The sequence below is a fragment of the Podarcis cretensis genome, assembly GCF_951804945.1.
Source record: "Podarcis cretensis genome assembly, chromosome: 10".
Classification (NCBI taxonomy): Eukaryota; Metazoa; Chordata; class Lepidosauria; order Squamata; family Lacertidae; genus Podarcis; species Podarcis cretensis.
Window position 1 is genome coordinate 40365904 of NC_137179.1, and position 144179 is coordinate 40510082.

Genomic DNA, 144179 nt, shown 5'->3' on the forward strand with positions numbered 1-144179 from the left:
CCTTGGCAGGAGTTGTGTATTAACTGTTCCTGCCAGAACTGCTTGTATTGCAATGCCTGCTAACAAGCCGGCTCTCCTGGCTAGTTTGGGAACGCCATTAGCACCGTTTAGCTATTCCATCTGCCTCGGCAATTGATGCGTTTTGCTGCTGCTTTTGGATTTCTGCAACCCTTCGTGCTCAGTGTATAGCTGGAGAGAAGTGGGTGTTAAAAAAAAAAAAATCTGACCACATCAGAATGGAAATGTTAACACACAGCTTACATGCCTGGAAATGATTGTGCAAGGTGCGAGGCAAGGATGAATCATCGCACCTGAGTCCAATTAAACTCCAGGTAGGAAAGTGGGTGTCAGAAACTGCACACAAAATAAATAAAAATAAATGGTAACCAAGTGTTTCTGAACGTTTTTAAAGCAACTTCCTCTATTTTCAGTAGAGATATATGTTGGGTGAAGGCGTTTGAACCTGTTTTCTATATCCCTCAGTGAGGTAAACTATCTGGTTAGACTAGGTACTCCCCCCCCTCACACCTTTCTGGCTAAGGGGGACTCATGTGGTTTGCCTCCCCCCCCCACCCTGGTTGGAGAAACATCTGCACAATTCATGTCAAGCAATCACACACAAATATGTTAACCATCTGAAATAAATAGAATAAGAAGTAATTTCTAAGAAAATCCATAGTCAATTTGTGAGAGCAAACTTGTTGCCAAGGTAGTGTCAGCTGCAGCCAAGTTTCCACTACAGAGTACATTAATTTACCTTCTAATTAAATCAAAAGCCTACCCCTTCTAGTGTAACAGACATTCATCTTGGTTCCCCAGTGGAATCTAAATTTTCTACAGTTGTTGGTTAACTTGCAGTTTATTCCTTGGAGACACAGATGATTCTCAGTTGCAAGTGAAGGGAAGACTCCATGCTGGCTCAGTGGTCCGTTAAACATGGACTTGCTAACAATGCTTTCAGCTGGAGCAAATTTAGAATCAGCATGTCCAGAATCCATGGTACTCCATGCTGCTAGCCCATCCTGATTACCAGGATTAGCATGGGTGGCATGGCAGGTCTATTGCTTAACCATCCACCAACACCCCAAACTTATGCAGTCTTTGAAGTAACACTTTCTAAGAAAAGAAGGAAATACTTAAAAATGAACCCCACCCAAAGATTCACACAGTAAGATGAGCTTGTGTTATTCATCATGCAAATAAAACAAGTAGAATCAACACTATTGTAATATTCACACATACTTCCTGCATTGCTGCACATTTACCTCCCTTAGCCTTTCTTTGTCTTACTATCTCATCTCCTCCATGAAGAAAAATAATACTCCATTTTTTTTACATCAGAAGGTGAACCATTTTAAAGGGCTTATTGTACAAATGAGTCTTGAATGTCCTTGGTTAAAGGGCACTATTCATGGAAAGTCAATGGCTGTTCCCTACAGGAGAATTTAGTTACAGATAGTGGGATAATAGTCTTAGCCAAAACCACTTTATCACCCAGGAATTCTTATCTTGCTTCTTTTGCTGTCTGAAAAAAGGATTGAGTTAGTGAAGGATGGATCTGGGCATAAACGTGAACTTTATTGCTTATCTCAGACCCTAAGCAGAAAAAGATGACTGCCAGTTTGCCCTGCAATTTAAATTGCTATCTAGTATAGATTTATAATGTGAGCTTACTTTACATCATAATAGCATCATTTAATTGCTGTTCACTCATTATATAATTTATTAGTTGCACATGAACTGCAAAATTGGTGGGATGGCTCAGGAGCCTTTGGCATTGTAGTTTTGTTGATGTCTGTGGCTAGAAGGCAGGTTTCCAAGAGTGTCATATTGTTCTGTTTAAGGCTGGGGGCAGATCCAGGCAACTGCTGGTTTTTATGTATTCAAGACTTAGGGGCCAACCATTGTTTCTCCCTTTACTCTCTTTCAGAGAAAGATGCTACAAAGACTTTCTCCCTCCCTATTTTCTTTCTTGTCCCTCAGGCAACTGGCTCTTTCAATCAATCTCTTCCGCTTTCAGCTTCACATTTTACCTGAGACAGCTCCTCTTCCATGGTTTATTACCCTAGGCTGAATTTTCAGATGGATGGGAAAAACTATGAGGAAATTGAGGCACATAACTGTACTCAGAAGCTGACAACTGGAGATTCCCTTCCTTGATAATTTTGCACTCATGCTACATAGCTTTCTAATGTTTGTATTTACAAACAATATCCTTACTATAATGGGATGCAGGTGGCGCTGTGAGTTAAACCACAGAGCCTAGGACTTGCCGATCAGAAGGTTGGTGGTTCGAATCCCCGCGACAGGGTGAGCTCCCGTTGCTCGGTCTCTGCTCCTGCCAACCTTGCAGTTTGAAAGCACGTCAAAGTGCAAGTAGATAAATAGGTACCGCTCTGGTGGGAAGGTAAATGGCGTTTCCGTGCGCTGCTCTGGTTCCCCAGAAGCGGCTTAGTCATGCTGGCCACATGACACGGAAGCTGTACGCTGGCTCCCTTGGCCCAAAAAGTGAGATGAGCACTGCCACCCCAGAGTCGGTCACGACTGGACCTAATGGTCAGGGGTCCCTTTACCTTTATCCTCACTATAAGTCATGGAGAAGGTCTGTAGTTTAAAGATAGAGCACCAGCTTCTTGTGTAGAGAGTCCCAGGTTCATTCCACAGGATCTCTGGATTGAGATGGGAATATTCCCAGTCTGAAACTCAAGGAAACCATTTCCACTCTGTGTAGACAATACTGTACTAGACCAAGCATAGGCAAACTCTGGCCCTCCAGATGTTTGGGACTACAATTCCCATCATCCCTAGCTAACAGGACCAGTTGTCAGGGATGATGGGAATTGTAGTCCCAAACATCTGGAGGGCCGGAGTTTGTCTATGCCTGTACTAGACAGACCAAATGAACTGATTAATTCTAAGGCAGTTCACAAAGTGCCATGTTCCTGTCTCCTACAGAACTTACAGCTAACTTTTAACTATTCAGATGATTGCAACTGGCTTAAGTCTTGAGAGCATATGCTAGGGCCAAGTCTAAGCTTTCGAAATTGACTGCAAGAAAAAGCTCCCCACTCCCCAAGTTGCTTAAATCAGTAAATAAAACTAAGATTGAATGGGATTCATGTTGTGGTCAAAGTGTATCCTTCACAAAGCTTTGTGACCAAAAATTACCATGAACTAAATTAAGGAAGCTTAAACATGTCTTTTGGATTTTGTGGCTGAGTAAATATATTAATCCACAATGGTAAACAGAGCAAAGTGTAGCTATTCTTTTAAATATAGTTTACAGTCTACAAGTGAAGCAGAAATAATACTGTTAAGACTTGCCTCAAGGAAAGTGGTATTAAACATTGTAATAAAAACAACACATCCTACCAAATAAGCAATTATATTATCCTTATCTATAGAAATAATAATTCCCTGTATACCTATACAAATAGAGCACAATATGCAATTTTTCTGATAATTGCATCTAATACTTGGATCTCATTTTGTGGTTTAATCAAACTATTTTGTGTTTTATAAGCTGCAACTTTCTTTGGGAATAAATCTGCTGTTCAAATCCTGGATGATAATAATTATAAGTCAATTTTTACTGTATTGTGTGTAACAATGATTAATTTTTTCTTTGCCTTTGCTGACACCTTCATCTCTTTGCTAGTTTGAACTGTTGCATCATTTTATTCACTTTGTGAACGAAGATACACAATGCTTTTCCCATAAAAAAATAGCTCAGTATTTAACATTCCAAGGATTCAAGATTCCCATTGTCAATTAACAAATATCTTTTTTTGCATCTTAATTTCTTGCTGTTGTTGTTAATTAAAAATACATAATAAGAACAAAAACAAACCAATAACCCCCCCTTCCGCAACACATTTTAAAAGGCATTGGATACCAATCAGCCAAAGGCCTGGTTGAAGAGGAACGTTTTCGCCTGGCTCTTAAAGGTGTATAATGAAGTCAATGGTGGAACCTGCCTGGAGAGAGTATTCCAAAAATGGGGAACCACTGCAGAAAAGGCCCATTCTCATGTTGCCATCCTCTGAACCTCTTGTGAAGGAGGCACACAAAGAAGGGTTTCTGAGGATGATCTCAGGGTCCACGTAGGTTCATATGGAGAGAATCAGTCCTTGAGGCAGTGTTAGGAACTGGGCAGAGGAGGAATGGTGGAGACCGCCTCCCCATGGAGGAAGAGGAAGACAGTATAGATTTACAACAGTTGTTTGTGGGGGGTCACAGCTCAGAGGAAGATGAGGGGAAAAGTTGGGAAATAATGGAAGAGGAGGAGGAGGGGCAGAAGCAGAACAACAGCTGACAGACACAGTGTCACTAGAAAGCAATCCAGACCCTCCATCTCCCAGAACCCAGCGAGCCTTGAAAGTAGGAGAATAAAGAGCTCAAAGACAGAGGGCACGTAGCAACACCCATAGAAGTGATGAATGAGGAAGTGGGAGAGACGGGAGGGCGGAGATTCACTTGAGACAACACCATTATCCAAGAGGCTGGGTACTACAGCCTCTCTCTGTAAATATTGAAATTAAAAAAGGATCTCTACTGATTCCAGTGAAGTACATAGGCGAATGTGAGAATACAGGAGTGCCATGTATGCACAGGGTAGTAGCCATGTAGGTCTGCAACTATTCTGTCCCTTCTAGGTTTGGAGCTAGCAGGAAAGTGAGCTGTGACTGTGATATTTCATATCTGGGTGGTGTAGCTTCAGACATGGTAGAGTCTTGACCATAAAATGTAGATTGTGGTAAGCAAAGGGAAGTTTCAACAAAGTAAATTATTGGTCAGCAGGTCTAGACTTGGTTCATAGAGTAGAATCAGGCTAAAACTAAAAACAGCCAATCAGAACCTTGGACAGAGCACTCATCTATAATATTGCTTCAGAGGGGTGCAAAGACTTCCTCGTATCTTATAAAGCAGAGATGTGGAACCTGTGTCCTTCAACATGTTCTACTCCATGACCAACCTGGTAGGCCTCACTTCCTGATGGGAAGGTACCTAGTATCTTAAAGAGCCATTGCTTTATTTAATAGTCTTTGGCACTTTGGCACTCCTCTGAATCTGATACCCTCCCAGCAGCCACAGGATCGAACTGTTAGAGTACAAAGCTATACACATTTACTTGAGAATAGGCTCTGCTGTACTCTGTGGGATAATAGCTGTATAGGAGCACATGTTTGGGTTTTGTGCTGTTAATGCCAATGTAGAAATGTCTCTCCTGGGAGGTTGCCCAAAAAGAAATACAACTCTTGTGCTAAGATAGATTCTGTAGCCGGATAGAAAGGCTATGTCCCCATCTTCAAAGGAGAACTAAAGCTGTGATTTGGTATTGCAGGTTGTTGGGCTAGATAACACTCTGAATTCCTTCTAACTCGATAATATTATGATTCTATCTGAGCCCTTATGTAGTTTCTAAGTGCCTAAGCAGTCTTTGCAGTCTGTCTCCTTCTATCTGCTTCCTCCCCACCTTCCTCAAGCTGTCAAACTCTGTTAAATATTTTCATTCCATTAATATTTAGATTTTGCTTGTATATGCATGTTTGACAAAATCCAAACATCTTGTGGAATAAATAACTGCAATAGCATTTATCTATCAAAGCAAAGCACATAAGTAATGCACTTGAAGATTAGGTATATTTCACAGTTAAATCAAACAGTGACACAAATCTCACTTTGCCTTTTTAAAAAATATCTTTCCATTAAAGGAGATGTGGGATGTTGAGTTTACACAGAGAGGCTGCAAGCAGGATTTTGAGTCTCATCCACAAGTGTTCTTGCCCATATACAAACACTATTAAATACAAAGGAAGGGTGAGTCACTGCACAAGGCAAAAAGGCCCAATTAAATAATCACATGACCAATTAAGATAAAAGGGCTCAATCCATCGAAAATGAGTCATTACTAACATGGTCTTTAATCAAAAGTATTTCTCAATAATTCAGTGATGATTAGCACCGAGTAAGAGTGCAAAGGATTGAAGAATATCCTGTCAAAATAATGGGTTTTTTTTAAAAAAAAATTAAACTGTCCACCCAGTGCATTAGACCCAGCTCCATAGTCCGTGCATGTCACACGTGACTTAGGGTGTAAAATACATCTTTCTGGATGTGTGGGGAATTGTGGAGGTAGGGCAGTGTGCCGAGAGGAGAGAAATGGCAGGCATTTATAACAGTAATAATGGGAAGGGGTGCATATTGTCCAGTACAACCCACAGTTGTATGCAGTACATTCAACAGAACAGCAGCATATGCATAGTCCTGCACATGACAATTCCTGCATTTTGTAGATTGAGCAGATTTAAAATCCCTAATCTTTTCTAAGCACTAGCAACGACATCGACATGCCTTTTGGCCATCCTATTCCTTTTGTTTAGAGTAAAAACAAAACAAAACAACACACACACACCCTACAAAATCTACACAAGGATAACTTATGCAAAAAAATGGAAAGAAAGGATTGTTCTGACAAAGGAACATTGGTTGCAGAAGTTAACAGAGTTTGTTGAATTAGCGAACTTGATGGCCAAAATAAGAAATTACAAGGAAAAGAAAACAAGAGGCTTGTGGGAACTTTTGAAGAATGCTGTAAAAAGAGTGGCATCATGGTAGGATAAGCTTATGAGCAATAGTAGACAAGACAAAGGAAAAGAAAAGGGAGAAAATAAAGGGAGAAAAGAGATAATATAAGGAGTTGTAGCAAACCAAGGATTTGAAGTAGGATGTCAACGGAAGATAAGTCGGGAAGTCTATGTAAGATTCAGGTAAGAGTTGTATAGATGTAATGTGTAAATTGGAAAATTAATAAACAAATAAAAATCTGCACATCTTTTTAAGCTTTTAAAAAATACAATGCATGAGGTGGCCCATGGTCTGAATGCTTAGAAATTGACCTGAGGGTTGTCTCTCTGTCTTCACTTAGTGCTTTTCAGAAAGCAATTTCAGTCCCTCATGAGCAGCCAGTTAGCACATGGGTCTTCTGCTATGCATTGAAAACAACGTAGTCACGGCAATATCTCCTGGGAATGACTGGTCTTGATGATATTCCTTTGCTCATATGTCTGTGAGGGATATGGCAACCACCATAGTTATGAACTGTAAAACACTTTGGGGAAGTTGTCTCCTTTGATGATGAACCTACAGATACAAGCACTAAGGTCATTGCAAGTGACCGTTAACTGACAGCTGTGAGTCTTTGCTTCACCTTCCTCCTCAGAGGCAGTCTCCTGTTCTTTTATAAGTGAGCATGCAGGGAAAGTTGAGCCAGTGTAGAGCAGTTGGGAGAAGAAAATTTCTTTCCACAAGACAGTTTTGTCCTTCCCCTGAGGGCTTTTCTGAATCTGGCCTGATAACCAGCCGGAGCTGTTCTCTCTGAGTTGAAGCTCTCATTTTGATCTCAACACTCTGGTAGTTCGGACAGTGGAGAGAGAGAGAAGTTCCTTGGACTTGTCAGATTGTCTGATTGGAGCTGTAAGGCAGGGAGTGGTGAAGTGACAATGACAAAGACGCCCTTCAGGCGGGCTTAAAGATCTGCTAACTACTGTTCAGTTCTTTGCATGGAGGAATAGTGCATGAGTTAACACTAGTGGCCACGGTAAGAGAGAAATCTGCCCCAAAGGAGGGAATGGTGGTTTTGGAAAAGCTTTTGTGGTTCCCCTAGCATTAAATTGTTTGATGGTGCTAGCAGGAAAGCCAAGAGACTGGAGAAAGGGAGTGAACAACACAAGTACCACCATTCTTCTCTCCTTCCATCCCTTCTTGTATTAAGGCATCAGTGTTGTCTGGGAATTGGCTTAAATAGGCATAGTGAAAGGATAACTGTGCAAAAGTCTGCAGTAAAGAACATTTCCCCTCTCTCTTTTTCCAAGACCTGTCATTTGTATTTTCTTCATCATGGCGGAACAATCCCAGTACACTGTCTCCATGGTCAGAAGCAGCAATGTTTCTCAATACCAGTTGCTGGAAACCACAGGAGGCGAGAGTGCTCTTGTGTTCAGAAGTCTTGCTTGTTTGCTGGTTTCCCACAGGCATCTGGTTGGCCACTGTGAGAACTGGATAGTGGACTTGAGATGCCATTGGCCTTGTGTTCTAACACTGACCAACAAACTGCACCCCCAGAGTTTTGCTCTTTTGGGATATCTAGCAGCAGGAAAACCCTTTCCCTATTGATTGTTGTGTTCTCTTGCAGGCAGTTTGCCAGGAGCGGCATGCCACAGTGCGGTCAGGTTGGGCCTAAGCAAAAAAAAGCACCCAGGTCCCAACTTCTCTCTTTCACATACCCCTCTTTCTGCCACCTCCCTGCATTTTCTGCCACTCCCTTTAACCCACATTATTTTTTTAAATTAATTTGAACTATTACTGCTGTTGGATCACATTGTGTGTGCGTGTGATATCCCAATTGTGGTCTCAGGTTTTTAGGCGGCAGGCGGCACTGGATTCAGCCAGAATAGAGCAAAACAGAGGTATCCGAGGGTGTCCTCCAGATGCTATTAGACTATATTTCTGAATATCCCCGACTACTGGCTATGCTGACTGGGATTGATGGGAGCTGGCATTTAGCAACTTCTGGTGAGCACCATATTGGCTCCCCCTGCTGATACCCCCCTCCCCACTTGAGCACAGGTATTGCCATTTGGGTTGGACTTAGGAGATGGGTTAAAGAAGCAAAGGATGTCCTGGAACCCTTGTTATTGAGTCCAAGGTTACATAAATATGCTGGATTCCCTTCTCTTCCACAGGATTCCAGACTTAGTATTAGCAATACATTACTGTTACTGCCAAGGTTCAGGGCCAAACCACGCATGATGCAATCTCCAGGAGATCAATGATAATTTCCTGGCTTTTCACCATCACCTTTCCCCCCTTTTTATTATTACTCTAAACGGCTCATAGAGGATCCAATTTCAATCTGACCCATGATGGCACTCTGAAGAGAAGTGTTTAACCCTCTTTCTGACACCGTTGATCTCCCTGATCTAAGTCTTCCTTTAAGTTCCTGTTGGGCACCCCAGCAACAGAGTGAAAATCAGGTGTGTTGCAGGCAGGCACAATTATAAATTTGACAATCTTCAGGGGAGAAATCCAGTTATAGCACTACAGCTAATTTCTGTTCCATTTCAAGGTGTTAAATTGAGGGTCAAATACCATGTTAAGTAAGACCACCCAATGAGGAAATCCATGTCTGAGCTCTGATTTGAATCCACGTGTTTCAGGTAAAGCCAACCCCTCTATCTGCTGAAACATCTGCACTGAAGTTAAATATTTTAAAGCAAAAGCCAAGAGCTTTGGCTCCAACACTTCTTTTATCGCCTACCATTCAATGAATCAAATTCCCAAGTTTTATTAAACTTTGTTGGAAAGATAAATAGTAGAAGTAAAAAAAAAAGACAGAAATTAGCCCAAAAAGATGACTTCATGCTATCAAAGGTTTGAAATGAGCTACCATAGGGCTGCTTGATATGATATATGTATATATTTATTCCTAATAAACATGGCAACTTAATATATACTCACACCTAAGCTAAATAATTTATTCAGCCCCTTGTGGCCGATGACCTTTTTGTGTGATTTTATTTCTTTTAATACAAGGGTATGGATCCAGTAATAGCCAAATTCCCAGAGAAACAAGGTTCTGCTTAAAGATCTCCCCTACGTGGCAATCCTACACATGTCTAATCAGAAGTAGGTTCCATTATTTTCTGTGAATATTACTCATAGGTATGTGTGTAGAGGATTGCGACCGTCATCTGGTTTATGGTGGGCAAGTTTGTCTGACATGGGTATTTATTTATTTAGTCATTTATCAATCTATTTTAGAAGATCCTTCAGGTGCCATTGAAAAACCCTGATTCACAGGGAAAACATGACTGGACGAGTAATGGCTGTGCAAACCTAAAGTTCTAGAATGCACTTGAATCCCTCCCCACAAATCCTAACAGTCTGGAGGTGTCCTTAATGTTTTCACTGTTTTGATCAGGCAACCACCCATTTATGCACATGCGCATCATGCTGAAAACATCACAAAGATGTCACAAAAGGGGGTGGAACGGGGCAGGGGCTGGGAGCAGCATGGGGTGTTTTGCACTCTTGCAGTCCTCTTGGTATGAAAAGTTGGACCACTCTGATTTTAAATGCTCCTAAGAGGTTCATCTAATATATCTCTATGTTTTCATGCAGGCAAACCATCCATTTGGTAGACTAGCTAGCTCATTCATCATTGTTCAGGATTGATTGATTTATACATTTACATTCTATCTTTCCATGGAAGCTCAGACACCTGAGTCCCCTTCCTTTGTTCTTTGCGCCTTCTGTGCAGATGTATCAGGGGGAGAAATAATGCATGAAGTTGGCTGGTACAGGTCATAAAAATTATACATGCACACAGGTATAAACAAATATGCAACAGCATCAAGTTTTGTGTGGGTGCAGAGAGAAATTTATTGAAATCATTTAAATACTTGTTTGGTCATGAATGGATTCGTGTAGCCTAACTTCTTCTTTTTCTGAAAGAAAATAACTGTCAATAAAATGTTAAAATGTGATGTCTTGGACAGAAAGAAAATGAAAATGGGGTAGGAGAATACACTGGGGGCTAAAAAAAGGTTAGTGGCAAATGGGCATTCACCTAGCATTGCATAACGCTTTGAAAATGAGTTTTGCCTTTTACAAGAGCTGGTCTCATAATACACATTGTTCAGCAGAGACTACAATGCATGGCTCCTAATGAGCTTTTAATGTTATCTCTGTCAGCTGAAGCCTTTCCTGTTTTATTCTGAAGGTACGGCAAAGCAATTTGCTTTGTGGAATAAAAAGGAATCAGGACGACCCAGACACAGAAATCCAATTTCTTCTGCAGACAGCCCCAGTGCTATATGCCTTCCATTTTAATGACTGACAGATTCCATTTCTCCTATCCTGGCATCATAGAGGAAACGAACTTCCTTGTTTCAGAGCGACTGTTAAAACATTTCCAAAGATCAGTACCAACTCTCTCTCCCGCCCCCACTGCACCATGCTGATAATGGAGAAGCGTTCTTAATCATTTACACCTGTTAATTTAGATCAAATGTGGTTACCAACACAACTGATTTGATGGTGATGGAAGTTAGCATTAGTATAAATTCTGTCTGCTGATCCAACATCCTCCGCTGGAACACTACAATTGATCAGTCAAGCGTATGTTTATTGTACACCACAGGAAAGTAAAAATGCCCTTTATTTTAAAACAAATGCTATAGTTCTGCCTTCCAATTTTCCACACACTTCTGGCTCAACAACTAAAATATTATGGTCCCCTCCCTTCCTCCTTCCCTCCCTCTATCCCTCCCTTAAAATGTATATATTTTCTAGCTTCCTGAGTCTTGCTCCACTTCAGGCACCGCTAATTTCTTTATCATTTAATTAGTGAGGTGAGGTGAGATTGGGAGATGAGGTGATGAAAAAGAGAAGTTGCAGGATGCAGGGCAAGGTGCAATGAATAATAGTTATTAAGCCCATCTCCCAGATCACATGCAGGAGGAGGGTGCTCCAAGCCAGTGGAACTGGAAGTTCCACTGACTGGATGTCCCCCTGTCCATACCTACTCCAGCAAAATAAGGAATGTTGCATTTGACTGTACCAATATATTACATCCTACAAAATCAAGGCTGCGTACATCATACATTTAAAGCGTACATATATTTTCTGTACATGCTCACATATGTTCTTCCATGGTATTCATTCAGGCTGGGGGAAAGAAACTGCTATGTTGCAGTCAATTTGAGACAAATATTGTGAATGCCATCCTCACCTCTAAGGGGAGTGTATCTACAATGCCTCCGGCCCTGGAAAAAGAGGATGATTGGTTTCCTGCAGGGGAAGAGATGTAGTTTGGCATGTGGGGCACTTTGCCCAATAAGGAAGAGGTGGAGACCAGACTATTTATGCCGACTCCACCCCCCACTTTCCCCACTTTAGACACCCACCCTCCCACCAGGGTGGGTGCTGCTAGTTGTCTTTTGTCAGGTAAAGGTAAAGGGACCCCTGACCATTAGGTCCAGTCATGACCGACTCTGGGGCTATGTCGCTCATCTCGCTTTATTGGCCGAGGTAGCCGGCATACAGCTTCCAGGTCATGTGGCCAGCATGGCGAACCAAAGCAGCGTACGGAAACGCTGTTTACCTTCCTGCTGGAGCGGTACCTATTTATCTACTTGCACTTTGACGTGCTTTCAAACTGCTAGGTTGGCAGGAGCAGGGACCGAGCAACAGGAGCTCACCCCATCACGGGGATTCAAACCGCCAACCTTCTGATTGGCAAGTCCAAGGCTCTGTGGTTTAACCCACAGTGCCACCCACTGAGCATCAATTTTAGGAGGAGCTCCTAACAGTCCTTGGGTCTCCTCTTTTTTTTGCCTATGTTACTCTGTTGAGTGTTGTCTGCATGGCTGGAATGGTGTTTTAGAATTTGGTTTAACTGGCATTTAATCTGGGTAGGGTTTAAGGAATGCTTGTGTTCATATCTCAGCCTCTTTGTGAGGTTTGGTCTGGCAGGCACATTGGGGTGAACATTGACCAGTGGAGCAGTGGTGCACATGTCAGGTTCATGCACCCAAGATGCACTCAGCAGTGGGGAGGAATCTTAAGAAAACTTGCTGTATGACCACAGCATGCTGCTGCAGGCTTGCTCAAGAAATAAGAGGGATTGTGTCCTCCCATTTATTACAAATTAATCCTATTTGATTGGATTAATTTCTTCCATCTGGTTCATTTCCAGATTCTCTGTTTTGTTATATTTTAATAAATATAACATGTTTACCCATAATGCCGTTTGCCTCAAGTCTTTTTTCCTATGTGATGGTAATATGCTTTTGTATTCAGACCTGCCATTGAATGTGTTGCTGTAAAGTGATATAACCCTTGATTTCTGTGGTCACATATAAGTGGCCTGTTTAATTAAATTTGCTTGAGAAATTTAACATAACTTAGTTAAGATGCATGCAGCAATAGCAAAACAGCAACCTTGACTTTTACTATGAAGCTAAGATGCAGTTAATTAGGCAACATGACAATGTGTAGAAAATGTAGTTCTGACAATAAGCCAATGCAGCCCTGTTCTATGTTCTTGCTCATTATTTTATTTTTTGGTCTTTCCCTTGGTCTCCAGAACTGACAATTTCCTAGGTTCCCACTTTAGCTGTAACAAATATTCTCTGTGGGTCGCAGGCAGCCTCCATTTGATATCTCAGCATGGTTTCTCTCTGGTTTTGTTCCTTCTGTTGGCTTCACAGTTTGGGATATTGGAGTCTCTGCTTTTCCCTTTCTTTTAGCTGATTGCTACTGATTTGCCCAGATAAGCTCTTGTGAGGTGTGTGTGTGCATTCATTCTCAGCCTTGACAATATCTTAACCTTTTGTGCCAGTTCTTACTTTATTTTGCACTTTACGATTAAAATAGTCACTCCTAGGTGTGTCATAAAATTACCCACTCATACAGCATTTCATTGGTAGAGTATAAAGGGACCTAATTTGGAAGCCATTGAAAGTGCTATGTATATACAGGGCAAGCATTTAGTCATGTAGTCTGAGCTCATCTCTTGCTGTGACACAGTAGACAATTCCTCGATGCGGAGTATGGGCTCCTTGCATTTTCTTTGTGTCACAAAATTCTTTTAGTAATTCTGTGTAGTGTGGGACTCATGCAGGTTTTAATCTTCCTTTCTTATTCAAAGAATACTGCATGATTATTGCTCTTCAAGTGTGTGTGTGTGTGTGTGTGTGTGTGTGTGTTTAATGTGACTTAGACAACATTTTGTAAACATGTAAAAAGCCTGGCAGCCAAATATTCTGATGGTTATTTTGAATCAGTATGCAAATTAGGCATTTCCCATTTCTGTACACACACACACACACACACACACACACATTCACATTCACATACACACACATCACTTTCTTCCTGCCAGGATACAGCCTGTAAGAGTCCAGCAGGCCACAACCACATTGAAGATGTCCCCCCCCCCAGCCCCTGCCTTCCTCCATTTCCTAGATCATAGCTGTCAACTTACAGATTTGAAAATAAGGGACCAGCAGCCAAAATAAGGGACCTGCAGCCTCACCTGTTCCAGGCACTCCAGTCTTCCTGTCCTCCTGCAATCTGGTCAAACTCATGCTGGTAGCTCCGAGAACACTGTCCAACCAACTTTGTAACCAGAGGTTCAACTGAATAGAATCTGAATCACATGCACCAAAAGGCCTATGCAGCCTCAACCTAAGATGGCTCCCCGGCCTGGCTTTGCATTGCAAAGTTTGCAGAGGCACGTGCAACAAAACGGCGTCCAGCATTCAAAACTCCCCTCAGCTTGCATTAACTAGCCACACACAAGGCATGCAAGCTCCACTCCCCAGTCGTTCTTAGACTTCTTATTGGGTGAGCAACACAGCCAAGCAACACAGTTGGAGCCTCCCTCCTCCCTGGCCGGCAGGGAGGGAGGGAGAGGAGCTGCTTCCTTTGAAATTTAAGGGACATCATTTAAGGGACGTTTAAGGGACATCCATCAATAAGGGACAGCAGCGGGACATGGCGCTGGAATAAGGGACTGTCCCTTCAAATAAGGGACACTTGACAGCTATGTCTTAGATGATGAGTACACCCGGGTTCATTTAGGCAGAGGCACAGAAACTGCTGAAGTATAGGGTCATAAAGTAAATTGGGGATTTCACACAAGTAATATGACATACAGAAGGTTGACAGGTGAAGTTTTCCCCAGGAGTGTATTTCCCTACTAGAAAAGGCTTACCCTGTTTAATTTGTGCCAGTTACACAACAGTTAAAGGCAGAAGTCATCATTTGCTTTATCTTGTACCTTTACTTCTTGCTGCAAACTGATCCTGTTGAAACAGAGTGATTCTTTCAGCAGGTAGGAATCAATAAGGTATGCCTCACATTCCTTCCTACTGATTGCTTAAGCCACAGTGATTATGTGACTAAGGCTTAATCTACACACATATTTAAAAAAAAACCCTGTGAAAATGCTTTTTTAAAAAATGTTTTTAAAATATATATGAAATTTGCCATTAGCTCACCAGTGCCATATTTTGTCACTTAAGATGTTATATTTGCAGCTGTATAGCTGAGTCCTAAGTGGCTTCAGCAACAGCAGTAGTTTCGTGTTTGCCTACTAAGTCTTACAATATTGCCTTTGCATTTTGCTTGTTAACTTGCTTTTTTAAAAAGAAACCTATGAGTCCAGCCCTCCTGCTGGGGAGAGGAAGGAATGAACATGAAGATGACCTAGAAATTGTTAGAAGGTCTTCCCCGAAATGAATTTAATCACTTAATTCACATTTAGTTCGCCGAGCAGTTATGGGAACACTTTCAGATGTAGTTCAGAGGCTTGTGAACACGTTCAGTGAACTTTATTCAACTAAAATAGTTCATTTCCCACATTGAATGATATTGGAGAATGGAGAATAGTTGGCAGAAATATGTATTGTTATCAGGGATGAAATTGCTGTGAGAATATATATTGTGGAACTGGGTTGAAGGCAGCTTGCATGGTACACAAATGAAGGCAAGAGTTGTATCTTACCTTTTTTTTGCCTTTGGCACATAAATGAATTTATAAGATTCCTTTGTTGAAGGGTTTGTTTGTTTTTTAATCCTAGAATTTCCATGTGTTTTTAGATTAAAAAAGGGAAATGCACAAATTATACCTGCTGTAATTCAACCTTCTTGTAATTTGAAAACCTCAAGCTGCTTTCTTTTCATCTAACATTTTATCATTCCCATATTTAATTTCTTTTTTATATTCCTAGAACCAACTCTTCAATTTTCAAAAGACATAAAAAATGCCGCAGAAATATCTATATTACTCCACAGATCGTTTCTTGCCAAATATTTCTTTATCAGCTTACAAACTCGGGCTGTGTACACACCATACTTTTAAAGCACATTTCCCCCCAAAGAATCATGGGAACTGTATTCACACACACACACCAAGCTACAATTCCTAGCATCCTTAACAAACTATGGATTCCATGATTCTTTGGGAGAAAGAATGTACTTACACATGTTGAATGGTTTCTTTAAATGTAAAGGTTCATCATTGTTCCACCTAATGTATATGTCTTTAAGGGGCCAGAGCAAGGGCCAGAGCAAGATAACGAGACCCAGCTTTACAGCTGTGGAACATAGCAGGTGCTGCCGAGTTGCATTGATTAAGGTGTGTCAGCATTTGAATGTAGTATATAAGGAGCAGCACCTAGCTCTCCCATTACCCTGGGGGTTGGGTTGGTGGTTGGGTCTGGTTTGTTGTTAATGTATTTAGTGTATAAGGAGTTTTTGTTTTTTGTAATTAAAACCTTGCTTAAGTTATTTTTGAGTCCCTTTCTTTTTAATGCATGGTCTCCCCAGCAAGCTCTCTGCAGCGCTACCATACTGCACATAGCCAACATCTTTGGTTATGGGCCCAGCTGCTGAGTGGATGACTGCATATTTTTGGACTCTGAGAAAGGTTTGAAAACTCCTTCTCCTGTTAGCGTAGCTCTGTGGGTCTGGAAGATTTCCAGAATGGTTGACCGGGTTCCTGAAGCTGAGAAGGCTCTGGTCTTCCCACAGCTAACAGATGAGAACTATAGTTTATGGTCTTTTCGGGTGGAGGCACTTTTGACCTCTAGGGAAGTATGGACCTATGTAACTGAAGACCCTCCTGACCCTGTAACTAATGCTTGGTCGAAAGGAGATGCAAAAGCCAGGGCGATAATTAATTTGGCAGTCAGCGACCAGCAAGTAGTCTATATAAGGAATAAGAAAACTGCCAAAGAAATGTGGGACAGTCTTGCAGCAGTGCATGTTAGAAAAGAGTCAGCATCTGCATTGACGTTTTTCAAGCAGTTGTACCAGACTAAGTTGCAGCCTGGTGGTGATTTGGCAGCACACTTGAGACGTCTGGAGGCAATACGTGGCGAATTAATTCGAAGGGACATGGACATACCTGATATTCAGTATGTTTTTATCATTCTTTGTTCCCTTAACGAGGACTTTGAAGGTATAGCTAGCCAGATATCTGCCGTTCCACCAGCACAATTAACTGTGGAAGGGGTAATGGCAAGATTAATGGGCGAGTTGGATAGAAGGGAAGCTTGCGCGATAAGCACTCCTATTTCCAGAAGTAATGAGGAACGCCATATGCAAACTTGTGGTGATACAACTGTATTTAAAGCTGCCAAGCGTTGTTGGTTCTGCAATAAGCAAGGACATTTTGCAAAGGACTGCAGATCCAAAAGAAGGCAAAGTACCCCCAAGTCAAAACAACTTCATCACATCTCTTCCTCCAGTGCCATAGTATACAACACATCTTCCTCCTAAATTCCACCCATGAAGCTATGGAAATATTGAAGTCTTGCTGTCATTCATTAAATAACCCAAGTGATGAGACACTGCATAAAACCAAAACACAACTGAGTGGAGGGATGGGAAATGGCCCACGGCACTTGGTGTAAGATGACTTCGCTGCAGACAATCTATGTTTCTTAACATTTGGTATAAAAAGGTAAAGGTAAAGGACCTCTGGACAGTTAAGTCCAGTCAAAGATGACTATGGGGTTGCGGCGCTCATCTCACTTTCAGGCTGAGGGAGCCGGTGTTTGTCCACAGGCAGCTTTCCGGGTCATGTGGCCAGCATTACTAAACCGCTTCTGGTGCAACGGAACATGGTTATGGAAACCAGAGCGCACGGAAATGCCATTTGCCTTCCCACTGCAGTGGTACCTATTTATCTACTTGCACTGGCGTGCTTTCGAACTTCTAGGTAGGCAGGAGCTGGGACAGAGCAACAGGTGCTCACCCCATTGTGTGGATTTGAACCGCCAACCTTCTGATTGGTAAGCCCAAGAGGCTCAGTGGTTTAGACCACAGTGCCACCCGCATCCCTTAGCACTTGGTATATAGTTGTAATATCCTGAGAAGACAAATATGTGATTTCTATTGATTATAAACTTATTTGAACTCCTATATGCCTTCCAAATCTATATATATGAAGAAGAAATTATGCACAAAACAATTAACTCCATATATATATATATGTGGTTGGTATTCACCATAGAGTTGTTACAGTAAATGCTAGGCTTTTAACATTTGGGAGAAAAGGGTGCCAGTGCTGCATACTCTTGAGTACCCCCAGAAAAAAGCACTGTCTGTATGGAACAGCTTTACGACACCAGATGTGTGCATATTTAACCTCCCCAGGTGAAAACCTGTTCATTTCCTTTTACCACACCGAAGAAGGAAGTGAATGTCTACAAGCTGTATGAGAACTCTGCACTGTTTTCTTCTTCTTCGGAGAACTATCTTAAATTAAAGTCAGCCAACCTTTTCCCTTTTCCCTGAACTAGGTTTAATTACTGAAAATCTTTTTACATGTGTAGCCTTCAGCTATTAATACTATAGAACAGGTTTTGGCTAAGTAAATACAGGATAGGAAGAATGGCTAATTATCCACAACGCTGCAATTTCACGCTATAATTGTCAGTGGTATTAATTCCAACTCAGCATATCTGAAACCTAATATGGATTCCACAGCCTGGCCAGAGGAATCTATATACACAATGGGTAACACTCTTTAGAGAGAGGATTTTTTTTTTTAAAAAAGAACAAAATAGAAAAAGAAAGCAGGAAAAGCCAAGAAAGAAAGAAAGAAAGAAGGAGAAAGAAGGAAGCAAAGGCTATGTCAATTACCCATACTGAACAGAAAAAACACAGCTGCTGTTTGTAAAGGCAAAGAAGAAAATGTCACAGGCAATGGGGAAATAGCAGAGTGAAACACATTGTTCATCTGTAAATTGTGACATTGGTTCAGCATGTCTGATACCTATCCTTCGCCAGTAGTGTAAATGGGCAGGAATGGAGTTTTGGGAGTGGGGGATCATTCAAGTCACAACCACACCATACATTTAAAGGGTTCTTCCTGTACTGCAGAAGTGGGACGAGGCCCTTGGGGTCCCTCCCAGCACTGAGATTCTATGATTCCACTTTAAACAGTCATAAAAGGTAAAGGTAAAGGTACCCCTGCCCGTACGGGCCAGTCTTGACAGACTCTGGGGTTGTGCGCCCATCTCACTTAAGAGGCCAGGGGCCAGCGCTGTCCGGAGACACTTCCGGGTCACGTGGCCAGCGTGACATCGCTGCTCTGGCGAGCCAGAGCCGCACACGGAAACGCCGTTTACCTTCCCGCTGGTAAGCGGTCCCTATTTATCTACTTGCACCCGGAGGTGCTTTCGAACTGCTAGGTTGGCAGGCGCTGGGACCGAGCAGCGGGAGCGCACCCCGCCGCAGGGATTCGAACCGCCGACCTTTCGATCGGCAAGCCCTAGGCGCTGAGGCTTTTAACCCACAGCGCCACCTGCGTCCCTTAAACAGTCATAGCTTCCCCCAAATAATTTTTGGGAACTGTAGTTGGTTAAGGGTTCTGCGAATTGTTAGGAGGCCCCTATTCCCCTCACAGAGCTACAATTCCCAGAATGGTTTAATAGCCAATCCCTCTTCACAGAGAACTCTGAGAAACTCGGGGCTGCTTAGTTTCAGCAAGGTAGCTGACTCATGTGCCTTCAGAGCATTTATTTTAAATTACAGGTATACAATTCAGCAGTGTTGTAGTGCTTTTCTCCTGCAGGGGTCTTTGTAATCCTTATCAATCCTCACTATACAGTCGCAGCTCTGTGGAGTATGGTTATCCTTATTCTACCAATGGGGCAAATGGAGGTCACAGGTGTGCCAACGGCGTTGCAGTGAGTTCCAAACTGAGAAGGATTTTAATACGGGGCAACATCTAACACCCTTGCCTACCATATTGCTTGAGTGGCCTCAAGCTCCTTCTTAGTAGAGTGAATCCTGAATAACGACACATCATGTTGTCATTTCTTCACGACCGGTTTATGGTATGGAGATAGTTAAATCAGAGAGTGATTTTCTACCCACTGGGTGGCAGAAGAACACAATACCTTGTGTTTACTAATGTCTGTGGTAGCAAGAAAGGAAATTGTCTATGAAGGAAGGATGGATATACACTCTCTCTCTCTCTCTCTCTCTCTCTCTCTCTTTGTGTGTGTGTGTGTGTGTGTGTGTGTGTGTGTGTTAGTGAGCATTGTTTTGCAGGCTACGCTTGTTTGCAAACTATTTGGAATCCTTACAGTTCCACATCTGTGCAGGACACATTATTTGATGACTCAGAAGATGAAGTACATGTGAACACGTCCTGAAGAAACCACTAAGGAACTGCTGTGGGGAACAGCAATGCAAGATTAACCACTACAATCAAACTGTTGGGAGTGGATGAATGTGAAGGAGAGGGAATTAGGGAAGTATAATGTGATTAGGTGAGGGGAAGGGAGGAAAGTTAGAGACCCAGATTTACTTTTTTAAGGGTAGGTCACTTTCAGTTTAATTTTATTCATGTCAGCATAAAAGAGAGAGCAGTCCTGTGAATCTAGTGTATCATACTCTGAGAGAGATTTGTAGTAACATTTTAAAGTTCTGGTATGGCTCTGCTCTAAGAAGCTGAATTGTTACTTAGCAACAAGCCCAAGTGGGGCTTTCAGAAAAGCAATATAATCTTACTATGTCTGATACAACTTCATTGTCCAAGCTGACACCAGAGAACTTCAGATTGAAATCAGTCTGTGCAGCAGGAAAATGGGAGGAGAAGCCAAGGCAATTTAAAATGGAAATAAAGAGAAGTATATTCAAGTCTTTTAGAAAAGATAAGGTAAAAGGGGAGATTTTGAGAAGATGCATGAGAGAACTTAAGCCAAGTAACAAGTAACAAACTACACGTTTTCTCATGCCTACAAGGTTTCTGGAAGACCCACATTATGGTTTGTTACATAGATGGCCTTTGAACTACTTTGAGGAGAAAAGTCATAACATTTGTAACTGATCCCACACATTATTGATTCTATATTTGAAAAAAACAAATGATACCAAACATCTAAACCAACTCAGAAAGATTTGGGCAGCTTTGGAGTGTATTTCAATATTCTATTTAGCAGAAATATGCACCTTTGATAATGGCTTTAGTTATTGTTCTGCAAAAAAAGGTCTTTAAAAAAATTAAATGTCACATTCATTTTCCTAACCTAGAGCCTCAAGTAATTTTTAGAACAGTAGGCAAAACATTCCATTATGTAAACTGAAAATAATGGCTCATTTCATTCGCCCACTTGCAGCTACAAAATGCAATAATTAAAGCTTACTTTTTAATCATCAAGATGCTGTCTGAATCCATTTACATTTGTGCAGAAAGGGACTATAAGAGATTCCTAGGGGAATGCATCTGCAACTTTCAGATGTGAAATTTAAGAAGCGGTTTGCTCCAATCTTCCTGACCATTTGTAAAAATAATATGAAGAATATTTGAGAGAGGAAAACTGCAATTGTGTGTTTTTGATGAACATATTACTTAAAGATCCACAGGGACCAAAACCACGAAGATGTGAGCTATTATTTAAGTGACTAAAAAGTTTCTTGCTGTTTCTTCATTAATGCTTTATGGTATTTGAAGCCAATATGTGATTAAACTTGCGTAGAAATTATTGGGGGGGGGGGAGGGAGGGAAGGAGGAAGACATTAGGGATTGTGTCTTCCTGAGAACCAGAATATAATGCAATGGAAATAGAAGTAGATACAAATCTGGAAATATACCTGTCTAATAGAAAAGTAGCATAGTAGCTGGTAGAATTTCTTCTGCCTAGCAATGTGGGAATTATAGATAAAGATGAAATATGCTCCTGTGGATTTAAGTAAACCTCAACAGATGAGGAAACATAGCAAGCTGAGGGGAATGGCTAAGCAGGACATCAGAAATAACTTACTGGGTTGATGCTAGACAATATGCATTTTGTGTAAGTCAGAAAACAATTCCTAAAGGTTTTACAGTGCTACCCTATACCTGTTTATGCCAAAGGAAGCCCCATTCAGTTCAGTTGAACATTCCTCAGTAGGGATGGGGGACAAATTCAGTTTGCTTTACATTTTAATACAAAACTTCCTAATTCACACTCCCTGGAACAGGACAATTACCTATATTTGGAAATTCACACTTCTCCAAGTTTTGTGTTGCAGTCCTCCAACTAAATAATGTGTACAAAAATGTCCCTCTCAGGGGAAAGTGGGCATTCAGATACACATATTAGTGCAAATAACATGTAAGAAGATTGCTTGCAAAATATATATGTTGGAAAATTGCATTTAAAATGTTTATATCCGGGGGGAAATACACTAAACTGCTGGTGGATTTTTTTATGATCACACACAAACTGATGTTTAAATTCAGAACAGAATTTAAGACTGGAAAACTGAAAAGAACTGAAAAATGCAGATTCACCCATTCCTACTCATATGCGATGCAGCCTTATCCCCAGCTTTCATATTCCAATTGAAATAAGTATGAAGTTTTCACCCAAGACTATTGTGAGAGTTGCTTTTTAATTACCGTATTGTATTTTACTTTCAGTACAAATCAGCAGGAGTCTCCATGGTGGGATGGAGCCTTCTCTCTGATACTGGCATCACTGATGGCTATCTGGTTGAGGCTGGGGCAGTGTGAGGTTGGACAGTGCAACTGGACCAATGGGAGTGTCAGGTTTATCATGCAGCATGCTTTTGCATTTGCTCTTATGACCAGCATGAAAGCATAGTATATGATGATGATAAAAGAAAGTGGAATGAAACATGGAAGACTCTCCATCTGTCTTTCAAAGACAACTCTGTAAAGGTGGTGTAAGCCATAATTTATCATTAAAAAACCAAAACTCCATGGGAGTGGAATCTGGAATCTGATGACATTTGTGATGGTCAAAAGCAAGTGTAACCCTATTCTTCTCCACTAGCCCCTTCTGTGGAGGAACTAGTGGCCCACCAAGGAAACTATATATATAAAGAGGAGGAAGCTAATCACTCAAACTTAATGTATAGTGCCTCCAGCCCACTAACTTCCACATCCTCAAAATTGTGTGAACTGATAAACAGGATTTTTTTTTTTAAAAAAATATATAATCCAACCCAAATAAAGATACAGTGGTACCTTGGGTTACAGACGCTTCAGGTTACAGACTCGGGTTATAGTACCTCGGGTTAAGAACTTTGCTTCAGGATGAGAACAGAAATTGTGCTCCAGTGGTGTGGCAGCAGCAGGAGGCCCCATTAGCTAAAGTGGTACCTCAGGTTAAGAACAGTTTCAGGTTAAGAAAGGACCTCCAGAATGAATTAAGTTCTTAACCTGAGGTACCACTGTACAGTAGTTCCTCTTTGACTTGTTTTTTTTAGATCTGGTATAATTCCACACACACACCTGTACCCCTTCCAAGTTTTTGCTCTCAAAAATTCTCCTCAGTCTCTTTCCTTCTTTCTCATCTCTAGCCCTTTGGGACAAAGAAAGATCATCAGGGGGCAACATTTTCAGGTTATGCTGGTGACTTTCAAAAATGCAAAATACTCTGTCTAGTGGGATTCCAGGGCTCATTACTCCCAGCGTGTCTAAGTAATGAAGCCATAGAAGTTCACCCTGTGACCTTCAGATACAACATTAGCAAAAATGTTAGTCCATTGTTCCTGTGACATTAGAGAATAGCAACTGTTTCCAGAGAAACAGCAAGGGTGTTCAGAAGCAGAAGCCCTGTTGATCAAGCCACAGACTTGTGTCTTTAGTGTTGAGGAAAACCTCACTGTTTGTGTTTTTAAAACCCTGCCAGTGCCACCTCCTTCTTTCGACAAGAAAGCATTAAATCTCACCTGTTTTGTAGGCTACCTGATATTACTGCTAATGCTTGACTACAGCATGCAGAGACTATCTAATTTTTAATGTGATTTAATGATCCAGTTACACATGTTAGAAAGGGCTCCAATAATGAAGTATGGAACTGTGTGCCCCGTTTCCATGGGGAAACTCACAGAGCTGAAAAACGCATCGCCAACTCAGCGGGAGGAATACTTCACTCTGCAATAATAATGACACTATAATGGTTGAGGAGCCATGGAACTGCTGAAAGAGCAGTTGTTTAGTTAAAACATGACTGCACATCAGGTGCATTCTGGAAATGAGAGAACCTTTCAGGCAGCAATAACTAGACAGATTTATTATACCATTGGGATCAAACCTTATAAAATCACAGGTTACCTACATAAGAGAGCCACAATCCATGAGAACAACTATAATTGCTCCAATTTCTCTTAGTTTGCCTTTTCAGCAGTCCCCACAAACCCCAATTCTCTTTCACGTCTCTCCAAACCTATGCATGTATCTGCACTTAAAGCAGTATTTCACCACTTTAAATAGTCACTGCTTCCTCCAAATAATCCTGGGAATTGTTGTTTGTTAAGAGTGCTGAGAGCTATTAAGAGACCCCTATTTCCCTCACAGAGCTACATTTCCCAGAGTTCCGGTTAAACCACTCGGAGAATTGTAGCTCTGCGAGGCGAACTGGTTTCACAACAACTCTCAGTACTCTTAACAAACAAAAGTTCTAGGATTCTTTGTGGGAAGCCATGACTGCTTAAAGTGGTATGGTACTGTAATACAGAGCTGTTGGGGCCTATGTGTGTAATTCATAGTTATATAAACAGCATTTCTGTGTGCTCTGGTTTCCATCATGGTGTTCCGTTGCACCAAAAGCGGTTTAGTCATGCTGGCCACATGACCCAGAAAGCTGTCTGTGGACAAATGTAGACTCCCTCGACCTGAAAGCAAGATGAGCGCCACAACCCCATATTCACCTTTGACTGGACTTAACTGTCCAGGGGTCCTTTACCTTTACCTTTAGTTATGTAATCATACCAGATTTTGAGACAAGTGAAACAAACTTCAAACCTGCACACTGCAGGTATGGTAACCTCATATTTAATAAACAATGGATAGTAATAAGATTTAAAGTGGTTTAAAACTTTTGGTGTTTGTGTTATTTTTTAAAGAGAAAAACATGAATTTGTGTCGTTGTGCATGACAACACTTCCTTTGGGTTGTACCAAAGTAGAGACACTTTTCTGAGAAGAATTTAAACGAGCATAGAGTTGGTGTGAGGGCATGCTGACTGGATCATCACTCTTACTGGTTGAGGGACATTCCATATTGACTGAGTAATTCCAGCCACAATGGTCACCTACCGGCTCATATTGCTTGGGATTGACATGGACAGTGGAGTTTACCAGTGGACTTGCTGTTATTGGTATTCTATCTGTGGAAAAAGACACCTGCTTCCAATGTGAAGTAGAACTGAACCGTGAACACTTTGGGATCTCTGCTGTGGGTGTCCTCACAGGACTCGAGGACACTTTAAAATTATGTAGCAAGATCTTTTACAGTCAGACCCTTCACAGCCAAATAATTATATCACATTAGCCAGCATCATTTTAAAAAAAACCCACACAGTGTAAAATCATACAAATTATAGAGTGTCACAATCAGAAAGCTACAGGGGCTATTGTTTGACGTTTCATTCATCTCCGTGGTGCCTGAAGGGAAAGGAACATTTACTAAGGAACTGCAAGTGAACTGTGCCACCCACATCTTCAGTTTTCGCATGAGACATTTGTCCAATACCTGTAGCTATATAACTGTCTCTGATGCCTTAATCGTATGAAAACAGCATCAAAGTGTTAGTGAAAAACTGCTTCCTGCCCTTTATATATTATTCCTTAAAAATAAAACTCCAACCCAGATTAAAATTAATCACACAATAAACCGCTCAAATATTGAGCACCGTTTAAAGACTAATGAGGTTATGTTTGCTCCCTGAACTGCTGTAAAGAGGCCACTTCAAAATTTCACTTCTGTGAACCTGTGCCCTGGTCATTTTCCAATGTAGGAAAACTAATTGGTTTTCATTGCCAAAAACTTCTGTTTTAGTTTCAATTGAGTGCAATGGTTATTTCCATCAGAAGTATTATGGCTTTGACAGAGATTGTCATAATTGCTGTTTGGACAAAGACCTCCTTCTCCCACCTCCTGGTCCCCACAGGCTCTGTGGTTTCTCTTCCTCCAATCCCAGCTGTGTCCACTTCAAGGGCCTCTGTACACATTTCCCAGACAATCTGTAGTAAAACAAACACATAAACAAAGAAATGTTGGGAGAAGAACCTGCAGCTCTGGGACCACATGTGACCCTCTGCAAGTGATCACTTAAGGAGGGGAGAAAGGTGAAACAGATGGAGAGATGGGGGACTACAGTCTGAGCATGAGAGATAAAGTATGTGAGTTTGTGGGTGGGTGAGTGGGAGGGAAGAAAGGGATGGCAAGAGAGGAAAAGCTGCAAACTTTGTCCACTTTGGGCTCTGTCTAAACCTATCATCAGATCTGGTTCTGCCACCATCAGATGTGACCCCTAGCTGACTTTATGGGGAAACAGTTTCCCACTTGTCTGAATAGGAATGGCTATCTTCTTCTGTCCTCTTCCTCCCTCAGAACCAGTTTGCATTGCCAATGACCTTTGTTGTTTTCTTGGAGGGTGTTAGGGGAGATAAGTCATCATTTTTGAAGTTTGAATGTTTTTTCTTCCATATGGAACCAGGGTCCAGCTGACCAGTAGCACAACCTGATATGCTCAGAGAAGCTACTAAGATTTTCCAAAGAAGCTTAGAGTTGGATGGGACCCAAGACTCATCTAGTCCAACCCCCTGCAATGCTGGAATCTCAGCTAAAGCATCCATGACAGATGGCCATCAAACATCTGCTTAAAAATCTCCTAGGAAGGAGAGTCCACCACCTCTCATGGGAGTCTGTTCCACTGCCGAATAACTCTTACTGTTGTACTAGGTCAGGCCAATTGTCCACTTAGACCACCACCACTTTGCTTCTGCTCTGTTCCTGATGAGGTCACAAACAAAACAAAACATGATGGGTGATTTGGTCACCTCCTTTGGCTTTCTACTTAAAGGCCAGGGTGAAAGCAGCATATTCAGGGGCCTACAGTGGCAAGTGGGATAGGGCAAGTTGGGGTTATACTGCTTACCTGGTTTCCCATGCTGGGGTCACTACTGGTTACCAAGAGAGAGAGGGGAAGGGATGAGGTGGTGGAAAGGTTGTCACTGTGTGGGCGCTGTGGCAGGGGCATTAAATTGGCTCTGCTGCTGCACTTGCATTACCCCAACCTCTCCTTCACCTGACCACTCCCCCTCTTGGTAACCAGTGGTGATCTCTGCATTAGGAAGCCTAGTAAGCAGCCCCCTAAACTCCTAATGGCAGGGATATTGGAGGCAGGCCAGAATGCACAGCCCCACTCCTCCTTATGTTGGTTTGTGCAATGATGCCAAAACTGCACCACTGTATCTGAACACTGTTGAGATGTCTGGGAGCTTTCTCTTGCATCCTGAAGCAACACCCACGAGCCATTTGAGCATTCTGCAGTTTTAGATGCTCCCCTGGCCTTTGCAAATCAAAAGTAATGTAGGACATTTTAAAAACTCATTTGCACATTATACACTAGCTTGCAAACAGAGAAAATGTTGGCTGTCAATTTCAAAGCTTTTTTTGCTTCACAAAACAATACTACAGGGTATGCAGCAACAAATCTTTACAATTAAGTAAATGAGCATTTTCAATGAAATATCAAGTATGGTTATATGGCTCCCCAGATCCACATTCCATTTCGAGCAAATAAAACATGACATTAAAGCTAATCTAATTTTCACCACATTAAAAAAAATAAAACGTTGCCATTTTAAAATGTCATGCAATATACTGTATTATTTCACCAGCAAGAGCAATGTTTCATAAAGCATCCAGTACAGTTCAGTTTACTTTTCACCATAAAGCTTTCCTTCTTAAGAACCAGGTTTTATTCCTGTTGTTTTAAACAAAGCCTTTCTCAAACCATTCTATCATTACCTTATGATCTAAGGTGTGCATGTGTATGTGTGTGTAGTTTATTTGCCAAAATACCGTAGGTCCTATTTCTGATTAATATGACAGTTTATTACATTGCATGGTTTTTTGTATTTGAATTTGTGGCAATTAGCTACTTATTTATATTGACAGGGGAATGTGCACTATTCCTTCTTCATGGAAAGATTACATGTACATTTTCCCAGAGCCCTACAAAGTGGTTGCTTGTTATGCATATTAACCTTGTGACTTACATTCCCCTTAATATTCAACAGTAATTCATATTTTAAGAGAAAGTACATTCAAATATACTACATGTACTCAAGTGTGAATTTTTGTATGTGTGTGTGTGTGTATTATATTATATATATAATATATCACAAGTGAATGTGGAAGCAGAATGAAAGGGACCGATGAATGAACACATGTGACAGTAACCTGGACCAGAAATAGACTGAACTGCCCATATCTACCACATAACTGTTATTTCTGGCAATTTAGCTTCTCCTCTCTGCCTCTCTGTTATTGCTCTTCTGTGCCTGTCTTTGTCTATTTCATCCCCTCTGCTGATTGCCAGTTCCTGGCTTCTCCACATCTTCCATTCTGATAATGTCTGTCTGTTGCAATCTAATTTTCACTACATTAAAATGATTAAAACGTTGCCCTTGGGGCACAGCTAGTCCAGTCCAGTGCCTGGCACACAGGTGGCACTATATAATAGGAACAAGAGCCATTGCTATTCTAATTGCACCTGGGGACGAAGTAATACATGAACCAAACGGAAATGATTAAGGCAAGAACTTGTTTCCTTCCACTTAGATATGGCTGGCAAAATAGAAAGGATCCCCCTGTTGGCAAGGATTGTGAAATAGTTTAACAGTGATACGTTTTCTGAAGTCTATCTTAAAGAGGAAGCATTCTTGAAAGTAGAAGCATCTTCTGCCCCTTTAATACAGGGGTCAGGTACCTCAGGCCTCACTACCTAGCCCTCAGGACCCTCCCCAGGCTATACCTCCTCCCCAGCCATCCTGGCTCTGCTTTGTGCTCTCTTTGAGTACTTTTGCCTGTCTTGAATCTGTCCTTGAACCAGAATTCAAGATAATTGAACTATTCCTTCTTGCTTCCATGGATGGAGGGCAGAGAGGTGTGCATGAGTGGGTGCAGAAACTGGCCTACCCTACCAAGGTAATTTTTCCATTCATTGCTCTGCCTAATTTTGCCTCTGTTCTTGCTCACTGCTGGCATGTGCACACCAGAAGGAAGCCTGTCCAGAAAGGAATGTAGCCCTCAGCCTGAAAAATATTTCTTGCTTTAAAAAAGTCTAAAAGTGGCCAACCATCACAGAGCACCTTTAGAAGCCCAGTCTCCCTCAGACTTCTGAAACAGGCAAAAGTGAAATCCTGTTTCTTTGGGAAAATGATCACATTGGTCAAAGCCTATGCTTTTTGAACTATGGTCATTTTACGCTGAATGAAGCAACCACAGAGATGTTCTTTCCTGCCCACCCAAATTAGGGCTTAGAGCAAGCCTTGTCAATGTGGTAGCCGGCAGTTCTTGCTGGCCTCCAGCTCCCAACAGCCCCTGCCAGCATGGCCAATGTCAAAAGGTGATACAGTTGCAGTGCAGCAACATCTGCAGGGCACCATGTTGGCTACTCCAGTTTAGATTCAGGCAATTTCCTTTTAGCCGCATCAGAACAGTTTCAACATGCTTCTTGTTAACATAACAAAGGGAGCCTGTGAGTGAAAGGAAGAGAACTTAGGGTATTGAAAGAAGTAAAATGTGTATAAAACCATAGGGGCAATATAATATTAATAAACAGTGGTGGAGAGTTAGCTGTTTTAATGTTTTCATAATTAACAATACCACCTTATTTTACAGCCAATATTATGGAGGAAGGTGAAATATTTTTTTTTTTGTTGGATGTAAAAATTACAGTTATGGCATTAAAAAAAGAGAGAAAAGGATACAAGTTCTTTTCATGGTGGAATGAATTATTTTTGAAGCAGGTAGTGTCTGGCAAGTGTGGAATCCCACAATATGAATTTCAGAACTTAGTTTCATTTGCCAATGTACCTTTATTATATTTTCTCACAGTGGTAGTTTTACCACTCCTATATACAAATGTGGAAGAATGTTATAAGAACTCCTGGCAGTCGCTCCAAGCAGAATTATATTAATGAACCCATAAGCAAGGAGATCCAAGTCCAGATAGTTGTCCAAAAGGTTTGGATTTCATTCTATGACTTAATCTAAGTCAGCCTTTCCATGTTTTAAATATTATGTTTGAATGTGTTAGCAATATGTCTGAAATTGATGTGTGTATCAGTGTTAAGCGAAGGACTTTGTAGCTACAAAATCAATAACTATCAGTTAAGGATTGTAAGAATGGTTACAATTTCGGAGCCATTTGTACCAGAATCAGTAATGACAATGGGATTATATGAAAGTGAGTGATTTGAGGATTATTTGTACTAGCCGCTTCTAATTAATCTGACACTTGTCCTTTGTTCTCCATTTCTGATGATCTTGAAGTATGGAACTTTGCAGTCTTTTGCTCTTCTCTTTCCTTTTCTCCAAGTTACTACAATACTGTGCCATTTTAAACACTGCAAAAATGTTCTTTTTTGTTCCCTTCTATCTATTTGAAAGAGACTGGTTTCATATTCTACTCTTTCCTGTCTTGGCTAATGACACTTCATTTTGTTTTTGCATGCTTCTCAGTTTCATCCACTCCTCCATTCATAACTCTGTAATTCATTTAATTTTTTTCCACCTGTAATTAGTTTCATCCACCATTCTCCTTCGTTCTTTTTCTTTCATTGGCTTCTGTCCTGATTCATTATTGCGAAGATGGGGAAGCAGTGGCTTTCCAGTTGTTGTTGGACCAGCTCCCATCATCCTTAACAACTGATTATGCTGGCTGGGGAATTCAACAATAGTCACAGGTTCCCTACCTGTACCCTATGGTTCCAGTTTATGTGCCTAGTTTTGCCCTTATCTCTTAATTATGCTCTCTCTCCTCTTACGTGCCTTACCTTCCTTCTTCTCTGGGTCTCTTGCTGCCTTATTTCTGCTGACATTTGACCTTTCAGATGTTGCTGAACTACAATTCCCATCAGCCCCAGCAAATATAACCATTAACCAGGAATGATGGGACCTGTAGTTCAGCAGCAGCTGGAAGGTTAACGATCCCCCAAACCTGGCATCTTAATCTAGCACTTAAAGGATTACCATTGGCAATAGCCCCTAAACACAAAATACCACTACAACACAGACTCTGTTAATCTCAATCACTTTCCTACTCTTCCATATGAGCGGCAACATACAATCTGTCAGAGTTCTCCTCTACAGCTCACTGATGCTTACTCCCATGTACTAAGTTACTCCTATTTCCCACAGGTGAAAACTGAGGCAATATTACAGCATTTGGGGATTTCCTTGATAAGGAAACATACATGGAATTCAGGTAAGCAGAGTCTAAGAAGCAAGAAATGGAGAAAAGGAGCCAAAATTCTGACACATGAACAGTGCTATGAGTTTTCCAGAAAATCTTAAACAGCAAATGATCTGATGTCCACAATAAATTTGAATTCAGTTCAGTGTTTATGAGTGCTTTTGGTTTACAAGAAAACAAAACTGTTACCCTCCACAGTCTCTGCAAGTTTACATTGAGGTATGCCCCTGGAGATTCCTCCTGAGTATGTGTGCATAGAATTGCAACTTGTGGATGCATGTAAGATGTAAGCTTCTTTGGTTTAGTCAACCTGCAAAAACTTAATTAACAACACCAGTCTGATGGCCATTGCTCATGATTAATATTATTAAACAAGTGCATGTTATTTAGAAACGGAAAATCATCCACAGAAGAGTGGGACATTTTCTGAATAGAAGAGAAGAAGAAGAAGAGTTTGGATTTGATATCCCACTTTATCACTACCCGAAGGAGTCTGAAAGCAGCTAACATTCTCCTTTCCCTTCCTCCCCCACAACAAACACTCTGTGAGGTAAGTGGGGCTGAGAGACTTCAGAGAAGTGTGACTGGCCCAAGGTCACCCAGCAGCTGCATGTGGAGGAGCGGAGATGCGAACCCGGTTCACCAGATTACGAGTCTACCGCTCTTAACCACTACACCACACTGGCTCTAGTTTTCAGTCCCACATAACTGCCAAGGAATTTAATACATTATAGGATATCCAAGCTGCTTGGGAGGGAACCTGAAACTAGCAGGTTTTTGAGACAAGCAGGAAGAAATGAAAGAGGCTGTGTGGTTCCACAATCCTCCCATATCCACATAGTTGCTGAGGGCTGTTTTTCTTTTTCTTTTTTGGGTGCCTACGGTTGTGATTCCATGGAGGCAAATGCCTAGCAGTTCGTATAACACCACTGGCAATGAAGACTTCCTACACAGAAAGCACACAACTGCACTTGTTTAAGATGCATGTTAACTGGTTGCAAAGTATTCTGGTCAGGAAGATTTTTTATTGGCTTATTTTTGTCTGGCTATATGAGTCATGGCTCTAACCTAATCTAACCTCTTCTGGTTAGGAGTGCAGAAACTGAATTAATTATTCACCAACAACTAAGGCAATATGACAGTTACAGAAAAATCTTTAAATTATGGAGGGGGAGAATGCAGGCTCTTGGAATTGGTCATGGAATAAATAAATTCAGCTCTGGGTCACTTGATTAAATCTAATTGGGCTATTCCTTTTTTACGAGAAAGAGAGAGAGAGAGCTTTTAAAGGAACATAGGGATTTTTATTACTCCTAAAACTGTGATATTAATTTACTTCTATCTTTGATTCTGCCCCCATGATAAAATCACCACTAATAACAAAATATGTTGTGGCACCTTAAAGACAACATATTTATTATGGCATAAACTTTCATTGGCTTGAGTCCACTTCATTGTCCTGCCAACTGGGCCAACTGGGATAAAAATACCCACTTAATGTGGGATGTAAAGGTGCAGTCAAGTGCAGCTCTTTCACAGCCAGCTGGAATTTCATGGCAAGACCCTCAAGCCAGCCCCCCCCCCATTAGCATAAAGAAATTCACAGAGACACATAATTTTTGTTTAAGATTATTTGGCAAAATTTTTGGCCACAACTTTGTTGATTACAGGAAATGTGAACGGTATTAGCTTAGGCATTGGCAAAAGACTATATCTGACTCCTGCGCCCTTTGCAGGAAGTCTGTAAGGGTAAACCATCCAAACGGGAGCTGCTTCAGGGGAACCCGCCTGCATCTCCCCCGGTGTTCCCAGAGGCCTCGCATGGTCCTAGCCCCTCAAACGGACTTCAGACAAGATCCAGGCCTCGAATTCCTTTAACGGAATACCCTTGAACAATGGAGGGGCAGGTGATGGCCGACCTCCCCTCCCCCACTCAACAATAAGCCAGTGCCTAACTGCCAAACCTTACAAAGTTGTGACGATTGCTAAGAGGTAAGCAAAAACAAAGTGGCCCGCGCCAATTTGCCAAATGGAAAAATTCCTACCCGGTCCTCGACCCAAGATGGGCAACCAACCGAAGTCCAAAGCAAGGCCAGAGGACACTTAAATTAAACGGAGGGAGGGCGGGTGTTTGGCAGCGCGAAGCAGGTGCCTGGCACACGTCGCATTGCCGCTTTTATACATTCCCCCATGATCATGCATTCATTGATTGGGCAATAGCCCTGGGTGATCGTGGTGCCACCCTGGCGTGGGAGTGATGGCTCCACCCACACCAGAGTGGGGGGGGGACTGGGTTGAGGGTTTGCGTCTTTGTAAGATGATCCCACTTACAAGGCAATATATTCATATTTGAACACTTGTTCAAATATATTCATTCTCAGTGGCATTTTCTAGGTTCCCTGAGCTGAGGTAAAGATTGAAGAGGTTAATGTTCTAAGGTGCATTCAAGTTTTGAGGGGAGGCCTTCCTTCCCTATGAAATCTGACATGATCAGAATTCATAACTACATTTGGAAAACCTGCCTGCTGAGCTGGCTCTTAAAATGTTTGCTTTGGTGGAGCGCTGCCTTGAGATAACATTGAGACAGCAAAGATGAGATCAACTGCTTCGAGGAATAAAAATTTTCTGTTCTTCTCCTAAATGAGTAATAAGAGCTCTTAAAGGGGGGGGGAATGCTTTCAGATATTCACCAAAGAAGATGTACACACTTTGATGGTGTCGTCTTGAGTTCACAAATGGGACAGACAGTTCATGACCGCATCCACTTTGGCCTCGGGGAACCTTTTTATTATTCATGGCACCTATATATAGGAACATTTTAGTGAGCAAGAAAAACAAAAGATTTTGAACTGGTTTCTGAAATATCAGACCTAGTTCTGGGCTACACGGTCTTGCATTTGATGTACTTTTGCACATCCGGCTGTTATCAGGTACTGCGATCACATGCAACACATTTCAGTTTGTTCTTAACAGTTGGGGAGTAATAATAATAATAATAATAATAATAATTTATTATTTATACCCCGCCCATCTGGCTGAGTTTCCCCAGCCACTCTGGGCGGCTCCCAATCAGAGTTAAAAACAATACAGCATTACATATTAAAAACTTCCCTGAACAAGGCTGCCTTAAGATGTCTTCTGAATGTCAGGTAATTCTTTATCTCTTTGACATCTGATGGGAGGGCGTTCCACAGGTCGGGCGCCACTACCGAGAAGGCCCTCTGCCTGGTTCCCTGTAGCCTCACTTCTCGCAATGAGGGAACCGCCAGAAGGCCCTCGGCGCTGGATCTCAGTGTCCGGGCTGAACGATGGGGGTGGAGATGCTCCTTCAGGTATACAGGACCGAGGCCGTTTAGGGCTTTAAAGGTCAGCACCAACACTTTGAATCGTGCTCGGAAACGTACTGGGAGCCAGTGCAGATCTCTCAGAACCGGTGTTATGTGGTCCCGGCGGCCACTCCCAGTCACCAGTCTAGCTGCCGCATTCTGGATTAATTGCAGTTTCCGGGTCACCTTCAAAGGTAGCCCCACGTAGAGCGCGTTGCAGTAGTCCAAGCGTGAGATAACCAGAGCATGCACCACTCTGGCGAGACAGTCCGCGGGAAGGTAGGGTCTTAGCCTGCGTACCAGGTGGAGCTGGTAGACAGCTGCCCTGGACACAGATTTAACCTGCGCCTCCATGGACAGCTGTGAGTCCAAAATGACTCCCAGGCTGCGCACCTGGTCCTTCAGGGGCACAGTTACCCCATTCAGGACCAGGGAATCCTCCACACCTGCCCGCCTCCTGTCCCCCAAAAACAGTACTTCTGTCTTGTCAGGATTCAACCTCAATCTGTTAGCCGCCATCCAACCTCCAACCGCCTCCAGGCACTCACACAGGACCTTCACCGCCTTCACTGGTTCTGATTTAAAGGAGAGGTAGAGCTGGGTGTCATCTGCATACTGATGAACACCCAGTCCAAACCCCCTGATGATCTCTCCCAGCGGCTTCATATAGATGTTAAAAAGCATGGGGGAGAGGACGGAACCCTGAGGTACCCCACAAGTGAGGGCCCAAGGGTCTGAACACTCATCCCCCACCACCACTTTCTGAACACGGCCCAGGAGGAAGGAGCGGAACCACTGTATAAATAAGAAACCACTGTAGTTAAATAAGAAATAACTATGCCAGAATTTATTCATTTAGTTTTCATAAAGATGATTCATTCAGACTATATTCAGAGAAAACCAAAAGCATGTCTATTTTAAAATTTATCTCTCAATACCATTTTGGAATAACAGAAGGTATCCCCCTGAGTATGGCTCTTTATGACTTTATAGTCAAACTTAAGACAGTGGGTGAATTCATACTTGTGTTCTGAGAGCACATTAACTTACAGTACTTTTTAGATCAGAGTATAAATCATTTTAAAGATACTCTTCGCAGCTGCAGTGCACAGTGCAACACTGCAGTGCATTGTCTACCTCGCATCTGGAGGAGTCACTTCTGTCCTGCACTACTGAGAGCTAATACTAATTTGGTTGCAATGGTTTACTGTTACCTATCAAGTGCATAGGACCTATGTGGGTAGCCTGGATCCTTATTTCATCACCCCACAGACCCACTTCTCAATTGTGTGACATCACAATGACATCAGCTGATTTGCTTTTGCCCACATGGACAATCAGCTGATTGTTGGGGACTTACAAAGCACTGCACATGCCCTGATAATCAGCTGGTTGTTGGGGCTTGCATATTTCCATGAGTGATGCTATGCTGATTGTCCATACTTTCACTGGAGAAGTGTGAATGTTGAAGGATGACTGTGTTTCAGTGTCAGGATCCTGTTAGCGGCTCCTGGTTGGTTGCCCAGGAAAGAATGAAGACAAGGGAAGGTTTCTTACTTTCCTTTTTTATTATAGAGGGAGGCTATAGAACCCAGCCTCTTGGATAATGGCGTTGTCCCGAGTGAATCTCCACCCACTGTCTATCCTACTTCCTCATTTGTCACTTCTACGGGTGCTTTGAGGGTCTTTGAGCTCTTTGCTCTCCTACTTTCAAGGCTCGCTGGTTTCTGGCAGAAGGGGGGTCTGGAAGGCTTTCCAATAACACCGTGTCCATCAACTGTTGCCCTGCTTTCTCCTGGAAGGGTCAGGATGGGGAGGCAGTCTAAAACATTCCTCCTCTGCCCAGTCCCTGACAGTTCTCATGTTCAGAAAGTGCAAATGAGATAGGTTCATGTTTAAATGCAATCCAGATCAAATTTCTCCCCAATCTTTACTCTGAATGCTGCTGTGGAGGTCAGGGCAGTTTGAGCTTTGAGCTTACCTTGCCTGGCACGCACTCCTTGACAGGCACCACAGATTCTAATCCCGTCAGCAGCTGCCAGCCAAAGTGCTAAGTGCTGACACCACTTTGCCAATCCCATGCAACCTGAGCTTAACCCAGATCCATTTACCTGGGAGATAGATGCTTCTCATCCTCTTCCTACTGACAAAAATTATAGCAACTGAAAAACAATAAAAGCCAAGTCAGGTCCAGGGTCTCCAGACTGTGTTCTGCATGTGAAACTGTGTGTCTGGGTCATGTACCTGCCATGTTTGAGAATGAGCCTGTGTGTACCTCTGTTTGTTTTTTGTGTCTGGATTTGAAGCTTCCTGAAGCCTGTCAGCAGCTGTTAGATGCTGATGCTCGTCAGAGAAAATGCCCCTTCTGTTAGTTTCCCCATGTAATTTGAATTTATCCAGACCAAGTTTGGAAACAGACTGCATTGCACCCAAATATATGATATAATGATATCAATACACAACTATGAACTTTAACAACATGAATCTGAGCATGCAGTGGGGTGGAGTGGGGACAATTCTTTCAAAATGTTGCTAAAATAACCAATCAAATGTAGATTTAATAACATTTCGGCTCCAGTAGAAAACATAATCTCAGCATGTTCTTTCTGTAATTCAAAGTTTGTACAACGAAAGTACATTTCAAAAGGTATCATTTTACTCCTACTGTCATAGATAGATAGGTAGGTAGAAAGATAAAGATAGAGGTAAATAATGGCATAGAGAGAGATGCAAATTACACTTATATTATCCCTTGGGGCCCTTAGATAAATGTTTCACTTAAACAACATTGCAGAGTTTGCCACTAAGCCTTATGCTTTGTAATAGGCATTAGTTCAACAACCTTCGTGTCCTTTTTAGCAAGGAATTATTTTCATCTTTTTGAGAGGAACAGCAGAGTGTTTTGTTATGTCATTGTTTCAAAATGAACAGCTTATAATTTCATGTGAGAAGGCCCTTTGAGAATATCTTATCTACTGTATGTCAGCACTGGAGTGCCAATAAATGCAACCCATCTTATTGCTACTAAGCAGGAGATATTCCCCCTTGTTGGAATTACCATTTTGCCCCACACCCAGAAATAAGACTCGGGACACTTATGTGGTTTAGAAAGGATACACATGGGGACACACACACACACACACACACACACACACACGAGGACCTCTCTCTGACTGCTCCAATGAATCCACCTGACCCTAAGACACCCCCTTGAGAAGACAACCTCAAGTCTCCTCTCCCAAAGAGGGTGGGCAAATGCAACCACACCAAGGCAGGAATGTTATTAGGGAAGAAAACCTCAGATACTGTACATAGATCTCTTGCAATGGTAAGAAAGAACTAGACCAGTAGATAAACAGTTTTTAAAGACAACCCAACTGCTTAATTTAAAAACTAGGGGAGGCGTCATCTTAGGAAGCTGTGGAAAGGCAAAAACCTTCAGTCCTTGCAACTGCCTCATAGGGGCAATTTTACCAGAAAGAGTTGCTGTGTTCACTAGGCCTCACCTCCTTTGACTACCTTGTTTCTTTAAATAAAGAGTTATCTTTACTGAAGCTGTGTGAGTTATTGCTGACCTGCTCCTGGCACTCATCCCTACCACCCATTCTACACTGGGACAAAAGTGCTCCGTCAATTATTTAAACACCACAAGAATAAGGAGAGTTTCTATATATCTATGCAGCAGCCTTATTTGCTACGAAGATAAATGGAAACCATGTGGATTCCCCCATCACCAGTAAAGAATTGTTTTCACTCCCTTTAGAATCAGGAAATCAGTCCCCTAGATTGCATAGGTGGTGCTGATCCTTAGCAGATCACCTCTGCAGTGTGGATTACAAAGGGTGGAAGAATAACACAAGACCAGAATGTCTGGCATGAAGTTCAGAAGTGCATCAAATCCCCCCTCCGCCCCTTTCAAAAGCTCTGTGCAGATGTGATTTCAGAAGATGTGATATTCCCCATCCCTCCAGCAACTTCAGAAAGAGCAATGTGCCATTTTTCAAATCATGAAAGGGAAGAGATGAAACCAAGTGAGTTGGTTTCTTGCACACCGGCCACAGGAGAAGACCACTCACGTGAATACTCAGTTTTGTATAATCAAAACTGACTACTGAAAGACATGATCACAACATGAAAACAGCATGAGCAGAATCTCCACTGAGTAGTTCTCCTGTACAAGGTCACTGAAATTAACTGGAATTGTGCGTGTGTGCTATTCAGTAGTGGAGAGCATAATCCATTTTCAGTAGCATTTAGAGTTAGCAATCTACCAATCTCCCCACAAGGTGTTGAGCATTTTTGAGTGTTCCAACTCCAAGCCCTTGTCAACTTCTGACCTTCCTTGCCCTAAGGGTGTCAAAATATACTTTCGGGTAGGCAGCAGCATGCACTCCCAGGTCACAGAGGACTTGGATAGGGACTACAAATTCTCAACAGGAAAGTGATGCTCTGTGCATAAGTTCTCCAAAGAATGTTAGGTATTATCTCAGCATTCTTCTCCTGTGGGAAAATGATGCTCTGTCAACTACACAGATTGTTCACTGTGTCTCTTGCTTCTGCTATTTTCACTTGCCTCGAGGTAAAAATTTAGGCCCATCGTACAGGGAGAGGCACTAAAATAAGGATCTGACCAAAATCAAGGTGGGCTATGTCTACCCTCGATTCTGCTCAGGAGTATTTGAACAGGGGTGTTCAACTTTGTAATTCCCCCTGTTCAAATTCTCATAACATTTCTTGTCTCCTTTGTATATTTCCTCTATTACAGAGTTTACTCTTGGAAATCTATCAAAATTTAGTCACCCCTCCCATGGAATGAATAACTTGGATCCTAGAATGCCTTCCTTTTGCCAGCTGATTTTCAGTTCCATTGCCACATTCTTTGACAAGCTATGTTTGTGCTTTAGGAGATATCCAGTTCAGGTTACCCTACATCTATTGTGTGTGAATTGAACCAAAGTCCTCTGGTGATGGTTTATTGTTCTATGTTTTGCATCTAACACTGCTTTTCTTAATAATCAGAACCATCCGGCACAAGCACAACAACGATGGCAATGGGTCGTAGAAGCCTAAATTAGACACAAAGGAAGCCAAAAAAGGCTAAACTCTTTAATTTCATCTCACTCTTCCGTGATTGATGTATTCTGTAGAGAGTGACTTTTCTTTTGTATACACTAGGAGTTCCAGGCTGAGGTTTAACAGATGCTGAAGGGAAATGGCTCCAGCGTACATTTGTCAGACAGCTGTGTTTTACAACAGAAATGATTACAATAGGGAATCAGTGTTTCCATGACAGTAAAACTGACATAATGTATGAAAGGCATAGCTTAGGGGTGAGGAGGGGGGGGGCGGAATCCAAGGACAGCATCAAAATATGCTCTGCCTTGCATACAATTTGCCTTTTAAATAGCTTAATACTCTATATATTGACATATCACACTGAATAGAAAGGAGAACCAAGTATCTAAATCTAAATCGATCTGATTTTAGCATTACTGGTAGCTGCATGGCATTGGGTATCATCCAGGAAGAGAAATTGGATGTGTACATCGGATTTAGATAGATCCCGAATCAATAACTGAAGAAGGTGGCTTCAGACAGATTCAGAACTTGTCTGAGCCGGCATGGGAACCCTGGAAGTAATTCAAAACAATTTGGATGCTAAAAAACCTTTGCAGACAGTGTGTTTGCAGAAAATGGAGTACATTTCTCACCAAACATGCCATATAAGGAAAATGCCCAAGTGGAGAGAAGTGGTCAGGGGACAGCACATTTGTGACTGATAGGTATGACTTCTAAATGTTCCCCAGAAACAATGCTTTGGGAAGGTTGAAGAGATGTTATCACCTTCTTCTTACATGTTCCGTCCTCTTTGCTAGTTCTGCTAGCTGTACCTGCTTTGTGAAATGCTTAACATCCATGACCTTCTGCCCCAATGGGATATGCCTACACATCAGCTCCTATCAAATCAGCTTTCCACTTACTGTCCTGGCTCCCAGCTCAGAACGCACAAGCAGTGGCTCTTATTTGAAAGAAAGCTTTAATCAAGCAAGTAACACTGCAGTTCAGCATTAGGTACAGGACTCAGAAGTCATGATTCAGGAGTTCAGAAGAAGGGCAAGCACTTAAGAACTAGACAGAAGCAATGAAGATGTCCCAAGAAGCTTCCTTGCCCCAGTCACCAAGCTTTTCAAGATAAAACAAGATATGCTTCCTCACAATACTCTCTTGCCTTGTGGGAATTTTAAGATTGCCAGTGTATACCCCATTGGATTGAGTGGGTCTTCTCCCAACTGTAAGGCTGCAGCAGGTTATAGACGACAAGACTGCACCCTCCCGTTCAGGCTCCTGTTCAGTCACTGATGCCTCCTGTTCTACCTGGGCTGATCAAAGTCCTCTCCAGCCTCCGCTGAGGCTCTCTGCTCCTATAGCTCCAGGAGGGTCACAGGTTCCTCTCTCCCCACCCCCCTAGCTGACCGCAATTTCATCAATATATGTCTGTACACAAAAGATTCACAAAAGTACTTGATTCATCAAAACAAAGAAGGACAAACTAAAGGATCTAATTTCTTCCTATAGGTGGAGATAGAAATGGTCAGAGATCTATCAGCTCCCTTCTCTCCCTCTCCAACTCCTAGAAAAGTAATCAGTTATCCTAAGAGCTCCAGATGTTTGTCAGAGACTGCAGACTCTCACTTTTGGATTCATTTTTGGATTTGGAGTTTTGAATGTGGGAATAAGTCTGAAGTTGATTTCTCCAAAATGTCTGCAGCAAAAATGAAATGAATGAGAAAATCAAGGTGTTTAGGATCTTTGACTCTCTGAAAATCTAGTGAGACTTGTTATCAGCCGCCAAGAAGCGATTTATTTGCCATTCCATTGAGAAAAGTAAAAATCAGATGCTAGAAACCTTTACTTTGGTCTTATTATGATTGTGATTCAGAGATTTATTTTGATGGTTTCAGTGTTACTGACACAAGAAGATTTGATGACTGCACTGTATTCCCCCCAAAATCACTATATTTTTCAAATAATGAAAATGACATAAGGGCATTATTATGCCTTGTTGCTGTTGTTTTTACCCATTTCTAAAACTTGTCCTTTCAGGTGCAAACTTCGTCTAGATGTATGTGTATCTGAAAGTTCTTGTTTCATATGACACACAGTATTGCCATTGTGAGAAATATAGCTGAACAGACTTGGAACACAGAGACAATGAAAAATAGCGGGGGACCGAGATGTGACATTTGAAAAGATATAGTCCTCTCCCCAAGGAGAAGTGACTTTTATTATGTGTTGGAGGGAATTGTTCATTTGAGCATAAGTATAACTATTTTGAAAATTGCATCCAGAGTTATATTAAGAACATATAAGAAAGGCTGAGAAGAAATGCTATAGTATAAGCATCTACTGGTAACTGAGCTATGATTATGGGCTAAAGGTTTTATCATTTGACAGTCCTTTGGGGCAAGGATTCCAATACAGCAGGTATGCTGTCAAATCTCACAGAGTTTGTGGTTTAGGGTGAAGTTGAGGATTCACCTCCTAGAAATCACTCCATAAGCTCATGAAGGGAATAGTGTGAATAGAATAAATTCTGTTACTTTGTGCTTTACCCCACTTACCCAACCCTGACAGATGTGAGCCCTAAATTCCCTGAGAGCTTCAGTTTTTTATTTGACTCACAATTTGAATGAGTCTCAGCTGCAGTGTTGTTATGAGAAGAACACCCCCTCAAAAATAAATATATAAATCCCTTTTGCATTGTAGAAGCAATGGCATCATCATAATCAACATCATCAGTAATTGAGGGACCCTCCTTACTCTGGTATGAATTTGGGTATTATGGTTCATGCAACATGGCATCTTTAGGATATCTCCATTTGCCAAGTGCACTGGGAACTTTTCTGAGTTCTCTCTTTTAGGTTTAAAGAAGTTTAGTGGTGTATCTGCAGGATTGCTCATGGCTTACAAGTTCAGAGACAGCACTGCTCACTCTTTTCCTCTTAGTAAGCAGTTCTGCTTCTTAGGTGCAATTCCGAACTGGTGAGATAAAACTCATTATACACTTAGGCTCGCCCATCCTTTATCAGTTAAGATAAATGGTGTGTGAGTTCAATTGACTTATTAAAGGTAAAGGTAAAGGTACCCCTGCCCGTACGGGCCAGTCTTGACAGACTCTGGGGTTGTGCGCCCATCTCACTTAAGAGGCCAGGGGCCAGCGCTGTCCAGAGACACTTCCGGGTCACGTGGCCAGCGTGACATCGCTGCTCTGGCCAGAGCCAGAGCCAGAGCCAGAGCCGCACACGGAAACGCCGTTTACCTTCCCGCTGGTAAGCGGTCCCTATTTATCTACTTGCACCCGGAGGTGCTTTCAAACTGCTAGGTTGGCAGGCGCTGGGACCGAGCAGCGGGAGCGCACCCCGCCGCAGGGATTCGAACCGCCGACCTTTCGATCGGCAAGCCCTAGGCGCTGAGGCTTTAACCCACAGTGCCACCTGCGTCCCCCAATTGACTTATTATTAGCCTTCAAATGACTTCTGCAGTCATTAGATACAATGCAGACCATACAGCTTCATCCAGAGATCCATGTACTTGTGGGATGCAATCCACTGGGAGCAGTCAAATACAACATTCCTTGTTTTGCAAGAGTGGACATGCAAGGGAATGTTTGGTCCAGCCAGTCGGAACTTCCTGTTCCTCCTGGCCTGGAGCATCCTTCCTTGTATGTGACTAGTGGGTGGGCGTGACCTTTCCAGACCTGGTAAAAGGCCAAGGCATGCAGCCACTCTCTCCCTTTTTCTATCTTCCTTTCGTCCTGTGAACTTCCCGGACTGCTAACTGCAGTCATTGGGTCAACCCATATATGAGGTAAACATGTTGGTATATGCTTGTAACTTTAAGCCTTAAGCCTGCCTTCAAGGATCACACTGTGCTCTGCCTGATTGTGAGTAAACTTTCTTTTTATTGCTTATGAATAAGACTGTGGTGTCTTTATTCTTTTAGGAGGGAAAATATTAGAAAACATTTCAATCTGGAAAAGCCAGATTAAATTGTGTATTGTCTTAAGAAACTCACACGAGTTAGCAACAAGTTTTCTGCTGTGTAAAGGGGAATGCACTCTGCTAAGTAAAGAAACTTGCTAACACAAATTAGGAAGGATATTAATAAACAATATATCCTGTCATGCCACCCTGAACATTCCCACAGTACTGTGGTCCAAGTTCTGGAGAATGCATTGGGAAGTCAGAAGTTACATACCTTTTATTTTAGCAAAAATGCTTCTTCTTCTTTGGCGATCACTTGTAGCTGAGTAAGATTGTCTTCCATGAACACAGGCTTAACAGTGTGTCCATAAGTGAATGTGGATGCCAATTCTGGATCCAAATGTCCTTCCTTAGTGGCGTCCATAGGTATCCAGGCAGGAGTTGATCACAGGTGAGGGTTTGCCAAACGTGCCTTCTTAGCTCATTTCTCCTTTTCGCCCTGAGTTTGGGCTTCTTCAAAGTCCATGAAATCTTTGGTAAAGACTGTCCTCCAATTGGAGAGCTTGCACATCACACTTAGCTATAAGCAATTAGTAGCATCCAGAGTTGGACTTAAAGGTAAAGGTACCCCTGCCCGTACAGGCCAGTCGTGTCTGACTCTGGGGTTGCGTGCTCATCTCGCTCAAGAGGCCGGGAGCCAGCGCTGTCCGCAGACACTTCCGGGTCACGTGGCCAGCGTGATGAAGCTGCTCTGGCAAGCCAGCACTAGCGCAGCGCATGGAAACACTGTTACCTTCCTGCTATAAAGTGGTACCTATTTATCTACTTGCACTTAGGGGTGCTTTCGAACTGCTGGGTGGGCAGGAGCTGGGACCGAACGATGGGAGCTCACCCCGCTGCGGGGATTCGAACCGCCGACCATACGATCGGCAAGTCCTAGGCACTGAGGTTTTACCCACAGCGCCACCCGCATCCCCCAGAGTTGGACTTACTTCCACAAAAATCAATGAAATTTGGGGTTATTATTTTTTAAATCAATGCACCTTACCCAAAAATATAGTTTAAAAAACACATTTTGGAAGATTTCAAAATTCAATCACCATTCAGATTTTGCAGTTTGTCATTTTGGAACTGAAATAGACTGGAAAATGCAGATTTTAAATGTAAGGGTTATGGACTTGTTGGAAGTTTCTGGATTATTTGATAGTTAAATATCAAATACTAAAGTCATACTTACTTGATGAAGCTAGAATTCCTATTAATGTTTAATTTCTAAATATATTGAAGTTGGTTAACAAACATTGTCAAATGCAAATACTGAGGATAAATGTTTGCTAGCAGCCCCCTTGAAAAAGGCAAAAAAGGTAACCCCCCCCCAAAAAAATACCAACATATAGGATCCTCAGAAAACCAAATAAGCATAATTAGCCAAATCCAAAGACAGTCCAGGCAGGGAAATTTCTTAAGGTGGGAAGGATGAGGTCCACTCCTGGGCATGTTTATAGACTCCTTTTGAAGTCCTGCAGCAAAAGATTGGAAGGAATTATTCCTTCATGCTAAGAGAACCTCTGGTATGTGAACCTGACAAGAGCCTCATGGCCTTGCTGGGTCAGAATTCATTCCAGTGTACCTGACAAGCCTAAAGAGATCCCCAAAGGACCCAACACCAAAGCAGCATAGGGTGACAAGAAGTGTGCTTAATCCAATAGTGGTGCAGGTATTTACCAGACCAGATCTGAACTTGCCTTTCTTGCCAGGACTGAAAGTCAATTCAACCAATCACAATAGGCCACTCCAAGAACAGTATCAAGTAGGTGAAAAAGAGGAGTCTCAAGGCCAATCGGGGCTCCCACCAGAATTCTTACTTTGCCCCCCAACAGGCAATTAGCAAAGCCCCTATGTAGGGAGGGAGGAACCTGCAAAGAAATGAGTGGAGCATTTGGAGGCAAAGCCAATTTATGTATAAAGCCTGGTTTCTTCCCCATCCTGATTGGCCTTACCCCTCACCTGATCATAGCTGTCAACTTTTCCCTTTTCTTGCTAGGACTCCTATTCAGAATAAGGGAATTTCCCTTAAAAAAGGGAAATGTTGACAGCTATGCACCTGATCCTTCCCTAACTCCTCTGCGGGGCAAAAGCATTTTGAGCCTTCTTCCCAAGGGAGCTGGGGTGTGGCAGATTCACCCCCACTCAAAGGTGGGAGTGGCATAGCTAGTGGGCAATTCTGCAAAATATAAAAATTGGCTATTTGTTACATATCAAGGGCATGTGGAGCCCACTTCTTTGTCTTTTCCCAATACCCTCAATTAGTTGCCCGCACACACACTAATGACCATTGCCTGCTATGCTCCTTACAAGGGCTGTGCTTGCAAATGATATATGCAGCATCTATAACCCACAAGCACTCATTTAGCAGTGAGACATTTTGATCTGTATGTGGAAGGCCTGCACGATTCTAAAGCAGCTGCAATACCCCGGTATGTATGTGTGTGTCCAGCTGAAGGCTGATAAGGGAGGAGAAGCACGTTCCTAATAAGCGTGTGGGGGACTGCAGCCCAAATTGCTTCCCTTTAAACATAATGGGTTGTGCTGACAAGCTCAATTCCATCCCAAGTTGCAGTTTTATATAGCTCAGGAATGGCAAGTTATGGGAGGCTCTAACCCTCACATGCAATTTCCTGTGGCTGCATCTCTTAGACTCAGAGTAATCTCATTTTTTTTATGTGGCTTCGGACACGGTAGGATCACAATCTATCAAGTCACTTAGCTCAAGGTATTTTAAAGCCAAGGGAAATCCATATGAATCCTGAGTGTAGCACACAGCCTTTCCAATTCACTTTAGTCCTCTGCACTTGGCCGTTGAGGGGTTATTTATTTATTTGTTCCGCAATGGAAGTGACCTGACTCACCACCTTGGGAAGATGGCCTGTGGCACACACAGAGAGAGAGACTGGGAGGTGGCTGATACCAGGAACCACTGATCACTGTCTGGTGAGGTCAAAAGAGCAGCAGGTGACAGCAAACTGTTGAATAGTTTGTTTAAATGTTAGGGCTCATTATTATTATTTCACAGGATGTGTACCATTTTAAAAGCCTGGGTGCATATTCTGACCTAGTTTTTACAGCTGTGTAGCAGGTGCTGATAAGTCACTGTAATTAGCTGTGTCAGCCAGAAAGAGGAGAGCACAAAATATGGTCTGAAGCTCAACATCAAAAAAACGAAGATCACGGCCACTGGGCCCATCACCTCCTGGCAAATAGAAGGGGAAGAAATGGAGGCAGTGAGAGATTTTACTTTCTTGGGCTCCATGATCACTGCAGATGGTGACAGCAGTCACAAAATTAAAAGATGCCTGCTTCTTGGGAGAAAAGCAATGAAAAACCTAGACACCATCTTAAAAAGCAGAGACATCACCTTGCCAACAAAGGTCCGTATAGTTAAAGCTATGGTTTTTCCAGTAGTGATGTATGGAAATGAGAGCTGGACCATAAAGAAGGCTGATCGCCGAAGAATTGATGCTTTTGAATTATGGTGCTGGAGGAGACTCTTGAGAGTCCCATGGACTGCAAGAAGATCAAACCTATCCATTCTTAAGGAAATCAGCCCTGAGTGTTCACTGGAAGGACAGATCCTGAAGCTGAGGCTCCAATATTTTGGCCACCTCATGAGAAGAGAAGACTCCCTGGAAAAGACCCTGGAAAAGATGTTGGGAAAGATTGAGGGCACAAGGAGAAGGGGACGACAGAGGATGAGATGGTTGGACAGTGTTTTCGAAGCTACGAACATGAGTTTGACCAAACTGCGGGAGGCAGTGGAAGACAGGAGTGCCTGGCGTGCTCTGGTCCATGGGGTCGGACACGACTAAATGACTAAACAACAACAACAAGAACAATATTATGTGCAATATGTACCTTACTTTGCCCTGGTGGGTGGATGGGTGATGATTATAGACACTATCTAAGATGTATGTTTGGGAAGTTGTTATTAAACCTTGCAAAGATATCTTTGCATCTCGTCAGTGTTTCCATCTGGGTGGGTGTGGGGGGACGACAGTGACTTGCTTCAATGAAGATGTTCACTTTCTGCCTTTCCAGGTGGAAGCAATTATAGAGAGAAGCCTCCAGGGGGCTGCATCTATGGCTTGCACAGAGAAGACAAGTGCTATTGAACTCAGTGGATATATATGTACCGGATTGCATGGTAAATGTATGCAGATTTGCTTTATGTGAGGCACTTTATTCTGATCACACATTTGGGGTGTCTTTCAGAGAATTTGGAACATCTCAATGCAGGAAGTTGGGTGTTAATGGTGCTTTACACATCTTGAAACTCTGGTGACACTTTTTATTGATTAAAGACAAGCTCATGTACCTTACAATTATGCCATTATTGCTAAGTTTAGTTCAAAATCTCTGTTTTATGTGGCTTATTATACTTCCTCGTAACTGTAGTACCAACTTCAGAAACAGCTTTCTGCTAAAGTATTATTTTATAGTTGCCAGCTCGGTATCTGTTCTCTGAATGCATAACGAAACCCCAAACTAAACTCTGAGCAGTAGCTAGCACAATTTTGCTCTCTATATCTGACAGAGCTGTCAAGCTGCCACACAAAAGCTTTCTGTGCAATATGAGGCAGCCTATAATTACCCATTTCTGCGGTGAATCACCATAGATCACTATTGTAGCATTAAATCATTACATAGAGCAAATGTTTGTGGGGAAGTCTGATTAAAAACAGAGGTCATAGAATAACTGTCAGTTATTTTCCCGTCTGTGTGTATCTCACAGTCATTTATTTCTTGAAAAGCCTCCAGTCTTGATACAAATAATTTTACTTCTTTCTTTTTAGCCATGTTATTGTTATGCTGTTTCACAATAAATGGCCATTGATATAGTTTCTGAATTCTCAGTGTAAAAAACCACAGAACGCTAACGTTCAAAACTACATACAGTGGTACCTCATGTTACGTGCCGTTCCCCTTACGAATGCTTCGGGTTACACGCTCCGCTAACCTGGAAGTAGATGCCCCTTGTTGCGAACTTTGCCCCGGGAGGAAAGCAGAAGTTGTGCTCCAGCAGCGCGGCAGCAGAGGGAGGCACCATTATCGAAAGCACGCCTCATGTTACGAGCAGCTTCCGGTTATGAACGGACCTCCGGAACCAATTAAGTTTGTAACCAGAGTTACCACTGTAGACATTTGTTTCTGTTATTTGTTAATCGCATGAGTCTTGCAACAGTTGTTGCAAAACCTTTGCAGGAGAAAATTTGTGTGCATGTATCTGGCTGGCTCTTCCTTAAACATTTAAAGGGACATATCAAACTACTTTGCTACACAGCATAAGTAACATACTTCATCAAGCAGGTTATTAAATATAACCATGCCACCCTATTTCCCTGTTCATTGATGCAGATACCACCCCATGATTATGTCAAATTATTTTTCTGCAAATAATAATAATAATAATAATAATAATAATAATAATAATCTTATTATGTTTTAAGTAGACACAATTCAGAATGTGTTGGGGTTCATAAAACTGCTGTGCCTGGGGCTATCTTTCCCTTCTCTTCATGTGTTGCTTCTAAGCTTCTGTAAAGAAGCCATGATGAAAATAATTTCATGTTTGGTTTGTTTCTGGTTCAGATCTGTAAGCAGCCTCTTTTTTTTCTACACATGATCCCCTCCTGGGAGGTACTTCACAGAGCTCATAGTTAACTGCTGGAAAATGTGGTGATGACCACCAGCTTTAAAAGGTATTTAGGCAAATTCATAGAGCATAATGTTATCAATGGATGCTAGCAATAGTGGCTATCTTCTACATCCATTATTAGAGGCAGTATGCATCTGTATTCCAGTTTCTGGAAATCACAAACAGGTCCTGCTTGTGGGCTTCCCACAGACACCTGAGGGTAAAAGCCGATCCCTGCAGCTTCTCCCTCTCCCCACCTGACTTTCTTCCCTCAATGACCTGATGCAGCACAGCTCAATCAGACCAAGTCAGGCTGACTTGGTCTGATTGAGCTGTGCTGTACTCACACCACATGGGCTACTATGCAAGAATCACAAACCCAGGCACTAGATAATTGTTATGTACTGAAGTTCTCACCCTGGGCCAGCAGGGGGATACTGTAGATAGTTATGCAAATAAGGGATCGAAAGTGACGTTCAGTGATTGGATAGTTTTAGAAAATTGTTACCGTTACGTTGTACTGGAGCTCTATATAAGCAGGCTGACTGAACCCTTCAGTTCAGTTCTGTTCTGGCCTGTGAATAAACAAGAGCTGTTTGAAGAATCGCTGTGTCGTCTGATATGTCCGCAACTTAACAATAATGGTTAGGGATCACCAGTCAGCAAGTGTGATCCTGTTTCATAATGCTACAGTGGACCATAAAGAAGAGTCTCTTCCAATCATCTGAGAGAGAAGGTAGATTCATTTCAAAGGAGGTGGTCCTCAAAGTTTCCTGCTCCTGTGCCATAACTTGAATTTTGAATTGGATTTGGAAATAAATCAGAAACCAGAGTAGTTGGTATAGAAATAGAGCTACGTTGATCACAGACCTGATTCTGGTCAAAAGCTTTATTTCTGCAACAAATGGAGTTTCTGAAGAATCTTTAAAGCCAGCCCCATGTTAAGGACATTACAGTAATCTAGTACAGATAAAATGAGGGTATATGTTACTGTGTCCAGACCCTTCCTCTAGAAGAATGTGGTTTCAGCTTCCTCTAGGAATATAGCTTTAATCTCCACAATCCAACTTCCTGGACTGTACCAGGTTTCTGAAAACAGGTTCAATATAAAATACCTCCTTTAATACAAAAGGTGTGTGTGTGTAATCATTCTACTGGAAAATTGTGGAATTGTCTTCATCATAACTTTTTTTCCAATGTTGGTGCACAGTTGGAACATTAGTGGAGATTCCAAAAAAGATACTCTCATGGCTAGTAGCAGACTGAATACTACTGTAAATAAGGGCTGGACAGATAGGAAATTGACTTGAGGCAAGGAAATAGGAACAAGGCCTAGATTTTCATTTTAGGTTCAGCAATATTTCTTTCAGCTTGTAATAGGTCTTCCAGTGCCAGTTATATAAGGTTTCATTTCAACACAGTTTACTACTTTAGATGTTATTCATTTCCTTTAGCAATGATTGCCTATCCCATGATATAAATGTATCTGATTTATCTTTATCAGGAAAGCAACCCTAAAGAGAGTGAGGGGGTGTTTTAATGAAAACAGAGCAAAACACCTGCAAAATATATTTATTATGCTTTTGTATAATAATGTGCCTTCAAATTCAAAAGTTGGTTTGATGTCAGACGTGTTGTTGACCTTTCCCAGTTCAAGCCTGATGGCAGATACATGATTCTATTGTATAACATGTTTCATTACCATTTGACAATGTGCCACATGGAGCATATGAACAAAAGAATATGTAGCACTGGATTACTTTTATTGTGTCATGGTGCACAACGTAGAACACAAATGGTAAATTTTGCCACTGGAAATGTCCTAACTTTTTCTCTCATTTTTACAATGTACGATTGAATATGCTGTTCTCATAAAGAGTTGCATTTACCAATGTAATAAAAGTTAGGCTCCAGTTTTAATACTGAAGCAGTGTGCATGATTGCAACTAAACATGATGATGGTGTGTTTGATGATCTTGCCTAAGGTCTGTGATAGCCAGGTCTAAAGACTTGCCTAGCTGAAGTTGGAGCATGTCATCTTCACAGCACACAGCAGGGTCATCAGAAGGATGTTGCATCAGTTCTCCGAAGTTTTCCATGATTATCTTATGGGCAACACAAAAGAAGCTGTGCATGAAATGAACGTCTCTAAATATGTTGGGATGCGGGTGGCGCTGTGGTGTAAGCCACTGAGCCTAGGGCTTGCCGATCAGAAGGTCAGTGGTTCGAATCCCCGCAATGGGGTGAGCTCCCGTTGTTCGGTCCCAGCTCCTGCCAACATAGCAGTTCGAAAGCACGTCAAAGTGCAAGTAGATAAATAGGTACCACTCCGGCGGGAAGGTAAAAGGCATTTCGGTGTGCTGCTCTGGTTTCGCCAGAAATGGCTTAGTTATGCTGGTCACACATCCTGGAAGCTGTACGCTGCCTCCCTCTGCCAGTTATGCAAGATGAGCGCCGCAACCCCAGAGTCATCTGCGACTCTGGGGTTAACTGTCAGGGTCATATGTTGGACTCTGCATAGATTAGATACCACCTTCCTTTCTATAGTCTACTCAGGGTCTTGTTGTCTGGGCAGCTCAGGGATTTCAATATACACTGCCCAGGCAGTGGGGAGGTCGCTTTGGCCCTGCTAACACAATAGTTTGACTTCATACCTGGAGGTGTGCTCCTTTTTGACAAAAAAGCTCTGTGTCAAATTCTGTGTAAATACGCAACATGATCTTTCACATCAGCAGTAGCTTGTGACAGGTAGTCGTGCTCTGTTATTTTAACACCTGTAGTGGGACAGAAAGACCAGGGATTTCAAGAAACCCGGTGATGCTGTGCCATCACAGAAACCATGTTACACTCCCAGAGACCAGTTGCTGGAAAGCACTGGGGGGAAGAGTGCTTCTGTGCTCAGATCTGGCTTGCTGGTTTTTGATAGGCATCTACTTTGACAGGCATCTACTGTAAGAACAGGATGCTGGACAAAGTATCACAGTTGGGTGATACCTGTATCAGTGCTGACCAATATGTCACAAAATAGTGAGCAAACTTTAAATTTCTCACTAGTAGCAGAATTTATGATAGGCTGTGGTGCTTATCTCCTGATGGCTGGGTCCCTGGTGCTTTACAAGAAGCAGAGGCAGAGGTGGCAGGGAGTGCAGTGCAAATGCAATGGCACAAGCACTGGATTGGCTCTACCAGTGTCTTTGCCCCACACTGATTTCCCTGCCACCTTGCCCCTCTCCCACTCCTTTCCAGTAAGGGACTCAGTTTTTGGAAGATCAGAGTACTGATGTCTTCCCATGCTATGTGGTACCAGTTCTCACTATTTTGTAACATTTTGGTTGATTGCATTACAGGTATTGCCATGCTGTGAATTTTGGACTCCCCTTATCCCCCATGGACCATCATGGCTACCCATGTTTCATGTGCGCTTGTTCATTTTTTATCTTCCCCTGCTAGCTTGTGCCTCATGTTGCATAATTGCACATCCTGTGTGCTGTTCCCAAGCTCAGCTAATCCTTACTGCTCTTTTAGTGATGACATCCTATCCTCAACCTATTAAAGAACTCGTCCCACTCTCCGTCTGGTTTGCTATTTGATGAGTATTATTTATGCCAGACAACTACATTTTCTTTTATGTTTAAGATTTTCCCTATTCGCATCACACCAGACTGAAGACTGTGCCAGATTCGCAAACTTATAACCTGACTCTAAAGATGTTCACTTGGAAGTAACTGATTGGTTTCAGTGGGGCTTACCTCCAAGTAAATGTGCTTAGGACTGTGGCCAAAAAAAGAAGAAGAAACTTGCACCCTTAGTAGGTCCCCTCATAAGTTCTTTCTGATTCAATTAAAATCCTTAGTAGGGTTCTCTTTCCTTTTCTTTCGACACAAGAAGTAAGTGTGTGTGTGTGTGTGTGTGTGTGTGTGTGTGTGTGCCTGAGTGCTCATGAGCGTGTGTGTCAATTTATCTGAAAGTATTACCGGGCCCTCATTAATTCCATTTTTCCCCAGGTTTGAGTAGTTCACATCTGTATAATCTCAAGCAAGGTGGAAAAAATGATTTCATTTGTTAAAATCATCTGTACTACAGTGTATATGATCTGCTGTTTTTCACATTTACAGTCTGGAATGCTCCCCTTTGCTTTTAAACACGCACATCTGACTGAACTTCCATCCACCCCAGTGTAGCAAGTGCACTGCGACTTCTCGTGCAGACACATGAAAGCTGGTAGTTGTCATGAACACCTTGATGTACGCAGCAGTTTAAAACCTAACCCAAACTGCTTGGTTCCGTTAAAAAAAAAAGCAACCCTCCCCCTTCACTAATTTCTATATAAAATTAATTTGTATGACAAAAAGCAGAGCTGACCACTCCTGCTGTGTTTAAATGGAGGGAAACGACCCATTTTTACAGGCATTTACCTCAAAAAAACCCCCACAAATTTTATAACAGCCTGACACCGGGTGTTATTGCAGCCACAAATTACATAAATCCCCTGTATTATATTACGAGGTATACATAATGCCTATCTTGATAAATTTTTATCACCAGAAAAGTAATTAGGTCCATATCCTGGCCTCCATTAAATCTTCTGTGTACTGTGTCAATATAGCACATTGAAAACAGTCTTAAACTCTGAAAAATGCAATGAAAACTGACTCTGTTATTGCACTGAGTTACTTTAATGAAGAGATATGGTACCTGTGCAGGAATGAGCCCCTGGGTGCAAATGTAAGTCTTTTGAAACAAATTAATTAATAGTTGCTTCATTAACACATTATTCTTCATACGTATAATTATTTATAATTATATGACACTTTTCAATACGCAGGTTATTTTTTAAAAGAACATAGGAAATTGCCTTGTATAAAATTATTTGTCCATCTAACCTAGTATTCCCTACACCAGGCATGGCCAAACTTGGCCCTCCAGATGTTTTGGGACTACAATTCCCATCATCCCTGACCACTGGTCCTGTTAACTAGGGATGATGGGAGTTGTAGTCCCAAAACATCTGCCTGCCCTACACCAAACACTGTTGAACTGCAACTCTCATCATCCCTGATCATTGGCCATATTGAGTGGGGCTGATGGGAGTTGTAGTCTACATTGACTTGCAAGGGCTTTCCCAGATCTCAGACATGAGTCTTTCTCCTCATCTGCTCCATTTTTTTAAACTCCCAATGACAAGAATTTAACCTTACGATACAAGGTAAGGGTTGTGCAGCCTTATGCACAAGAGGGATATTGGGATGTTTCCAGGGCACTCACTGTTTTGCCTTGGTAGAGAAGAGCATGTTTATGATGCAGAGGCTATGATATGAGCATCACTCAAGCAGCCTTTGTCCATTCTTGTTCATGCTGCCAATTCCAAAATGACCTTTGCAATTGTCTCCTGTGTGATGAACATCCCCAACTCTGATACTGAAATCTCCCAGCAGGAATAGGTGTTCAGAGTGTGGGACCCTCCTAACAGCATGGTCAAGTTCCTTGTAGGACTGGTCCTTGGTCTGTATGTCAGAGCACATAGTGAGAACAGAGACACTCAAGATGGTAACCTGACTAGAGGTGGTTGAGAGGCAGAGGGAAAGCAAGTATTCTGAACCCTCAGTCAGTAGTTCTATTGCAGACTGAAGAGAATTCCTCATTGCAAAGTTTATGCCATGAATATGTGGTTCTTCTGATGCCCTCCCTGGCAGAAAAAAAAATGTAGTTCTCTCAAAGGCTGCCATTTGAAGTGAGTCTGCTCTCCTGCAACATAAATGAACATATTATTTATGTTCAATAATTCCAGTATGTCTACTCTGAGCATGACCTAACCCCCAGATTCATGCAAAAAGTAATAATGTCTTGGGTGTACATCTCACTATTAACCATGTGTAGGGTTCTCTAAGAGCACTTTCTATTTTTCCTTTCTTATGTTTGATCAGAATTTCTCTAATTGGGCATAGAGGTTATGACTTCTGCATGGACACCCACTGCGGAGATGAGCCATGCAATCCAATCTATCAGTCTCCTGCTATGAAGTTGCTAATATAGATAGATAGATGATAGATAGATAGATAGATAGATAGATGATCTAGATAGATAGATTAAATTAATGTGCAACAGTATAAAACTTTAAATAACACATCTATATTTGAAGTGTAAATTTTTTTTGTGATTTTATGGTGTAGCTTCATTTCTTTGCCCCTCCAGCTCTTTAGTTTTGCTCTGATGGATTTACAAGTTGCCTTAAAAAAAACCCAACCAACTAGTTAGCATTTAGTCCTAGAAAAATGTGTCCATAGATTTCAGTGGCACTTATTTCAAAGCCCACAAGTTAAGAAAGTTTTTGGTGGCCATCAACTGACTGATGTTTATGAAAATCGCATAGATAAAACACAGCACTGTTGTAAATATGAACTCTATTGTGCTCAGAAAGGGGGTCATTAATCCCAAATGAAGGGTCAGTCAGTGACATTTGTGCAGTTAAATCAACATGTTATTACATGAATGCTTTATTAATCACAAGAGATAGCATAAATGCACTGCCAGAAGGCTATTTCCAGTTCTTGTGTGGTAACAATAAATTAATATGTTCTCTATTGTTGTTTTAGCTGTACTTGATTAAGCATGTAACTACGGAATGGCACAATTCTAAAGGAAGTCTAAAACTCCAAAGGCAATGTGACAATAGTTAAGAAGCATCTCATGTTTCCTAATGCGTCAGAAATATGTATAATGTTTATGGGTTGCTTTTGTGAGCTCTCCAATAAAGTATGCATTTGGAAAAAGCAACATACCTCAAATGCTTTTGGATATGAATATAATGACAAGAACAACATCTGTTATATTATAGACTACTGGTAGTGTTCGAAACTCCCATTTTTCTAGGTGCATTTTGCGAGGGGGAATTCCGTTAGCGTGAGCAGTTTCTGAGCTCTGGGAGTAGTACTGTGCCTAAGATTTTGGTTTAAACTGCAGAGTGGAAGGAAAGGAGGACCTTTTTCTGCCTTCCCAGCTATTCTCTGAAGACTGGAGAAGAGATCCTCTTAAGAATATTAGGGGAGTGGGCAGGGGAAGGACTATTTGTTGTTGTTTAGTCGTTTAGTCGTGTCCGACTCTTCGTGACCCCATGGACCAGAGCACGCCAGGCACTCCTGTCTTCCACTGCCTCCTGCAGTTTGGTCAGACTCATGTTTGTAGCTTCAAAAACACTGTCCAACCATCTCGTCCTCTGTCGTCCCCTTCTCCTTGTGCCCTCCATCTTTCCCAGCATCAGGGTCTTTTCCAGGGAGTCTTCTCTTCTCATGAGGTGGCCAAAGTATTGGAGCCTCAGCTTCACGATCTGTCCTTCCAGTGAGCACTCAGGGCTGATTTCCTTCAGAATGGATACGTTTGATCTTCTTGCAGTCCATGGGACTCTCAAGAGTCTCCTCCAGCACCATAATTCAAAAGGAAGGACTGTAGACCATGTAAAAAATGAACATAACATTTTAGCTGCAGTTCATTTATTTCCAGCTTTGTATTCTTGTTATTAAAAAAGCTCACCTAAACATTCTGCTGTTGTGGTCGTAACCTAGGTTTAAGGTGCCATTTAGCTCTTAGCTTTCATATCTCAGTTTCTAACGCTGATTACTGGAATAAATTATTTAAACAGATACTGCATCAGTTTAGTTGCAAAAGCAGCTAAATGTATAAATTGCAAGAGAGTGACATAGTGGCCAGTTGCCTAAAGTAGCAGAGGGTGAGATGTGTGAACTGGACACAGTGGGTCACTGGTCCTTACTGAGAGGGAGAGGGAGAGGGGGAGGCAAAGGGAGCTTGGCCCAGTGTTGTGTATGGCAGTAGAAATGTTGGATTGGCTCCACTGTTATGCGCTGTACACCTGGGCAAGCACCTCATGACTCACCCCTCTCCTCTCTCACTTGGTGAGTGCCAGTAACTCACTTTGTTGGGAAGCCAGGACAGCAATTCTGCCCACCCCTTGCCCCTTCACCAGCCACTACTGCAAACCTATGACTCCCATGCTACTCTTTTCCTGCATGTTGGAAGACAAAATCTGCATGTTCCAGGAGATACCATTGAACAAATTTGTTAATTTAAATTTGTACATCACTATCATGTTTTTCATGTGTGACATAATCCCTCATAATATATTTTTTATTTAGCAAACCTTTATACCTTTGCAGACCAATCAGGCAATTTTAGCATTCATAAAGTACTATGTAGTTCTCTTCCCTTGATAGTACCTGAAGCCAGAAGCTTCCCAGTTCAGAAACACTGGAAAAAATAATGCATGAAGTAGTTGGATAATGATCTGGAATTATTGATGGTTTGGAAGAAATTTCAAAGGATTTATATATGAAGTGCAGACATATACCTGTACTTGCCAATGGTATATACTGAAAAAGCTCAGTTTTTGCTAACATTCCCCCTTCAATATTTATGCGCTTTTATTGCAATGTATTATTCATTGTGTCATTCTTCCATAGAAGAGAGGAAAATTGTTTTCAGTAATGAATATTAGAAAAGGGCTTTTTCTTATTCCACATTGAAATATACAGTATAATCACTTCTGAAGATTGAACAAAGTATGTAGCCTTAGTTAGTCTCAAAAGATTCAGAAACCTATATGCTAGCAACTTAGATCTCATAACAGAAATATCATCCTCTCCTCAGATGTAAATATGCGGAGTTAACCAGGGCTATTGACTGTTTGGCTCCGAAGCGCCCTCTCCGATTGCATGGAGCCCGGAGAGCCCCGTGGTTTTCCACGGATCTGAGGGCAATGAAACAATCTTTGAGACGGCTAGAGCGCCGGTGGCGGATAACTCATTCCGAATCTGATCGGACACAGGTTAGAGCTCAACGTCGAGCCTACCAAGTGGCGATAGCGACGGCGAAGAAGAATTTCTTCACCGCCTCTATTGCATCTGCAGAAAACAGCAGCAGGAGACTTTTTCAGGTGGTTCACAATTTAGCGGAACCACCTGTAACATCGGGGCCCAGTATGGGCCACATGTTCTCCTGCAATGATTTTGCAAAGTTTTTTGCAGATAAAATCGCTCAGATTCGGGAAGAAGTAGACTCCACCGTGGGAGCAGGGCCAGGGCGGGAGAGTGCTAGAGTTCTGTCTAGTCAAGTTGAGTGGGATCAATTCCAATCTGTTACCTCCGAGGATGTGGACAGGCTGCTTGGACGAGTGAAACCAACCACCTGTCTCCTGGATCCTTGCCCATCCTGGCTTATAAAAGCTAGCCGGGAAGGACTAGGCGATGGGCTTCGTGGGGTGGTGAATGCTTCCCTCCGTGAGGGAACCTTCCCAGACCCGCTGAAAGAGGCAGTTATTAAACCGCTTCTTAAAAAACCATCTTTAGATGCGGCCACAATGGCCAACTATCGCCCAGTCTCAAATCTTCCATTCTTGGGCAAGGTGATAGAGCGAGCGGTTGCCGAACAACTCCAGGCACGCCTGGAAGAAGCGGACCATTTGGATCCCTTCCAGTCGGGATTCAGGCCTCATCATGGGACTGAAACTGCCTTGGTCGCACTGGTTGATGATCTCCGGCGGGCTAGGGACAAAGGTGAGAGCTGTTTCCTAGTTCTGCTGGATCTCTCAGCGGCGTTTGATACCATCGACCATAACATCCTTCTGGACCGTCTTGAGGGGCTGGGAGCTGGGGGCACTGTCCTACAGTGGTTCCGCTCCTTCCTCCTGGGCCGTGTTCAGAAAGTGGTGGTGGGGGATGAGTGTTCAGACCCCTGGGCTCTCATTTGTGGGGTGCCTCAGGGTTCTGTCCTCTCCCCCATGCTTTTCAACATCTACATGCAGCCGCTGGGAGAGATCATCAGGAGGTTTGGGCTGGGTGTTCATCAGTATGCAGATGATACCCAGCTCTACCTCTCTTTTAAATCAGAACCAGTGAGGGCAGTGAAGGTCCTGTGTGAGTGTCTGGAGGCGGTTGGAGGATGGATGGCGGCTAACAGATTGAGGTTGAATCCTGACAAGACAGAAGTACTGTTTCTGGGGGACAGGAGGCGGGCAGGTGTGGAGGATTCCCTGGTCCTGAATGGGGCAACTGTGCCCCTGAAGGACCAGGTGCGCAGCCTGGGAGTCATTTTGGACTCACAGCTGTCCATGGAGGCACAGGTCAAATCTGTGTCCAGGGCAGCTGTTTACCAGCTCCATCTGGTACGTAGGCTGAGACCCTATCTGCCTGCGGACTGTCTCGCCAGAGTGGTGCATGCTCTGGTTATCTCCCGCTTGGACTACTGCAATGCACTCTACGTGGGGCTACCTTTGAAGGTGACTCGGAAACTACAACTAATCCAGAATGCGGCAGCTAGACTGGTGACTGGGAGCGGCCGCCGAGACCATATAACACCGGTCTTGAAAGACCTACATTGGCTCCCAGTATGTTTCCGAGCACAATTCAAAGTGTTGGTGCTGACCTTTAAAGCCCTAAACGGCCTCGGTCCAGTATACCTGAAGGAGCGTCTCCACCCCCATCATTCTGCCCGGGCGCTGAGGTCCAGCGCCGAGGGCCTTCTGGCGGTTCCCTCATTGCGAGAAGCAAAGCTACAGGGAACCAGGCAGAGGGCCTTCTCGGTAGTGGCGCCCACCCTGTGGAACGCCCTTCCAGCAGATGTCAAAGCGATAAACAACTACCTGACATTCAGAAGACATCTTAAGGCAGCCCTGTTCAGGGAAGTTTTTAACGTGTGATTTTACTGTATTTTTGGTTTTTATGGAAGCCGCCCAGACTGGCTGGGAAGGCCCAGCCAGATGGGCGGGATATAAATAATAAATTATTATTATTATTATTATTATTATTATTATTATTATTATTATTCTCACTTCTACATGATACTCTAAAGCTCCAAGACGTTCGTGATAAAGGAGTACACCCATCCTGCATAAAATCATTCTAATCCAGAATTCCATGTATGCTGTGGTGCCATTTAAGTCTCAATTGATTTCAACAGGAGCCAATATGTGCATGCCAAGAAATATGAACAATGAACCAACTCAATCTATTGAAATTAAAGTGGAAATCCTTTTGGAAACTGGACTTCCGTGTGCGGCTAACGTCTGGAACAAGCTGGAAACTATTGGATCAGGATAAACAATTTCAACCCATAAGCATACATGTTAGATCCATGTGCTGTGAAGGCTTCCCATGCTCCAGTTTAGTTGCTTCCCTACTAAAGCATCAAGTTGCAAATTTGTGGTAGCATGGAAGATAATATAGGGAACAAAAACCTATGTATGTGTTCATTATCAATGACATACTTGGGCTGTTGTCACCTGTCACCCAGTCCACGCCAGTGATTCCCCCCCCCCAAGCATGCAAATCAGAACTTCCCAACCTAAAAGGGTTTCCTCATTCATTTCAATACGTGGAACTGAGCAATGTGTTCCCACCACCACCACTTGTGCATAAAACCATACATGGGAGCTTCAGGGTTCAATCCTATGCATATAACATTGAAATCAGTGGGGATGAAACATATATAGGAATGCTCAGTTAAAGTGTCATGTTGCTTTTCAATACCTTCACTGCCACTTTCTTGCCCATTGTTCTAAATACCAGTAACTATAAACATGCTGCATTGAAAGTAGTTCAACTTATTTCGGTGAATTTAATTTTTTTTTGAGAAACAACACACAGGGTAATATGGAAATAAAACAAAATGGGAATATGAGGGAAGTCCAGGAGAGGGGGGATACAGCAAATTGTTAGAGAAATATTTTTAGAGGGTGTATACATGGAAAAGCCAATAAAAATATTTTTAAAAAAGAGAGAAAGTAGTTCAACTTACTTCCAAGTAGATTAGTTAAGGTGAAAGGCTGGTAACATAAACTGTCCTTGAGTGAAACAAGTTGCACTGGAATTAAAAGTACTGGCTTCCTCACAAGTAACTATGTTTAGCATTGAGGTACCACAAAAATCTGTATTGAGAACATTAGGTATGCCTCGTGTAACCAAACTGTATGCATCCATTGTTTTCCCCTAAAGCCATGTTCATGTCTTGAAATGTTACTGTGAATTTGATTGTAGTTGTTGTGTTGCTACATTCCACAGGGAACCAGACTCTGCAAACTACAGAATTCCCTTTGTTGACCGCTTCCTTGCTCTCAAAAAATGATGGCCGTAAATTTTTGTGTGTGTGAACTTTATAGTCCTCTCCAGACCTCTATGCCTAAAGCCATTTGGAGACAAGTGGAAATGTTCCCTTAAAACTGTTGTTTTTTAAAAAAAATTCTGAAGTACAAATAGAAGTATAAAGTAACTGTGATTTTGAAACAATGTAGGCAGCCATTTTGGCATCACTGTTCACAATACCCACGTACCTTCCACTTTGGAGCAGCTGAAAAAGGCTTCTTAAACTCTGAACACCTCAAACTCTTCACAAGTAAAGTGCCAGTATCAAAGTAAACAGTGTATGGAGCCAACTGCTTTTGATTAAAGTTGAGAGAATTTAAATTAGTTTTGTGGAAGCCTTGAAAAATTTGGGTACAGATGGAGTCCATCCATGCTTGTATAAAATGAAAGCATCAACTGCAAAATGAAATGGCTCGCTTCCATCAAATTTACTGTGCCAGGCAGGAGCAAACATTACTCTTGCGTGCTGCCTGCTCATTCTTTGACTGGCCACACTAAAAATGAATATTTAATTCCAAAAAGGTGAAACTTGTTAAATCCTAATTACATGAGAAATCACTATTTTTCTTGATGATGGCCCAGGTCAGTAATAATTAAAAGCACAGAAGTCTTTGGGACTGACATATTATGGACAGAGTGAGTCCCAAAAAATGTGAATACAATTTCCTTGATCGGAATTACCGGTATTAGAGATTTCTTTTTTAACCCTTAGCATTATAGACCTGAAGTATTGCTATTGATAGAAAGGTTGGTATCATTGGGGAATATTAAATCAACAATTCACAGCAAATCAAATGGATGGAAGAGCCGAAAATTTGATTTCCCAAAAATTATCACACCACTGGCCTTCCTGACAGTCTTTGTCATTGTGTGCCCCCCCCCCCATTTGTGTTAGAGGAAATTGTAGAGTTTCTTGGAAACTTGTCAGGAGCTCCACAGTGAGCCGATTGCTAACAGCAGACAAGCTTCCTGGAAAAATACAAGTGATGTCTTCCCACAATGTGCAGCTGGAGGTGAACACTGGATGTGTTTTAAGCCATACACAGTTTATGGAATGTGTCCATCAGGATGTGCAGGCCAAGTCCTTCATGAACTGCATGTGCACCCAAGAAATGCCACAAAATTCTGTGTAGTGTACACAGAATGCCTAATGTGTATCACTGGTTTCAATTGGCTGCCTCTTACTTCCCTAGTAGTTCAAATATGGCTGTTTTTAGTCCATATGATTGGCTTCACCTTTGTGGCTGGGTCATAAATTTGGGACAGATCACAGCTCTCGCATGGCTGGCAGAAAATCTAATGGGAAGCTATGGAGGCTCATAGCCATAGTAGTCAAATTTAAAGAAGGGCTTCAAGGAAATGAAAGGGAAATCATTTTATGTCTTCAAATAATCTACAAAAAATGTACTTAACCCTGTGTGTGAGTGTGCTGTGTTTTAGCAATGAATAACTGTTATCCTCATAAATACAGAAGTTGGATAAGACTAGCTATTTTTAAAAATATATAATTTTCTCCAACTCAGGTTATATAACAAAGCTCTTATGATACTCCTTTATGATCCTAGTGATTATTGCTCACAGTCAGAGTTGAGATGGGGGAAGCAGTGTGGAATAAAAGGGTTAAACACCATCTTCTCTGATGCTGGTGTTCTGATCAGATTTGGATATCCTCTCCTACCTTGTGGGTAAGAAGACTCAATCTTTCGGAAAGATCCAATCCAGTTTTTCACTTAAGTTTCCTTTTGATTTACTCCTGCTTTCTTGTATTATCAGACATGCAAAATTGTCACATGCAAGGTGGGAAATGTTTTTGAGCCTCATTTCACGTGTTATAAACAAACAAACAAACAAACAAACAAACACAGAAAGTCAATCAAGTCTATCCTATCAAATGCCTAAACTCATACCAGAAGTCACTCCAAAGTTTGACAAAATTTGCATTGTTTTCCTATATTAAAACATACACACACATTGGTATAATTGTGAATGTATGGTCATGGCTAGCCATGGAAGCTTTAAAAATGAGGGTTTTAATAAATTCAAGAGTAGCTTCATATTATACTATGTTGTCTCACTGATTCCACATGCCAGGTCAGCCCCCCAACCCCCCTCCCCCCCAAAAAAAAGAAAGGAAATGAATCTGTGAGAAATGCCTACAACAATTTATATTACCACATATACCCAACTAAGCTCCTTTGTAGTATGAATAAATCTATGTGGAATTTTCAAGTCCATCAGGCAGAGGGGTGGAAATCCTCACCTGATTCTCTCCCCCCCCCCTACTTTAATATCTTTGAAGAACATGTAACATCATTTATGGTGTGTTACTCTGGCTGCAAATACTTCCAGGCTGTAAACCATCAATATTTTTTATTCCTGTAGAGGAAGCCAAGAATGGTGGGAAAGGTTATGATTACTTCATATTGAGCAAACTAGAAACGTACAGGTTGGATTTGTCAGTGTTTCATCTTCAACTAGAGGCCATGTGATATCATGAACCTGCCATTAATCTGCTCCGAGAGAGCAAAGAAAATGGATCAATTTTGAATCAGGGCTGCAGATAATACCAAACATTACACTGATACACAGTGCACAATGCTGATAGGCATGCCTTTTGTTTCAGCGACAGATTTGGGGGGTTTTATTACTTGAATCGGTTTTATTTAAGAATTTCCTACATTGACCAAAATCTTATAAAAGCATCCAAACTGCAGCAGACAGCATTCATATGAATAACTTATAGGCAGAAAAACGCCATGGGCTCAGAAGTGAGCTCTGTTACAAAGGTTACAAACACAGTGGCAGATTTATAGATGTGTTATATGCACAGAATTGGGGGGCCCTGAAGCTGAGCTCCCCCTCCCAAGTTATTTGTATGCATTTTTAACTGAGAGGATACCTTGAAACATGAATCCAAATAATGAATAATATTTTCCAGACACATCCACTTGAAGTTCACAAAGGAGTCTTCAAGCCTCTTTGAAATAATTGCTGTATTTAGTGGGAGCAGGGGTCACTTTGCACTTTAAAAACACACTCACACACGTTCCACTTGACCTTTTCTCCTTTTCGTCCTACACATCTCTGTATGCTGGGGCTGATCCTTCATGAGCCTGTTTAGAAGTGCTAATCACACACTTGATTTCAGAACTCTGTCGCACAGAGTGCTCCCGTCAATCAGGTAGAAATGGGGGTCCATTGGAGGCTCATATTATGCATTTATTTATTTTTAATGAATGGAAGCCTTTACATATTCTTCCCCGCCCCTTTTAAATTTGAAGTGGCAATCCAGGTTGTGGTTGCAAATGACACACTTGCATGGGAGGGTGGTCAGGCTTTTCCACCTATACTATCCCCCTGCAGTGTTTTCACAGTACATATTTATGCTCGTCTTCTCAGTAGGGAGTCCTGCTACACTGAGCCTCAGTCCTATGGGGTGTTTTTTTTTTTTGGGGGGGGGGAGGTGTCCAGGGGAAGAAAAACAGTTAGCAGAATATTTACTGCCATCGTGCTAAATGCCACAGGGGTAACTTTGTAGATGGGAAACTGGGAGACAGAAAAGGGTTCATAGAGTCATAGACTTGCAGGTTTGGAAGGGCCCTAAAGTAGTCCAGCTACCCATTATAAATAGCTTCATTAAGTGCAAAAGAAGAAGAAAAAGGGGGCAGGATGGGGCCTCCATATAACCTATGTGGCTTGAAACACTGTACCTGCAACATTCAGTGCCAGCTCCCGGTTATGCAGCAAGACGTCCTCAGGGGACTCGCTCCCCCTCATATCATGTTTCTTGCTACTCATTCAAATGCCGACTCCCTCTGGGTCCAATTCATACCGCTGCTCTGATGATGCAGAGGGCATGGAAATGGAGGCTGCTGCTGCTACCTTTCATTACTCTTCTTGTGCTTGGAGAGGGTAGGTGAACAAGCAGAGATGGATCCACTGCTGTAAAGTGGGCCTTGGCAGATGCCCAGTGTTGCCGACCAGTGACTCTTGTCTGCAATTGTATGTAGGAATGGACAAATCTGTCGATTTCATTAGCATTTTAGTAGGCTTTTCTCCTAATATTTACTTTTTCTTGTGCATTTTTGCCTACTATACATATTTTGGCAAGCATTTCTCCCCAATGCAAGGTATATACATTGTTTACCAATATATGCATGTTTATGCACACTTTCTACTAATTATTCACATTATTTGGTTGGAAGACAGCAACACAAATTTTGTAGAAGTGTGAGTTTTGAAGGCGAGGTGCATTTCAGTCTGCCTATTGTTTGAGGAAGTGTGCATAAGGTAGAATTGCATTGAAATGCAAACCAAACCTAGTTGTGTGTGTTTTAAAGCCCCGTTCAAAAATGACTTTTTCTATTACCTTGTTTTTCTTATGAGGCATCTAATCATAAGCTTGCATTTTTATTAAAGCTTATATGTTTAATCAGGGCTTGTATTTTAAAATGAGCTTAAAGATTTTCAAATGTTTCATGCCAGGCAGAAGAGCAGCTGCCTAAGAACCTTGGCAAAATGTTTTTACTCCTAGACAAGGGGGCCCCCTGATTTATAGCAGAAAACAATTCTCAAAGTCGTAAAAAGGGAATTACAGGCTGACAGCCAAGGTTACACTGACCCTACAAATTAAGGGTTGATAAATAGTAAAATGAGCCATATCTTCTTCCTAAGGTTAAAAAGGTCAAGAGCAGTGAAAAAGACAACTGGCTTGGCTGGCAGAAAGAGAACATTTTTGGGAAGTCTTTTCTAAAGCTGTTTCTTTCTTAAACTAAGATCCTTTTAAGATTTATTTTCCTTTTAAAAGGTTATTTATGTATTAAATATATTAGCTTAAATATAATTATGCAAAGGATTTAAGAAATGCTAGATTCTTATTTCATATAGTTGTAAGAGTTGTAACTATCCTGAAATTAAGTCAGCCATCAGCCACCAGGCTCCTGCCAGACAGGAGACGCCATCAAGCACTCCTGATATATGGTTGTCAGGCCTTTTGTTTAGAAACCTTCAAATGAAGGAGATCTCTCAATGTTGATGTGAACTCAAAATCCTTGACATATGTTTAAGATAAAAATTCAAGATTAACCGTCTGTTTTGGAAGGCAATAGGGCAAGGAGGGCAAGAGGTGAGCTGGTAATTAAGATTCCTTGTTGAGACACATGTAAGATATATTACTACTTATTTGTCATTTATAGATAGAAGAATATATAGCTTTTTGATTCCCATAAAAGGGCAAGAGGAAATGGGTGTATCTTTTGTGATTGGTTCTAGCAAATAGCCAATAGGAATTTCAACAAGGCTGATTGGACAGAGGCAGCCACAGGAGGAGCAAGGGGGCTGGATTAAGGAAATATAAGTGCTGGCCAGAATGGCAAGAGGCCAGGCCAGAGCTTGGTAACCATATACCACTGTGCCTCATATTTATTTGTCTGACAAATAAATTATTATTTTAATTTCTCTATTGCTGCGTTGAATATTTCATTCCAGCTAAGTGTTAACCACAAGCAGGGTGCTACACTTATTCTTCAAGCAACAAAAAAGATGAAGGGATGGGGTAGGGAGACAGATCTGTATAGCCTCAGGAAGGTTGTAGCGTGTGGTTACTTTGAAAAGGACTTCATGGAGTTTGTTTGTTTTTCCCCCTTAAGAACTATCACTGACAAAAAAATAAAAAGGGATTATGCTGTGTTTTCTTTTGACTGACTCATGAGCTGCAAAGCAACTCGCAACACTGGCTGAGGAAACATTTGGTGTTTGAAAGAGAATGCAAGACTTACAACTTCTCCAATGTTTGAACATCAACCTCATTTTCTTCCAGTTTCACTTCTCTGAAGCCTCACTGATGTGAGTCAGCTGCTAGAGCAGAGGAAATAATCTTCAAAATTCTGCACATCTTGAATGAAATAAACAAAACAGACTATAGGCACAATCTGCTGGGAAGTTTTCCTGTGTGTACCCTTATTGTAATGGATGGTAGTAGCTGTGCTCCATCCATTCACAGTATTAATTAAATGTGGTTCACCCCATTGTAATGAATGGTAAGCAGGGCATTCATGTCAGAGACAGCACAACGAAGGCGGATCATGCAGTATCAAATTCCCCCAAGTGGTTTTTGTGAAAGCTTCAAATAAGCACCACTGAAACATTGACGTGCCATGTGAAATTGCTCTTTGGCTTTTCAGCTCCATGGCTCTTTGCACCCTATGTAAAAGCTTTCATCACATGAATAGGAAATGTGACAGCTTTCTCCACTTTCTTTGATGGATTTTGAATTTTCATTGGGAATTTTAGATACACTTATTATGAAATTACCATCTGTCTGTGCAATTGTCATTAAAATTATAATCCAATTTCAAACATGTTTAACCACCATAGGCTCCCAACTTTGAACCCAGTTACCGTAATTGTAAATCAGTGATGGGGATAGGTACTTCTACTGAAAAAGTAGCCTGTTTTATACTAGGCAACACTTTATGTCCATGTAGCCCAGTATTATCTACTAGCAGAGGCTTTCCAGATACTCACTCAGAAGTCACCTCTGGGGTGGGAAACCTGTGGACCCCTAGAATCTCCTGGACTATAACTTGCATAATCTCTGTCCATTGGCCATGCTTAATGGAGCTGGTGAGAGGTGAAGTCCAAACACATCTGGATGGGCCCAGCTTTCCCAGCCCTGGGTTATCAGATCCCTTTAAAGGGAGACACTATGAAATGAAGCTTCTACATACCACTTACACGCTTTTCTGCTGAGCCACAGTACCCTCAGAAAATGGCTATTCCTAAGGTAATTTGGGTGGAACCATAACAACTTTGCTGATTTTAAACCAAGGTATTTTTGAAATGTCTGTGTGCTCCATGTGTGGCAGAGTACCTAGTCTGATCTGCCCTTTCATTTTGACTCTCTGTTGTTAGGGTGTAATAATAACTATTGGTTCTAAATATTCCAAACCTCTTCTTCTGAGCTCTGACAATTTTTATACCGCAGAGGAATCTGTTTCACTATCCAGTCTCTTTTTTAATCCTCTTTTCAGTGCAGTCAAAACTACACCCGTGTTCCCCAATAAACCTTTAAAAAACGGCATACTTATGCAAATTTTATCACCAAGCTGGGAGCCCAAAAAATTAAAATTAGATTACCAAGATGTCTCAGTAAAGCATCATATTACCATTTTCATTATGTATTTAGAGTAAAATAAATGAAATGGAAAATCCAGCTGCCCTGCCTGGATTGGTCAGAACCCACTGGAAAATAATAGCAGATCAAGGCTGAGAGGAAACTTGGTGTACTTTGTGGTTGCATTGATCTGCACCAACTGCATTCCGTAATTTTTGGCGGCAGCTGCCCATTGAGACTTGTAGGGAGGAAGGCAGGGAGACAAAAAATAGGTAGAATCAGAGCCAACCAACAATACAATCCAAAATCAAGATTCAACAGGATGAGCAAGGAAATAGGCAGATATTGGGCTGCCCCAGCTGAGTTTGGGCTCAGCCATGGCTCAGCCAATCCAGCTCCGTCATAATAACTCAGCTGGGGATATGCCAGCAAAACTCAATCTCGCTGAGTCAGGGCTATGCTAAAGCTCAGCCAGTGGAAACTGTACCAGTGGAAGTTTAAAAAGGGGTGGTCATCCTGGGGGTATGGCATAGTTAGAAAGGGCAATGAGAGATATACACATATTCCAAATTTCTTTCAACTCAGTCACATGACCTGGCAACCCAACAGAACCTGTGCCAATGAAACAGGTGGTTTAAGTCAAACTGTATTTTAAAGACTTATTTTCCCTCTGCAAGGCTAAAGACTCAGGCTGACTCAGGCTGAAGTTTGGAATACAGATAGCTGACACTGGCATAACTTAAACTATCTCTGTTCCACCCCTATGGGTGGAGGCAGTAACACTTCTGAATACCATAGGATGGGATTCTGCTTGCAGGTTTCCCACAGGCAGAAGGTTGGCCACTGTGAGAGCAGGATACTGAACTACAGTGGTGCCTCGCAAGACGAAATTAATCCATTCCGTGAAGCTCTTCGTATACCGGTTTTTTCGTCTTGCGAAGCAAGCCCATTGACAGCTTAGCGGATTAGCACTATTAGCGGTTTAGCGGCTTTTAGTGGATCAGCTGATAAGCGGCTTATCAGCGGATCAGCTGATAAGCGGCTTAGGGCTTAGGAAAAGGGGGGGAAAGGGGGAAAAAACCCTGCAGGAACTCGCAAGACATTTTTGTCTTGTGAAGCAAGGCCATAGGGAAATTCATTTTGCGAAGCGCCTCCAAAACGGAAAACCCTTTCGTCTAGCGGGTTTTCCGTCTTGCGAGGCGTTCGTCTTGCGGGGCACCACTGTAGATGGGCCATTGGCCTGATCCAGGATGCTCTACATATGTTCCACACTGTTTACCATAGGCCACACAAGAAATAGCTATACCACCCGTAGCTCTCAGTGCATATGGTTTCTTGACTTCAGAACACAATCAGGTTGGACTATATTTTACTACATAAAAGCAACAATATGACATGATTCACATAAACCTTTTCTCATAACAGGATTTGTAAAGATTTTGCTTCCAGCTCTTCCAGCTTCTGCACTTTCCCCTGTTTCAGGCATTTCTGGAAACAAAACATTTTGTATGTGCTCTTCATTACAAAACACAGACACATAACACTTCCAAGACTTAAAAAGGAGTATAATATCTCAAGTAAAGCCTGTGCTGGAGATCATCAACAATTCTACCAAATGTCAAACAGTATTAGAGGAATGCTTTATTGGGATGAAAGCACTGCACCAATAACCAATATTTTAAAGATGCCCAGACTGCATTTTCAACCATCTTATACATGACATTACAGAAAAATATCCTTTCTCACTATGTAAACAATCTTCTTATGAGTTCCTTTTCTCACTATGTAAACTTATGAGTTCCTTTTTTAAGAGTCACGCTGCATTTTTCAAACTCAGAATCTACAAAGTCCTTTCCTCTGTGATTCAAGAAACAAAGGAACAAGTTTTAGTAGACAATATAATCAACAGCTGGTTCTAGGCACCATTAGTGATGTGATCAGCCATTAACAGAAGACTCATAGAGTGGTGTTATCTCTATTTTAAACAAAGCAGAGATGTAGACTCCAGTTCACCTCAATGAAGTGCCAAATACTGTTTTTTCTAAACTGAAAGTTTTAGAAGATAGAACATTGTATAGCTTTCAGAATCTGAGGCACAGAGGTTCATGTACAGTCCTTTACTATGAAAAGTCAACACTACCATGAAAACAGTTATGGTTGATTCCCCTCTTTTCTTTTTATTGCCAAGTCTGGCTTGGATGAATTATTGCCTTGAATTATATACTCTTGAAAATGAAATTGCAAAAGAGACATTGATTACAGTGTCATTATCTTGTGCCACTAAGATAAATTTAGCATCATAAATTGTTCTAATATATTAAGAGTCTGACACAAATTGACAAATGGAAGGAAATGAAAAGTGGAGACCTACTTTCCATCTGCTGTTGTGACAAAGGAGAGATTATCACCTTTACATTTTTATTTATGCAAAGTAGTCAACAAAATAAAAAGTTTTAGATTGATTTCACCTTCAATTTCCTCTGCTTCATCTTGATGTAAACAATGAAAAACCATTAATGCTATTTTAATGTTTTTCTAACTTTAAGTGCTTTTTTTCCTCCATAGGAGAACATCCTAGGAAGCCCTGGGGATGAAAATAGCTAGAAAATGGAATCAAACCAAATCAAATGAATTATCAGTGTATATGTGACTGAAGGAAAAGCAGATGTTTCAACTGCTGCAGCAGAGATCATTCAGCCTGTGTAGGAATTAATTTTGTTCTGTGTTAGTCAACAGCCCAAGAGATGGCTGGAGATGCTGCATACCAAACCAGGGAAGGTGTCATCAACTATAATGAGGTAGCACAAGCTCTGATAGGCTGCCTAGCTGTGAGTAGCTTGAATCTAACCCTACTTCCAACAAGGACTGTCAAAAGGAACCCCCCACGTCTTTCTGCTCAAGTTGTTGTTTTGTTCAGTTCCCCTCCCTCCAGTAAAGTTTTACCAGGATTTACACTTTGTACTCCATCTATTTTAGCTGCCCCTGCTAACAGCAACTACTATCATTTTGAATTGCACTGTATTCAGAACAAAGTTGGGATAATTGAGTTTGGGGTAGTCTCTTCTGGTCTCCTCAGATCAGCACCCCAGTTGTAGTCCTCAGCCTTGTCCTGAATAGGACAAAAGAAGAGGGTAAAGGTAAAGGGACCCCTGACCATTAGGTCCAGTCGTGACTGACTCTGGGGTTGTGGCGGTCATTTCACTTTATTGGCCGAGGGAGCTGGCGTACAGCTTCTGGGTCATGTGGCCAGCATGACTAAGCTGCTTCTGGTGAACCACAGCAGCTCACGGAAATGCTGTTTACCTTCCTGCTGGAGCAGTACCTATTTATCTACTTGCACTTGATGTGCTTTTGAACTGCTAGGTTGGAAGGAGCAGGGACCGAGCAACGGGAGCTCACCCCATCGTGGGGATTCAAACCGCCGACTTTCTGATTGGCAAGTCCTAGGCTCTGTGGTTTAACCCACAGCGCCACCTGCATCCCAAAAAAGAAGAGGGTGGGGGCATGCAAATCTGCAAGTTTATAGGGTCCAAATATCTAGGCAAAATTACATTTATTTGTTTATTTTAAAAGCTGAGTTGTTTTTCTTCTGGAGATGGATGGGAGGGGCCTGACCATAGGGATTATGTATTGCACAAATATCTGATTGGACACATAGGGGAGATTGATAGAAATATATCCAAAAATCTCTGTAATTAGAAATTGAAGGACATGATGGAGGGGAGAAGCAGAGAATGTGACTGAAGATTTTGGGAAGAAATTAAGTTAAATTAAATTAAATACCCTTACAGTTCCATCAGGGCAGTGTCCTTCTCACCTTAATAGAGCAGCCTCCTTTACTAAAAGGATAATAAGGTTAGGTGTTGTGGTCATTTTTGAATTTGTGCATTTCATAAAAGGGTTATAAATCCTGTTTGTGTGTGACATCAAAAGGTGGTGTTTGAAACAGGCTTGTCCTGTATTAAAATAACTGTTCTTTTTTTTTACCTTGTTTTTTAAAAAACATCCTAACTTTTCAAAATTAAGTATTTCATATTGTTCAGCTTTAAAACGGCTAAATGAAGGCAGACAGTGCCGAGATCATAGGCTCTGTAAGATCATTCCAGCATTTTGTGAGATATATCATCTACCCGACATGGCTCTCAATCCTGTGCCATAAACACGTTGCACCCACCTTAAAACATCCACACGCTTAACACATCTTAACTTGACTCTACATCAATACTCAGATACTTGTGAAGCCAAGTGGGGACGATGGGATGTGATCACACTCAAAGAGCTGGCACATTATGACAAATATCATCAGCAGTTTGTCCATTTCCTGCTGCCTTTAGGCTGTCTGGCGTGCAAGCCTGTGAACAGAACAGGGAATATCCAGGATGAAAACTGCTAACTAGATTTGCTCATGATGCTATGGCAGAGCACAGAGCTTGGAAAGTGATTATGGCCTAGTGGCCACGTTATAATACACATCTGGTGGTGTCAGACTTCATATCTGTGTCTATGTCTGCCATAAATGTACAGAGATTGTGCTGCTTGAATCATTTCATGTAGAAACAACAACTCATTTGCTCAGCTAGGATGTGTAGATCTTGGTTTATACACTTCTGCTACATATTCATGTTACCTATTATGTTAAAAGCTTTGGTTGCTTAACCTGGTGTGATCTAAAAAGCCAGATATTTTAAGAAAGGATGGTGGAAGCAAGCATGAATGTCTGCTTTAGTTGGACAGGCACTTTGCTAAAGAGCAGTTTATTTGTTACTCTAAGGAAAATTGTTACTATATATCCTCTCTACAAGGGGGACTTGGGACAAAATGGCACAGTGTGGAGTGCTACTGGTCTGGGTTCCAATCAATGAATCATCCCCTACACCAGGATACGCCAATCTATTCCATGTCTCCCTGGAAGTCAGCATTCCATAGCCAGTGGCTGTATTCGGTCCTCATTGAATTCTCATTGAACCTTCATTGAATCAAAATGCTCTCCAACCCCTCCCACAAAAAAGATTTATTTGTACTGTACCTCAGTGTATTTAGGGATGGGCAGAACTGTTCGATTTTTATGTAATAGAAAACTCCCCGTTCACACTGCCAGAAACAATGGATGAACTGAAATGCAGCTTTCTTTTGCAATGTTCACACCCCCAAATATGACAACGTAGTTCTCTAACTCCCCTGAAATATTTCATAAATCATCTTATCATGCACGACTGCCATGTCACACATATAGAGAATGGAAGGGGGCATGTCTCCCCTCCATTTCACAAATTGTTGTGCTTGCCCACTATATACTGGGATTTTAGCTCATAGCTTGAGAGAGGAATTTTTGACCCTCCAGATGTTTTTTGCACTGCTGCTACCATTATCCAGGACTAGGGCTGGGGGAGAAATTTGATTCAGATTGCATTCAAAGGCAAACTAAACTAATCCAAATGTTCTGAAACAATATGGGAACCAAAACACAGCCAACCTTTAAAATTCACACTTTCCTGAATTTTGCAGTGTAGTTCTCCAGTCAAGTAATGTTTACACAAATGCATGTATTGGAGTAAAGTGTCCATCAAAATTCATGTATGAGTGTGTGTGTGTGTGTGTGTGTGTGTGAGAGAGAGAGTATCCGTACAAAAATACATTGTGGAATAATTCTTTGTGGAATAATTCTTTGTGAAAATGTGCACGTTAAAGAAAATTGAAAAGAAACGTGAACATTGGGAGACCATTCCCATTCAAATGCAGACTTGTCCTTCCCTATCCCTGGCCGGCATTTTCTGGGGCTGATGGGTATTGTAGCTGGAAAACATCTGGAGGGCTGCAGGTTCCCCATGCCTCCTTTATTGCTCAGTTCACAGCCTAACACACTTGTATAACAGAGAATGGTTAAAGCAAAAGCCCTTGCAATGAACTACAAAAATGCTTTTTATCTGATGGTCCTGAATCGTTCTGACTCTACACATGGGATTACTTAGTAATATGAACCCATCCATTGTAGAACTATTGAAATGTTCTTCTATAGCTAACAGGGTTCTTTCCAGCTTTTTGAGGGGACCAACATTTCAGGTCAGACAAAGTAGCTTGGAAAATCTTAGATTCTGTATAAAAATCTGTTACATTCTTATAGAAATAAAACCCTTTCGCAGTTCCCAGAGAAAAAGATATAAAAACATAACTTTCAGCCTCTTCCACGTGAACTTCCAGTGTCTCACCACTTCATTTTCTCAGTTTGTCCTCTAACTATACAGCCCCTTGGTAATTTCTGACTTGCATTTCTTTTCTATTTTTTTCCTGAAAAATTACAGACCCATCTGTTCAGTTCCACACATTTATGAGGAGCTGATTGAGTGCAGAAGATGAAAGAATTCTCGTAAGATGTCCTGGGTCTGTGGAAAACTATTTTTCAGGAAGCAAAGTTTTGTTCTTAAGGAAACCAAGGCTATTTTCATTTTAATCTGAATGGAAAGTTAATTTGGCTCAAATGCATCATAAATATTCCGAACTGACTCCTTCCACTCACCTCAAAGTTAAAAATGCACTCCTGGGCTTCCATATCCCAGGCCTCCAATTAGCTTTGACGGGAACCCATAGTCCAGTGATAGAACACACAATCTGCATGCAGAAAGTCTCATGTTCAGTCAGTGACATGTCCATATAGTGCTGGGAAACAGTGAAATCTCAGAGCATTGCTGCCAGTCAGTGTAGACCAGGGGCTACTTGATTGGCTACTGTAAGAACAGGATGCTGGACTAGCCATTGTTTTGAGCCAGGTTCTTCTTATAGTGGGGAACTGCAGGCCTGGGGGCTAAATGTGGCCCTCCAGGCCTCTGAATCTGGCTCTCAGGACTCTCCAAAGGCCCTACACTTCATTGATATCGGTCCGCATCCTTCTTGGTTTACTTTTTTTCATCTTTGGCCATGTTGGAATGTGCCCTTGATCTTTCATAATGCCTTTTGCTTGCTTCTTTGATGGATGGTTGGATAAATGAAATGTGTGTAAGTGGAGGGATGCCTGTACGTACAGCTAATTAGGGCAGGAATGCAGATTAAAATTTGCTTCTTAAATATTCTTTCAAGAAGACTTGGGTTGTAAGTCAAAACTGTAACATTGAAGAGTTTCTGTTTTCATGAAGAAAAAACAAACAGATAATGTCTACAAATGTGTAATTTCGTATTAGCAACTTTAGAAATCCTGGCAAAGAGGGGGATTGAACATCCAAAGTAAGCTGCTGGGTTAACTATTACAAAAATTATGAATTCTATGGAGTACAATGTTTGTTTCTTCTAGGTTCTGTGAAATATTTTCTAGGCAGGAAATAATCTCACCAGGAAATAATCTCACCTCCATCTTTGGTGGAGACAGATGTACTATACAAGAATGACTCACAAAACATAAAATTCAGGTTTACATTTGTGTACATCAGGTGTGTGTGTGTGTGTGTGTGTTTAATTGGTTTTAAATTATTTTCCCCTATGTTTTTAGCGGTTCTTATTTTATCTGTTAGCTACATTGTGTCCCTGTCACAGAAAAAGGCAAGGTATAAAAGGTAAAGGGACCCCTGACCATTAGGTCCAGTCGTGGCCGACTCTGGGGTTGCGGCGCTCATTTCGCTTTATTGGACGAGGGAGACAGCGTACAGCTTCCGGGTCATGTGGCCAGCATGACTAAGCCACTTCTGGCGAACCAGAGCAGCGCACGGAAACAGCGTTTACCTTCCCGCCAGAGCGGTACATATTTATCTACTTGCACTTTGACGTGCTTTCAAAGTGCTAGGTTGGCAGGAGCAGGGACTGAGCAACAGGAGCTCACCTGTCGTGGAGATTCGAACTGCCAACCTTCTAATCGGCAAGTCCTAGGTTCTGTGGTTTAACCCACAGTGCCACCCGCATCCCTAAATATATAATCATTTTATATAAATAGAATGTTGCTAAGTTAGTCATAGAAAGGTGCCTTATACTGAATCAGACCATTGGCCCATCTAACTCTGTACTGTCCACACTGACTGGTAGCAGTTCTCCAGGTTTTCAAGCATGATACATTTTCAACTCTACTGGGAGGTGCCAAGATCATAACCTGGGATATTCTTCATTCAGATTAGATGCTCTACAACACACCAATCTCTCTGTCTTTCTCCCATGTGCTACCTGCTTGCCTCTGCACTCTGTTATTGCTACTACCATATCATTTTAGACAAATTTAATGAAGCACTCTGTAACCAATCTTGGGTAGTGCACAGGAACTTGTTAATGAGCAGAAAAGAAGAAAGCAATGGGGTGGGGGGGAATGGCTTGTGCTTTCAGTTGTCTCTATACTAATGCACAGAGCATGAGAAATGAATGAGATGAACTTGAGCTCTTAATACAGGATGCAAATATGATATAATAGACATTACAGAAACTTTGTGGGATGGCTCTGATAACATATATGTATATGTCAGAGAACAAAAAAATATCCATTTGGTCCCTACAGTCAGAGGGCTTTCAAAGGTAATATGGGAATGCAGGGCTCATTCTCTAGCCTGAATTTTGCCTGAAAGGATTGTAAATAATTTTTTTGCATCCAGTTCAAATTGGCCCCATTCTTTTACATTGCCTTCATATGGGTATATATTTAGCCCTAAATAAAATTTCTTTTAAGAGCAAGTGTTCTTGCAGTACTCACCTTTCTACACATTTACACAGCCCGTTCCATTGCTTTATTATACCAATTTCAAAGGTAGCATGGCTCTTCAAAAACATTTTAAGGCCATTTGCTACCCTCACTCTCTGCCTCTACATTTGTATGGTGCTACAATAGCAGCTTCTTCCTTATAAGCCATTTCATAGGCTTCTGGCAATGACAATGAAGCTAAATGCACAGAGACGATCTGGTGTTTTTTGACACAATTTTTGAAAGCCATTCCCTATCTTCATATGCACTATGGGAAAAGGCACAGACAGTCACATCATTCCAAACATATGGAAGATGAACAAGTCTGTACCTCCTTATGTGACCCACTGCAGTCTTCCCCTCACTTATAACACAGCCAAGACAGTGCATCATATATTAAAACTGATGGAAAATCCCACTGCCAAGTTAAAATGGAGAACTGCATCTCATATGTCACCTTTACCGAAGCAATAGACAAACTTGGATATATATTTTAAGCAGGGTTGCTGGGTTACCACATGGCTTACCCACACATTTTTCTTTTACCAAATTCACAGTACTTCACACCCCCTGTTTTGTTCTTCATTCTGCTTTGGATTTTGTCCCGCTGCCCGCTTCAGTTCATTGAAAGAGCAGAGTGCACAAGCATTTAGGCATAATCCACATAGCCCATTTGGAAACCCATTCAGAAAATACTGAAAGTGTTCCTATTGAAACGTTATCTGTGTGAGACTTTCCTTTGAAGCTGCACAATGGCTATGCCTCCTTTTGCTGCTTTTTATCATTATTATTGTAGTCGACTTTATTTGGCCTCGCTGACTTAAATTTATTTAAAAGATGATACTCATCTTTTGCTAATACATTGGAATATTTTATGTGACTTGCTTCTTCCTCCAATCAGCTTTTCACAGTCTACAGTTTGTACAATTATCACCTATTGAGATGGTGTCTGAGTTTCCTTAATATTCTCCTGTGCTTTTTCTGCATACAAATGGAGTTTCCCCCCAAAAACGTGCTTTCCTTTTGGCCTCGTTTTGCTGAAATTTCTCTCCCATGCTTCTATTTTTGACAAATAAGAATGTTAATACTGAAACAGCATGAACTTCAGCAGGACCTAATCAACACAAGCATTGCTACATATGTTTATAATGTCAACAGTGTGTTGGGTGTAATAAGGGATAGAGAACCCTGCTGAGAAGGCTTGTAATGAATAAAAATAGAGAGCGGTATCAAAAGCTTACAATGAATGTCGAGGATGGGATGGAGAAGATATGAGGATATGAATACTGATTCAGAAAGGCTTTTAGAAAGAAGGAGGTCTTGATAATGTATGTGAAGGAAGGATCGGGGTATGATAAGCAGTGGAAGTCTTGTACCAGTTTGCATCAGCTCAATGAATGCACAACAGCGAAGAAACATGCCTGCTAGCTGAGCCCTGAGGGCCAAGCTCTGAAAGGGCTCTATGCTTTGACATATTCCCGTCATAACTGGGAGCCTTGTTTAATTAATTCATGCTTCCATTCATGAGCTGGAACCTACATGAGCACACATAGGGAGCCAGCGTGGTGCAGTGGTTAAGAGCAGTGGACTTATAATCTGGTGAACTGGGTTCGTGTCTCCGCTCCTCCACATGCAGCTGCTGGGTGACCTTGGGCTAGTCACACTTCTCTGAAGTCTCTCAGCCTCACTCACCTCATAGAGTGTTTATTGTGGGGGAGGAAGGGAAAAGGAGATTGTTAGCCGATTTGAGACTCCTTAAGGGGAGTGAAAGGCGGGATATCAAGTCCAAACTCTTTTTCTTCTTTTCAGACTAATGATCATTGCATGGTCACCAGAGGTGTGTACAAACAGCCTCACCATGCATTCATGAACATACAAGGAGAATTTCATCCGAATAGGCCTACAGTTGTCTCAGCAAGACACAGCTGAAGCCCAAAGTAGCTTTCTTAGGAGTTCGCACAGCCAGCTGGAAATGACTGAGACAAGGTAGCTGTCTGAAGACTACTGTAAGATTATAATGTCTTCTACAGCAGCTAATGATGTTGGAGCCAGTCAGAGACCACTGTGACCTATGAAGGAGGATCAAGACTCCCTTGGACAGAACAATTCTCTCCAAGGTGCTTTCTAAGTTCAGAACATTGTGCTTTGTTGTGTATGTTGCTGTGACTACAGACTGTTAAAATTAACAATCCTGATCTAGTATATTATCAAAAATTAAGCAGATCAGTTTTTTTTTATTTAAAAAAGCAACCCAGGATCAAACATTCATCCATATATATTCTATTTGGTTGCTTCTTTATTTCAGTTATGACTATGAGACTTATGCTTATTAAACTGGATTGACTCCTTTAATTCCAAGACTAGTCCATCGGTCATTTAAACGCAAGCAATCTATCTCAGTTATTTGGGGCTGCCTCATAATCATGGGATGGAATAACACTTCTGCAGTCAATTTTTCTTCCAAGAGTAGTTTGAACAGCTTAGAATTCCATCGACCTAAACAGCTTTTTTTTTTTTTAAGCCAATGCAAATCAAATCCAAATGTTTGAAAGTTCATTTGTTAAAGGAAAGCACTGCACATTTGGCCTGCTTTTCCAACACCTTGTAGAAGCTCCAGAGTTTAGAGAAGAGCTTGTAAACTGTCTCACAGAATGGTCACACTATGCGTTGCCCTCAATATATATGGAAAACTTTCTCCTCTGAATCTTGAAAAACTAAGTAAACATACAGCTCTAAGTCAATCTGTGACATGTTACATTCAACTATAATTTAATTGTTTCATCTCTGCTCTTTAAAACAACCAAGGGAAAGGTAATGGGAATTTAATAACTTATTTCTGATTGTGAACTTTACCTTTAGTACTGATGAATGTCAAATTCATCTCAGAAAGGAAAGAAAATTGCATAATAGCAATGTAAAGTGTAGATTCTGTGAAGTAATATTACATTCCTAGACTGAACTAATATTATGACACAAAAAGTACCTCTTTAATTAAGAACCATAAAAAATACATATCCAGATATATACACTCACAAAGAGTCTTCATAACAAATTGAACTTCACTTCTCTAGTAAAGCATGGACGTTTAATAAAAGCAAGTTTTTTTTTTGTTTTTTTAAAATACATTTGATAAATCCCACTTCCTATCAAACTACCTGGAGCTACTTTGAAACTCTTTACAATGGAAGTAAGCCCTGTTGAATTCAGTGGGGCTTGCTGCCAGGTAAGTGGGTATAAGATCAAATATTTAGGTATTTTAAAATCAATACTTTATATGAAAGGTGACGTTAAGGCATTTTTGTTTGCATACTTAAGTTTTAGTGTATGATGGAGGAGAATAAATCTGCTGACTTCTGGTTGTTTTATTAATTCATAATTAATATATTAATCATTGTTTTCATGCTGCTTTTTGTTATACACATTTTTTTTTATTTTGTTAGGTGCCTTGTATATATTTTATGAAAGGGTGGACATATTCATAGAATAATAGAATTGTAGAGGTGTAAGGAACCCTAAGGGGAATCTAGTCCAAGCCCCTATAATATGGGAATCACAGCTAAAGAATTCCTGACCAATGACCATCCAATCTCTTTTTAAAAACCTCAAGTGAAGAAAAGTTCACCATCTTCTGAGGTAGTATTTTAAATCTACACTTAAAGAGGTGTTGTGAGTTTGTTATCTGATCATGGCTATGAAGTGAATAAGTAAAAATGCCTGGCTAATATTCCTAAATAATTAGTGGCTAAGGGATGTCAGCCATGTCTTTTGTGAAGGAAATTGCTTGCTAATGACTCAGGAGGTACCCTCAGTAGAACTTAATAACTGAAGTGTACAGGAATGTGAGAGCCATTTTGGGAAGGTGACTCTCTTCTCTGCCTCCTTCTCATGTTGTTATAAGACAGTCATTAGGATGTGGAACGTTTTTTGCATTGCATGTGCAAGGTGTAATGATGGTCACCTTCTAGAATGGCTTTAAAAAAGGATTATACAGATTCATGGAGGATAAGGCTGTCAATGGCTAAATTTTACCTCAACTGGACTAGACTACTGGACTACATGGGTCTTTGGCCTGGTCCAGTGGGACTCGTCTTATGTTTGGCTTCCTACACTAAGGCTGAGTCTTAAGGTATATGTGAAAGAAAGTGCAATTGGAGAAAGAGGCAGAGAAACACAGAATGAGACCATTTCCAGAAGCAGGAAATATCTTGAAGAATACATGGCCAACCTTCATGGACAGAAGTTGAGAGAGATTTTGAGCTGAAGACACCTGGCGGGGTACAGGTAGAGCCAGATGGTTTACTGTATGCTGAAGTGCTTAAGCTATTTGCATCTGCCTATCCTTTGTCTGTATAGTTTTAAATGCACCAAACATTAGAACAAAATCATAAGTTTTCCAAAGTTCTCCAAAAATAAACCAGACCCTGTTAAGCACTGCTCAGGAACTTCTCAGTGCTCTGGGAAATGGAGAGCATGTAACAGTAAGTACATTATGATCTGCTTTCTTCCATGATAAAATAAATGTTCTCAACTTTTTGAACTGAACTTTGAAAGCAGAATGAATTATGCAGAACAATAACTCCCAAAATACTCCAACGGGTATTAATTTTATAAAGCTTATTCAAAATTGCTATGTTTGGGGACATTAAATATGGAAGCAAGTAATTTTAAGGTATTATTTTCAGTTCATCTTTTTTATTTTTAGAAAATGGGAAATTCATATTAAAATAGAAAAATAACTTTTCTTTTGTTCTTCCAGCAATTGAGGTACAGTGAATTATTCCGATGGAAAACTATACCCTAGTGCTCACATTAAATGTAGTAGTTCTTCATACTTATTTTTCAGTTCTCTAAAATCTCCATCTGATTAATATGGTATATATTTTGAACAGTCAGGCATATATCTACTTCGTAGGTTTTGTACTTTCCCAAGTTCTCGAAGATTAACTTTGGGGATGAATAAATATGATGGTGATATATGGATTCTTCCAACCTTCAGAAACTACTTCAGAGCTATGCTGTGGAAACAACAATAGGGACCACCAAATATTTGGTCTTTGCTCCAGGCAGATCTTGACCTTTTGACATCTGCAATACCCAGCAGAGGACAGAAACAGAGCATCTGTCTCCCACAAAACAAGCACCCGCTTCTCAGTTTTGACAATTACCTTCAGAATAACCTTGCTATGAGACATGACAAAAGGACTGCTATAAAGACATGTAAAAGGTAACACCTTTTAAAATTTATTATTTAGGCACAGGGACATCATGAATGTAGTAAGTTGGTTCAGCCCCTTAGACATGTAAAAAAACACCCTGTGAGGGTCATTGTGCTAAACTGAATAAAGAATTATCAACCAAATAACTATACACATGCAGTTGGCTCCAAAAATATGAGCCAATAGTATAGTTTTGCAAAAATTTGCTTAGCTATTCTAATTTATTCTATATGAAAAAAGTGAATTTTGGATCGGACAAGAGTGAATGGGCATCTTATGGTCTGGAGAAAAATACAGAAGTGCCTAGGAAATGGATAGGCAAATATTTCTAAGTCTGACTGTAGAGTCCTATGCCTACTTACTCAAAGTGTCAGGATACTCAGAAACTAGTTAGGTTTATTTAAAATATTTATAGACCCTCTTTATGGGAAACCTTCACTCAAGGCAGCTTACACAATAGCAGATAAAAATACAGTTCCAGTTATAATAAAGTAGAATACACTACAAAATCTCCCATAAAACTCACAACATTAATAAAACTGGCAATAATAAACACACACCCAGCCCAAAGATAAAACATAAGGAAACTCAATAGCAGCATGGAGCCACACATTAATTTACTGGGCCCATTTGTACCTCTGAACAGAATGTCAAGGTGACCATGGGATGGAGGATGAAATAAATGAGACATCCAAAAGAGGAAATTCTACAGTGATGGGTGACTTCAATTACCCTTGCACTGACTGGATACATGTGTGTTCCAGTCATGACAAAGAGGTTAAATTTCTAGATACTGTACACACTGTGGCCACTGACTACTGGTGAGTCTTTGGCCTGATTCAGCAGGGTTCTTCTTATGCAAAATGTATGTAAAATATGCAAGATTTTCCCCAAAGTGTGGCAGCATGTCACCGTGAAGTTCAAGCACTCTCAGTTGGACTTGCTGTACCCTGATTTCAATGCATGCAGTGTCAGGGAGTCTCTTGTAGGTGGCTTAAATTAAATTTCAAAAACAAGGGAAGCTTGTGCTTGCCCAACCCTGCTCCTCTAGTCTGCCCCTACACCATCCCATAAGTGGCAGTGATGCTGTGACCGAGAGGTCAGCTCTGGGTGCTGGTCACTCCTAAAGAGAAGGCAGGCAGGCAGGCAGGCAGGCAGGCAGGCAGGCAAGCTTTTGCTGAATGTGTGTGCACACAAACAACACATTGATTCGTACTCAATCTCGGTTTGAATTACAAGGAAGTTATAGTTCTCTAGAGCCCATGCAAAGCTCAGTATACATCTGCTCATTTTCAAACCCATCAGGTTGGGCTTCCAAAAATATGAGTTTTGGAGGCCTCCCTCCTTGCAACAGGTAGAATAGAGGCTTTCCATGAAGGCCTCCACTGATGCTTTTATTCTCAAGTGAGACAGTTAAGCAGACAATTGGACCCAAACATTTTGTATATCTTTTGCCAGAACTAACCTTTCCACTGCCAGAGAAACCACGGGAGAGTATGTTGTGTTAAGATTGATAGTCTGAGTTGCAAGCATGAGATAACCGCAAACCTCATGAGTTTAGTCGATACTGTAGCAAGGATGTCACTGATACAGAGACTCTAATATGCAGCTGTGAGAAGAGAACCTCAAGGGAAGCCATTATTGGATTTGCAAGTGCAGTTGGCCTGGCTTCCCAGATACAACTGGGATTTCTGATTGGCCAATGTAGGCAGATGGCAGATTAGTAATTGCAAGTTTTTATCAGTTTGAAGATGAGCTTTGAATCCCACCGCTACGCATCTCCAAACAACTGGGATACAGAATGATTGTCGGCTCTGTAAATGAAAACATAGGGAGTCTGAAGGTGTGTATCACATACTTATCAGTGAAGTTGATGGGGAAGATAATGCTCTGCTGGATTTCCAATTGATGAATACTGCTCAAAATGAGTTAGCTTGTTCTTACTAACTATTGATATTATCACATGAGCTGCTGTGTTTCATAAGCAGCAAGCACAGCTGCCTGCTGTCACAGACACACCAACATGTTCCTTGTTTTTCATTGGTGACCAGATCTGCAAACCAGTAGTGATCATTGAGCAGCTCTCTCCTGTTTCAGGTCATAATTAGCTTCAGCAAGCTAAAATTTTAAACAATACAAGAAGCAACCATTTTGCATGCATTTGATTGAGGGCAGAATGGCAGTGGAAGGGGGTGGAACAGGGTGGGGTGGGGCGGGCTTATGCAAACTCCACCAATGTGCACAATGACTTGGAACGCAACCCCCTCACAAACAGGGAGTTGCCTGTAACTTGACTTATTCTGAGATGATTACAAAACAAATTGGATCCCATCCTGATGATGACATCATTATGTTTGCACTAGTGTCTGATCCCCCAAGGGTTCTCAGGTTCCCTTACTTGTGCGTTGTTATTCCACTAGCCTAGAAGGGTAAGGAAGAATGGTCTCACTTCTCTTTTCTTCCTTCATTCCTGGCTCCTGGAAAGTGTTTTAGTGGAGTAGGGTATAGACTGATAAAATGTGGTGAATGATAAGGGATGATGCATTGACTGTAGCTGATACTTGATGAGATTTTCAAATGATGAGAATGACACATTGCTGATGTTGGAATGACTTGAAAAATGTAGTGAAATCACTCTGAATGTTGAACATACCTTTAGATCACATTAATTAACAAAAGCAAGTCTGCATGTATACATCAGCGCCTGTCAACAATGGGCATGGATGTTGGGGGCTATAGTCCAGCAATATCTCTAACTCAAACACCACAGAGAAAGACAGAACACAGGTAGAAAAAATGGATTTTATGCTGTATTCATATACAGGTTGTTACTGCTATTTAAATTTTTGCAGAAAGTGGTCTGATACAACAGCAGGTGACATTGGGTATGTGGCTATCTCTCCACCCTTTATGCACACGTGCACTTTTGTTCCCCAATGAAAATGGCAGGAAAGAACTGTATGCTGGGATGCCGCCCCAAATTTCGCCATGTGCACAGTGGTGGCATGATCCTTGAAAGCCATGGGGAAATTACAATGCAAAACTACTGTGATTTTTCTGGTTCATGTGGTTGCAAACGGATTTTTATTGGAAGCAATTTCCTGGAATAAGTACAAGTGTTTGATAAAGCAGCAGGAATGGATAGACAACTTTCAGGATGACCCAATGGACCAGTGTGTTACTGAGTTGGGGTTTACATTGGTGGAAGGGCCTTTTGATTGCCCTGTTAGTTACTGTATAAGAACCACTGTCTCCTATGAAGAGACCATCACTGCCCGGATACAGGGTATAAGCAAGGAGTAATGCTTGTTTTGTACTCATTTGGTTCCCTCCCATTTTTCTGATGGGAAATCTGTGCAATTGGAACATCTGTTTCTTTAAAAAACAACAAACCTGAATTGTGCTATAAAAATCCTTGGTGAATTCTAAAGCTCATGATCAATTTTTCTTCTAATGAGTAGATAATTCATATTTGGTTAATTTCTGTGGCACAAAGATAATGATGTGTAAAGCAATATATTAGGCTTAGCTGTGATTTAATTAGAATGTTTGAATAACCACTGTCCATTCCTCATTAGCTATTAGAGTCATTAAGGCACATTCATATTCATTTTGGGATGGTCATTTGCTGGGTGCCTTTGGATTAAAAATGTCATTGGAAATATCAGGAGGAAACAATTTGAAATCCTTTATGTGGTCAAGTCAGTAGATCACCATGGGACGAAATGTTCTATTTATTTCAGATAACTGTCTGTTTAATACAAGGGTTAGCTAAATAAAGTTCTGATATTTACATTATTTCAAGGATTTGAAGGCCTTAACTGAAAATGAAAAGCAAGGAAAATAATGTGATTTTGCCTTAACCATCACCATTCAACTCTTCATCAACAATGGTAGATACGTTTAACATCATGAAGTTCAATATTGTACTCTCCCCTGTTATATGGGGACATGGTGACAAGTGTACATGATAACATTTATTTATCTTACTTAGAAAAGTGTATAAAGTGCTTAATAAAAATGTGTGTTGTGTACATAAACACACACACATAAAATCAGTAAAAATGTAGAAACATATATACATAGCTAAATTATGCATCTGGTAGGCTTGTTGAAATAAAAATGGTTTTAGCAGACATCCAAAAGGGTATGGTAAGGCTACCTTCCTGATGTTAAAAGATCAACTCTTCACAGATCAGTACAGTGGTACCTCAGGTTACAGATGCTTCAGGTTACAGACTCCGCTAATCCAGAAATAGTACCTCGGGTTAAGAACTTTGCTTCAGGGTGAGAACAGAAATTGCATGGTGGTGGCGTGGCAGCAGCGAGAGGCCCCATTAGCTAAAGTGGTGCTTAAGAACCGTTTCAGGTTAAGAGCGGACCTCCAGAATGAATTAAGTTCTTAACCCGAGGTACCACTGTAGTCACTTCTGCCTTACCAAGTCATGCTGTTAATGAATGCATCAACTAAACTCATAGAAACCAAATCATTTTCAGGATTCAAATAAAGTGTAATATTGGAGTTATTCTTACATCTTTGAGCTAACTATGCAACATAAAAAGGGAAAACTGAAGAATAAATATACACTGAAGTAGAGCAAAGTATATTGGTTACTTGCATTGTTAGTAGATTACTGTTGTAGCCTCAGACCATTTACTAATCCCATTAAAATGAATAGGATAAATCCTAGATTAACTGGTTTGCAGATTGCAATATTGGGAAAATAAGTGGGAGAGTCAACAAGAGACTTATTTAATGCAGATTGATAAAAGGCTGCTCCAACTATACCATTTTAGCCCTTTTCAAAGTCATCCTCTCCTATTTTAGACAAAGATTTATCATCAAATATAAATCCATACTTGTCCTTAAACTGCACCATTTGCTGAAATCTAGGTGAACAACTATTTCATTCACCATATCATTAAAGAAAACTGTGTTTTGGATTCAGAATGGGCTCATCTGATTCTTCATGTACTCAAGCTCTGTGTTTCTTACACACTGCTCTGGGAATGATATCTCTGCCGATATCCACTACCAATGTGGATAGGCTTGACTTCAGTGTAGGGAAATCTTCCTGTGTTTTTGTATGGTGAATGCCTGCAGTGCTTCTGACAAAGCAAGCTGAGACTGACACTGTAACAAAGGCAGGCAGAATTTGGTATAAGGTTTTCTTTGGTGGGGGGAGGCTGCCAGTTGCAGTTTACCAACCCCCAAAGCCACCACTACTTCTACTTGTTGTTGAACTGCAATTTCCATCAGTTCAAATCAGAGTGGCTAATCGGATCTGGGGGCCACTACATGACTACCCTTGATCTCACTAATATATCCTCAAACCAAATCTGGGACACCATCTTCTACGTCCAAAATCCCACACAAGTCACATGATCTGCAGAACATAACGGACCCAGAAAAAGCTATTTTTGTGCACAGCACCCCAAAACATGTTTTGTGGTGCCATCTGAGATCACAGACCCCGAAACAGCACTTTTAAGGGCACAGAGCCCAAAAACACATTGTTTTGAGTGCTGTGCAATATCGTGGACCTGAAGAAACACCTTTAGGGTGACATATCAGCTCAAAATTGTGTGAGAGCAAGGTGCCCAAAATGGCTGCTGTGCTCTCATGGGGAAAAAATCAGATGTCCCAGTTTTTCTGGGGCAGTTGAAGGGTATATAATAATCAGCGTCCATGTTTCCCTCATTCTGCAAGCTGCATTTTTTTATTTTACCATACAGAAAATGCATATTATATTGACATTAGAATAATTTCTTTAGATTTTTGAATCTTCGTGATTCATTTAGCCTTCTTAATAGCTATCAACTTAGGAATCTTTGCAACTTTCTCCATGGGAAATGCACGAGAATATTTCAGAGGGCATCACGTGGCAAGGATTGCATTTGGTAGACAATTTCTAAGCCAGTTTCACAGTGACTTATCTTAATACCTCTTGCCCAAGCAAGAGCTTATGCACAGAGCTTGCATAACTGCAACAAGAGATAGAAAGTGGTTTTACAAAATATCCTACCCTAGTCTTGAAAGTCTGATTCTTTGGAGTTGAAGTAAAAAAAGAAACAGAAGCAGATAAAACTCTTTCTCTCTTCAAACAGAAGCTAAGACCTGCAGAAATATCTCCTGCGTGCAGGCACTTCCATATTCTTGCACCAAACTCTATTCTCAGAGATTATGCCATTTGATTCAAAGTTCAGTCAAAGAAGAAGAACTGAGCCTTTCTTGTTTGAGTTCCTTCTAGCCTTTTTCTCTGTCCCCAGTGGCAAAGCTTCATGCTCCGGCACCAGGGGGCAGAGAGCAGGTGGGGGTGGGGCTAGTGTGTGTCCCAGGGGCGTGACACACCGCCTGCAGGGGCGTGGCACCCAGCGTTGGTGGGGGGGGCAGCCATGATGGCACCCCATTGGGATCACGCTGCTGTGTTCCCCCTGCACTCCTTTTCCTCCACCAGTGTCTCTCCCTAGACTCATCAATTTGATCTCTAGTCCTTCCTGGTGAATATTAAACTGTTTTTCTGATCAGAGGAGATGCTGAAATATTCAAAGAATTATACACACAGAGAGAGGCACAAGCTCACACAGATTCACCCAGGCCAATGCACAGAACCCACAACAGTTCCCAGAAGGTCCCTGCTGCTGTCACCACATTCCTCTTGCCCTGCCTCGTGGGAAAAAAGCTTGGGATAGATGAAGGCTGAGGAGGAGATGGATTGCTCCCAGAGCCTGGTAAAAAAAAACCTTTTTCCACTGGTGACTCAGATTACACACCCTTGAATCCCTATCAGAATTAGTAATGGAAGCCCTGGTCATTTTTCTGCCAGCTGCTCAGCACTTCAGTCTGAGAAAGGGCCAAAGGCAGTGCTGGATTTACATCGGCTCTGGATCCATTCCAGTCTGGCTTCCGCACTGGTCATGGGACCGAGACGGCTCTGGTCGCCCTAACAGATGATCTACGCAGGCAGCTGAATCGAGGCGGGTCAGGGCTGCTGATTCTTCTAGATCTGTCAGCAGCCTTCGACATGGTCGATCACGAACTCCTGGACCACTGCCTTGCCGACGTGGGGATCCAGGGCACAGTCCTTCAATGGCTGCGCTTGTTTCTCTCTGGTCGGGGACAGAGGGTGGCGCTTGGGGGGAGATTGTCATTGCGCCACTCCTTGGTGTGTGGAGTGCCCCAGGGTGCGATTCTCTCCCCGATGCTTTTTAACATCTTTATGCGCCCCCTTGTCCAGCTTGTCCAGAGTTTTGGGCTGGGCTGCCATCAGTATGCTGATGACACCCAACTCTATCTGTTGATGGATGACCATCCTGACTCTGCCCCAGACACACTGATCAGATGCTTGGAAGCTGTGGCTGGATGGTTACGTGGGAGTCGGTTGAAGTTAAATCCTTCAAAGACAGAGGTCCTCTGGCTGGGACGGGACGATATGGGATTGAGGGGGCAACTCCCATCTCTTGCGGGGGTGCAATTAGTGCCAGCACCGTCCGTTAAGAGTTTGGGTTTAATCTTCGATACCTCCTTCTCCATGGAGGCGCAGATTGCAGTTATAACAAAGGTGGCATTTTTTCATCTCTGCCAAGCTAAGCAGTTGGCTCCTTACCTTTCTCGCCCTGACCTAGCCACTGTGATCCACGTGACGGTCACCTCCAGACTGGATTATTGTAACTTGCTCTATGTGGGGCTGCCCTTGAGACTGACCCAGAAACTCCAGCAGGTGCAGAATGCCACGGCGAGACTCCTTACGGGGTCTTCGCTGCGAGATCACATTCATCCAGTGCTATACCAGCTGCACTGGCTCCCGGTGGAGTACAGGATCAGGTTTAAGGTGCTGGTTTTAACCTTCAAAGCCCTATACGGCCTAGGACCCTCGTACCTACGGGACCGCCTCTCCTGGTATGCCCCACAGAGGAACTTACGGTCTTCAAATAAAAACATCCCAGGCCACAGAAAGGTTAGGCTGGCCTCAACTAGAGCCAGGGCTTTCTCGGCTGTGGCTCCAACCTGGTGGAACGCTCTGTCACAAGAGACAAGGGCCCTGCGGGACTTGACATCTTTCCGCAGGGCCTGCAAGACAGAGCTGTTCCACCAGGGCTTTGGTCAGGGCGCAGCCTGACTCCCTCCTTTGGCAATCTTTACAGAACTTTAGTTTATGGTTGCCATCAATTTTGATTTTAATCAATTTTTATAATGTTTTTAGAATGTTGCACTATTTTAGTGTTGTTAGCCACCCTGAGCCCGGCTTCGGCTGGGGAGGGCAGGATATAAATAAAATTTATTATTATTATTATTATTATTATTATTATTATTATTATTATTTAAGCTAAACAAGCTATAGCTTAGGGCCCCACTCTGTTGGGGCCCCCAAAAAAATTAAAGAAAAAAACTGGATGTACATTTCCAAAATATAAGATTAAAAAACAAATAAAATTACACTTACATACAGCAATAGTGTTTTCTGTTGTGTAGGTTCCTATGATGTAAGTAATGGGCCCCGCCTGCTAGCCTCCTCCCTAAAATATCTCTGGTTTGCTCATTTCTATATATAGGGTGCCTACATTCTGCATGGATTGGTTGCATGGCAACATGTAGCATGCAGCTTCAGATGCAGCAGAGTTGAATGTAGGTCAAGCTGTTGTACCTGTTATCTAATAGTGCTTGTAGACTGATGATCAGGCAGCATAGACTAAGGGTATGAGCATATATTCAACACAAAAAACAGCAACAATTTGTTGATGACAAAAAGACTTCCTTGTGGCAGAAATTCATTCTGAATGTGTGAACATCAGTGGCAGATACAGTTGTGTGTGACGTCAGTCATGGGAGCAGCCTGCTCCCCACTTACATGCTCATTTAAGATTTGAGCAAGATGTAGAATAAGGTATAACAAATGGTAGCCAGGTGGGAGTATGTACTACTCTGATTTGTGTGGGAGATAATTGTGAGTGTGCAGGTATGAAAGCGTGTGTGTGTGCGCGCGCACACACACACACACACACACACACACACAAACAAACACACAAACAATAAAAGCTCTCCCAGAGATATAGAAGAAGTCATGATCGTAGCATTTTGTTCTTCCCAGTGAGGCATGTTGGTATTAAAAACATGCATTTCCTTTTCTGTAATTTACTCTGCTTTCTTAAGTGGTTTCTTAACAAAATTGGTCTGGAACAGGATACTTAGGGACTGTTTATTAGCCCAATATAATGTATAGTCAACTAGGCCATTAGCATAGAAAAGTGTGTTTTCTTAAGCAGTAATGCTTACCAAACCATCACTCAGCTTCATGCTTGTTACATTTGAAAGTCTGCCACAGGGTCCTGGATATCCATGTTAATATCATCTACCGTACAATGAAATTTATGTACTACATTTGAGTAATCAGATTGGATTTATTGCCTCATTTCCATTGTCATCTCTAACAGAGACTACCCACATTTCACTGAACAATTTAGATGGATAGCTATATCTTATGGGGGCTCTTAATTCTTTTTCTCACTTTATCGTAATTATGTTTGATAGATCCTATGTTCTGGTTCTTTCCTTTGGGTAATGATTTCTCCATTCATTGTATCGATTGCTAATCTATCCATGTAACATATAGAGAAAGAATATTCCATCATTTTGTCATAGCCTTTTACTCGGTTACTGTACTGAGCGAATAAGTAGATTCTTTTCTCTCTTTTTATGCCATAGTAGCTGTGTGCACCATACATCTTCTGCCAAGCATGATATTAAAGATTACCAGTTTGGGCTATTTTAAAGAAAACTCTAGCCGGCCAAGAAAAAATAAAACCTCGGTCCCTAAACTTTAATTTGACTTTCAGAAAATAAGCTGCTATTTCAGAATCATGGTTTATTCGCATCAAATATGGAGATCCACCCTTACTGGGACTGATTCCACTGTGAGTTGGTCAAGCAATTGGTATACTGTACAGAGCATTTTCCTGTCCTTTGTAAGTCTATAGCTAAATAGTCACACACAACAATACCATCAAAGAGTGACACAGCTTAATGATGAATGATTTTTTGTTGTTTAGTCGTTTAGTCGTGTCCGACTCTTCATGACCCCATGGACCAGAGCACGCCAGGCACTCCTGTCTTCCACTGCCTCCCGCAGTTTGGTCAGACTCATGTTCATTGCATAGTGGTAACATCTAATAATTGGGGAGAGGACATTTCTACATTTCAGTTGCCAGCAGTGTCCAGCTGGTTGAGAAAGAAATTCTCATGGCCCCACACTAGGATAAAAACATTCAGTGATACGTGACTCTTGTTGCAAGGTAGAAGCTTTAGAGCAGGCATAGGCAAACTCCGGCCCTCCAGATGTTTGGGACTACAATTCCCATCATCCCTAGCCAACAGGACCAGCGGTCAGGGATGATGGGAATTGTGGTCCCTAACATCTGGAGGGCTGGAGTTTGCCTATGCCTGCTTTAGAGTGACCATTTCCCCCATGGCTATTTGCCATACTCAGAAAGAGAAACAATTGAAGACATAGCCACTTAGCATATAGGCAGATAGATATATCCATTTGCAGACCCTTCAAGTGTCCCTATTTTCCAGGGACGTCCATGATTTAGAGAAGCCATCCTAGTTTCTGATTTGATCCTGGAATATCTTGTTTTTTCTTATGGTGTCCCAATTTTGATTGGAGAAATGTTGGAGAGTATGGAGTTAGCTGACCCCTGAGCCATCTGAAGGCAATCCTGTATAGGAATGTTTAGTGTGTGTGTGTGTGTGTGTGTGTGTGTGTGTGTGTGTGTGTATGAAGCTGCTCAGAGTTCTGGGGCAACCCAATAAAAATAAAAATAGTAAGATTATCATTATGGAATGGAATGTCACTATTTGCATAGGACAAATATTGGAGGGTATGAGTTTGTAAGAAGCCCTTCAAAGCAGATTGGCATTCCACCATTTGCCCAAGATGCCTTAAGAATGAAACCATATGGTCCCTGGGGATAGCTGTCAACTTTCAGATTTGAAAATAAGGGATCAGCAGCCTCACCTGTCCCGGGGACAGTCTACAGGATATCTAACAATCTGGGATAGCAGCGGGAAGCAGCAGGAAATGGCACTGGAATAAGGGAATTTCCCTCATACAGGGGAAGGTTGACAGCTATGTCCCTGGAATGGTGTCCTATGAGCTAGAGGATAGATTGGATCTATCCCTATGACAGCGTGTTGGAGCCCAGCACTCCATCACCACCAACCTCTCTCACATACTGTCTCAATTGTCTCAATTCAAGATCCAAAATAGAGCCCAAAACAAGGTGTGTTGGGGCATATTAAAAATATTCCAATGCCCTTCCCTTTCCTTCTCCCTCCCATAGCAAAGCATTCTTTTCCCACCCATATCAGGGTTTCAGGTTAGTTTTAAATGCTTTCCCTCTTGTTTTCCTCTTTTGGTTACCTGACATTACATTGGTTAGCAAATGGATACATATTCTTACATTCAGGCAACGTTCTGTAAGGAGAGAGACTTTGGAGTACTCTAAAAGTGATAAGACTTGAAAACTATCCAATTTGATGTATTGTGCTCTGAAAGTGACAAGTCTTAAAAATGATCCAATCTGAAGAATAAGACAATAGGTAGCTTAAAGAATATCTGTCACCACTTTTAAATTACATCTAAAACAGGGACCCTCTTATCAATCTGTCTGAAACTTGGAACGTCTAATGCTTTATGGGAGTAGTAGAAAGTCCACAAATTCTATGTCATTTGGATGGAAAGTGTCAAAGTTGGATGCTGGAGAATACAGTAAGAGCCTCTATTTGAAAACAATGGGAGGTATGTAGGATATCAACCCTTTTGAATTGCTTGTTAAATGTGGGTCCTTTTTTCAAACTATCTGAAATGTGGATGGTCCTATATTGAGCATAGTACAAGACTAGACAATTTCTTGCCACTTGGTTGAAAAGCTTCAAAGCTATAGGCATCAGAATACAGGGCAGGTTTCTACTGTGATCAGTTTGTAATCAAAAGGAACAAGAAATGAAAGATGAATTAAATAATGGCAGAAAAATAAAACAATAGTAGACAATATTGAATTAAATATGAAACCAACTGGTCTGTGGAAATTACATAAAAAATGAAATAAAACCACAAAAACAACTTCATGATGCTCAACAATCCATCATATATAATGCATAGATGAATTCTTAATTATTTTAACCATCTCCAACATGGAGATGTCAAGGATTGAATTTGAGACCACCTGCTTATAAAACAGTTGTTTTATCATTGAGCTATGGCTCTTCTACAAATGGAGCTTGAAAAAGACTATTCTTAACAACAGGCCAGCGCCTTGATGACCTGTTCCACATTCCTTAGGTCATATCTTTGAGCTAGCCAGGTGGTTAGAACATTTCCAGATATGCTGCAACATGGCTTGGTCCAGCTAAAATCGGAACAGTCGTAGATTTGCAAAGGACTGGACACCTCTTTTTTTCTTTAAGAAAGAAATACATTTGCTAGAATCAGTTTCAAATTTACTTGTGGATATTTCTCCAAATCAAAATAAGGCTTACTTTCAAAAGTTACTTAACGACTGTTATTTTTAATGCAAAAAAGAATGCTTCAGAGAAAGAAGTGTGTGCTTTAAAAATATGTCATATGTAGCATTTTTTTAAAAAAAGAGAAAAGTACAAGCAACCATTTCAAAATATATGACAGATTGTATATGTATATTTTTGAAATACTTTATTGTCACTTGTACAACTTGTATACAGTGAGATTATATGTACCCTGTATTTCAGATGATACAGTATACAAAAATACAAAAATTAATGTTGTCGGCAGCGTTAATATCCTCCCTGGGGTTGATGAGATACTAGATATCTTTGCATATATGATTGACACATGCATGTTTTCACTTAAAAAAAAAAAACAAAGATCTCTGCATCTCTCTTTCTATGCTGGATATAAAACTGTCTGATGAACCAAGTCCCTTGTGATGCTGCCTGGTTATATGATTCACTGTTTGATCCTCTTGATGGTACTACAATGCATTATTATAGAAGTCCACTTTCCTTGTTACATACATGACTGAGGAGCAAAGTTCAGTCTGCCGGCATCTCTCCAGTCTCAGGCTAGAACTGCCTCTGACTTCCACAAGTTGTCCCTTAGTGTGAACAGTCATTGCTGCGCAACCATTGTGAGGTCCCCCTTCATGCAGATAACACAGCAAAAGCATTGATGTCTATTAGGAATATAGCCAGCACCTTCCCTTGATCAACCATCAGCCAAGAGCCTTAGGGAACGACAATATCTGAAACATAGATGAGTGGAAATGGATCATAGAGAAACAAGACCTATGGAGATCCAGAGAGGGAGGTTTCTGAGTGCCCAAAAGTTATGTTTTGGAAGTGGTGGGTTGTTTAATGAGCACTCATCCTGGTTGTAGAAAGTTTGTGAAGGACTAGGTGTGCAGCCTGGGAGTCATTTTGGACTCACAGCTGTCCATGGAGGCACAGGTCAATTCTGTGTCCAGGGCAGCTGTCTACCAGCTCCACCTGGTACACAGGCTGAGACCCTACCTGCCTGCAGACTGTCTCACCAGAGTGGTGCATGCTCTAGTTATCTCTCACTTGGATTACTGCAATGCGATCCACCTTTGAAGGTGACCCATGAACTACAACTAATCCAGAATGCGGCAGCTAGACTGGTGACTGGGAGCGGCCGCTGAGACCACATAACACCAGTCTTGAAAGACCTACATTGGCTCCCAGTATGTTTCCAAGCACAAAACAGGTGACCAGAGCAAAGCCAAAGCAGACACTTGAAACTAGGGTGGGTGGGTTGTTTGGTGGCACGAAGCCAGAAGAAGCCCCGACAACATGCCACCACCTTTTATAGGCCCCCACGATCACGCCACCACTCTCTAATTGGCTAATAGGCCGGTGGCGTGATTGCAGGGCCACTGCAGGCTCAGGATCATCCCTCTCTCCTCCCCATGGGTGGTGGGGTGCCCCAGACCCCTGTGCAACGCGGACCCTCAAATAGGAGGATCCAGTTTACACTTCCAAATGCTTTCCTTGTCACTTATGGCAACAATTTGATTTTGGTGGGAATCACCAAGTCAACTTTCTGGATTCTGGATTTACAAGTATGTGCTTGAAGGAACAATAACAACAATTTCGAAGTGCACTGGGGAAAAAATTACACCTCTGAACAAGACCATTTTTTTAAAGGGGATATGTTTAGCTTTGTATATCAACTTGTGACTCTTTGGAGACTTTTCACTGTATCCTACCACAAGCTTTTATGGTAACTATGCAGTGTATCTTCTAGGAGTGCTTGTGTTTGAAGACAAAAATAAAATCTACCAGATGGCAGGTGCATTCAAAACTATGCATATTAAAGCGAAGCCGTCTGTCACTTAGGAACAATTTGGAAAATCTGTGAAAAATCCTTTTCTTTTGAAAAAGCAATTTCCCCCAACTTTCTTCTTCTTGCTAATCAATCATAGTTTGAACTTTACTAACTTCCTGCCACCTAGAAAATATTGTTCCTTTTTTTTTTTTTTTTGGTATTTACAGTGCAATGCAATTAATTTGAAGCAGGATTTGTGACTAACTGAAACCCAGGTCAGGCACACTGTGGTTCAGCTTGAAGGTATAATTACTGAAAATTTGAGTAGTAGTAGGATGCTTATATAGCTTATGGAAAAAGAAAATGTAAACCAGTCTTTCCTGAGTTAGTGCCACCCAGATGTTTTAAAACATAACTCATATCAGTTCCAACTCAGAAGATCCTGCTGCAAGGGGTTGATTGGAGTTATAGTCAAAAACATCTGGAGGGCACCAGGTTGGGGAAGACTAACTTAAACAATTCCAGAAGAAGATGTTTCATTATCTTCTTGGAGGCCACAGGTTGTTCCAGTCCATATCAGCCAAAGAAGAGAACATAAACATTCCTCGAGGATTATATCAATATATATTATATTGATTTGGGACTGATAGCAAAGTATAAACAGATCAGAAAGTTGGTATCTTGGATTTCAGAAACGGAAAAAATAATATTGTAATTGGAAACTGATACAAGTTACCAAAATGCCAGATAACTAGCTGGATGTATGTTTGCTGAGCAATTCTTCCAGCCTCAAGTTATTTATATAACAATTTTTATTTTAAAAGAGCTTCTGATAGAGACAAGATTGCATTTGGATCTACCAATTTTCCTCATGAAAAAGTCCAGCAAATCACTGAAGTCTGATAACAAATTAATCCTCATTTATACATGAACATTCACTGCAAATGGAGAGTCCCAGCACATATTAATATGATGGAAAATCACTTGCAGTAAAATGGAAGAAGCTAGGTGCAGCTTTTTATATGAATAGCAATAGGCTCACACAGAACAAATAGAGGAGCAAAATCAACAGGATAGCCAGCAATCTCTACCAGCAAAGTCATAGGAATGTGATATCTAACCACTACTGAAATAAAGGATCTCTGAAGTTCAATAAGAAGGGGCAGATGAGCAATGCATGAGAGGGATTTCTGCAGTCTGGGAGCTGCAACCAAGAAAGCCCCATCTCATGCATTTTGGATGGCGATAGGATATGGAACAGGAACTTGCTTCTATACTCATTCTTGGCCTTGTATTTGCTTCTGAAATGTAACTTACTGTTGATCCCAGATCATTATTGTTGCAGCCCAGGGCCTAATGCTGCAGCCACAAAAAGCTACAAGCAACAACGTTTTGTTATTCACTCCATTTCATTCTTATCAGATCATAGGGCTGTAAAGGATGGAGGAACTTTGATATTTGCTATTAGATTTATTATTAGAGCTATGCAGGATGCATCAAGGAAGGCATCACCTTTACAAAAGATTTAGTATGTAAAAGGGAAATGCCAATGTCCTTCCTTGCTTTATTTTTTGTTTGTTCAGGCAGTCTGATTCCTGTGACAGGCCCACACATTAGAGAAACAAATTTCACCCATTAAAAACAAACCCAACCCTGTCTCTGTACACTTTCCATTCAGCATTCAAAAGCTCTATAAAGCCAATGGATCTATTATCATGATATCTGATAGTCTGAAGCAGACCTCTAATTTATGCTCTTTGTTGCAGCAATGACACTAATAGGACCTGGGGTAAAGTCCTGTCCTCCCCCTCTTATGTATACTATAGACAACTATCACCACATCTGTCTTGAATCTTGCTCTAATCTAATTCAGTCACTCTTGTGGAACTAATACCTTAAGAATTTGCCCTATAAATAGCAAATTGGAGTATTGCTTGTGCCACTTTGCTCTCCAGAAAGAAAATGCAAGGTATAATTAGAGGAGAAAGATGCTTCAACAAATTAAAATCAATTTCACTACATTTTTTATTTTTATTTATTTTGCCTTTTTTAAAAAATGCGTTAAATAAATACTGTACGACATGGCAAACCCTTTACGCTGTTATGCCTCAGACCTGTGTGTGTGTGTGCGCGCGCACACACAAACACTTGGTATGACAATGTTCCTAACTATGAACAACTACATTTATAAAACCATGCAAGGCTGCAATGGAAGATTAAGGCTTCATCTGGAAATCAGGGAAGGAAATCAGGGAAGGAAAATAAAGTTGGTCCTCCAAATCAAATCAGGCAGATGGAACCTTTCCTAATTCCTCACATTAGATATAATCCTTTTCACTCAAGGGTGCCGAGTGGTAAGTCTCTGGGGAAAAAAGTCCAACTGAGATCTGAAGAATGAGCCCAGCAAGTGGTTGGATGACCTTTTTCATATACTGTCTCTGCTGAGGTCGGGATAACTCTCTTCACACAAATATTGCTTTAACATTGGCTATACTAGCATATGAAGCAAACCAGTGGTGGTGGCAGTCATATCTGTTGTAATGCACTGTCTATAGATTTGCATGTGCTCACAGATATTGTACAGGATAGATATTGTGACACTGCCTAAAGACAAGCACTGTCCCTGGAGCACATTGAGTGATCTGTTGAAATGATTCTTGAACTGCATGTGAAGGTAGCTAGGTCCCTCACACTATAGCCCAGCACAGATCCTTGGTGCTGTTGTTCTTTTGCACCTGTCCTGGAATCTGCATGGCAGATCTGTCCAGTGGCAGTTCCATTGTGCTGCTCAGGCAAGACAGTGAGCCCAGGCCTTTCTGATCTATGAATGCCATGATCTAAGGATTAAATCATCCATCCATTCATGACTGCAACAGCTGAAACAGTTTCACAAAATCTGGGGTGTTATTCAGTGAACGCACAAACTCATGCTGTTGAGCCTGTAGGCAGAAGCAGAGCTGGGTACAGAGAAGGAACCATGCAGGACACTCTTTGTAGAAAAAACTCACCCCAACAAGTGTTGCTCCTACTGCAGGAGCATACATTGATTGGCTGAGAAGCCAGTGAGGTTAGTCACAATGAGCCAAAGCCAAAGCCAGCCACTAATGGTCAGCTAGTCTGGGTTGAAGAGATCCCTTCTGCTCCTAGCGCACGGCACAAAGTGGGTTCTAGAGATCCAGCCTCGCTAGAGAATCTTGGATACTTTTAAGCAAATACCTAAACAACCCATATGGAAGCTATAAAAACCACCCCTACTGTAACTGATTTACTAGTCTTCACAGAACACTCAACATGATTGTCATGCCAGTAGTCATCAAAATGTTTGGCTAACTCATTTTGCCTGATGTTGTGATCTGAAGAATAGCAAAACTGAACTTGGACGGTTGCAAGAAGAAAGGGGAGCAAGGACAAAGGAGGTTCACTGGGATATATAATAAACTACAATAAAAATGTAGGGAAAATAAATTAAGCATGAGGTCAGCAGTCTGTCATGCACAATTTTTAGGGTGTGTCTGCCAGCTCTTATTAACTTATATGCGTAGGAGGCTAAAAACATTGGATGCTTTTCAGACCATAAAGTAGCAGTTGAACACATGCTCACTATGCAATATAAGCACACTCTGATCCCCATCCAAGATGTAAGAAGATTTTCCTAGCTTCCAAATCTGTATATCCATACATAAGCATGATAAAGAAACTATCAGCAAGTGTCTATCTAAAGAACACTTTCAAACCAAGCTCACTGATCTGGATGGATATATTGTTGACACTGGATTACTGGAAAGGCAGTTTGATGAAGTGCCCTTTTCAAATGAAAGAGTATGATTGATTTGACTGGGCAGAACATGACAATACATTAGGCTGAAATGTCAGGGAATAGCAAGCTGGCCATGATAGCCTTTATCTGAATTGCAATAAAATAAATAAATTAAGAGCAATTTTGGTGTTTCCTTCGGTATATAAAACAGATGTCTGTGATAGTACAAAGGTCTGGAAAGATAAAACTATAAAAATCTGTCACGAAATTACAAGAGTAATAAGAAACAGATATTGGACATGGAATGCTATTTGGATTTATGTCTGGTATCTGTAAAATTCTTCAGCTCTCTGTATTTCAGCTGTAAGTGATCTTTTTTCCGGTGTATTTTAGGTGGCTTGGTCAAAATTATGCAGCGGGCAAAGGTTCTTTGTTCACATAGAGAAAGCCATCACCAACTAACAATTGATAGGCCTCTATGTACCATATATAGTTTACTCAAGTAGTGATTGTCCATGAGCAAGAAAATGTTTCCCTATTGGTTAACACTTGTGTGCTCCCATTTTTAATCTATCAATTGTGAACATTAATTATCTGAGACACAAACTATTCTGTTTCATGTAAATTGCTTAAAGGTATTGTTAAATATTGGGACGCAGGTGGCGCTGTGGGTTAAAGCCTCAGCGCCTAGGGCTTGCCGATCGAAAGGTCGGCGGTTCGAATCCCTGCGGCGGGGTGCGCTCCCGCTGCTCGGTCCCAGCGCCTGCCAACCTAGCAGTTCGAAAGCACCTCCGGGTGCAAGTAGATAAATAGGGACCGCTTACCAGCGGGAAGGTAAACGGCGTTTCCGTGTGCGGCTCTGGCTCGCCAGAGCAGCGATGTCACGCTGGCCACGTGACCCAGAAGTGTCTCCGGACAGTGCTGGCCCCTGGCCTCTTAAGTGAGATGGGCGCACAACCCCAGAGTCTGTCAAGACTGGCCCGTACGGGCAGGGGTACCTTTACCTTTATTGTTAAATATTGTATTGTCCTGAAATTTCAGGGTCTTAGCTATTTTTCTTCGCATGTGGGTTCTGTTTCAGGACATTCAAATTGGGCTGCTTTATAGCCTTTAGTAGATTGCATATGCTTAATCTATTGCTTAATCTATTGTTTACAAAGATGCGGGTGGCGCTGTGGGTTAAACCACAGAGCCTAGGACTTGCTAATCAGAAGGTCGGCGGTTCGAATCCCCATGACGGGGTGAGCTCCCGTTGCTTGGTCCCTGCTCCTGCCAACCTAGCAGTTTGAAAGCACTTCAAAGTGCAAGTAGATAAATAGGTACCGCTCTAGCGGGAAGGTAAACAGTGTTTCCGTGTGCTGCTCTGGTTCGCCAGAAGCAGCTTAGTCATGCTGGCCACATGACCCGGAAGCTGTACGCCGGCTCCCTCAGCCAATAAAGCGAGATGAGCACCGCAACCCCAGAGTCGGTCACGACTGGACCTAATGGTCAGGGGTCCCTTTACCTTTACCTTTAATCTATTGTTTATAGATATCTATAATATAAACAGAGGACCCTCCTCCATGTAACATGTATATGTTCTCCCAGTCACCATACATGTAATATAAACATGCTGATGCCCATATGATGTATGCTCAGTGGTGCAAGTCTGCCTATAAAAGGGATGGAAAGAATGTGTTCCTTTGAGTGTGCAGGTGCCCATTTGAACTCAGTTAGACTTACTTCTGATAGATATGCATAGTATTGACCATCACACACTTAATCCCATTGATTTAAATCAGGCTTTCCCAAATTTGGGTCTCCAGCTGTTTTTGGACTACAACTTCCATCATCTCTAGGTAGCAGGGCCACTGGTTGGGGATTATGGGAGTTGTAGTCCAAAACTGGCTGGCGATCCAAGTTTGGGAAACCCTGGTTTAAATGAAATGCAATCTGTATAATTCTGTGCTATGAGGATAAGATCATTTTAGGCACTTAATACATTCTTGCATTACTGCATTTCCTTTTGATCTCTCATGCACCAGCAGTGGATGGCATATATTTGAGCACCTTGAGACTGTCTGAATTTTGCAGGAGTGATTCAAGCAAGCACATACCAGAAATGAAGGTTTGCACAATTAAAATGAATTAAAGTGCTCTTTCACCCTGGTTTAACATTTATTTATTTATTTAAAATGGACTTTTTACCCTGAGAAAAGAGTTGGGAAACTATGAGATGGATTAATCTTTAACAGGAAGACTCTGAGCCATCACACAAACAGATCAGGACAAATGAAGACCCAGCATAGTTTAACCACTGCATAACATTTGTGCAAACAAATAAGAATGAATATTCAACAAATTCTCAGAATTCCACTATACATCTTTCTTATTAAGTGCAAATGCATCTATCTATCTGTAGAACTGCTGTTCGTCCAGATTTTCCAGGATGTTACCAGGATTCCAAAGGTGGAGGGGGGTTCCTGGGAGAAATTTCCAAAAGGGGGCACTTTGTCCTGGATCATAGGCAAGTCAATCAACTTCCAAGGTGTCCCAGTTTTGACTTCTGGAAATATGGCAACCCTATCTGTTAGTGTTTATATATATATATGCTTTATTGGTTTTAAAAACTGTGTAACATAAGTACAGTGGTACCTCAGGTTACATACGCTTCAGGTTACAGACTCCGCTAACCCAGAAATAGTGCTTCAGGTTAAGAACTTTGCTTCAGGATGAGAACAGAAATTGTGTTCCGGTGGCGCGGCAGCAGCATGAGGCCCCATTAGCTAAAGTTGTGCTTCAGGTTAAGAACAGTTTCAGGTTAAGTACGGACCTCCGGAACAAATTAAGTACTTAACCTGAGGTACCACTGTATCACTATCTGTACCCAAACCCCTCCATGGTGATGGTCACCAGGAGTTACAGTTGGCCTGGTTTGAAATAAACAGAAGAATGTAAATTGTTAAAGCTGCACCTGAATTCTTTGACCTTAAAGGGTACTTCAACAAATTTTGATATCTAACATTCCTTTTACATCCAGAACACTATCTTCTAAATCTTAGGACAGTCTCCAAGTCTCACATGAGCTCCAACATAGAGCTATTACGATTTAATATGCCCACAGAAGCATTATAATATTAGTAATTACTTAACTGGCCTCATATATGTGTGCATTTTGCACAGGAACAATGGGCACTAACCACACTTTTCTCATAGCAGTTGCAAATGAATATTGTGCTGAAATGTCAGCCCATTTTGCCCTCACATGGTGTAAATATTTTTATAGCTCCTGACCAGTGTGTCCTTCACAAAAGACTACAAGGTCTTCCTACATTGTGAAACCCTAATGCTTCCCCATGACAAAGACAATTGGAAATTTTAACTACTTGGCTGGGCTTAGATCTCTTCTCACTTGGGCATTTTCATGTTCAACTTTGTTTTAATCACATAGATTTAAAAAATAATTGTTATTCCAGAGCATGCGGGGTGATTTCCTTTAACACCTTGGATGTTTCCTCTCTCCAGTCTCCAAGCAGCATTAATTGCTTTAACAAAGAACTCCCATCGTGTCCAACATATCTTAAATCTAAGCAGATCCGAAATGTTTTCTGTCTCACTTTGTACAATGGCGAATTAAACAGTGTTGGGTCTGTAGATCTAAAGATTTCAGAAAACATGACTGTATATTAAATCTACTAACATTAGGTATTTGAAACTGTAATCATGTACACATTAAGGCTGTGTACACATTGGCATTTACTCTGACTCCAGTGGGCTCCCACTGCTGGCTTTTGAATCTGTGTACACATGAACTTAATCATGATGCTGAACTACCCTGTAGTTTCTTGAGAAATGCTGTTAATAATAATAATAATAATAATAATAATAATAATACCTTTATTGTCAATGTACAACCTGTGTACAATGAAATTAACTGAGTCTAAACCCCCCCCCCACAAACACTCAATTGTGTTGTGCGATGTGTCTCCCCTTAAACTAGCAGTGGCGGACCTTGTGGTCTTAGATTTCAGAGGCGCCTTGTGTGACACCAAAACTTGACACCCCTGCACTTCTTGACCGCTATTCTAAATAATAGTTGTGGCATCCCCTGTAGCACCTTGAGGCTCCACACCCAGTGCAACTGAACCAGCCACGCCCCCCTAAATCACCTCTGAAACCAGTTTCAATCTAAAAGGAAAACATAAGCCACATTCACTTCACAATTAAACTGTGGTGTGTCTGGTTGAGACAGCGATTGCACATGCATGGATGACAGCACGTGTGCAGGTGACTTCATGAATAAGAGTTGGGGGGATTACAAGGACACAAAAACTGAAGAGGTAATGCACATCAGGTGAAGACATTGCCCCCCCCCCCGCCCCATGGTGTGTGCATGAGTATGTGAATGCAAACACAGTGGAGGGAAACCACCTAGCTGTAGTTAAAACCACTTATGTGCACTTCAATGTAAATCCCACATAACTCAGTGAGATGTATTTGTAAAGACATGAATAGGATTGCACTGTAAATCTCTTTGAAAAAAATTAATTGTGGGGCCAGTAAACTAAAACATGTTTAACTGGATTACTAGAATATGCAGTTTACACAACCAGTATGTTGTGTAAAAATGTATGCCTCAGGGGAGGTCTAAATGAAACATATTGTTTTGTTTGGACCATTGTGGTTTATTTGCTATGTGGAAAAGCATATGTGGTTACCAATAGAATTGTTAATTATTGCTAATGTCATTTTTGTATTCTCATAAGGCACAGCTGTTGATAGGTAAGACATCTCTGCTGAATAGCTTCAATGGAGGTTGAAATATCCAGGAAGAGACATTAATCTTTGAAATTAGTCAATAGTGATGAAACTTTGGGAGCAGAGATTGCTCCTCTTAACCTTCTCCGGCTTTCTGTGGATCATTTCGAACGATTGCTCCAGAATCTTAAACAAGAAGGATGATGCAAGAACTTTGGAAGGGTTGGATTATGAGGGTGAATAATATTAAATTTCTCAAGAGTCACAAATTGAGAGTCTTTTGGTGCAGAGTGGGGGCCACCCTGTGTGAGAAACAGAGGAACTGAGTGGCCTGTCCTAGATGAGAAATGAGGTGGCAAAACTTGCTAAGACCATTTGGTTGTTTCAGCCAGTTTTGGTACCTTCTACGCCAAATGGCAGTGGTTTTCCGGTTGTCTGAGCCATACCTAAAGATGCCAGAGACTGAATCTGGAACCTTCTACTGTTAAGATTTTTATTAAAGTTTTTCCACAATTCAATAAGATATAGAAAACCAATGTAAATAAAAAACAAAAGCAGCTACAAAAAGTAAAAATATGGAATCCTCTCTTAAAAGTAGTTATTAACCCTTACCACCCACAGAAGGTACTAGCCCCTCCCAGCTCTCACCTGGAATCTTTCCTTTCTCCTTCCAATCTCTTGTCCTGAAAGACCAACATTTCCCTGTTTCCTAACCTCTCTCACTACAAAACAGAGGCTGTACCACAAGAATTATGGCCATCCCTTGGTAAGGATTTCAGGACTGAAAGTTTCTGAACTTAGAAGCAAGTACATCTTGGAGCTCTCCTTACACACCTACACACACACAATGGTGGACATTCTGAAACCGCTTTGGGTTTGGAGTTGCAATAGCAACATTAATAGAAATAGAAAAGCAATGTTAAGATTGGAAGTCATGATACAGACATTATAGACTTCTTTTCCCCCACCCCAGCCCTGCACAACACAAAGTTCTTCAGTCTGTAAATGTGGTCCCCTTGAGGCCCACAGTGAGCTGCTTACATGACTTTCAAAAATAGAAGCATTTCTGAAAAGTTTTAAACACCCATTGTCTGCATACGTAACCAACATTTAAAGCACCCTCCATGATTCCTTGGAACTGGAGTTTGTTAAGGGTGCTGAGAAGTGTGGCTCTTTAGGGGCATACTACAATTCCCATGATGTTTTGGGATGGGGATACATGCTTAAAATATATGGTGTGTATACAGTCGTCAACAGTGGGTCCAAAAGATTTGGCTTTATTTCTTTTATTAAGCATATGCAGTGTTTCTGCACACATAATCAGTCTGTATTTTTGCCGCCATTAATATGTGCAACCAATTAATATGGAGTAATGCTCTACGTGAGATGGCCCATGAAAGTCCTAAAAATAGATGTATTTGGGGGCCTCATTCCAATGTAGCCATCTTTTTGGTGGCAGACTTAAGAGAACAAGAACAGCTGTTTTCCAGCTGCTCCTACCACAGCTGATGGCTTCTTTTCCACAGATGGGGCTTGGCGAGTGCATCTGCCACATAGTTGACTACTCTCCCAGCATTCCATCACCTCATTTTTTATTTTTGGTCCTCCTTTCTATGTGCTTCATGGGAAATCTAGTGTTATTCCTGGAGCTGCTCTGTGGTGGGTCCTCTCAGCCCAAAGCAAGAGAACCGCATGGAGACCATATGCAGGGAGGAGAGCCTGGGTTTCTTGATGTAGTCATTTCTACAAAGTACTGAAAGAGCAAATGTGTAGTACAATAATTCATGGGTTGGCATCAGACCTGGGAAACGTTGAATAAAATCCCAGTACCTCACTTGGGGATATTAAACACTTATCTAGAAGCGTTGTGAAAATTACTGCAGTAAGGATCGTGAATCATTTTGCACATTAGCACTCTAAAGGTAAGAGAGAGAAAAGAGTTCACTTATTATAAACCTAATTTCACACGAATGGACATAATCCATCTATATACAAGCACTTCTACATGCATACACCATAGAGTTGTAGGGGGGTCTCCTAGTCCAGCACCCTGCTTGATGCAGGAAATCCAAAACTAGAAAATTTGACTTGAAAAGCCCCAGCAAAGAAGAACCAATCCCCTTTCCAGGTAACTGGTTGCATTTTCAACTGGTCACATTGTCAAACTGCTCTTATCTTTGAGATGTGTCTCCGGATGCTCAGGTGAAATATATTCTCCTGTAACTTAGGTCCCATCTGCACTATACATTTAAAGCAGAATCATACCACTTTCCCTCAAAGAATCCAGGGAACTGTAGATAATTGTAGTTCTGTGAGGGGAAAACTACCATATTTTTCACTCTATAAGATGCACCAGACCATAAGACGCACCTAGTTTTTGGAGGAGGAAAACAAGAAAAAATATATTCTGAATTTCAGAAGCCAGAACAACAAGAGGGATCGCTGCGCAGTGAAAGCAGCGATCCCTCTTGCTGTTCCGGCTTCTGGGATAGCTGTGCAGGCTGCATTCACTCCATAAGATGCACACACATTTCCCCTTACTTTTTAGGAGGGAAAAAGTGAGTCTTATAGAGCAAAAAAACTCTAAATTTTGCAATGCAGTTCTTCAACCAAGTAATGTGTACAAAGTGCATGCATTAGGGTAAAAGGTGCATAAAAATGCATATATTGGTGGAAATAGCCTAAGAAAATGCCTCATATTAGGAAAAACTGCATTGCAAAAAAAAAAGTGTGTTGGGGAAAATTGCATACCAAAATATGTATATTAAGAGGAACTTCATACTAAATGCTGGTGAGTTTTCATGAGGACCTGCAAAATTATGTGGAAACATGGGTAACTATATTTAAGATTTTTAAAAATGAGAAAACAAAATTGACAGATTCACTCATCCCCATTAGTATTGAAAACTGTACAATGAAGGCACCTGCCTGATATCAGTAGGCATTAGCAAACAAGTAGTGCATCAATAATGTTGCATTGCTTGCTTTCCCTCACTTCTGTGGACCTCGGACTCTGAAATATCATGATGCACATAATCTTTGTATTGAATTGCTCTGCACAGAAAAGATGCCACAATAGCTCAGACGAGGAACCAGGATGCAGAATAGCATCTGCGTTTGTAGTGGACTCTGTGTATTCCTGGCAATAAAATTTCCCCAGTAGATTTTATACTACTATATCTAATTAAAAAGAAATAGTAGTCATATTTTTTCCTCCCTAGCCAACCATTGAAATGCAATATAGCAGCATGAATCAGGAATAACAGAATGAAGGGGGTCAGCAGTGTGTTACTAACTTAACTGGTATAATCCAGCTCACAGCTGGAATCCTCATCAAGACTTTATTTTGTTATTTGGCGGGGGGGGGGTGAGGGGATATAAAGACATTCATCAAGGATTATTCAGCAAGATGACTCAGTGGAAAGCACACTTTCAAGGGTCTTGAAAGATTCCTTGGGAAGCCAAGAGAAGAAAAGATATCAGTTTCTCCTCTCTCTTCCCCCTACCCCCACCCCTCGGCCTTTTCAGATCTGAATGCTAGTCAGCCAGAGAAAGGAATTGCAAATAGAGCTGTTTCCAAGCTGACCACATTGTCAGCCACAGGAGCACTTGGTCTTAACAGAGCAGGTAACTGACATAAGCAAACACTTCAGACACTAAGCGCTGGTATTAGAAACTTTGCTAAACCAGAACAACCTTGTCTAGGGACAGTGCCACCAAAATGTTACATCTGCATTTCAAATGAGCCCTTTGTTCCCTGTGTACTCTAATCAGCGCTGGAAAATATCCAGATGTTTACTGCTAGCTTTATTTCCATTAACACTATAGCGCTTATCGAGTTGGGATCTACATTCCCCATGGCTGCCTCTAGTTAGTAAAGGATTGCCAGCTAAGCTTACTGTATTTGGAAAGCTAAGCCACTGTGATCACTAAATCTAACTACAAGCATCATGCCACAAATTACAAATACAGAGTAACAGAAGATAGCTGGCTGCATCCCTCCTGTTTCATTGTCATTGTGTAGTGCAAGCTCAGTGATATAACAGGACATGTACAATTCATAACCCTTTCTGATAGCTGAAATTGTCTTTGTTTTTAAACTGGATTTGCCCACTTTCTGTTTTCCTACTCCAGTTCTTGCCAGGCCTACTCTACTTGATTAGAAGTGGCAATAATTACTATAATTAGCTGCAGTCTATAACCTATGCATCTCACATCAATTTTATTAGAGCCGAATGAATTGCCCTGGAGTAATGGCATTGTGGTCTGGAGTAATTTGTCACTCATTGCAGTCAAATCATCTCATAATGCATTTTGAGTGTTATCTTTTGATACATTTTGGCACAAATGGCCAGTTCAGTAACATTTTACATTAAGATTCCACTCCTCAAATGGGATTGAAATGATTAATAGATGTTATCCTAAGAAATAGAAAAGTTTAATAATGTTATAAAAGCATTACCGTGAGCAACCTCCTGACCTATTCATATTGTTTAATTAAGTATTTATTCTAAAGTTCATTAGCAATTATTTATTTATAATGAGAGGGATCTTAATGTAGAGTATGACCCATGCTTTGCATAAAACCATTCTGTAATGCTAAAATGCTTTCATATCAGTAATAGTGTTGTGTTTTTCTAATGTTCCTTGTTTCTGTGAAAAACTGTTGTTTTCATTCTTTCCCCCACTCCTTGTTCCATTTTTCTTTCTTTTTAAATGGCATTTGAAACTCCACATTATTTCCTGGATATAGTGTTTTTATTTTTTCAGGAATGACTCAAATAAAAATGGTATTAACATCTACTTATATATCCAAATCTGGAGATCTGTTCCATATGTGAAAGCTTCCTTACATTGAACAGCATTTCTATCCCATTGAAAAATACATTGAATATAAAGAGTTATGAGGGACGGGATCTGCCACAATTGGTGGCAGTGGTAGGGACTTCTTCAGTTTCTCTCATGGAATTAAAATGAATGGGAATGACAGAGTTCCACGTGTGCCTGGTACTCTGGAGATGAATTCTGCAAGGGAAATTGTCATATTCCTGTGCTGCCAGCCATGGTAGAGCTCAGTGGATGGAGAAGCCAGCCAACCAGCTGAGACTCAGGGAGGTACTTGGCTGGAGGCAGAGTCCATATACAAGGTCCAGTCCAGTCCTAAGGTCAGGAGTATCTCAGTTCACATAGTCAGACAATCTGGGGTCAAGAAAGCCAAGGGTCCAAAGTCAAGCAAGAAGCAGCAAGGTCTGGTCAGGAACAATGACAAATGTTGTTTCCCTAGCCACTCTGGGCAGCTTCCAACAGAATATCCCTAAACAGGGTTGCCTTCAGATGTCTTCTAAAAGTCAGATAGTTGTTTATTTCCTTAACATCTGGTGGGAGTTCATCACAGGGCAGGTGCCACTACCAAGAAGGCCCTCTGCCTGGTTCCCTGCAACCTCACTTCTCACAGTGAGGGAACCACCAGAAGGCCCTTGGAGCTGGACTTCAGTGCCTGGGCTGAACGATGGGGGTGGAGATGCTCCTTCAGGTATACTGAGCCAAGGCCATTTAGGGCTTTAAAGGTGAGCACCAATACTTTGAATTGTGCTAAGAAACTTACTAGGAACCAATGTATGTCTTTCAGGACCAGTGTTATATGGTCTCAGCAGCCACTCCCAGTCACCAGTCTAGCTTCTGTAAGTGGTCCAAGCACCTTTTCCACATCCTCACCCGTTACTAACTGAAACTCATCCAACATAACAGGACTAGACATGCTCTGGACACCTCTCAAGATTTATCTGTTGTAACAGCAGAGTCAAGGTCTGAGCAAGATGCAAGCAATTTTATCCTCAAAATGCTTTGCAAACAAGTCACAGTGAGCTACCCACAGTTCTTTCACCTCTTTTTGGGCCAGGCAGTAAAAGGCCCCACACTATCTGGAAAATATCTGCTGGATGGCACAATGAGGATGCAATGGATGCAGCCAAATATGCTTTTTTTGCTGCCTTCACTGCCACCAGGTAGGCTCAATGTTTAGGGCAAATGGCACCTAGGTTGGAGCTGTCTGAAACACCAGTTTGCCCAGTGGTTTGATGGTTCATTCTGAAGTGTTGGAGCTTATCACAACAGCCAGCCTAGCCATGCTCCCAATCAGGGTCCAAAAACACAGGCAGCTGTGTTGATCCATTATATATACTCACATTCAAAACCAAGCAGCTGCAGACAGTGGAAGCTGAAACATTTTGCTTTGAGATTTTAATTTTTTATGCTAATCACAGTAATTAATATATAGTTTAATTAACTCCTTAGAAATCCTGCAAAGAAATATTACCATTTAAACCACTAGCAGGAAGTAGGAACCCCATGAAAGGAAAGGGGAGGGGGAACATCCAGCCTCTGCTAGATATTTTGCCTCCTTCACTAACTCTATGCTGATCTGTCACAGAAAAGCTCAAAAGCCTCATTATCAACTCATTCACTTGCCAGAACAAGGAAGGTCCATAAATTACCCAAGTGCTCCTGTGGATGATATCATCGCTCCTGATCTGAAAAAAAAGTTCCAGAACTGTGCTTCTTTTATTCCATAACATCACTGAGCTTGTCAATCACCTGCAAAAGCATATTATCACAGGAGGTGATGGGGGGAGACTGACACCTGGAAATGACTTTAGATGGGTATGGACAGCAGTTCAGATCAAGTTAGGGTGGTTCGGGAAAAACTTTGCTAAAGAAGCAGACTTACATTCAGTGTGTATTGCAAATGATGCACTGAACACAGAGTCTGCTATTCTGTCCTTACAAATTCTGCAAACTTGTTTGCCATGTAACTTTATCAATTGGTACTGGAAATTCTAAGTTTAAGGCATCTTGCAGTCACATACCAGCCTACCAGCTGATGTGACTTTAAAGAGAAGAGAAAAGTGATGAAGTGGATTCATGATGAGAGTTCTTACTCTAGGTCAGTTGTGGAAAATGTTTGGCCTTCCAGGTGTTGCTGAGCTCCCATCATCCCTAGCCATTGACCATGCTTGCTGAGGCTGATGGGAATCACAATTCAGCAACATCTGGAGTTTCAAATGTTCCCCATATCTGCTCTAAATTCACATCACGTATTTCAAAATAACGGTGGGCATGACCTAACTCAAGCATTTTACATTGCCAGCTGCCTTAAAGATTGCTTTCTCCTGAATATATTTTCCTAAACCTGAGGATCCTCTTCATAGTCCTGCTCTGAGTTTCCCTCACCAAGTGAAGTGAAGTAGCTCTTGGTGGTGGCACCTAATTCCATGGTTGGGGTCTTTCCAGCACCAGGTGAAAACTATTGTATTCACCCAGATCTTTTAAATAATTTGTAACCCACAAAACTGGACTCTTTAAGTGTGGCATGTAAGTTGTTGTATATTAGTTATGCTAAGCTAAGTGAGTTTGGTTAAACAGTTTTCATGCACCTATTTCTTTGTTTAATCCTGGTATTTTAATATTGTACTGTATTGCACTGCATTTTTTAACTTCTTGTGAAGTGTGAAGGCTGAGCAGCCTACAGACATAAATCTAAAGAACAGTTTCTGGTGGTTTCATAAATCAAAACATCATTTTCCTCTTTGATAAATGCTCTGAGTTTTGTTTCTTTCCAGTCAGATCAGAAACTTAGAATTTCACATGAGAGATACTGATGACATCATTTCTAATTTCTTGACAAAAATACAAAATGAAGATAGTAGCAGCTTTCACTTTCATAATTGTAAGCTTTTGTTAAACAATGTTTTCTTGTATTGCTGGGTTTGCCAATCTATGAATTAAACCAGTGTGAAGCCAACAGTGGAAAATGTGAAATGTGAAACAAAGATCTAAAGAAATGCATTTGCACTTGTGGAAGGGGTTAAATTGTGCAATATAACAGTGTGAATAATTTATTTCACAGTTACACAAACATATATTTTCTAGGTCAGTATTTTTAATTACCATTTTTTTGTTTGTTTGTTAGAAATGCCCCTGTCCTAGCAGTTTCAGTACCCACTCCATTGGAGTTTACTTTTCAAAATTAGTTCAACTGGCTGCACTAATGCACTTAATGTGTATCTATCTTACATAATTTTGCTGATGAAAAAGAAATGAAGCCCTTGGATGTGCAAGTGTGGTTTCCATTAACATAATGAAAGCTGCATGTGTATGCATTGAAGGGTTGACCCGCCCCCCCCCCTTTTAAATGTGAGATTTATCCGCAAATTAGCTTTTGTTACAACTTGGGCTCTGGCTTCTCAGCTATGTTGACCAGCTTTATTAAGGAAAGATGAACTCTGTTGAAACACTTTAAAGTCTTTTCTGTTACAGCATGCTGGAATAAGAGCTCCTTATCCCCTGGAACATACATTAAATGAGCCAAATTTGGTGCCCATTTACACCTAAACCAATCCAGATTATTTCCATTAAAATGCTGTTAAATGACACTGGCTTGACGCCTTGCAAACTCCATCTCCTACATAACTCCTACATGCCGCAGAAACAGACAACTGTGGGTGTGCCTGTCTGGAGTGTTGCTGAAGGAACTGTAATTCACTTTGGGTGGTCCTTCGTTATAAGACAAGCATTGTCACAGCCAGCAAGCATTAAGCAAGGGAGGGATTCCGTTACATATTCCCATTCCATTTATTTCTGTGAGAACCGTCTGAGCAAATGCCTTTTTTCATGGTGATTGTTTTCAGGGATGTGTACTACTTAGAGGAAGATTTGTATCAACATTTCATAATTTGATTTGAAATCTGATCCATATGACATGACCAAAGGGAAAGGGCTTTGGCTCAGAAGCAGATTGCGTCCTTTGCAAGTAGAAAGTCCCACTTGTAAGTCCCTAGTGTCTCTAAGGAGGGCTGGGAAAGGCTGCTGTCGGAATGTTGCTGGGTAGACAATAACTATCAGAGTATAAGGTGGCTTCATATATACTCAAGGAAACAAGTCTGCAACTTAATGTTTCTCCTTGAATGAGACCTAGCATGGGCTTTGTGCCACCATTGTGTTAGAATAATACACTTTATTTAATTATAGATAAAACCAAGCACATTATTATAATTATTTTCTCTTCAACAGCACTGTAAGATGGGTCAGTATTATTAGCCCTGTATTACAGGTGGGCATATGATGCTGAAGGAATAGTGCCTTACTTAAGTCAGTTAGGGGACACTCCAAACGCAAGATCTACCAGGATGAGTAAGTTAGGATCTGACAGATCACCAACTTAGCTGAATGAACCTTGCCTGACTCAGTGGGGGTTATGCCTGTGGAAGTCTCACATCCTGTCAGGGGTTGGGCAGAGGAGGAATGGCCCTTCCAAGGAGGAGGAAGGAGAAGACAGTATAGATTTACAACAGTGGTTTGCCGGAGGTCACAGCTCAGAGGCAGGTGAGGGGAAAAGTTGGGAAATAATGGGAGAATGGGAGCAGGCAGAGCCAGAGCAGCAGCTGGCTGATATGTTGTCACTAGAAAGCATTCCAGACCCACCACCTCCCAGAACCCGGCAACCCTTAAAAGTAGGAGAGCAAAGAGCTCAAAGACAGAGGGCACTTAGAGGAGGTGGTGGTGGTGGTGATGGATGAGGAAGTGGGAGAGATGGGGGAATGGAGATTCACTCGGGACAATGCCATTATACAAGAGGCTGGGGTCTATAGCCTCTCTCTGTAAGTTTGAAATATAAAAGGACTGCAATAAACTTTTTCTTGTCTTTATATTTTTTTTAAAAGGATTAACTTATGCTGCTTTACATAGTTAGGATAGCTATCTTAGAGTGCAATACTATGCAAGTTTATTCATAAGTAAGTCCTGACATGCTCAGTGGGCTTACTTCCAGGTAAATGTACTTTAGCGACTTCATGACTGAGATGAGATTGGAATAAGAGTTTTCCCTTTCACAGTTTGAACTCTTATGCTGCAATACCAGTCACAGTTGTTTGAATTCAATAAGTCTTCTTTCTAAGTAACAATGTTCAGGGTTGTACTTTTAGCTGTTCTACTAAATCATCATCATCATCATCTTGCTCACCCTGGGGTCTCATGGTGAAGGCTGAAATAACAGTAATAGTAATAATAATAAATATATATTTACATTCTCTGTGTGTAGTCAAATGTTCAGACCTCTACAATACTGGTGTTTCAAGAGCTTTGAACAACAGTGAATAAATATTGTATACAAAATGTTCTATCAATATTTGTGATGTTTCTCCTCCCCATACCCCAGGATTCTGACAATCAAAGCAAGTACTCATTTAGTACACAAAGAGTTTTGTGAGTAGAATAAAATCCTCAAATTTGATGAGATAACTTACAGATGGTTTGAGAGGAACTGATCTGCATTTACAGACTCCTTTATTCCCTAGTCCATAGTAGATAATTGCAATAAAATGATGTCTATATATTTCCCCTCAAACCTTTCAGAACAGGACTTTGCTTCACAAACAAAAGCAAAAACCTATCCTTTGGCATGTGGTAACAAAAAATCATCTTGAGGCTGTGGAGAAACAGTGATTGAACCAAATGTTTTGTGAAATTGATTCTGCATTTAAAGGACAAAAAGAAATCCCCCCCCCCATCATCTCCAGATTCTCATTTTTCCTATCTTCAGTTCAGGTCTCCACATTTCTACATCAGTTTGCAATTTTATTTAAAGGCTGTGAAAATTAATCAGCATTTTACTGTCAATGTCTCCTAATATCCACAATTTTGTATACAATTTCCTCCAATATTTACATTTTTGCAAAGCGATTTCTCCATAATATAATGCATTTTAAAATTTTATTTTCACTATTATACACATATTTACACACACTTTTCCCTAGTGTATCCCCCCCCCCAAACACGACTTGGCTGGAGAATTGCCTTGCAAAATTCAGAAAAGTGGGAATTTTGAGGGATGCCCTTGTTTTTGGTTTGTGTCTTGTTTTGGAAAGCTAAAATGTGTTAGGCCTACCTTTACATGCAAACTAAATCAGATTTCTCCCCCACCCATCATAGGTGGAAGATTCAAATGAGTGGAAGGAACTGAAAGCAGCAGCAAACTGGACACGCTCCAATTCCAGAACTAATTTTAGAAATTCTTCTCTTTAAACCAGAATTCAAAGATCAATGAAATAGAGCTCCAGGCAGAACAGAGAAACAATAGAGGAATGGAATGGGGGCAATGTTATTTGTAAAAAAGAAAGAAGGAAGGAAGCACTAAACTCTTCTTACTCTCATTCATTATGATTCTTTCCAGGTAGCCCCACAGTGTGCCTATGGAAATAAAGCATATAATGTTTCTCTGGAAAGCACAATTCACAACTGGGTCTCAGTATCCTTTCTTGACAGAAAAAGATAGGTATGAAATATCTGTCTATCAGTGAAATCTGAACCCATTCTCAGCTGAAGATTCTGAACAGAGCTCTGTTACATCATTTTAGAGATAATAATAATAATAAGATAAGCATTTATTAATACCATCTGGCTGAAACCAGCCATGATCCTAAATAAAGATGTATGTGTTATATATATTTGTAAGGCTGAAATCATAGACACACTTACCTGTGAGGAAACCTACTGAACTCAGTAGGACAGGCTTCCAAGTAGTCACACATAGGATTATTTACTGCTTATATGCACCTCTATTTCAAGATCTACACTGTATTTTTTTAGATATGTCAATATTCTTGTGTATACCACACAGATTCACATCCACAGTGAATACTATTCACATTTTCTGATGTTTAACAGTGCATTAACCAGCCCTCAACATTTCACATTTCACATTTCCCACCATTCATAAATTGTCCAATCCTCTTTTAAAATCATCCAAGTTGGTAGCCATCACTGCCTCTTGTGGGAGTGGGGTCCATAGTTTAACCATGAAGAAAATTTATTTTCATAAACTTCTGTTGTGTCACTTCTTTCTCTCCTTTTGTCTAAACTAAAAAGTCCCAAATGCTGCAACCTTTCCACATAGGGGAGTTGCCCCATTCCTACTTTTGGTTTGCCTTTCTCTGAACCCTTTCCAACTCTCAATCTTGGATTTACATGCTCCCAACTCATCTTACAAGGATGAGATAGTAAGCATTTGTTTCCTCTTTTAAACTAACTAGTACAGCAGACCTCATGGAACTTTGGTTTGTTTAAACATGCTTTATTAAAGCAAGCCAGGATCAAACCATATTTTACAAGTATGGGTTGTTAAGAAAGCATAGTTTAAATTCACTGGAGTTTCTGAAGTCTGGGCATAACAAGATACAGTGGTACCTTGGAACTCGAACAGAATCTATTCCAGAAGTCCGTTTGACTTCCAAAACATTCAGGAACTAAGGCGTGGCTTCTGATTGGCTGCAGTAAGCTCCTGCAGCCAATCGGAAGCCATAGAAGCTGCGTCGGACATTCGGGTTCCAAAGAACATTCAAAAACTGGAGCAATCATTTCCAGTTTTCGATCAGGAGCCAAAACATTCAACTCCCAAGGCATTTGAAAACCAATGTACGACTGTACTCTTAAAAGCTGAAGTGGATGCATTCAGTCTCCTCTGTGCAGCAACACCGTGCAGCTACATATGCCAAAGGGAATCAGAATTTACTTGGTCCTAAATGACTAACACTTGATAACCAGCAGCTACCCAAGGCTCTCTTTGGCACATCTGTGAGCTACCAACTTCCTCTATTCTTTTCATTTATGTGTTGCTTATGCCTATTTTAATTTGCATTAAATTCAACACATTTGGTTTTGTTATATATAAAAAACATGGTTGTAATATTGTGGCCCACATCAGATGTTTCAGCACACTGGGACTTGGTGCCATCTACCAGAATATTCTTTATGTGGTGATCCAGATGCATATTTTGGATGTGTATTATTGAAAACAGTATCCTTTTCTTCAAAAGATAAGTTAGAGGAAAACAAGCATTAAAATTCATCCCAGGGGGAAAAAAGAAATATTGACTCGGGGTGGGGGTGGAATCAATTGTACTGAAATTTGGCTTGGATTGCATTTGGGTGACCTAGAGATTTGAATGTTCAGCAGACATCAATGCAATTTCAAGTCTTTTCTCCATGGATGTTACATAAAAATAATATCTTTCTGTTCATGCAGCTTCAAAAAAGAGGTCAATGTAGGGTCTCTGTTTGATGAAGATAGATTATTGCTGTGGAGTGTGTGGATTCTTAAATAATTGGAAACTGCAGACAAGCAAGCTCCTTTCGTTAGGAACAGAATTTATGAAATAATAACAGTGCAATTGCAACAAATCTAATAAAGATAATATCTCCAGGCCAGATTCCATGAAAGCTCCATCTGGTTTCTCCATTGCGGAAGCTTATGCAAAGCCCAAAATTTGATTGGAGTATGTGGGTGGGGCACATATTCTGCCATGTGCCAGTTTCTACATTGGGGGAGAGTGTGGTTTTTATTTAATATGGCTCATGGTTATTATGAAGAAAGATGATTTGATGGATATACGCAGATAACATCTGTCCCTGAAGCTTTATGCTTTAATCACCAGCAATCTTGTTTAAGTTTATAAAACACCCTGTTATGAATGTGTATGAAACAAACAATAGCTTGACTAAGCGCAGCCTTTTCGACAGTACAGTTTGGGGAAGACACTATAGCTTCCTAGTACCACCAGTCACCCTAGCTAAAGGAACCTCAGGTAGCATAATCTATTTTAGGGTGTGGATTGGCATTGCCAAACAGAATACGTGGCTAGACAGGCCATTCTTAAGCCAAAACATGTATAGCAATATCCACTTGTTTCACTATCACACGATGATGGTTGGTGGGGAGGCCCAGGCAGAGCAGCGTTGATACCTGCCTTCCTGATGCTAATGTGGTGTTCCTGCCACTGCACCCACACCACATATTAAAACTACCAATGTTCATCCACTCTCTTGAGACACACCTTTCTGGTATGAACTCTTGAACTAGTCGAAAGGGTTGGTGGCCGCCTTCTGTGGAGCAAGGTAAATGGGTTCCATGTTCTTTCAAATATTTTTAAAGACTGATTAATATACAGACTCAGTATATGAACTATCAAACCCATCACTTAAAATTTCATCCTATATCAGTCCCAGCAAAGTGCTTCAAGGTTCAGAATGCTACTTGCTTCTAAAGGAACTTGCTTGATGGAAGTTACTTCTAAGTAAATGTTGTCTTATTTCTGCAGATTTTAAAAATTAACAAGCTTGACATAGCAGATCCATTTTTCTGTGTGTGCATGAGGCACAGAGGAGAATTAATTTCGATGAGAATGTAGAGCAAACTGTAGGTGGAAGAAAGTTCAGCAGCAGCATAAAATTGCTCTCAAAATAGATGTGCATGCAATTAGCACCTTCTTTTCATAGCTCATTCAGATAGATAAAACCTAGCCATACTGAATTAAGAGAAAAAATGTGTGTTATACATATATATATATGCATTTAATGTGACCTGAGGCTATAAAAAATGGTTTCCTTTTCTTTCAAGTATCTTAACAGCTGTGAGCCTCTGAAATAATTTCATGATGTGAAGGCAAAGTTCAGCAAGACTTTTTTTGAGAACAAATTGCTGTATTGCAGGTCATGATTCAATTGAAATAATGAGCCAGATATTCCATGGTGTAAATTGGCACAGGGCCAGTTCATTTTATTTATGACAACTTAAAGGAAATCTTCTATGGCTTTCATGAAACTCTGTCAATTTCCTACCAACAAAAAATCTGGCACATCACATAGATTCTGAAAATTAAAGAATGGCTGTATTTTAGTGAAATACATTTTCAGCCATAAAATATATGGTATGGGGGGAATAAAACTTTTTAATCTGTTGTTGTTAGAGAAAAGAAACAGCTCCAAAAGAATTTTTTTGTTGCTTATACTGTATTATCGGGTAGCAAACAGGGAAAGCTCTGTGGATTTTGGACTACAATTCCCATCAGCCCCACTCAGTACTGGTCAGGGACTCGACTGTTTCTATACCAATATGTTAACAATGACTAAGACAAAAAAATCACCCTACTGTCCAAAGTCTATAGATTTCTTATGATTTTTATTTTTTTTATTTTTGGTCCTGGACTGCTTTTGGGTTTGTTTTAAAAACAAACAAACAAAAAAAAAAAACCTGGGCATTTACCCGTGCATCAATGGAGCAATTTTTAATTGGAAAAAGTTTACCCCAACATACTGGGTTAGACATGTTTTCTGAGCTGGTTTTTTTTGGAATCCGCCCCCCCCCCCCGGCACTTTTTGTGAATGAGAAGTAATTTGTAAATGGTAGGTAACTGAAATTTGGTGGTATTGTTCACCCTGTCTAGGTGACAATGCCATATACGAACCACATAATAGGCCTATTACTGCAATGATAAGCATACTGGGTATGTATATCCTTTTCTTTGCAGCAATTCTGTCTTTTTGTTTCCTGCCATGTGTGTGTGAAAGCTAATTTCAATATTGTTCCTAGCTCTTCCTTTCAGTTGTTACAAAGAACATCCTTTGTTTTCAAAGGAACCATTATAAGGCTCTCTCTATGTCCTCATCAGCTTTTGCAGATTAATGCTGAAAGTGCCTCAGCAGTTGGTTTTAAAAAAAACAAAAACAGTAAGATTTTTACAGCCAGAAGAGAAAATAGGGAATATAGTAAAGGTAAAGTGATGTCTTTTATTGGTCTGAGATCTTTTTGCATGCAACATTCCAAGTTCAAGACAAATGTTTTTCCTAACAGAAAACCTGACATTCTGCCTCACAGAAAGGACTTCATAGCTCAAAAGATTTCTACTCTGACATAAAAAGAGGAAAGTACATTGCAAAATATAAAGTGCCCTGTTTGTGACTACATATAAAAGTGGCATTTTAAACCAAAGGTTATAAAACACAGTGCATAATCTTGCCCTTGGCATGTAGCTGCCAAGGCTACTGTTATGTTTCATCATCGCTGGTGATGGAAGGGAGAATGAGGTGGTTTACAGTACTTTCAAGAGGATGCAGGACAATGGAAGAATGCAGGTACCCAGAGTATTCATCATTCAGTATTGTAGCTGTGGCTGCAATAATTGCCCAGACTCTGCAGGCCACCCCAAAGCCTTTGATCAATAAGTAAGCTTCCCCCCAGCTTTCTTCATTGTAAAGGAGCAAAAGGTGGAGTCCCATGGATCAAGACTTGATTACTTTGGGCTTCCCAGGTGCACATGCCAAGAACATGCTCAGGAAGCTGGATGCTAAGGAACAGGGTCAAGGGTGCATGGTGCATGGTGGCCCAGCTATGTTAAAGTGATTTTGGTGCTGCTCAAGGACCAAAACATCGCTTCTCCCACCAGCATCCTGAAGGGCTTGGATATGCACAGAAGCTCCATGTTCTTGCCCTCTGTGAACACCTGGTGGGAGCAAGATGATGCCCTTTTCCCAAGGCAGGAGATATAACCTCCTTCCCCACCTCCCCAGGGTGGTTTTCAAGAGCCATAGCTCAGTGGTAGGGCATCTGCAAGGGTCTGTATATTTAAAGCTATGGTTTTCCCAGTGATGTATGGAAGTGAGAGTTGGACCATAAAGAAGGCTGATCGTCGAAGAATTGATGCTTTTGAATTATGGTGCTGGAGGAGACTCTTGAGAGTCTGATGGACTGCAAGAAGATCAAACCTATCCATTCTTAAGTAAATCAGCCCTGAGTGCTCACTGGAAGGACAGATTGTGAAGCTGAGGCTCCAGTACTTTGGCCACCTCATGAGAAGAGAAGACTCCCTGGAAAAGAGCCTGATGTTGGGAAAGATGGAGGGCACAAGGAGAAGGGGACGACAGAGGATGAGATGGTTGGACAGTGTTCTCGAAGCTACAGTGTTCTCGAGTTTGACCAAGCTGCGGGAGGCAGTGGAAGACAGGAGTGCCTGGTGTGCTCTGGTCCATGGGGTCATGAAGAGTCGGACACGACTAAACGACTAAACAACAAGGGCATCTGCTTCATAAGCAGAAACTCCAATGTTCAATCCTTGGCATCTTTAGGCAAGGCTGGAAATGTTGAAGGAATGGGAAACCTGGGGGGGGACCCATTCCTTCAATGTTACCTGTCTGTATCCCTGGAACCTAGTCAATGTAGACACAGGATCAGTAGTGGACAGCTTGGTGGGGTGATGATACTCTGCTGAACTCCAGTCGGTCACATCCCTGCTGCTTACTGGGAAGTAGAGGGGGAGGAGGGAGGGAGGTTGGTGTCAGTGCATTTGCACCTTGCTGATCTCCTTACTGCCTTACCTTCTGGTAAGCAGCAGCAACACAACCGGCCAGAGGTCTGTTGTGTGGTGGTACCCTACTATGCTGTCTGCTGCTACCTATACAGGAGTCAGACCAAAGGTGGATCTAGCTCCATCTTGTCTACAGTGACTGGAAGCAGCTCTCAAGGATGTCACAAAGGATGCAATCTTTCTTTCCCAGACCTATCCGGAAAAGCCAGGAATTGTATCTGGGACTTTTCTGCTTGCAAAGTTCTTCTACTGAGCTTTGGTCCTTGAGAAAAATACTGAGTTAAAGACAGTAACAATACAGAGCTAGATGGACCAATAGTCTCAGCACAAGACAGCACCCTATGTTCCTATCCATATTTCTGTGACATGAATTTGTTTGACACAAATGACAACTTTATGGAAGTAATACTTTCCTAGAAAAGTCAATGCAGTATTCTCAGGAGAGCAAAGGCTCTCTAGATCATATAACTTTTTATGTTGCCCCAACAGAAATATCTGTGGATGGTAACTACGACAACCTTTGCATGCAGCTGCATGCAGCTCACTGACTCACATTTTTAACAACCTTGCCAACTGCCTTAGAGGTCACTGGTTCCTATCTCCCAAAGTGCTGATGCAAGCTTTTGAAGTTCCTGGTTTCCTTATCTATACAGAGACAATATACTGGCTAAAAGCACATAGTTCACTTCCTATTCTGTCTTGATTCATGTCTACAGACCTCCTTTGAGCCACTGCTCAAGTTTCAAGATATAATCTGCTCATACAGTTTTGGTGAAGTCCCTTTATTATATATAATCATCCTGAGGCTGCAGTACTTTAAATGGATTTCTACCCTTCTTATATGTAGCTTAAAAAATTAAAGACTACTGAACTATGTAACAGCCTTCCAAATGTATTTCATATTTCTCTGTAAAAGCTAAGATCATAAATGTACCAATATGTTGATTTTTTTAAAAAATGAACATAATATAGTCAGGCCTTGTGTAGAACTGAAAAAAAAGACTTCAGTTTCAAGGTGACAGACTTGGGAACAGGGTCAGAACCAGAGATTTTGAATCGAGGGGACTCATGGTATATTAGTGGTGGGCCAAAGCAGCCCAGCCAGAACTTCAAGAAAAATAATTAAATAAAGTATTTAATATGTGTCCACTTCACTAGTGGTTTGTGGTTCGAGGACCCGACCCCACGAAGTGAAATGAAGACACAAGGAAACGTGATATAAGGTTAATGGGCTAGAAAAGGCCACAACTTTATTGATTACAGCAATGAAAAGGTATTGGCTTAGGCATTGGATCGAAACAAGTGGGTTTATTCACCAGTAGGTGGAGCCTGTTGATGCTGATCCAACTATAGGCTCACCTCCTGCTGTCACCGAGGGTCGTGCCATGGCCTCCCGCCAAGCAGGCATTGGACAGAATACACGACCGCCAGATTCCTTTAACGGAATACCCCTAAACATTGAAGGCATAGGTGATGGCCACACCTAGCACTTCGAGACACCACAACACATTATTCCAATGCCTAACCTACCCACCAATACCACAAATGTTGTGATGATTGCTACGAGGTAGGCGAAAAAACCAAAAAGCCTAATGCCAAATGGAAAAACTCCTACCAGGCCCCCCGGACAACCAGGGCGACCAACCTAAGGTCCATAGCAAGGCCAATGACCTAGGCCCTAACTAAAAGGGAGTGGAGGGTGGGTGACTCGCCATGGGACGACGATGAGGAATGAGGCCAGGGAGAGGCTAGCGCTGCAGCAAAAGGCTGCTGAACACGCCCCCTCCGTGGCACCTGGTTGGATGGCCACGGGGGGGGGCGTGAGCGCCAGCCAGGTGAGCTGGAGGCAGGGGGCAAATGCCCCCCTGCTGGGCGGTGCTCGGGCTCCCGCCCACAACCACTCCCCTCTCTTTCAGGGAGGAGAGTCTTTATCTGGCACCTTTGAACTCACTGACCTGAACAGAGGAAAATGGGGGTCAGGTTGAATAGAAGAAGAGGAGACCTGCAACAAAACGTTTTCCCAGCAGCCTTTCTCTATCCAGCTCAGGATTAGAGCTCTGCACTGCTATCTCGGGCTTGTGGAAGGAGGAGCTCACATACTTAGATTACAATCTTATATATACACATAGCAGGGCATAAGTCACGTTGATGTCAATAGGAGTCACTTCTGAATAGTCGTTCATAGGGTTGTATAGCCCAGATTCCATAAATCTTTTTTTTAATGCAATATCATTGCAGCTTCATTCTTGAACAAGTTCATAGATTCATAGAATTGTAGAGTTGGAAGGGATCACAAGGATCACGTAGTCCAACCCACTGTAATACATGAATTTTTATGGGTTTATTTATTTATGCATGTTTGCGTGTTTTCCTCCCCAAAGGAACACACTATATAACTTCTGTATCATATGCTATTTGTGGAAGATGGAGGCTTGCCATTGTTTCTCTTTAGTTTGCCTGAAGCATTGTAAGAAAGCATGACTTTGCCTTAACCAACATTCCCTTGTCTGCATTCTTCATGTCTTCACAAAGGTTTCTGTCAGATACCATCACAGCAATGTGGATGTTGCCTTTCTGTGACCTAAGCCCATGCAGCGGGGAGCTGCATGTGAGCAAGACAACTGCTAATGCCTTTTACTGTTTCTCTGAGCCTCAAGTTGTGTGTGTGTCAGATATAGGCATTACAGTTTTAGTGATGAAGAACTGTTACTTCCTGGCTTCCACTTAGGATTCTACTGTTTTACCCATTAGTAGTCCATATATTTGGATGGCCTTACCATAAACCTCTTCCTAAAGATGTCAGAATTTGTAGGAAGCTTGTATTTCCCCCTCTTTTCCCGGGTGCATTCCAGCAGACCTAATATCCCCATCCAGCAATACTTACTGTAATCCATAAGGAGGAGAATGAACAGGCCAAAGCCTTCCCTCTCTAACCTTCAGTTCCCAATATCTGATGCTGTTAATAGCCCACAGTTCCTGGAAAGTCCTTATTGGTGAGGGATGGGAAAATCTGACCATTTCAGTTCCTCATCAGCATTTTAGTGTAAATTGCTCCTATTCTACACACTTTTGTGTGCAATTTGGTGAAATATAGTTCAGTGCTCTTAAAAGAGTCAAGAATTACATGTGTTCTACCATAAGCACCAACAAGGGGCTGTTTATTATTCTTGTTTGTTATTATGGTATGTATTTTTTGTATTTTTATGTTGCAAGCCACCCTGTGATCCTTGGATGGAGGTCAGTATAGAAATTTAATAAAATAAATAATTTACTGGGAGCACCCTGTCTGCCCCATCCCCCCAGAAATGTAGTTTTTAATAGTTGTTACACAAGAGAAAAAACTGCTGGTAAATTGTATGTGTGCAAGCATGAATGCACATACATGTCTGATATGATGATCCAAGTTAGGCAAGATGCTACACACACACTTGATTTTGCTCTGCCAAATTATTTTTGAAATGCCTTAAAAACTTACTTGTACTCTGTAACTTATTGGCTTAAATCACGTTGTTTGTTTTAGCTGTCCTGAAAGAAATAAAATCTCAACAGGGTTACTTCTTACTTGCTTAGATTCTCTGATACCCACTCAGTTTTCTCTACAATGAATCACTGGTCATTGCTTGTTCAAAGCAGCCTGCTTTGTTTTATGGTATTGTTCCATTTCCTCATGTTTTAACCAGAATATCTATTTTAATAATAAAAAGTGTGTTTCACATAAAAATATCTTTGTCCCTAAGTGCTGCTGAAATATAATAGCAAGCACCAATTCTCTTCATTTTTTTTATTATTATTTAATTTGGAGAAGTATGAGTTCCTTCCTGAGATGACATTATTATTTTTTATCTTCTTCCATTTTATTCTCTCACCTTTGCAACCTGGGGACAAGAAAGTCAGTTTCAATCTCCAAAGCTGAAATAACAATACTAAAGTTGCTACGGTTACCTCTCTGTTTCCTAATGAAACTGACACAGTTTTGGCTCCTTGGGCAGGAATTGCCTTAAGCCTTTGAAAGAACTTGAAGATGTGGGAAGCTGACTGGGCAACTGGTCCTCCATGTTAAGTCTTTCCTTAGCTTTAGCATCTCCCCCACCCCTGCTATGAAAGGAGATGGGATTATCTATTCTCCTTCCTTTTCACTGGATGATGTTGGGTAGCTTATGATTGTTTCTGGCTTATACCATGCTTGCAAAATGAAGGTGAACTATCTGGCAACTGGGAGAGAATGAGGAAGGCATCTACACACTGGGAATCTATTAAACACCCCACCCAGCCGCTAAATGAAAATCACAGGAATAAACCAGAAGATTTGTGAAAGCAGGAAACCTCCCCCATTTCTGTGTATTATCCTCCATGCTCAGTGGAAACAAAACCAAGGCCTCTCATTTGAGCAGCAGCTGTTGCATTGCCATTTGTAAGGTAGTTATATGTGGAGATGGATGAAAGGATTGTGGCAGGCCTTTGGATTTCACTGCTGTGCTGCTACCTTTTTACTATATCCTGCTCAAAGTCCAATTTAGCACAGCAACAGTTCTCACTGGCACATTCCTTCCATCCTCACATTAGACCTGCCTTTTGTCATTCACTCTGCTGGTTATGCTCCAGAAAGAAAGTGCCATCTAGTTGGTTTTTGAAAAAGGGCAGTGACCAAAAGGCCTCCTTGATTTGACAACAGAATGGCTTGTTTAAATTCTGGATGGAGGCAAGAGACTCAAAAGGGTGTGTCAAAACTAGATAGGACAGCTGACACACCAGAAACCTCACAGTTGTTTACAAACTAATATTTGGGGCAAGCTGGCAGGTTCTGAGGGACATCATTTTCTACCTGCAACTTTTGTATATTAAAAACCACTGAGCGATTATGTAGAAGTAATTGGGTCACGGTCTTCGGTTGTCCTCCTGATAAAGGTAATCCATCAGGGCTGAATCAGTCCAAAAACTAGGCCCTGACCCAGACTGGTATGGGTCTAGACAGGGCTTTTTTCCAGCAGTAACCCAGTTCTGACCCCTCTCAGGTGGGTGTCATTGCCATTATAAGAGAACAAGGGAGGTGTTCATGGTGAGTTCCAGCAGGCACCTCTTTTTTAGAAAATAGCATTGTGTCCCAATAATGAGTATTCTCCAAGGGGGCATGAAGCTGAACTGCCACAACACTTGATCACCTTCTCCCAAATTGGGGTATTAATGACTTGGTATAAATTATCATGAACCAGGAGTGCAGACCTCAGCCATGTAGGCTAAATTCAGCCCTCCAGCCCTCTCCATCTGGCCCTCAAGACTCACCTAGGCCATTCTTCTTCCCCAAGCTACTCCCCTCACTGGTCCTGTCATACCATCCTTGAGTGTGTTTGCTTGGCTGGAATGTGTCTTTGACTTGTGACAACACCTCTTGCCTGACCAAATGGAGGGTAGGGAAGCCCAGTGTGCAAAGGTGTGCAAATGGCACATTCATTGCTCTTCCCACTCTTGCCCCGACCCTGAATGTCACTGGTATGTGGGCCCTGGAAGTTTCCTCACAAGGGAATGTGCCATAAACCATCAAGTCCAGAGTAGCTTCTTTAGGAGCGGCCACACTACCACCTCTTTAAGGATGTGTGGCACCACTCCCTTGCAAAAAGACATGTTCACCATGCCCTGAACCCCGTTACTTTGCCAGTGTTCAGACACTTTCCTCAGAACTATTGATGCAGTAGGAAACTGCAGTATAGCATTTATAGTATTTGAGAATGGCAACATGAGAACCCACATATTCCTGATGCTATGATGGAAAAAAGCCTAGATTTTCTTTTTTTTAATGTGTTTTGTTTTGTGAAAGCAGTTTTTTTCAAGGTAAGTGAATTGGATAGAGAAACACAGTGACAATAAAAGTCCCTTTTTATGCCCTCTCCCATCTGTGAATTTAGTCTTGGTGCTGGTATGCCACAAGGAGCCGCATTATTCCAGAGCTATTCACCGTTCATTATTAATAACACAATTCAGCCCACAGAAATATTTGCCCTAGAGTGAAGACAAGGGTTTTTCCCCCTCTCTTGCAGTGGGAATATTTAGGTTTCCTAAAGAAAAAAGTATCAGTTCATATGGAAAGAAATACACACAGCCTGTGAACTAGGTTGTTGTCTGCCAAATTTCCCCTTCATACCTCCATATTCCCAATTGCAGGCCAGATTGTTCCTCCAGAATCTGTGTATATGAACATACTGGGAAATGAGTGTGATTTCAGATAGAAGTCCTGAGGGATTGCTCAACATAGAGAAGAACATAAGGAAATCCTTAAGCAAAACCCTGCCTAAGTGACTATTTTGAAAGTTAAAGCTGCCTGTCGGCAATGAACCTTCTCCATCTCCTCCACCTCTCCTTAATGGCAGAGTAATGATGGCCTATTATTTAAATGTCAGCCTTGTTAGGTACTTTCTTTACTTAAACAGAAAGGGAGAGAAGGAATCTGCACAGGACAAAGGGTGCAATCTGCAAGCTGCTTTGGACGCCATGACGTACGGCTTCCTTCAGGCCCATCTGGCTGGGTTGGGAACTGGAGGCAAGACTTGGTGGCAATTCCATTTTTACTTATCCATTTCTGTTTAGGCTTAATGAATTGTACTGCATTCACCCAGTTTTATTATTGTTTTCTATTGCTGAATACAGCCCCGAAGCTTTGCAAAAATGAGGCAGGATATAAATTGTGTAAAATAAAAACACTTCTGAAGGTGCTTCATGGAAATAAATGGGAGCCACACAAGAACGTATTAGCAGCAGCTATTCCATCAGGCCATGAGGCAGGAAGACAGCAAAGGGAAGCTATTCCATCAGCTCTGCTGTCGTTGCTCCTCTCTCAGCTGTTTCCCTCCTAGCCACTCTCACAGTACCAGTGACACTGCCACCTTCCTGGTTTGTGTGTTGGTGGGGATGTGTGGACTTACTTGGAGGAGGGCTGGATTGGCTCCACCAGTGCATCCACACAGTCCTTATGTCATCACCCTCCTGTTGCACTCTAACCCCATCTCAATAAGCTAGTGTCAGGAGGCTGCTTCCGCCCTGACCCACTGACTGATACTGCCAACTGGTCATTGCAAGAATTGTAACTCGCAGAACTGGTGTCTGAGTTTGTTTGTTTTTTACCTCCTTCCTTCCCATCCTTTGTTTCAATTTGTGCTATGTCTTTTAGATTGTAAACCTGATGGTAGGGACCGGATATATATGGGAACCTTTGTGTCTGCACAATGCTATGAATGAAAAAGAAATGCTTGTGTCCTGAGATGTGTTTGTGCACAAATTCCATTCATTTCAGCACGCTTGCACAAGAAAACTGAATCTTGGTGTACTGTGTTCAGACGTATCACCATTCAGTTATACAACAGGCAAGGAAAGAGTTCTGGCTCTGTGATTACCTAAAAACAGATAAGAAATGCATTTGTTTGCTTTTTCTCTGAGTATTCACTTCTGTACCCACCTTATTTATACATCTCAAGTTAATCACCTTTTTAATGAAAGCCCTTTTTAACCTGCGTAGCAGTGAATCGCAGATAACTCTGTCCCTCACAAAGCTCACAATGAAAAATAGCTTGACGTCTATTGCAGTGAAACAAATTGTGCTCATTATAGCTGAAATGACAGTTAAACTCTGTGTGGCTTCCAGGCTTAGCACCTCCTTTCCACTTCCTCCCATTATGGGACCGGCAAGGGGTCCTCTAAGTAATGCCAGCTGGAACGAGACCCCTCAAGCTTTGTCTGAGAATTACAAGAATTAAGCTGAGCTTGGCTTGGGCCCATCCAAACATCCTGCAGCTGGGCTATGGGAAAGAGAAGTGGCAGGGAACCAGCTCAGTTGGAATGGGGCTCGCTGGGGAAACCTGAGGGTTTCGTTATGGCAATCTCTTCTTGCCCTAGGCAGGGAGAAGGAACTTCATAAAAAGTTGCAAGTCTGGAGCTGTTCTCGCCTTTCACGCTCCCTCCTTCCTTCATACAAATCTGTGCACACTTCATTGAATGTATTTGGCTTTTCAAGGACAGATTGCTCAAGTTACTGATATGCTCAAGACCTAGTCTCCTTTTGCTGTGCTGCAACTGCATGCTTGGAACTCAGGCTGGTAGGGTGAAAGGTAGGGAGACCAACAGTATGTGGAGTCAGAGCCAATGAGAGTTAGAGCCTGCAGATTCTATTTTTGTCCCCATCTTCTTCCCTGCTGACTACTACAAGGGCAATAAGAATAAGAATAATTTATTATTTGTACCCTGCCCATCTGGCTGGGTTTCTCCAGCCACTCTGGGCAGCTTCCAACAAAGATGAAAAATACATTAAAATGTCACACCTTAAAAACTTCCCTGAACAGGGCTGTCTTCTGGTGTCTTCTAAATGTCAGCTAGTTGTTTATCGCTTTGACATCTGATGGGAGGGCATTCCACAGGGCAGGCGCCACTACCTAGAAGGCCCTCTGCCTGGTTCCATGTAGCTTTGCTTCTCGCAGTGAGGGAACAGCCAGAAGGCCCTCGGCACTGGACCTCAGCGTCCGGGCAGAACAATGGGGGTGAAGACTAAGGAGACTGAGAAGACTAAGGAAACACTGAGACAAAGGAAGAGGCAGCTGATAGGCAGTGCCACCCACTGGACTGGTTGTGAATAAGAAAGCAGATAGTTGGGGGCTGGCTGGGGGTAGATTGAAATTGGTGGGGCAGTACCCCATTAGCCCCAATGGACCAACCTCCACTGTTATGGAACTCCTTCCCATAACATCTATATGGTACCATTATATTACTTCCTTCAAAGCTCTTCTCAAAGCCCACAGTTTTTCTGAAGGCTTTGAGAGAGAACCCTCATTGCCTGTTACACAACCTAAGCACACAGGCTTGATAGGACCTGTCTCCATTTCTCCCCTTATCCTCTGACGTTTCCCCTCCATTATGGAGATATAAAAATCAGAGGGTAATGGAAGCTGCTACTGTTTATGGCACAAGATCTGTGGAAGGGCCATAGCTCTGTGACAGATGCTTTTCACATGAAAGGTCCCAGGTTCAGATCCTGGCATCTCCAGGAAGGACTGGGAGATATCCCTGCCTGGAACCCTGGAAAGCCACTGCTGGTCAGTTCTGATAATTTTGGGATAGACGGACCAAAGGCCTGACTCCTTTCCTATGTTCCTGTGCATGTGGAGACATTGGCAGATTCCTTTCTGCAGTGGATGAAAGTGTATGTTGGTTTCATTCACTGAAAGAAGTGTTTCTACAGCCACATCAACCACTGAACAGAGTGAGCTGTTTCAGCATTTGATTGGAGAGTTTAGCATAGTAGGATGGTTGGAAAAGGACTGCCAGATCCCAGGTCTACAGGGGCTCTGCTCTTCTTAACACCTAAGTAAAAGAGAGAAGTTCCTGTATCAGCCAAGAGGAAATCAAATCTCCCCTGTCCAGTGCACTGCTGCTCAAGTTAATTCACAAACCCTTACTGCTGCCACTATTGCATCACCAAGGCCATCCCTTAAGGGAAGCAAAGAATACAATGGATATTCTCAGCATCATTTGGCAAGCGAAGAGGGAGAGCAGCATTGAAATGCAGAATTACTTTACACATTATGTCTAACGGTATATGATGTTTGTTTCCTTACAAGAAAACTGCAGGAACAGGCATCAGTACTAACGTCACCAAGATGGTGCCCATGGGTACAATTGCACCCTGAAGGGAACTCATGAAGCCTCAGAGCTCTTCTGATCACTGCCCTCTTGGTCATGAGGTGGTGAGTGCAATAACTTTTTTCTCCCTTGGAAGTTGGAAGAGCGGCATTTTTATCCACTTACTCTTTTAGCTCTACAGTGGTACCTCGGGTTACATACGCTTCAGGTTATATACGCTTCAGGTTACAGACTCCACTAACCCAGAAATAGTGCTTCAGATTAAGAACTTTGCTTCAGGATAAGAACAGAAATTGTGCTCCGGCGGCGTGGCAGCAGCAGGAGGCCCCATTAGCTAAAGTGGTGCTGCAGGTTAAGAACAGTTTCAGGTTAAGAACAGACCTCCAGAACGAATTAAGTACTTAACCCAAGGTACCACTGTATGTGCTTTTCAAGGTTCAGATTGATTCCTCTGGCTCTGAATTTTCTGTCTCTCAGGGAGGGAATTGACCTGAGAGGGGACACCCATGCCACTCATTTAACAATCCAAACGTGCCCTAAAAGGTTCTGTGGTTGTAAGAGGTCACTTCAGACCCCAGAATTCCATCTAGCCTTGTCCTGGATGGGAAAGGTGGAGAAACAGTGTCTACTGAATGTGTATGTGTGTGTGTGTGTTTAACAAGGGAATTATAATGAGGTGTTTTTGACAGCTGAAAAGTGCAAGACAATGGCAGGCATGCAGAGAAGATTAAAAAGATTGCCAATGTTTTGAGCTCATAAACAGTATCTTTTCCTGTTGCTATGAAACTTTAAGAATCTACTGTGCCCGCAGTAAGTGTGGGATTATATTCAAACTGATCTGAACCCAATTAGTTTAATAGGTATTTAATTTTGTCCCTGCTGCCAAACAGCCTGATCCTCAAAACATTAGCGCTAATGAGAGTCCCACTGAAGAAAACAGGGATTGTCCTCTACACAAAATTACTTTTGAGTATCTGTGCCAGAACCTCCTGGGGAGCACTGGTTTTGATCTCACAATGGTCGCTGGGCTTTACTGGAGCCAGAATTGCCTGCGTTTGATGATGTGGAATGTTAGGAATGTATTTCTCTAAAACATTATAGAAACAACCAAGGACTAAAAAATTCTATTACCAAGCAACACAAGACTAGAATCCCCAAGCTTCATTAAAAGTGGTCAGAGGCAGTAACTTCAAATGTCATCAAGCACATAGAATTAAATATACTTAGCCTCTTCCAATGCCAGCTTGGGTGTCTGCTTCTGTGTATTTGTTCTGTCTAAGTTTGCTCTTGTCAATTAAATCCCTTCATATTAAAGAAAAGAATGGCAACCCTATACTATGTTTATTTTGTATACATTTGAGTTTTGCATATACACGGCGAAGACTATAGCTTCTGCATTTCATTGTTTGGCCCACTTCATCCTATAACATCATCATCATCATCATCATCATCATCATCATCATCTTTTCTTTTATGTACCACTTAATGCCAAAATAGGCTTCTAAGCCAGTTACAGAAAGTAACATATGGAATAATTAAAAATGCGCCATAGTTAAAATACAATTGAAACATTAAAATACAAGCATCCTTCATTTAAAAATGCAATAAAATAATCTAATAGAAACTGCACAGCAATTAAAGTAGGAGACCCAGGTCAAGAGATCAAGGGAATACCGCTAAACAGGTGCATCTTTGAAAGTTGCCAGAATGCCCATTCAGATGGTGCTTCTCATGTTATAGCAGCAGGGAGTGCATTCCATAAGACCAGTGCCACCAAGGTGGTGGAAAACCCATTTGGCTGCTATTCTAAAAACTACACACCTGCTTTTGATGGAAAACTTCTTGAAATCATTAGGAATTTCATCCAAATAAAGATACTTTAGGGTTGATGTGCAGAATTTTTAGTTTGAGCAGCTTATGCTGAAGCAACGAAGCCACTCTATTGTTTAAGCAAATTATTATTATTATTATTATTATTATTATTATTATTATTATTATTATTTATATCCCATCCATCTGGCTGGGTTTCCCCAGCCGCTCTGGGTGGCTTCCAAAAAAGATTAAAAATACATTAAAACATCAGTCATTAAAAACTTCCCTAAACAGGGCTATTTATGGGAGTCTTACATTGTGCGGTGCCCTGGTTACAATGACAGGTTACAATGAAGAGTGAGTTAGAGACGTTTTCAATACATACCGTACATACAGAAATGGTTTAAATGGTAAATCCACAAAGACATGTACAAGCATAAAAGCCAGTTTGTTTCTAAAAAGTCACCTGCTGTCCATGCTATTAATTTTAAAATAAGATTATCAGTATAGAGTAGTAGTATTGAAATCAGATATCTATTAAGCCATATTTAGCCATGTCATGGGAAGCAGGTAGTGGTGTCCTGCCAAGCCTTATTCCCTCCACCATATCACCATTATTGTGTTTTTAATGTGTGATATTTTAGTGTATTTTTGGTTTCTATGGAAGCCGCCCAGAGTGGCTGGGGAAGCCCAGCCAGATGGGCGGGGTACAAATAATAAATAATAATAATAATAATAATAATAATAATAATGGATCCCTCCACGAAGCTGAGACTAAAGTCTGAAGGAACATATTCTACTCATGGAGATTCATCACCTCAAGACTTCACCCTTCACCCTCAGACTCATGGAGGACTCTAAGTGCAGTAATAGTGACATGCTGGAAGGGGTAGGACTTGGAAGTCAGGACAACTAATATCCAAATAGAACTTTACTGAGGTTAAAAAAAGGGGGGGAATGCAATTCAATGGGAAAGGTCCTTTTCCTTCGAATGAATTATGGATTCCCCCCCCCCCTCGTTGTGACTTATGTACAACCATAAGCATTTTAAAAAAGAATTTCTGTTGATGCTAATGCTATGGAGTTGGGAAGCACAGATGAAAGTTGGCAACTTAACAGCTGTCTTGATGAAGCACCAAGATGCAGTAGTTCTTACCCAGCCAGGGTACTTGTAGGAGAAAAGGAATGAGTTTAGTCTCAGAGAAGTTCTCCTATTTCTCATTGACTATTTTAATATGTGATCAAAACATATGGATTGTGCTTTGAGATGGGCAATTTGGATTGCAGACAGTACCCTGAACCCATAGGAAGGAATGACTTTCAATTACTACCAACCTAGACCTGTTTCAAACTGATGCCCTACAGGCAAATGACTCCATACTCATGTACTGATCTCAAGAAGCCTCAATTGAATATTTATGAAACACACAGCCTGACTACCTCATTAAAGATCAAAGTTGTCATCTGATTTGCTTGGGAGAGGGTGGATATGATTTGCCATTTAAATGGTGAATATGATTTGCCATATTCTGCAAATACTGCCCAACTTTTCATTATAAGCAGCTGTGAACTCCACTATGCTATCATTAGTGATATTCCCTGGATCCTTTTGAAACAGGATGTTTCTTCTCAAAGGGCCTGTCATATCACGAATCTTCCAATAAAAATAATGTCCCTGATGAACCACCTAATGGAGTTGAACTTTGTTTTTCCCCTCTGTTAGACTCTTAACTATAACCAGGTACAATTTAATGAGGCTTTTCAGCATGATAACTAACTAGGCACAATGGAATTACAGAATGATGGTCTCACTTCCAAGACAAAATGCATTCTGACTTATTCAAAAAGCATGTTCCTGTGTGCATGTATCATAAAACTACATAATTATTTTCTCCTTTTCAATGTATCTAGACTGTAAATGTGTAAAATACAACCTCATCCAGCTCAATAAACTGGAGGTTATTCAAAGCAATCAGATAATCATATAAAATAGGTATAATTTTATACTGACATGGAACTGAAAGGTTGATGGACAAATAATTCTAATGATGGAAATACAGAAATATAAGATGGAAACAATACTGGTTACCAGTTTGTGCATCAGTGCTAAAGATGTCCAGACCTTGCTTATTTCTTTATTTTGGAGGTACGTTCTGCTCTCACCATGGTGGCTATCCATAGAAGTTCTGCAAAGCATTGTGAATATCCATCATTTCAAACAACTTCAGCACATGCATGTCTAATTTTGCCTGCATGGGTCAAAAAACTTAGGTGGAATAAAACTTGCAAATAGTTGCAGTGAAGACACTTTATTCAGTTGGAAACATAGGTAGAAAAAACAATACAGCAGTTGCTCACAAAGAGCTAAATGCCTAAATGAATAGTTTAACACACCAACAAAGCACTAGCCTCTCTGAAGCAAAAATTAGAAAACGCTTACTTGCAAACTCTGTAGTCAGCCAGTCCAGACTTTGCTTTAATTCATCAAGGTGCTGGTTACTTCAGAGTTACTTATTCACTGTAGCTTTAGTCTCATAGTAACAGAACAACCATAGTACAGTGGTGCCTTGGTTCACGAACTTAATCCGTTCCTGAAGTCCGTTCATAAACCAAATCCATTCTTAAACCAAGGCACACTTTCCCTAATGAGGCCTCCCACCACTGGTGCCCTTCCACCATTCAGCTTCCATTCTTAGACTGAGGTAATGTTCGCAAACCGGTTTCTTAGAAGTATTTAAATATACCTTTCCGAAGAAACCAGAGGCCTTCCTTTTGGGCATTGTCGGCTAATTGGTGCCAAAGAAAGATAGAACACTCTTTATGTATGCAACAACCGCAGCAAGAATACTCATAGCAAAGTATTGGAAGACACAAGATTTGCCCACTCTGGAAGAATGGCAGATGCAAGTGATAGACTATATGGAATTGGCAGAAATGACTGGCAGAATCCGAGACCTGGGAGAAGAGTCGGTGGAAGAGGATTGGAAGAAGTTCAAAGAATATCTCCAAAAACATTGTAAAATGTTTGAATGTTAAAATGATGTTGGATATAAAGATAATATGGCATCAGTGACATAGTAAAAAGAAATATGCAAAAATGTTTTAAGAAAAAAGGGTAAGACCAGAGTAAAATTATGTTGAAGCTAAATAAATGATATAAGGGATTAAGTTATAAAGAACATGTGATAAATGGATTTAAAAGGAAAGGAAAACCGAAGACATAATAGGTTGAATAATAATAAATAAGATTGGAAAGAGGGTAAGGAATTGCTGAATTTGATTGTGTAAAGGGGAACACAGAAAAGGGAGATGGGAGGAAGTCAGGAAAGAGGGTTATAAAGATAGTAAGTAAAAAACTAGATTCTTATTTTTTCTCTGTTTTTTTCTTGTTCTTTCTTATTATTTTTCCTTTTTTTGTATATGCTTTTTATTGTGTTTTAATGTTTCTGTTGAATACTTGTTTTACTATGCAAAATCTTAATAAATATTTTATAAAAAAATAAATAAATAAAGTTCGCAAACCGGAACGCTACTTCTGGTTTTGTGGAGTTCGTAAACTGAATAGTTCATAAGCAGGACTGTTCGTAAACTGAGGTACCACTGTACAGTAAATGACAAATTTATAATTTAAAGCTTGAAAGGATATAGCCCTGTATTCACAGATATTTATTATTATTTATTAATTAAATTTATACACCGCCTTATACTCGGAGGTTTCATGGTGGTTCACAACAAGACGACAACATATAAAAACCTAAAGCAATAATCCAATAAACTACCAGTAATTCCCTATCTCTTTGCTAATTAACCATGTATAAACATCATTTTACCTCATTCAAGAGCATAAATATTACTCAGCTTCCCAACAAAAGAAACTTTCCTTTCCTTCTAGCTCTCTGTTAAGGGACACCAATTAATGCGCACGTTAATTGTTATCATACAAACTCTACTTTGGCTCACAGTTAGTGTCACTGAGCAAAGAAGGCAACAGCAGCTCAACAATCCTTGTCAGCTACCCAAAGTGGTCTGCATGCTGTTGCAGGCTCCATGGCACACAGTGGGTTACTAATATGTTGCAAAGGGGCAGAGAAATGTTGCAAAATGCTTTAGTTGTCCTAGCAATTTCCGTATAATTGACAACAACATCATTTAGGAAACTTCAGTGGTACAAGAAAGCCAACACTTACTGAGTCCATTTCAGATGAGAAAGGAAGGAGATGTTGCACATTTATAGTGAGGGAGTTGGCAGGTTTGTGTGTCTCAAATTATGAATCATCAAATGGACAGCACATTCATTTTTGAAGTAGATTGATATAGGATTTGGACAATCTGTTACTTTACATTGCAATAGCTGTCAATTTTCCCCAGCAGTGTTGCCCATTTTAACCACTTGCCAAAATTACATTTTATAGGAAGCTCTGCCCTAAGTTCTAAATTATATACTTACCTTGCTGAAAATAGTGCTTCAGGGCTACTCGGTTCAGTTGGATCTCTTTAGAATTATATCCAAAGCTGTAAAACACTGGATGGGGTGTTCCCATAAATTAAGCAGCAGCAGATCTTTGGAAAAAGAATGTAACATTTGCTCCTGGCTGCAGAAACTTCCCATTTAACAGTGACCAGCCAATTGGCATCTGTGCCCATTTCACTCCGCTCAGTGGAGTGGCATTTATTAATTTAGTGCTAACCTTAGTTACTATTCAGTGTGACAGAGTAGACTGCCTTTTGGATTAGACTTTACAGACTTTATTTCCAAAAGCAACATACTCATAAAGAGAGGACACAAAATGTAAAAAGGCATCTCCTCTACCAGATAAAGGTAAAGGTAAAGGTACCCCTGCCCGTACGGGCCAGTCTTGACAGACTCTAGGGTTGTGCACTCATCTCACTCAAGAGGCCGGGAGCCAGCGCTGTCCGCAGACACTTCCGGGTCACGTGGCCAGCGTGACAAAGCTGCTCTGGAGAACTGGCACCAGGGCAGCACATGGAAATGCCGTTTACCTTCCCGCTATAAAGCGGTACCTATTTATCTACTTGCACTTAAGGGTGCTTTCGAACTGCTAGGTGGGCAGGAGCTGGGACCGAACGACAGGAGCTCACCCCGCTGCGGGGATTCGAACCACCAACCATGCAATCGGCAAGTCCTAGGCGCTGAGGTTTTACCCACAGCACCACCCGCATCCCTCCCTCTACCAGATACCTGTGGTGAAAGACCTTTCTTTCTCTTTACTACTTCCAAATTCAAGTAAGGGACCATATGTTGGATTACTCCACTACCTCAGAAAACATTTGGAAAATCAGCTTGTGGCAGTAAAGGCTAGGGTGAACTTCTCAGTTCTCAGTGCTAGTTTTCACAAATAAGGAGCTTTTGACATGGGGCAGCATTTAATTATACAAATCTCCACAGTTCTACAAATATGTGGTTCACCCCAGCAGGACTATAATGTGTTATTTTTCTGAACATTTGCATGAGTTTTAAAACCCTGTCAAAGTAATAGGAGCATAGGAAGCTGACCAGCAGCTGCTCTCCAGGGTTTGAGGCAAGAACACTCTCCCAGGTTAGCTGGAGATAGCAGGGTTTGAATTTGGGAAGCTCTACCATGGCCTACCATGGTCTACCATGCCTTCAGAAATTTGCAAATCAGAAACATCCCAATGAATACAGCAGAGAGCAAAATCAACTGACTGTTTTTTCATGATTGTCCAGAGCTTTTAGAAGGTTCTGCAATCCTTTTGATTGAAATGGGAGTATCAATGAACAAGACAACCTATATCATCTTGTCATATTCATAAATAACAATCAATATTATCTACAATACCTAATCTAAAGAGTGGATACTGCCTTCATAAAGCATGTTTTGAGACCTTCAAACCAGGTTAACTGTTGATTTATAGAATTACAAGATTTAATTGTATAATATCTTCACACTGGATAGGATGGTGGTTAAATTTAACAGGTCCAAATACAGTAAGCCTAAAATTGTCCACTTGCATGGTTTAAATAAATGAAGAACTAGAATAAGAAGCAGGAACAGTCACTGCTATTTTTAAACCTACCCAGCTACAATCCCATCCCAACTTACTGGGGAGGAAGGCCCATTGAACCCAGTGGAACTTACTTTTGAGTAGGCAAGTGTAGGACTGCACTATTAGCAGCGAACCATAACCCACAAATGACATTTCTAACCATTTAAACAAAGTTGAACAAAGTTGGTGTTAAAATGGAACTCTGCCAGACTCTTGACTTTCTTGCAAAGCTTTCAAGAGAATGTGCCTGCTTGCTGGGTGATACGGAAACCTTATCTAAATGAAGCCCAAGACAACAGAAGGTGCCTTTTCCATGACACTAGATTAGCAGCAGGAGATGCTGCCACATTTTAGAATGCATTACCCTTTGTTGCTATCAAGTGTGGACTCAACCTGACTATGAGAGGCAACTGAAAAAGGGGGCATATCAAACCATCAGTATTAAGGAATAAAATCTTCTTAAATATATGGTCATTATATTTTATTTATGGACAATGTTAGAAATTTTTCCCCTGCTGCTTTACAATTTATTAAAAATTATTGTGAGAAGGCATGGAAATGATTTCCAGTACATAAGAAAAGTATGAAACCTTATATGTTTAAAAGGATCCGGTGGCCTTTTCTTTTCTACAAAATATGGTGGCTATAGTTATCAGATATGAGAATAACAGTGAAGCAGTCATGCCAGGGCTGGCTTTTCAAGATGCATCCCCAGTGTGCTCAGTTAATGAAGTCCAAGGTATCTCTTTAAACAATGTCAGACTTCTTTCAGATTATAGGGAAATCCTGAGATTGATTTCCAAACCAACCATTTCATATATATGAAGGGCAAGGATTATATTGCAATGAAATTATGTTGTAAATTATTCCACCATTCACTGAATAACACTGTGCTGAGAACATGCGTGTCCTCTCCATCTCATTTTAGCATTTCAAACTGAGATATATTTCTTTAATCCTTATTCAGTATTTGTCCTACAGCATATTTTCCGCCTTTCTTTTACCTTCAGCCATGTCATTCAAGGGAAATGGTTGCTTTTCAGCTACTTCTGGAAGGCAGCTATTGTCAACCAAATTTTCTGTTAGCCCCCTACTGAGAAAATGGATAACGGCATTACATTAAAATACTCTTCCAGATCCTGCCTTTTCCCCATTCTGTCCCAGAAATAAAACTCCAAAAGGTACATGGCAAATGAAAACATAGATGAAATTGTTCATGCCACCTGAAAACCCCTTAAAGTTCTTTTTTTCCTGCAAAATAATTAAAGTACATTCTTGAAACGTCACAAAGCTGCTGATTAAGCTCCCATTTTGACTCCGAGTGTGGCCTGCGTCAGAATTTTTTGTTTGTGTGTTTGTTTCCTCAGATGGATGGTAAATGTGTAAGTGTTCCTATTAAAAATAGTTTGGAAGTACTAGCATTTTTAAAATATATATATATTGTATGTGTGTATATATATTACACACAAAGAGAGAGAGAGATGCATACACACATATTTACACACAGAGACCATGGGAATATATACTCCCAGTTTTTCCTTTAGGAATTGGGACTAGGGAATAAGGGATTGAATTATAAGGATGACAAGTGAGGTCCACATATCAAGTTCCACGGCAGGGATGGTGTCATTGGGCATCATTGTTCTTCTGCAGAAGTCCACACCCCAGTGCGGGCACATTGCCACAGTCTGCAGCAGGGGTGGGAAAGTTTTTTCAGCCCAGGGGCCACATTGCATTCTGGGAAACTGCATGCCATTGGTGGCCAGGGGCAAGAGTGAGAAGAAATAAATACATATTTCAACACTGTTCATTAGCCTAGTTTATTCACGCTCACACATCTCTCTCTGTCCTCCATCCAGGCAAGGAATATGCAATGTCTGCGTTCAATGACACATCTGAATCACTCAAGGTGGGTGCAAAGCATGGCTGGTGGGGATTGTGGGCTTGGTAGCTTGTATGGTCTGGGGAGAGTCCCAAGGGTCAGATTAGAAAGGGATGCATTTGGACTTCAGTCCTGGATTCCACCATCCCTGGTCTGGTGCTTCCTGAAGCTCCTGTTTCTTCCAGTTCACCTGTCCTCACCAAGCATGTAGCTAATGACCAGGGGGAGGAAATGGAGCAGCGTTTTCCATTTCACTTGTGTTCTCCCTCTGGGTTGTCCATTGATTGGATCCAGAAAGTGAAAAAGGGAGTAGGCAGCAATGCCTTGAGAGGATATGTGGGACCCAAAGAAAAGAGGCCCCGCTGCAGGCACCTTGCACAAAGGCCACACCAATCCTGGATCTGACCATGTTATATGACAGGATAGAAAAAACATGGAGGGGAATGTTTTCCTGCCTAGAGTGCTTCAGATTTAAAGTTAATTTTAATTAAATCAATTTCTTCTTGTTTTTGTTTTCTTATCACAATTTTGCCTGCCTCTTTTGATGAACTTCTCCACTGCAGTCCCTTTCATTCACTTTCTTGTGTATCTGATAGTTCTGTTCCTTCAATTTGATGTACTTGATTTTCATTCACATAATCGCTCAGAAGATAATGGCTTTCAGGACACAAAATTGTATTTGGTGGTGAGAAAGAACACTAAACTGTAGCTGATGTGCTCAGAAATAGCCGGAGATGAGTTCCTATTTAGTCCATTCCAGAAAACACAGTACCAAGATTGGGCTGAAATGGATTTTCTTCTTCAGCTAGAAAATGACAGCACTGAATGTGACAAGCTGATCTCTGGAAGTTGTTCAGAGAATTTGGGGGAATGGTGTAGGGGGCTTCCCTATATATACTTCAACACTTTTCTGATAATTGGATTCTTAGGGCTTTCTCTTCTGCCAGTTCACAGCTGCCTCTGGGAAAATTCACACAATTCAGCTTGGTGTACCTGATTTTTTTTAACAAATACCTGGCATGGTGGGTGGGTGTGAATTTGATCTGGTGTAGAACTATGGCACAGGGGTGGAGAAGAGGGGTTCTCATACTTCTCTCCTGCTGTAATGCAACTGGAATCCCAGCATGTCATTGGCATCAGTGGAAATTTCCTTCCTGTTGTGAACAGTAGATATGGAAGGTAATTCTGATTGGGACCATGGTGGAGTTAAAGGATTGCAGCAACTCATCCCCCTATTTTGTCACAGTCCCAATCTAGGTTGCTGATCCCCCGTGGCAGTTATTTAGGAAACAAAAGCTATGTTTAGGAGCCAGTGTGGTGCAGTGGTTAGAGAGCTACACTAGGACCTGGGAGACCAGGGTTCAAATCTCCATTTAACCATGGGGCCCTCTAGTTGACCTTAGGGCAGTCACTACCTCTCAACCCAATCTACCTTGTTGTGAAGATACAATGGAGAAAGGTAGAAATGTGTGTGCATACCCTTGAACTCCTTGGAGGAAAGGTAGGATAGAAATGTAATAATAAAAAAATAAAATAGCTATGCCTCATTTCTTCCGTCAGCCCATGTTGAAATCCAGTTCCACCAGGACACACTGATGTGTGATGGGACCGCAGGTGGAACATGCTAAGCTCTGCTCACATCAGCTCCCAATTACATTCAGTTGCGCTGATGTTTGAAAGACAAGTCGCACAGAGTTCAGGCCACAATGATGTTAGTCCCATGACCCGATCAGTACGTGCTGCCAGAGACAGATTTCAGCTGAGCATGTTTTTGCATTTACACTGTGGAAGGAAGATGAGACTAACAGAGTATCAGAATATAACTACATGAATCTCTCTCTTTCTGTCTTTCTCTGTGTGTGTTTGTGGAGGCATGGATTCACCATTAAGAGTGGCAGCTGCAGATAGAGTTTGGCTATTGAGGGCCTCTTCACTAATTTATCAATGGGGGGGGGGGAATCCCTTTAACTTGTACAAATTTAACAATAAAGCTGAAATGTCTGGGAATAGGTTGGGGCATCAGATGTAGCTCAGTGGGGTCTTGCTCATTTCAAACTTCACAGCAAAAGTGCAGGTGAAATGATATAACATCGGTTCAGCCATGTTGCAGAAGTTTAGAAAACGATAAGGAGAGGACTCTGAAAGCTGCGTACACACAATCATTTAGCTAATCTACGAGCATAATTGCTGCAATTGCACAGGGAAATTGGATAATTGTGTGTCCAACTGGTTGCTGTATCTAATTATCCGTTTCTTTGTGCAGATACTTAATTTGCATGAATGTTTTTTTTTTTTAATCAGGAATATTGGTAGTATAAAATAATAAAAGTAGATGCTCTGCCAGGAACAATGTGGGATTTGCATCCTACTTTCTATCTCTGCTACTATCCAGGCATACATT